The 122,579-nt window shown below is 37.7% G+C and overlaps 1 protein-coding gene across 1 annotated transcript; it reads left to right on the plus strand.

The window, feature by feature from the left end:
* The first annotated feature begins 4,540 nt into the window (after positions 1 to 4,540).
* Positions 4,541 to 120,350, plus strand: TMPRSS15 (transmembrane serine protease 15). Its single transcript, XM_036242927.1, has 26 exons — positions 4,541 to 4,685; positions 10,342 to 10,472; positions 10,751 to 10,818; positions 18,749 to 18,900; positions 24,863 to 24,904; positions 26,942 to 26,977; positions 34,974 to 35,105; positions 42,627 to 42,735; positions 46,454 to 46,560; positions 53,517 to 53,657; positions 54,279 to 54,428; positions 61,744 to 61,849; positions 62,432 to 62,582; positions 64,812 to 64,947; positions 72,253 to 72,342; positions 74,856 to 74,981; positions 77,276 to 77,416; positions 85,946 to 86,056; positions 87,753 to 87,885; positions 100,341 to 100,436; positions 103,495 to 103,544; positions 103,694 to 103,868; positions 109,909 to 110,090; positions 111,621 to 111,716; positions 114,917 to 115,056; positions 119,501 to 120,350. Exons 1-26 carry the CDS (start codon positions 4,541 to 4,543, stop codon positions 119,654 to 119,656), a joined length of 3,102 nt encoding a protein of 1,033 aa, XP_036098820.1. The 3' UTR covers positions 119,657 to 120,350.
* The last annotated feature ends 2,229 nt before the right edge of the window (positions 120,351 to 122,579 follow it).

Below are 122,579 nucleotides of genomic sequence, written 5' to 3' on the forward strand. Positions count from 1 at the left end.
GATTTAATAAATATCTACAGAGAATTACACCCTAGGACTGCAGAATTCACATTCTTCTCAAGTGCACACTGGGCATTCTCAAAGATAGACCACATGTTAGGACACAAACAAAGTCTCTACAAGTTCAAGAAGATTGAAATCATATCAAGCATCTTCTCAGGTCACAATGGCATTAAACTAGAAATCAATTGCAACAAAAACATTCAAATACATGGAGATTAATTAGCATGTTATTAAACAAAGAGTGGGTTATCAAGGATATCAAGGAAGAAATTAAAAACTTCCTAGAAACCAATGAAAATGAACACACAACACAAAATCTATGGAACCCAGCAAAAGCAGTCCTGAGAGGGATGTTCATAGCACTACAGGCCTACCTCAAGAAACAAGAAAAATTTCTAATTGATTATCTAACCTCACAACTTGAAGAACTAGAAGGCAAACAAAAAGAAAACTCCAGAGCAAGTAGAAGGAAAGAAATAGTTAAGTCAGAGCAGAAATAAATGATATAGAAACCAGAAAAACAATTCAAAAGATCAATGAAACAAAGAGATTCCCAGCCAACAAAAGTACAAGCCTGAATGGCTTCATGGGGGAGTGTTACGGAACATTCAAAGAAGATCTAACATCCATTCTCCTCAAACTATTCAAAAAACCCAAGAAGGAGGACTTCCAAACTCATTTTAAGAGGCCAGCATAATTCTAATTTCAAAACCAGAAAAAGACACTACAAAGAAAGAAAACTACAGGCCAATATCCCTGATGAACATAGATGCCAAAATTCTTTACAAATATTAGCAAATCAGATCGAGCAATACACAAAAAAAATTATTCACCATGACCAAGTGGGATTCATCCCAGGGATGCAAGGCTGGTACAATATTCTCAAATCAATAAATGTGATACACCACATAAACAAAATGAAAAGATAAAAACAATATAATCATATCAATAGATGCTGAAAAAGCATTCAACGAAATCCAGCACCCATTTCTGATAAAAACGCTCAGCAATGTGGGAATAGGGGGATCATAACTCAACATAATAAAGGCCATATAGGAAACACCTACAGCCAACATCATACTCAATATAGATTTTTCTGGTTTTCCCTAGTATGTTTGAATGCAATGATATTTCATTTTATTTTTATTGGAATTCCATAATTACTACCAAATTTGAACATCTATTCAAGTTGAGTACCTTCAGATATTTGTAAGTTTGTGGGTTTTTTTCTTATTTGGTTTTGTGTTTTTATTGATTGTTGCTGTTTGTCTTTTATGTGTTAATTTGTAGACATGATTCATATTTGCCTTTCTGGTTTGTCTTTTTATTTTTTTATTTTTTAGTACATGCCCCTAGCAGGAACCGAACCTGGGACTCTCTGGTCCACAGGCCTACGCTCCAACCACTGAGCCAAACTGGCCAGGGCTTGTCTTTTTATTTTTTAATTAAAAAAGAAAACCTTCAGTACCCTGTCATCAGAAAGACATCATCCTACATATTCTTTGAAGTTTTCTGTAGTTTTTATGTAATTTAACCCACCTAAAATTTATTTTTCTTTATGATGTAAGATAAGGATCTACAGTAGTTTTATTTATCATGAGGTAGATAACCAACCAACCCGAATAATTCATTGAACACTCATTCTTGCCTCGCCCATTATAGTGACACTGCCATATTGATACATGAAGTGTCCATATGTGAATCAAGTTGTCTATGGCTCTTTATACTGTTCAACTGAGATATTTTCTGCTCCTGGACTATAAACACATACTCTTTATTATAACTCTGTAATGTGTTACGTTATCTGATAAAACAAGTTCTATTTAATTTGAATAACTTTAAATTTTTAAGACGTGATTTCTTCTTTTTCACAATAACCAGTTTGTAAGCTTTCAGTTGGTCTTTCATAAATGGTTGCATTTTTTAAAGGAAGTGATTCTTCTCTGGCTGGTGTGGCTCAGTGGTTGAGCATCAACCCATGCACCAAGAGGTCGCTGGTTCGATTCCTGATCAGGACACATGCCCAGGTTGTGGACCCGATCCTCAGTGGGGGATCAGGAGGCAGCCAATCAATGTTCTCTCTCATCGATGTTTCTCTCTCTCTCTCTCCCTCTTCCTTCCTCTCTCTCTAAAAATCAATAAAGGAAAAAAAAATTTTAATAAAAATAAAAAAGAAATTTATTTCTCCACTCATTCATTTGAACGTATTAAGTGTGCTCAAAACAAATAATTTGAGCAGAATTTATGACACAATTGTTGATTTTGTTTCTGAACCCAACTATAATTTTTGGTTTTCAATCTTATACATAATATCTTACTACACTGTGCTTGGAGCAGAACGTGTAAACTCATTTTGTTATTTTCTCCTTCCCTTATAAATATTCAAATGAAATATAATAAAGTTCTTCTTGATTTCCCAAAAAGTAATTGCAACTGCATCAGCTATGATAAAGAAAACAGTAATTGTGATTCCATCTTTTTGGCTCCCCAGATTCAAAAGGTCATTCTCCAGCTTACAATTTTATCTAACATCTAACCATATGACCTATTCTTGAATTTTTTTCTTTTTAGAGAGAGAGAAGAAGGGAGAGAGAGAGATAGAAACATCCATGAGAGAGAACATTGATTGGCTGCTTCCTGCATGCACCCTACTGAGGATTTGGCCCACAATCTGGGCATGCGCTCTGACTGGGAATCAAACCCGCGACCTCTTGGTGCCTGGGTGGACGCTCAACCACTGAGCCTCACCAGCAGGACTGGCCTATTTTTAAAATCATCTGCCAGGACAGAAGTAAAATGAACCTCTCCCAACTCCATCAGTGGAATCTCTCATTTCATGTATATTTTAAAGTGCCTAATAATACAAATAGTATTATTTAGTTAAATAGAAAGTATAAAAGGTATCCCATAACATACATTTTTTAAAATTTATATTCTACTTTTTCCGAGCAGGGATTTTAGACTGCGGTGCTCGCTTTTCTTCTTTTAGTGTTAAAGAAGGCGGGAAAGTAGCCATCGCTCATGTTAGCCAATTGTAATATGCCACAAATTCAGTGTATTAAGGGCCCCTGATCTAGGACTTCACTACCCCTGGCCACTTCTGCTTACCAGATCAAAAGGCAAACGGGCTGGCCAGTCTGGCTTAGCGATGAGAGCCTCTGCCCGCGGACCAGAGAGTCCCCAGTTCGGTTCCCGCTAAGGGCATGTACCTCGGTTGCAGTTTGTCCCCGGCCCCAGTTGGGGTCCTGTGGGTGGCAGCCACTCAATGTGTCTCTCTCACATCCATGTTTCTCTCTCTCTCTCTCTTCGTCTCTCTCTCCCTCCCACTCTATCTAAAGATAAATGCAAAAAAAAAAAAAAAAGTCCTCCGACGAGGATAAAAAAAAGGCAAACGGGTTTACTCCAGAATAGGTTCAATTGTATTTACAGAGTGGGGCAAAAGTAGAGTTTATTCTTATATTCTTATTTATTATTTTATTATGTTCCTTGTGAACAACTGAAGCCTACTTTTGCCCCACCCTGCGTTCATTTTTGAATTCGAGATTCATTGTTATCCGAGAGGTGGAAGTTCCAACGATAAGTTGTACTTAACTTGTCAGAAAACAGGCTTAATATTCCCAGAAAGCGTACATCTACAGTTCTGAGTGTAGTTATCATAACCTGTTCTCTTGTTGTAATTGGCATGTTTACCAAGATAAAGTCCAGGGTGAGTAAGCAGTATCTTTCCTACACAGAACACTTTCTTAAAATAGAAACAAATGCTTTATTCTCCTCACAGCAGCTCCCATTCACTGGAAACTGCAGGAAGCCATAAAGAGTAGCCATTTGATGCCTTGTTTAAGGGAACTTTCCTTTAAGTTAAATCAATGCTGCCTTAAATAGCAGAACTTCACTTGGGTGATAGAATGAAGACTGCGAAATTTGTGATTGCTTCAATAAGAAATATATGGGTATATATACACATACAGAGAAAGAGAGGTCATTTTTAATATATATGTTAGGCTTTACATCTACCTGTGCATAAAAGTTATTTTTAGACTGTCTACACCTACTTTGAACAGGAGAAATGCCTTAATCATGACCTGGGTCAGAGTATAGAATGTTGATCTGTTAGGAATACTCTACAAATATTAAATGCACGTGCCTAATGACCAATTTGTTCATCACGAATTTTACATTTTTCCTAATGGTTTTCAAACTGATAAAGTGTCCATTTTGTTTACAGCATGCTTTTAATTTCATTCATCTCAACAAATGGCCAGTTCAGATGATTAACGTTTACAACTCTGGGTATCTCTTCCCGCATTTATATCTTCTTAAAGATTAACTGCCCTTTTAAATCTGCTTAACGTATAGAGACATAATGTTGCCCTTTGGGCACACACAACTGGGTTCACACTGACCAGGAAGACTCGTGTAGATTTACCTTGTTGCTTTCCACATCTATTTTGGAAAATTTAAGAGATTTTTCTCTCCAGTTGGTGCGGGTTTTTATGTCCTCTCAGTGTTTAGATTAGCATATCTTCAACAGCCAAAAATGGTATCCAAAGGAAGTGCGCCTGGCAGGCATCGTTCTCTCAGCACCTATGAGATAGTCTGTACAGCTCTCTCTGCGGCTCTGGTGGTTCTCTGTGCGGGGCTGATTGCAGTGTCCTGGCTGGCAATCAAGGAATCAGACAGAGGTAAGTCCCATGGAGCTGGCTCCTGAGGGCTCTCAGATGGGTGTACCACTGCCATCTCGGTCATCTGTCCGTATATTGCATTAATTGCTGTGCTTTCACGACAAGACATGTATGTTGCATTCAGATGCTTTCATAGAATATTAGAAAAATTAGTTGGTCATATTTTGAAACTTAACTCAGAATACAAGTATGAAAATAAGATTTTTTTATACAAAATGTTAAATAGGTTTTTGAGTTTCAACATATAACAAAGTAAGTTTTATAGACTGTGGGTTAATTCCGATAGAATTTAAATTGTAGACATATTAAAGTGTTGTTGACTATATAACTTGATAAAAAGGTAAATAAAAGTATTATTCATTTCTAGAGAATGATATTTTCATTCTCTTATTAGGTTAACAATTTTAATTGCAACAATATAAGAGAATGTAAATGTAAATTTATAAAGATCTGAGGCTGCCTGAGTAACAAGTTTTGATGAACAGAAAAAAAAAAAAAAGAGATAACTATTATTAGAGCTAAATTATATGTACCAACAACTTTTCAAGGATCTTCAAATGTATTCTCTCATTACAACAAACCTATGAGTTATCATTTTATAGGTAATGAATCTGAGACAGAGAATTTAAGTAACTTGATTAAATTTGCATCATTACTAGATAGAAGTTCCAAACTAGACAATCCAACTCTAGGACTTATGCTCTTATATACTATTTACTAATTTATATGGTAAATTTTATAATATTGACAGCATAATAGTAACCTGAGTATTGGGTTCATTTTTTCTGAGAAAATTTTTATAGTTTTTAAGTTATGAATTACTGCATATATGGTCATATTAATTTTTTGAAAACTCACAAGGTAAAAATTTTTTCATGTGAGTGATCAGAATTTTACTAAGAAAATTCTCAGCCTGTGAGTTAGCTGTTTTTCTCTAGTAAATAAGTTAAAATTAGAATCTGATAAATATAATTTTTAGTTTGCTTGTGCCTCAGTTGTGATTCGTCCCCAGCCCTGGTTGGGGTCGTGCAGGAGGCAGCCACTCGATGTGTCCCTTTCATGTCAATGTTTCTCTCTTTCTCTCTCTCTTCCCCTCTCTCCCTCCCACTCTATCTGAACAAACATGAAAAAATGTCCTCGAATGAGGATAAAAAAATAAAATAAATTAAATAATAATAAGTAAATACTATAACCATATATGAGGGATATATTTTAAAGTGAAGGAGGTCTTGTGGCTGTTTTATATGATTATATGAATAATTAAATAAATTATAGAGATTCTCTGGGACTTATAGAAAGTAGTTACTTGGTCCTATTTAAACATTGTGAATAACTTCAAGGATATATAATCACTGGACTCTTAGATCTCAATAAAGAAACAAAAGTAAGTTATCTTTTAAGTAAAATAGAAAATAAATATTTATATGATTTAATAGTGAACAACTTAATATAAAAAAAGATTTGAGTTAAATTTAATAAAACATAAGAAGACATAAGACATACCACTTTTAATACACATTGTTTTACTTTTTTTATTGGAGATCATTTTAGACTTACAAAAAGGTTGCAAAAAAAATTGAGTTTATATAACCATTGCCCAATTTCCCCTGACATCAATATCTTGTATATTCATAGCACAATTGTTATGGCCAAGAAATTAACGTTGGTACATTATTGACTGAACACTCTATTTAAATTCCACCAGTTTTTCCATTAATGTCCTTTATCTGTTGAGGATTCAATGCCGACTCCTACATGAGTTATTTATCATGATGCCTTAGTCTCCAGTTCATGAATGATTTTCTTGTTTTTTCTTATCTCAGTTTTTTCTTGTCTTTTACATTTAAGCATGCAAATACAAATGTAATTTTGAGTATTAAAACAACAATCTATCGAATAGCCACAGCAATCTTGAAAAGGAAGAACAAAGTTGGAGGGATCACAATACCAGATTTCAGGTTATACTACAAAGCCACCATAATCAAAACAGCCTGGTACTGGCACAAGAACAGGTATATAGACCAGTGGAACAGAATAGAGAACCCAGAAATGGACCCTAGGCAATATGCTCAATTAATATTTGACAAAGGTGGCAAGAGCATACAGTGGAGTAAGGACAGCCTCTTTAATAAATGGTGCTGGGAAAATTGGACAGCTACTTGCCGAAAAATGAAACTAGACCATCAACTTACACCCTACACCAAAATAAACTCAAAATGGATAAAAGACTTAAATGTAACCCATGAATCCATAAAAATCCTAGAGGAGACTGTGGGCAACAAAATCTCAGACATCATACGCAGCAGAATTTTTACTGACACATCACCTAAGGCAATAGAAACAAAGGAGAAAATGAACACATGGGACTACATCAAACTCAAAAGCTTCTGCACAGCGAAAGATACAATCATCAAAACGGAAAGGCTACCCACTGTATGGGAGAGCATAATTGCCAATGATATATCAGATAAGGGGTTAATTTCCAATACATATAGAGTGCTCATACAACTCCACAAAAGGAAGACAAAGAATCCAATTAAAAAATGGGCAGAGGAACTAAATAGACACCTCTCCAAACAGGACATACAAATGGCTAAGAGACATATGAAGAAATGTTCATCATCACTAATCATCAGAGAGATGCAAATCAAAACAACAATGAGGTATCACCTCACACCGGTCAGAATGGCCGCCATCAACAAATCATCAAACCACAAGTGTTGGCGAGGGTGTGGAGAAAAGGGGACTCTGGTACACTGTTGGTGGGAATGCAGACTGGTGCAGCCACTATGGAAAACAATATGGTGTCACCTCAAAAAATTAAAAATTGAACTCCCATTTGACCCAGTGATCCCACTTCTAGGAATATACCCTAAGAAGCCTGAAACACCAATCAGAAAGAATATATGTACCCCCATCTTTGTAGCAGCACTATTTACAATCGCTAAGATCTGGAAACAGCCCAAGTGCCCATCAGTAGACAAATGGATTAAAAAGCTGTGGTACATATACACAATGGAGTACTACGCAGCGGTAAGAAAGAAAGTTCTCTTGTCCTTTGAGACTACATGGAGGGACCTGGAAAGTATCATCCTGAGTGAAACAAGCCAAGCAGAGAAAGACAAATTTCATATGATCTCACTGATTTCTGGAATATAATGAACATAACAGTTTGAGGACAATCCCCTAAGGAGTGGGGAGCTGAGAGAGGGATGAACAACAGAATTTATATGCATATAGGCATGAACAGTGGACATGGACAACAATCGGGGGAAGGGGCAGGGAGGGAAGGGGGAGGGGGGAACCACTGGGGGAAAAAAGGAGAATCATTTGTAACAAAAATTAATCAATAAAAAAAAACAAAAAAAACAACAATCTAGCCCGGCTAGTGTGGCTCAGTGGTTGAGCGTCAACCCACGCACCAAGAGGTCCCCAATTCAATTCCCAGTCAGGTCACATGCCCAGATTGTGGGCCTGATCCCCAGTGGGGGGCATGTAGGAGGCAGCCAATCAATGTTTTCTCTCATTGATGTTTCTCTCTCTACCTTTCCCTTCATCCTTCTCTCTAAAAATTAATAAAGAAAAAAAAAATTAAACAATATAGTATAAATAATACATGTTACATCAATTATACAATGATAACTATTTAAACTCAATGCACGTTTATTGTTTGAGATATTATTTCTAACGTTTCTTCTGAACTGGGAAGTTTGATGTTAATATATAATAGATTCTGGCTTCAAGAATCAGTCAGTTATGTGCCCAAATTTCATATCTGTCACTTATGACCTCTATTAGTTTGGAAAATTTTCTGAGTGAATCTAAGTTACAGTTTTCTTACCAGGGAAATAGATATTGTCATGCCAGGTCAGTGTGAGAACATGTATCATTGTTATTACATTTACTAATGATTTCATCATCGTGTAAGTTTTAGTTGAAGCAATTCATTTTAAATATAAATACGTAACAGCAAAAAATATTCTGATAAAGGCATTGTGCAAGACTGTTTTAATTAAAAAATTTTAATGTTGACATTTTTCCCCACCTTTGCCCACCCATACCGACGCCCATCTCCCCCACCCTTGGCCTTCACCAAACTATGCCCATGTCCATGGCCTGTGCACATATGTTCCTTAGCTAATCCCTTCACCTTCCTTATCCAGTCACCCCCACACCCTCCTCTTGGGCACCAGTCAGTCTATTTCACATATCCATGTTTCTGGTTCCATTTTCTTCGTCAGTTTATTTTGTTCATTAGATTCCACATATGAGTGAGATCATATGGTATTTGTTTTTCTCTGACTGGCTTATTTTGCTCAGCATAATACTCTCCAGGTCCATCCATGCTGTTGCAAAAGGCAAGACTTCCTTCTTTTTCACAACAGATTAGTATTTCACTGTGCAAATGTACCACAGCTTTTTTATCTACTCATCTGCTGATGGACACTTGGGCTGTTTCCAGTTCTTTGCTATTGTAAATAATGCTGCTATGGACATAGGAAGTTCTTAGGATATATTCCCAAAAGTGGGATGATGAGGTCAAATGGCAGTTCCATTTTGAATTTTTTGAGGAAATTCCTTACTGTTTTCCAGTGACGGCACCATCTGCATTCCTACCCACAGTGCACAAGGGCTCCCTTTGCTCCACATCCTCACCAGCACTTGTTGTTTATTGATTTATTGATAGTGGTCATTCTGACAGGTGTGAGGTAATACCTTATTGTAGTTTTTAATTGCATCTCTCTGATGATTAGTGACCTTGAGCATTTTTTCATGTTTCTATTGGCCGATTATGCAGGATTTAATAGCACATTTTAGTGCCCATGTTTATATTTCATTTATTAGCTTTTTCCTTACATTTTAAAATATTGAGATAATATATTTTCTGCACCATTCTCAATAAATTTCCTAATAACAACATTCACCATCTAATGGCAAAAGGTCATACGTGCCAATTTTATAATTATCAGAATGAACGAAGTTGCTTGAGAGCTATGCTTCAAAGTAACACACTGAACCCTTCTCAGCAGTCCATGTGCAGAAATCAGCGGTGCCCCTGGACGCCGGGTGGGAAACGTTTAATGGTCCGGTTCTCCCCATGTTTCCCTGAATCAGAATCAGAACTGGTGGAAGTTGACCATTCCTGTATTTTCCAACAAGAATCTCAATGAAAGAAAGAAAGAAAGAAAGAAAGAAAGAAAGAAAGAAAGAAAGAAAGAAAGAAAGAAAGAAAGAAAGAGAGAGAGAGAGAGAGAGAGAGAGAGGGAGGGAGGGAGGGAGGGAGGGAGGGAGGGAGAGAGGGAGGGAGGAAGAAAGAAAGGAAGAAAGAAAGGAAGGAAGGAAGGAAGGAAGGAAGGAAGAGAAAGAAAGCTTGGAAGCATAGAGTATGGGAGTATGGGTCAGACTTTAAAGAACAAGGGGAAAAAAATTAATAGGCCAGAGAACAGGTTTAGTTTTTAATCTTTTAAAACAATCAGATTGGAGAAAAAGCAGCTGATTATGAAACATGAAGGCTGCAAAGAAAAAGCAAACAAACAAGCAAACAAAAACTACAGCACAAACGCATGAAGCAAGAACTTGATGTCTTAACCGGAATGTGCGTCTTCTCTCTTATCATTCACATTTTAAGTGTTTTATTTCTTATTAATTTATGTAGATGCAGGATTTGGAAAAAGTTATGAAGCCAGGGGAACACTGAAAATAACATCAGGAGCTACATATAATCCTAATTTGCAAGATAAACTCTCAGCGGATTTCAAAGTTCTTGCTTTTGACTTTCAACAAATGGTAGGAGATTGTCTCTCTTCAGCTGGTTTACAATTTCATAACATAGTTTCACTAACTACTTGCCAAAAGTTACATAGATCCTGTTCTTACTTTGAAAAAAGAATTAGTAAATAAATGAAACGTGCCCAGGATGCTTGAATGTATTAGCCTCGTGCCCACAGAGAGGGAAATTGCCCCTAATCCAGTTCTAAGCAGAACGTAAAGATGATTAGTTACATTTTTAAACAAAAGTTTACACCTAAATTTAATATGCTTTTTTTTAACCTTTTCTTTTTTAGTTAGATGAGATCTTCCAATCAAGTAATCTGAAAAGGGAATATAAAAACTCAAGAGTTTTACGATTTGAGTGAGTACAGCTCAAAATGTTTCTGTTGGTAGACAGCCAGCCCAAAATTACAAAATAGTGATCTGTTTGGTAATATTCGTAAAATATTGTCCCTACTTTTAGGAGAAAAAAGAATATTTCAAATTTTCACTATTGGTATGAAGATTGACAAACTTTCACATGAGTAGCAAACAACAATAATAACTGAATAATTGACCTTATGTTGACATGTTTCTCTCTCGGGGGAAAAATCTTGCAGACACACGGAGGGGGCTGAGGTTGAATGTATGCAGGTGTAAATATAGTGTCTGATTGGCTCTGAAGCTCTGGCGGAAGCTTGCTTATTACATTTCATTTACACTTGAAGTCATAAAAGAGAAGGGACCTGTTTATTTGTGCCCAGAGAGCATAAGACTGTGCCTAGAATAAAATGAGTGTTCAAGGAATGAATGAATCTTAGTTTAATAGGATCATGAGATAATTCCACTCAGGATACGAGTATCAGGGGTTTTCTTCCCTGCAAACTGGCCAAAGGATATGAATCAGCAAGAAATGATGATGCCAGTTAGAATCTATAAAACTAAGTCAACAGGGGGAAAGTCAAAGAGAAGGAGCTCTTTTTTTTTTTAAGTAGAGGAAACTTCCCTTTTCTACAGAAATAAAATGGAAGGTAACCAACCTGGGACAGGAGGCAGACCAAGAAATGAAAGCAAAGATAAGGCTGGAGGAACCTGATTTATGCCATTTAAACACTTAAGCCAGCTGGGCTGACTGCAGTACACCTTAGCTACAGAGGTCCATCTCACACACTCTTTCACCACCGAGGTAATGGGGGTTAGCTCTGGGCTGCTGGTGCCCTGCAACTGAAAGTCGTCATCACAGTCAGGGAGGATGGGCAATGAGAAACTCCAGCCTACAACTTCAAACAGCACCACAATGTAAGCGTTCCAGACCAGAGAACAGTGGCCTCATTGTAGGTTTTCATGACAAGACAAAGCCACTGCCTGTGAAAAACAGTCATTCATTTTACTTTTATCCATCTATCATTTAATACACGTGCATCATGTACAATGTACTAACTAATGTCACTAAGCAGCTGTATCTACAAGGGTGGGCAAATGTAGACTTACGGTTGTTTGTATAAAAAAAGACACCCAGGTCATGATTATTGCAATAGCTTCATGAACTCAAAAGAATGTCACAATGCAACTGTAAACCTACTTTTGCCAACCCCTGAACAGCCGGTGTCATAGATAAGCAGAAGAAAGAAAGATGTTAAATGATGTAGTCTGGCCTCTGCTTGTCTGCTTTGGCCTAGAATGCTCAGTGCTTCAGAAGGAAGTTTACTCTCATCCCACAAAAGAAAAAGATTTGTACTGTTTAAAACAGTACCCTCGTGTAAGATACCTGCTAAAAATGAGGAATCCATTTTCAGTGTCACCGTGAACAGCATTAATATGACCGTGTTTCATGTTTTTCTTTATAACTGCAGTGACTAGAAAATTATTTTTTATTGTCAACCAAGTTTTTATTTCTTTGGCTCTCAGCCACTCATCCTAGTGGTAGTTATTAATTTTTTTATAGAATAAATGTATCTTTATCTTTATATCTCAGTCTTTCAAATACCCAGCGACTCTTCCTATTGTTGTTGTTCTAAATGTAAGTCCTTTCTGGGGTTTTGTCTCAGAAACTCATTCTGGCCTTTTTCTGTTTCTCCTTCCCATCCCCCATGGGCTTCAGCCTCAGTCCTGCCGTATCACCTGAATGCCCTCGAAAGCATCCTTCTTCACGACCTGGAGCTCCATTTCTTCCTTGTTATATGTTGCATCCGCCCTTAGGCTCCATCCTTAGGTGTCATTAAGAAGCAGTCTGTCACCTCCTCGGAATGCCTACCTGGCAATCTAGCCTGGGTTAGCATATTGCACCTACATATAAAGTAACAAGCTCATACTGTAATGTAATTTCCAGTTTGCCTGTCTTCTTACTAGATTATGGGCTCCCTCGGGGCAAAGCATGTATCCTTGATATCTGTATTTTCAGAGTCTAGTTAATGTCTGGCTCAGGGTATGTGCTCTATAAAGTCCCGGCAAATAAATGAGACATTTCTTTAATACCTGGTTTTGATATATTGAGTACTGTGTTGGGTGGTACAGGTTTTCCTTTAACCCATGTTTTGTAGATATAAAAAGAAATACACTCTTAGTTTGGCTTTGACTTTCTGTTAGAATAGAATTTCAATAAAAATAAATTCTAAACTAGTCTCTTGGAAGCAACAGTGGTGATGTATTAAGGGGCCCTGAGGTTGAAAATGTGGGTCCCGAAAGGTTTTGGGACACAGTTTGAGAAGCAGAGGTGGAGACTACCTAATCAGAGAAGAAACTGGAAGCATTTCAGGGGGAGGGGCGTAAGGAATGGAGAAGGAGGAGGAAGAGGAAGAAGAAGCAGAAGAAGGAGAAGAAGGGGAATTACTGTACCACGTTGAGGCTGTGCTCTGGCTGGCCCTGAGGGTCCATTTAGACTGTGCTGAGTTGTCAGAGAGGTGTTGACTATAAGCCTAGGAGTCTGGCAGTCAGTTAACATTTTCAAATAAGAACCATAAGGGACTCCAGGAGAAAACCAATGAACCTGAGTTTATAGAAAGGCTAATCTATCTCAGATCAGGAACAACTGAATCAGAGAGCCTGGAGACAGATACTTGGTACAGTTCTTCACCAAAGTCCTGACGATATTAAGAGTCCTTACTTTTTAGTGACCAAATAGAAGTAGGAAGGTCAAGGCAAAGACAGAGATCATGCTTAGAAAAACAATGACACAAGATCAGATGAGGATGATTTAATAGGCAGAAGGAAATGAGGGGCTTTGTTATTTCCCGTTGGAACAAAACTAATCCTATCTGTGGACAGCACAATTTTAAAAAATAATAATAATAAGCCAAGGCTCCATCTTTTTATACCAAAAAAGTTTAAAAATTTTTCTCTCTGTCATTCATTCATCCTTTCTTTTTTCTCTTCTACTTTCTCACTCATCTATCCATACTTATCCTTCTTTGTTTCATTGCATATTCATGACATTTCAGTCCAGTAGCCAGCCAGCCCCACCCACCTACTGTTTTCATTCCTATCTGCAATACAGAGGCATCTGCTCCTGTTTTCCAGGGCTCGTTATCTCTTTTATTGGCCTCATATAAGGACTAGGAGGAGACATGAGGAGTCTCAGGAAAGGTTAAATTTTTCTCAAAGAGATATTTATTCAATATTTATTATGAGGGTGAAACCATGCTTGCAAGTTGTTGGGTTTTTTTTTAACTCTAAACTATGTGTCTCTTTGTCTCCTTTGAAGTAAGGGGGACTAATTTTTTTCCCGTTTCTGGGGAGGATTGAGTGTGGAGATCTGTATCAACTCAGATTTATTTCTCAAGGGTGTTAAGGTCCTTAAGGAGAAGTATCTCCGGTACCTGCCTGTTCTGCACTGTGTTCACCCAGCGAAATCTGTACAAAGCACAACATCCATTACAGGGTTTATTGGAACAGTTTTCTTAATGGGACTTTTTTTTTCTTTATTGATTTTATAGAGAGTAGAAGGGAGAGGGAGAGAGAGACAAAAACATCGATGAGAGAGAACATCAATTGGCTGCCTCCTGCGTGCCCCACACTGGGGATCAGGCCCACAACCTGGGCATGTGCCCTGACCGGGAATCGAACCGGCGACCTCTTGGTGCATGAGTCAACGCTCAACCACTGAGCCACACCAGCTGGGCTAATGACACTTTTCATGTTCACATATTATAATATACTGGATAACTTTATTTTTACTAGATTGAGAATATATACATTTATATATAGGCCTGGTGAGTTATCAAAACCCCAGTATTTTTCTTTAATATCGAATAAATAATTTTGAATTTATCTGGATGCTAAAGTCGCTATGGTTGAAATTGTAAATTTTTTTCTCCTTCTTCATAGCTACCTAGGAGACCAATATAATCCCTAAACCTTGATACATATTTTATAATGATTCTCACATAATCTACTTCATCGGTGTAGAAATACTTCCCTTAGTTGTATCTGAACGACTTTTAAATCAGAAGTGAGTTTTTGAAAGATGCAAAGGAATCTTATGCAAAGGTCTGTAAGACACACTGCAGGTCAGTACTCCGGGAGACTGAGAAGGATAGGGGAAGAAATTCAGCAGGGAAGGAAGTAACAAGCAAACATGTAAGTTTACTTTAAATATTCCCATATAAAATGGTATATTTCACTCACAGGAAAAGTGGTGGACTCCTAACTAGCTTTAAAATTTTAAACTCCAGTTGGTAAAATCAAGAAACAAATAACTGAGGTCTCAACTAACAATATCCACACTCATTGTGAGTAATACATCTAAAAATTCTTTTATATACCTATTTTCTTTTTCTTTACTGGTTTTAATTAAACTCGCACCACAGGCTTGTGTGTGTGTGTGTGTGTGTGTACACTCTGCAGGTCAAGCAAATGGTTGGCTCCCCTCTGGGGACACTTTCTGGTATTCTGCTTTATGAAAGGTGCTTTGACTCACAAAGCATTTAGCCATCCATTCTGTTAACAAAGTGCTGTTTACCCTCTGTGACAAGATGCAGCTTATTCTGCCCTTTGACACACATGAGTCACAAAGTTAGTAAAGAAAAGACTTTTGTTTACTCAGCAGCCCTAGAGGTTATCGATATCATTAAGGAAAATAAGAGATAAGAAACATTTTGATTTATTGCACCCAGGCTCTCTGTACAATGATAGGATTTATCTGCAAAAAAAAAAAAAACTCTGATATTCCACTGGAACAAGTACTTTAAAATAAAGATGGCCATTGTTTCTTTTTTATTTTTCCTAAAGGAAAAATTCTCACTTACCATAATAAATAAAATCAAACTCAGAGTAGTGATATCAAGATCACTACAAAAGTACTAAAATAACAGTGTTAGTGTTCTTATTAGGCAGAACACAAATGACTGTTACAGTTTTCCTGATTTCTCCTACCTATCTCTCTTATCTCAACATTTGCACTGAATAAGAAAACAAATTTTGAACAACACAAGTATATGTGGGTACAGGATCTGTAACTCCTGTCCCTGCAAAGCATACATTATTAAATGCAATGTATAATTCACAAGCAAGAAAACACATCTTTCATACAGAGACGCTTCATGCCTGAGGATGAACTAATCCAGTTACTTTCAAGTCAGTGAGGGAAAATTTCAGATTTAGACTTTCTCTACCCAAAATATCTTACCTTGTCTACTCCCTTAAAAAATAAAAGTAAAAGCAAGTGTTCAGTCAAGTTAAACATGTGGAAGTTACATAAAGAGAAAACTCAGATTTATTCAAGGAGAAGGAGAAGATGTGGAATCGAAGGCAGAGAAATTAATGGATTTGTTATTTTAACTAATTTTTAACCCTGTCCTTGTAACTGAGGGTGAGGGTGGCTAAGGAGACAAAAGAAGAAGGGGACAGAGAGCAGGCGAAGGGCTGGGGAGAGGGGAGAGTCTGTCTCTTGAATGTATGGAGGTTATAAATATCTCTCTCCCCAAAAAATACAACTAGCTATTTTCCTGATCCATTCGGTTATCAAATTCTGGTAGCAATGCAAGATCATTGTACATGTACACCCGGTAAATGTGTGCATCGTCTGTCCCTAACAAATGGTTCACAATGGTGTTGGCAGAGGTGGTGCTGGGAGTGGGGAATGAGAACTATATAAAAACACATCTGGGAGACATCTGTCTCTGAATCTCATTCCTGTCTCTGACACTAATAAGCTGAATACCTCTCGGCAAAGTTATCCATGTTACTCTGAGCCTCAATCTCCTTATTGTTAAAATGTCCACTTGGCCAATAGCAGGTGCAAAAATTGAGTAATCCCCCTTTCCTGGAGCTTCTGTGTAAATACATGTGATGAGGCCTGAAAGCCATATGCCAGTTAGGATTAAATTGTAACGAACAGAACCCATAACTGAAAGAGCCTTGGACAAGGAGTGTATCATCTGACATCACAAGACATCTGAAAGTTTCACCAGAGGTTAATTCAGTGATATAACATCAGTGACAATAACTGAGGTACTTTTCTTTTTCATTCTGCTATATTTAGTTTGTCAACCAAAGTGTGTCTCATGGTACCAGGAGGGATGTGGTCATCCCAGCAATCACATACAGACATAATAATGTTCCACAAATAAAAGCAGCGGTCCACTATAAACCATTACTTCATTATATATGAAAAAGGTTCCCATCATTGTCCCTTCACACTCCATGGACCAGGGTCTGGTCATATGCCCATGAGTAAAACTATCAATGACGTGAGAAAAGGTAGGAGAAACCGTTACCTGTTGTGAGAAACCGGAACGTTATTCTCAAATAAACTTAGAGATGGGCCAGCATGTAAAAATTGACAAGCCTGGAAGCGTAGATAAAAGTGTCTGTGACAAAGTGTATCTTTATCTAGGACAGCAGGAGATGGCACGCATGGATAAGTCTGGGGAACCCTGAACTAAATCGTTACTAAGAAGCCTTGTCACTTACTATGATTTTAGCAAATAATTAGAAAGTTAAACACTGTAAGGTTTTTAAATAATCAATAGAGGTGAAATGTGTAATTATTGTATCAGAGTATCCTGTTTACTTCAAAAACGAAAAACCAGCTGCCTAGAAAGGAATCACTTCTGCTAAACCGTGACCTTGAAGAGCAGCACAAACATTAAGAAACATCCTACCAAGTGGAGATGCTGATCTACTATGACTTTTCATCTTGGATATCATCACGGAGGGATAAAAACCAACAACATTTATTCTAAGTTCTACCAAGATAGATATATGGAAAGATACACAAAGAACTTTTCTGGAGTTGATGAACTCCTTCAAGAAGATCAGTAATGTATAGATATTGTAAGGATATGAGCAAAACTGCCTAAATTTGGAACTAGTAAATACATACCAAAATTTGGTTCTCTCAAGTCTAGCCCCTAAGGTTCTGAGTATACCCTGAGCACCCCCAGTTTATTGAGGGCTACGGAATGAATCAGAGCTAAAATTTGTCTCGCATGTGGTTGTGTCCCGAAAGCATAGCATGCAGGAAATAGAAAAGTAGGCAGGAGGGAAAAATCTCTCAGGTATCCCTACTGGGCCAAAAATGTATTCATAGGTTTGTTTCTTTAAACTGTAAACAAACAACCAGTAAATAAAACTTTTTAAGTGCATGCTGCAGAGCAGGGAATAAAAATAAAAAGGGAGATGACTCGGGCTGGACAGTTGAACTTTAATGCTATGGTTTGAGATGATGCAGGCAAGATGCTCCGGACCCTTGACAATATGAATGCATATGTCATAAATCCCCAATAACCCAGGTATGCTTATCTTCTTTCTATTCCTTAAAATAGAGCATACTTGGATATTTTATTTTAAGAATAGAGAAAAAAAATGTAGGTATAGATTAATTGTTGTAAGCTTGCTAGCAGGTCTTCATAAACTACACAGAAAACTTTTCTCAGAAAGCAGTGAAACTACCTTAGACTTTTCTCTACTTGGAAATGATCTGTAAGACATTACAAACCGATGCTCTCCATTCCTTCGAACAGTGAAACAAGAGCTAACGTCACCCAACCACTTGATTTGGTTTAATTTGACACAAGTGACTCCGGGAAACAGCCTGGCCGGGAAATGTGTGTGCTGAGGGAAAACTCAGAAAACTCAGATTCCGGTTCTGGATCTGCCTGGGTGTTCTTGGAAAGGTCGTTTAGCCTTTCATTCCTGTTTCTTTCTCCTGTAAAATAAAAATAATATTTGATGCCGCCCACCTTGCACAGGTGAAATTAGAATTAACAAGGTGATAAGTGTAGAGAATTTCAAAAACATCTTAAATGAATTAAGCACAAATTGCGGGAAGAATTCTGACTTTTTTCTCTTTTGTCATCTTTTTTGCTTTGCAGGAATGGCAGCATCATAGTCATATTTGACCTTTCCTTTGACCAGTGGGTGTCAGATAAAAATGTAAAAGAAGAACTGATTCAAGGCATTGAAGCAAATAAATCCAGTCAACTGGCCTATTTCCATATTGACTTGAACAGCATTGATATCATAGGTAACTGTGAACATTATTTGATTTCCTTGAATCATTAAGCTATGAAATTAAAATTTGAGTGATATACCGGGAAGCAATGGGATCACCCTTGATTTCAGGAACATGTCTTATTGCTAGAGGTAACACATTTATCTGGGAAACATGAAAGATGGAGAAACCATATTTGAAGAAATACATCAGGGAGGAAACATTTATAAAATATAAAATATCAAAAAAGTTCTAAAAATATTGGCATGCGTAAACATTTCAGGGTCTTACCACATTCTTGGCATTAGTCCAGCATACCCTGACATTCCAAAAACTCTCCATCAAAAAAATGACACTCGTTAATTTCTAAGTCATAGACATCATTAGATTATAAAGCCCAGTGGCAAGTCCAATCTCTATTTAAGAACTTAAAAAAACAAACAAACAAACAAACAAAAACAGAGAAAGGAACAGGAGGGGTCAATGTGTTTTATTCATCCTGGTTATTTATAAAAGAAAATGTTATTATTAAACTGACAAGTAATTTTAAGATATTAATAAGTCAAAGGTGAAGAAGTATACAGGATCAAAAATAATAGCAGACTATATGTCTACCAATGCTTATTCTGAATTTTTCATTCTATGTATCCCCACTTCAGTGCAACAAACAATACTCTGTGTGTTTGTTTTGGCTGAGAACAATAATTGCCCAGGTCCATCCAGGTCCACAATCTCTTCTGTGTAAACCTTGAAGCCATAATGTTTTGGAATTCAAAAATTAGGGGATGTTAGAAAGCTAATCATTACACAAATATCCACATCAAGTGGAATAAAGGCGAATTCAAAATAGCCTAAGTTCAGTTAAAATAGTTTTGTTACAGAATGAGATCAGTCAACCCAGATTTGCCTCTGAGTCAAATATATAAACACTTGCAGAATTTTTTTCGCGATTTTTTTTCTTTATTGATTTTAGAGAGAGAAGAAGGGAGAGGGAGAGAGAGGGAGAAACATCAATGAGAGAGAGCATCAACTGGCCCCCTCCTGCATAACCCCACTGGGGATCGGGTTCACAACCTGGGCATGTGCCCTGACTGGGAATCGAACCAGTGACCTCTTGGTGCATAGGTGAAAGCTCAATCCACTGAGCCACACGGGCCAGGCAAAACTTGCAGAATTTTTAAATTTTAAGTTGTTTTGTTTGTTTCAGTTTTATAATAATAGGTATGAAAATGTGGACCTTGCTTTCCTTTACAACATGGGTTCATCAAACAGTTTCCTCTCTCATTAAGTCTCCTATCTCCATTGGTATCTATTCAGTGAGAAGACAGCTAATGTTCTTAGTTACTCCTCTACTGTTGGTTGGATACCCTCGGGCACCTTTGTGGGAGCAGAGACTGTTTTAGATCTTTGTCTGATTTAGATGCATTGAAAATTGCTACCAACTAAGATTAGCTAGAACAGATGTGTTACCTATCAACACATTTACTCCTCATACCAATCTTACTATTTGACGTATTCACTATGCCCATTTTGCAGAGAAGACCGACACAGGTAGTTTTGGTAAATTGCCTTAAGTCGCACAGCTATTTAGAGTTGGATCAAGTTTCTGAGCCAGATGATTGGATCTTAATGTCTGCTCTTAACCATTATATTAGAGATTGTTTATAATGTTTTTATTTTAGAACAATGTTGACAGATTTTTTCAATAGTCCATTTTCTTCTTGAAAGTTGATTTCTAGCAACCATTATGTGAAGGTATATCCGTTTCTGTATGGTTGCTATGGCAGAGGACTTGACAAGTGTGCTAAACTTACTTTCCTGACTCCTGCAGTTGGACTATTTGAGGGAGGAAAGTTTGTGGGGTTTTTTCGTTTTTGTTTTAATCCTCACCTGAGGACACTTTTTCATTTTCTGTTCAGATAGAGTGGGAGGGGGGAGAGAAGAGAGAGAGAGAGAGAGAGAGAGAAACATTGACGTGAAAGGGACACATCGAGTGGTTGCCACCCGCATCACCCAACCAGGGTTGGGGACAAACTGCAACTGAGGTATGTGCCCTTAGCGGGAACCAAACTCCAGTCTCTCTGGACCACAGGCCGACGCTCTAAACGCTGAGCCAAACCAGCCAGGGCAAAGTTTGTGGTTTTTAAAAATATTTATTTCTTCAATAAAACCCTATTTTTTTAGTTAACTTAGAATAAGTACTATGAATGCAATCAAGTATATTACAATATCAACCCAAAAATATGCTCTTGAAGTTACATGTAATTTACTGAACTACATTAAAACATTTTTATAAACATGATACCAAGCTTTATTTTAGGTACTTAAGTTTAATATTCACTTGTATCATGTGAATTTTCCAATTTATTACATTTTAAAATTGGTTAAAAATTTTACAAATACAATGGATTTTTACATAGTGTATTGTATAACTAAACATAATAGAAATTAAAATGTCTTCTTTGTGAATACATGGTATAAACCTTTTCTTCTTTATCAATAATCTACCATATATCATTTATGAAACTGCTATAAATCTTGTAGAATCAAAACAATGCAGAAATGAAGAAATACTCTAATAAACAACCTAGTTGGTAGAAGACAATGTACCTCTTAAGGTACTTACCGTAAATACAGTTTTGAATAAAAACAAATACAAAGATGAGGATTTTTCATAAGATTGCTTTGGTTTCCTTTATATCTTACATAATTGTCATAATTTTGTGAAGCAAAAACATATATATATATTTTTTAAATATTAAACATCTTAAAGGGTGAAGAAAATAGCTAGGTTTTGTTTGTTTGTTTGTTTGTTTTGATACTTTTTTAACTCATCTTTATTGTTGAATGTGTTACAGATGTTCTCCCCCCCCTTTTTTTCCATTGACCCCCTGCTCCCCTCCTGCCTTCCCCACACTATTGTTGGTGTCCGTTGGTTATGCATATATACCTGGAAGTTCTTTGGTTTATCTCCTTCTGCCCTCGCTCACCCTTCCCTTTGAAGTTCATCAGTCTAACAACCAATTTGTACTTCTTAATTCCTTCCTCTGTTTCACCCACCCCCCGAGTCCCCAGCCATCTGGCAAGTAACAAAAAGTTCTCTGTATCTGTGAGTCTGTTTCTGTTCTGCTAGCTCATTTTGTTTATAGATTCAATTTGTTGATAGATATTAATTGCCATTTTATTGTTCATACTTTTAGTGTTCTTCTCCTTCAAGAAGACCCTTCAACATTTCATATAATACTGGTTTGCTGATGATGAACTCCTTTAGTTTTTTCTTTTCTGGGAAATTCCTAATATGTCCATGGATTCTAAATGACAGCTTTGCAGGATAGAGTAATCTTGCTTGTAGGTCGTTGCTTTTCATCACCTTGAATATCTCTTGCCACTCCTTTCTGGCTTGCAAAGTTTATTTTGAGACATCAGCTAACAGTCTTATGGAAGCTCCTTTGTAGGTAATGAACTGCTTTTCTCTTGCTGTTTTTAAGATCTCTCTTTGTCTTCAACCTTTGGCATTTTGATGATGATGTGTCTTGGTGTGGACATCTTTGGGTTCATCTTGTTTGGGGATTCTCTGTGCTTCCTGGACTTGTATATCTGTTTCTTTAATCAAGTTAGGAAAGTTTTCTGCCATTATTTTTTCAAATAAGTTTTCAATTTCTTGTTCTCTGTCTTCTCCTTCTGGCATCCCTATGATGCGAATGTTGGTATGCTTAAAGTTGTCCCAGAGGCTCCTTACACGATCCTCATTTTTTTTTTTTTTTTTTTGATTCTTATTTCTTTTTTGCTGTTCTGGTTGGGTGTTTTTTGCTTCCTTATATTCCAAATCAATGGTTTGCTTCTTGGCTTTCTCTATTCAATTATTGATTCCCTGTAAATTATTCTTTCAGTTAGTGCATCATTCATTTCTGACTGGTCTTTTTTTATGTTGTTTATGTTCTCCTTAAGTTCCTTGAAGGTTTCATTAAGTTCTTTGAATGTCTCAACAAATTCCTTGAGCAACCTTATAATCTGTGTTTTGAACTCTGCATCTGTTCGATTGCTTATCTCCATTTTTTCAATTCTTTTTATGGAGTTTTGTTCTGTTCTTTCATTTGAGACATATTTCTTTGTCTTTTCATTGTGGCTGCTTTCCTGTGATTGTTTCTATGTATTAGGTAGAGTTGATATGTCTCCTAAGCTTTGTAGGGTGACCTATTGTTGTAGGTGTCCCATAGGGTCCAGTGGGACAGCCTTTCTGATCACCCCAGCTGGGTCCTTGAGGTGTGCTTCTAGTGTGGACTGTACACCCTTCTGTTGTAATTAAGTTTTGATTGGTGTTGGCATGTCAATGGAAGGGATTTACTCAGGCTGATCAGCTGCAAGGACTTGTTGTGCCCACTAACCACTGACCTCTGACTACCTTGGAGGATCAGCTGTGTAGGGTCCCACCACACAGAGCAAGACTTACCTCATCCGGGCTCTGGTACCCACCAAGTCCACTCATTGAGTGTGTCACTTATGGAGGTGGTTGTGTGGTGGTGGTTTGATGTGGTTGGAAGCTGTTCACTGGGTGTGCTGGCTCTGGGGCAAGGGCAGCTGCTGCTTGTGTTCTATCCAGGGCCACCTGGCATAAGTTTACAAAGTGATCTGCAGATGGCTGCTTCTTGTGCTGGGCTTGGAGTTGCCCAGGAAAAGCCAAGTTATGAACCAAGGCTGGCTGCTTCTAATGCCAGGCCTGGGACAACTTAACAAGAGGTATGGGGCTTGCTGAGAACAGATGCTTCGTGTATGAAAGATTTTAGGAAACTCTGAAGCAGGATCCAAGACAGGCCAATTCTATGGTAAAGCCTTTGGAAACAGCTTGGGTGGGCCTGAAAGTTGGGTGGGGCGGGGCCTCAGGGAATCACCAGGGTGGGGCAAACAGTGTGAGCCATGTTGCTGTAGACCCAGATATGGTGGCTGTCTGCTTCCCCAGGGAAGGGCTCACCAAAGGAACATCTGCCTTTGCCAGCACATCTGTCCAGGAGAGAGCTGCCTCTCCAACCCTTGTCCCGAGGCCAAACAGCCCAGTTCTTCCCTGTATGTCTCTGGCAACCCTCAAGCTACCTCCCCTCCAAGCTTAGAGGAAGCACTTCTGAGTAAGTTCATGTGCGGGCCCTTTAAGAGGAGCTGCCGCTGCCGCAGCCTCAGCTTCCCTGAACCTCAGTTCCTGCTGGTTTTACAGCCAGAAGTGATGGGGATTCTCTTCCTGGCACTGGAACCCTGAGTGGGGTGTCTGGTGTGGGACGAGGACCCGTCAGTCCTCAGGGAGGACCTTCCCAGCCGAGGTGTCCTCCTGATTTTTATCCGCCACATGTGGGTGTGGGACCAGCCCGTCCCCTCCGCCCTCCTCCCAGTCTCGGTGTGGCTGCTGCTTTAATTCCGTAGTCGTAGGACTGCCATTCAGCTCAGTGTCAGGTGGTTCTGAAGGATGGTTGTGCTGTAGGTTAGTTGTAATTTTGATGTGGTTGTGGGAGGAGGCGATACCACGTTTACCTACGCCGCCATCCCGACCGGACTGTTTTGTTTTGTTTTTAATGAATAAAGCACTTTATACTTAGGCAGGACAGTTCCCAGCTGATATTATGTACAAGATTATTTTGATGTCTACTATAGATTGCAGTGCAACACCATTGGTTCTAGGTCTGATAAGATCTGGTATGTAATGTGACATTAGCTACCTTAAATATAAATTATTTTATATAACTATGATGAAAAATACATACTTTTATTAAATTATTAAAATAAAGCAAACTTTTTGCATAGGCAAATTTCACAGAGCATATACAGATTGTGGAAATTCATCAAATGCACTACAATCAAATAATAAAAGGCACATTGAGCAGGAAATAGGATCAAAGAATAACTCTAAAGGATCAGATGTCCTTTGAATGAATATTCCAGTTGTATTCATTGTTTCATAATATATGCATATTATAGGTCCAAGCTTAAAACCCACTTTACTTTATTACAGCATCTTTGGATTCCCCTACGGTGAGCCCTGCAACAACTTCAGGTCAGTACAATGACATTTTAAAAACTAACTTGGTGACCATCAAACTCCAAACTCCATGACATTAGGGAAGAATTCTATTTTTTTTTTTTTTTTTAGTAGCTCTAAGACATTTTGTCTTTATATTAAAATGTAAGAAGCATACATTTAGTAAGGAATAATATAGTTCATAATATGGCAGATTTCCTAATGCTTAGTTATATCTGCCAAAAATATGTATTTCCAATTTCATATTTTAAACTCTATACACATAGGTATACATGTATGGGTGTGCATAAGTGTGTGTGAGCCACTGAGCATGTCTCCTTACCCCTCTGAAACTCTGTTTCTTATCAATGGTGAATAATACAATTTTTCTGAATATTATAGAAGTCATCCCAAATATCAAATGTATATATAAGTAATTTTTAAAGTGAAAAGTGTGTGTGTGACCCCGAAATAAGGCTCTGACCATTCAATCTTAGAGATGGAACCATAACTGGGACTGAGGGAAAGAAAGTTTCAAAATGGATTGCACTGTTTAGAAAGAATTGAAGGCTCAGTGTTAACTTTGTTCCAGCACTTTCTTCTCCCCATCTTTCTATCTACCATTGGTCATTACTGCTCCTTAATTTAGAACTTTAGCCCTGGCCAGTTTGTCCCAGTGGTTAGAGCATCAGCTCATGGACCAATGAATCAAGGGTTCGATTCCAGTGAAGGGCACGTACCTGGGTTGCAGCCATCCCTGGCCCGGGTCAGGTTGTGTGGGAGGCAGCCACTCGAAGTTCTCTCTCATGCAATGTTTCTATCTCACTCTCTCTCCCTCCTTCCCACTCTATCTGGTGATAAATAGAAAAATATCCTTGGGTGAGGATTTAAAAAAAAAATTTAGAACTTCACTTTGTTTTATCAAGATCACACTACTATCAAGATAATTTGTTTGGAAAATTTATCAATAATTTTAGAATTAACCGAATTATCTTCAAATGTAAAATTATTCTTTCATAGAAAAATCATTTAAATTGAAGTCATAGATGTGAATATTAATCTTGGCCCTGCCAACTACTAGAATCACTGAGCATGTCTCTTTCCTCCTCTGGAAATACATTTCTCATAAATCCTGACTAATACAACTTTTCTGAATATTTCACAAGTCATTCCAAATATCAAATTTATATATAAATGATTTTTAAAGTGAAACTTATTATAAAACCATAAGAATATAATTCTTTATATTCTATATAATCATGACCATTTTTATAATATTTGAAAACTCTTTTTTTTTTTTAAATATCTACTGGGCCAAGTACTATATTTTAATTCTCAAAATAATCCTGTACAGAGGTAATAATTTTTTCACTTAAAAAGAGTCAGCACAGTCCTGGCCAGTTTGGCTCAGCTGTTAGAGCACTGGCCTGTGAACTTACGGGTCACTGGTTCGATGCCAGTCAAGGGCACGTAGCTGGGTTGCAGGTTCAATCCCCAGCCCTGGTCTGGTCTTGCGTGAGGCAGCCAATCAATGCGTCTCTCTCACATCGCTGTTTCTCTCTCTCTCTCTCCCCCTCTCAGTCTGTCTAAAATTCAAATGATGGAGAAAAATCCTTGAGTGAGGATTAACAACAAAAAACAAGTCACACAGCTATTAAGTGTCAAACTCAGGAACTGAAAGCAATTCCTTTGGCCTCCAAGCCTATAATCCAAGCATATCCCAAACTTCAGATTAAACTACAACATTTAAGTCTACAGCCATTACAAAATTAATGACTCCTATATTTAGTTACTATTGATAATTAAAAAACATCACCTTCTATACTTAAAAAATGAAAGACAAAAATCTAAAAGCCTCCACTCTACAATTCTAAAGATCAGTGATAACAAACAAAAGATTTATTCTTAGATCCAGACATAAATGATATATTCTTGAGTTAATAGATACTAATAATTCACAGTAACTTAAAAAAAAACTGTCAAGTTAAAGGTTAAACAGGAAAGAATATACAATAAAATCCTAATAATCGGTTTAAAATGTAATAGTTCTTTTAATGTCATTTATTTTTACAGGCAAACTAACAACCAGCAGTCCTCTGGCAACCCCAGGTCAGTTTTAATAATATTATTTCTTTTGTTTTAAAAAAGTTTTCAGTGATGGTTCATTTTAGGCTCCTGAGAATTCTCTGATAACACAGCAGTTATTACTCCTGTTTTATAGATAAGGAAACTATAGCTTAAAAATTTGCAGTTTTAGCTTATGATTTCACCAAAAGTTAATATATTTGGGACTAATGCCTGGATTATCTGACCTCACTCCAGTCCTCTATGAGAACTGTGGTTATTATTTATTGCTAAGAATGCCACTCATGGGTTCAAAGTGTAGGTTTCACCCGATGTGAGAATTTTTTTTCTTTGATTATTCTCTCTGCATGCAAGTTGGGCATGCTTTCTCTCTCCTCTATTCACTTTAAAAATAAAACAGCCAGTTATTTTTACGCAAAACGGGTTTAGTCAGGAATTGCCAGAGAGATTGCAAGCTATGGCAAAAGCAAGCGAATATGACTTTTTAGAGAAAATGGGGAGGTTGGGAGGGGCTGTTTAAAATAAGATGCCATTGGAAGACACAGGATTTGAAGTGTAGTAGCTTCCCATTGGCTAAGTCATGGTGGTATTGGCTGGGCCTGCTGCTAAGCAAGCAGAAAAATCTCAGTCCTGACAAAACCGGTCAAGTGCAGCGAGTGGTTGTGTGTGTGAGGGTTCTCCCTACAGGGCTTTCTGACTTGATTTTACATGAGATTTAAAATTTTATTTTCACACCTCCTAACATGGTACTGGTTGCCAAATTAGTACCAAAGTAGCCTTGGATTCACTCATTCAACAACTTTTAAGTGTGTACTCTGTGCCAACTCCTGGTATGTGTCTTTGATGTGACAATTTATCTGAATCTCTAGTAATTATCCACTGTTCTTTTGTCTGTCTGCTGGTTAACTGAGGAGCTCCTCGGGTCTTCATTTCACTGTCATGTTAAATGGCCCGCGTGTGTCCCTACTCTTTCAAGTAAACTCTGTGTAGGTAATACTGCCCAGATCTTCAGCTCCAAAAATAACACTGCCATTCTTGTGTTATTAAAATTTTATATCAATTGTTATATACATACAAGGAGAGGACATTTCTGTGCAAATACCCTTCTGGGTAAGACTGAATAATTCTTGCATAAAATGGCTGATGTGATGTTTGGAAAGCAAGTGATCCATAAATCATTAAAATGCTTTATGAAACAAACTATCACACCTTCAAATCCACAGAGGTCTTTTATGGTAGGATAAGCCTGCCTGGAGTTGTATTTCGTTGTTATTCATAGAGCTGCATAACATTTAGAAAAATAAAACTGCTCTTCAGCCCACAGTATCTTCTCCAGGGTGGAAGACTATGGCATCTAAAGTCACCTTTCCACACACTTTCAAAAAATGGTCTCGGGCTGGATTAAGGCTCATTTGTTTAGCCTAAAAGTACACTGAAAATATAGTTCAATATATTTCGATTAATTTATTTTCAAAACTTTGAAAGTCAGCAACAAATATTCAAAGTAGTGCCCTGTTTTCTATTTGTCTTTGCACTGATTCACTGAGTGAGTCACATAACCCACAGTTATTGAGGATCCCTCGGGTATATCAAATGTCCTAAGAGAAATATGTGGAATGACTTAGGGGAGAAAAATCAATGTCAAAGCAAGGACTCCTTGAACTAACAAAAAGTTTTTCCCCCTTACTCTCCTGAAGATATACCCACCAAAAATATAAGAAGTAGCTGAGCCGTCTAATTTCATCCAGCCAAAGGAAATGATGAATGGGAGACAGAAAACATACAGTAAAATCCTCCCATACTTGTCTTTCCAGGAGAGTGGAGCAGAAATGCCCTTCTTACTAAATGTAGGATCAGCATACATTTACTCGTAGCTTTCACACTTTATTTTATTTATTTATTTTTTTTATCCTCACCCGAGGACATTTTTCCATTTTCTGTTCAGATAGAACGGGAGGGAGAGAGAGGAAGAGAGAGAGAGAGAAACATCGATGTGAAGGGACTCATCGAGTGGCTGCCACCCGCACGACCAACCAGGGCCGGGGACAAACTGCAACCGAAGTACGTGCCCTTAGCGGGAACCGAACCCGGGTCTCTCCGGACCACAGGCCGACGCTCTAACCGCTGAGCCAAACCGGCCAGGGCTCGTAGCTTTCACACTTTAAACAGTTGTTATTCACAATGAAAACCAAAAAGTAACATAAAATTCTCAATCGTTGAAAAGGCATAGCAAGCCCACCATTAACTCGTTTCACCAGTTATTCTATATGTAGTGTTTGGCAAGCTACGTAGTCTTTCGAAATTTCATATTTATTGTCTGAAAGATAATTAAAAGATATGTCTTAGAGTGTGGTCATGAGAATTAAGAGAGATGACACAAATACCACAGTACTGGCGCCATTCACGCCTCGCTCAAAGGCGAGGACTAAACTAGTGCTGCGTCCCTTCTCCTTCCCTGTTCTGACTTTTAAAAAGGCTGGACTATTCTTTTTTATTTTTATTTTATTTTATTTTTTTTTATCCTCACCCGAGGATATTTTTCCATTTTTTGTACAGATAGAGTGGGAGGGAGAGAGAGGAAGGGAGAGAGAGAGAGAAACATTGACGTGAAGGGACACATCGAGTGGCTGCCACCAGCACGACCAACCAGGGCCGGGGACAAACTGCAACCGAAGTACATGCCCTTAGCGGGAACCGATCCCGGGTCTCTCCGGACCGCAGGCCGATGCTCTAACCGCTGAGCCAAACTGGCCAGGGCTCCCTGTTCTGACTTTTAAAAAAATGCAGTTGGATACGTTTTGTAAAAAAAATCTTCAAAAACTAAAGTTAAAACGAGATGACTGGACTCAGTAATGCTCGTTTTAATCTAATCATTTATTTGACCAAAGAATTCCATTTCCGAAGCTTCCTGTTATTGGAGACTGTATTGACTTACCTGAATCAATCTTCAAAGAATTATAATAAGGTAAGTAGGTGGCAAAATATCATATTCCCTCTTTTACTGGATCCATGAGGCCCAAATCATAGTTCCAATTTATTCCTCTCAGCCAGCAAGATACTATAGATTTATAGAGGGGAACAAGGCAATTAAACTTGAAAACTGCAGTTTCCAAGCCATAATTTATTATGAATATGCTTTTCAAGCATGTTAAGTTTATTCTCATTTTTATATGCCTGGAAGACAGAGTTTGCGAAAAATCAACAAATGCATGCATCATATCCCTGCCATTAATGCTACTGTAAATTCTGCCAAAGAAAATTTTTGTACGATAGCGGGTACAGAGTCCACGCGGGCTATGTTCTATTGTTCAATTGTCTTTGCTGCCAATTACCATAAAGTTTTACTGACCCATTTGGAACAGTAGAGGAGAGAGATGAGAACTAAAGTTGCATTACACTGATTGATTTCTTGGCTGCTAAAGAGCACCTAGCGGGGTTGTTTTGGGCAATTGTTCAAAAGCTTGAAGGGTTTGTAGCCTACAGCTTGTTCTAGTCTTTTGTTACTCTGTAGGCAGTAATTGAAGAAAAACAGTTTCACTATCATGGGCTTTCTCAAACTCCTACAAAAATGCAATCTTGCTATAATTCCACTATGTGGAAGGTTTGGGGGATTGAAGAAAAATAATTGGCTGATTTAATGAAAATGGGTCAGGAGAAGTTAAGGTAGAATTATGTTCCCCAATTGAATTGCCCCAGGACTATAACATGGAGACTTTTTCTGACACCAAATGCATTATGACTTTAAGTGTTTTTCTTTCTCTACATTTAAGAGAACAACATGAATATATTGCTAAGCACTGAAGACATTTCTATGCACGTGACATCAGAACTGTTAAAAGTATCTACTTCCACTGTAATTTCATTTGGATTGACCAGCCACAGTCTTGCTAAAAAGATTAAATTTGTTCTATCAAAGTAGATGAGAATTTCTGTAAGTTGATATCTATTTTTCCAATACAGTGGAGTGAAATGAACCTGGTCTCTAAAGGCAGGCATTCTTGGATCATGTTCTACTTCCACTGCTAAGTAAGCTACAGGGCCCTAGGGCTTCATTTGTCTTAAACAGCTTTGGCTGCTAAGCATCATTCCTCCCATTTAAGAAAGAGGGAAAATAAAAGATTTCCAAAATATGATTTTCAAACTATTATCTTGCTGTAATACTCTTTATAACTGGTTTTGGGTAGGCGGGGGAGTCTTTTCATCCTCCACATGCGAAGCACAGGGCCTGGCCAAGTAGGCTTAGGTGGACCCTCACCTCAAATCACTAGAAATTATTGAGACTTTGGAGCACGCTGAAGGAATCACCTTGAGTCTATACGGAATCGTTTATGGTACAAATATAAATGGACAATTAAAACTTTTATTTACAGAACACCAATTCATACTTATTTACTGGTAGATTTGCATAATATGCCAGAAAATATGCCTGAAGATAAAATACCTTATAGAAATAACAATAGGGGCAGGTTTTTTCCCCACTCAAGATAATAGTAACTAATATTCTGGCAATTGATTAGCTTCTAATAAACAGAACCAACTAACATTCTATTAAAATACAGTCATTTAACTCCTTTCCTAAAAGTTCCCTGTTGAGTACAGGGCAGATTTAGAAAAGGAGAAAGACCAGAGCAAAAATTAAGGAATGAATGACAAATAAAGTAGTCCACAAGTCAAAGAATTCTAGTTTTAAGAATGGGAGGTCATTAAAAAACAAACAAAACTGGCATCTGACTCATTTCTATAACAGTTAATGTTTTCATCTATGCGGGTTTTTTTGGAAATTGTCATCATGTATGAAAGAAGAGGTTAAAATACAATCTGATAAAACCCTGAAATGTACTACCCTCTTAGAATAATTACATTTATATTTTTCACATTGGTTTCAATATGAGGAACTTCTCTTTCTCCATTGAGCAAGGCAGCTGAAAAGTGTTTGTGAAACAGAGTCTGGAGAAATGTAGTACAAAATAAGTTAGAGTTCCTAATATTTCCATTTTCAAATCAAAATACTTCAAACTGGAGTTATTTTCTAGTCCCACCAGCTGCTCCTCTTCTACTTACTGTTGTAACTAGTGGCCATTGGTAATCTAACTGGCCACTCCAGAAGAGTAGGCATCATTCTGAGCACCCCTTCTCCACCTCCCATTGGTCAGGAGCACATCTGGCCACTACAACTCACCCATTTGGTAAAACAGCAACTGAATCCATGCCCCATCTTCTCTGCTAGTGCAAGAGATCCAACTCTCAACTGCCACCTTGACCATTGTAACAACTCCTCTTGGTCTCTTCTCTCCACGTGATTCTCCAGTTGTCCAGAATTGTGTGAATGAAACATGGACTGGTCATATCGCACACATATCTAAAGACTTACCGTGTCATTGCTATAGAAAAATATTTCTAACATTTTAAAAAGACGAAGTAAATGCCCTAGAATTTGACACCACACTCCCTGCCCTCCATGACTTTCATAAACAATCCACCCTCCAGAAAAGTTAGATTCATCTATTTTCCATATATTGATGTGCTCCTGTCACACCATATAACTGTCATCTTGTACTTTTCTAGACATCCTTCAAAACCTAGTGTGTGAAATATGTTTACAATCTCTGCCTCAAAAGGAAACAAATTGGCCCTGGCCGGTTTGGCTCAGTGGTTGGAGCGTCGGCCTGCGGTCCAGAGAGACCTGGGTTCGGTTCCCACTAAGGGCACGTATCTCGGTTGCAGTTTGTCCCCGGCCCTGGTTGGGTCGTGCGGGAGGCAGCCACTCGATGTGTCCCTTTCACACTGATGTTTCTCTCTCTCTCTCTCTCTCTCTCTCTCTCTCTCTCTCTCTCCCTCCCACTCTATCTAAACAAAAAATAGAAAAATTTTTCCGGGCAATAAAAAAGGAAACAAATTACCTAATCCTTGGTGTTCCCATAACACTTTTATGTATCTCTTTTAAAAACTAATTAGTCAATGACCCAATCTCTCAGTCTGTTCTAATGCCTCCCATGGGAACTTCCTTCCCGATGCTCCATGTCTCTGTCTATTGCCTATTAAACTTCATAGACCCAACCTCAAACCACGTGGGCAAGTGGCACCACTTGGGATCCCTTGATATCATTAATGATTATTCACTCGCTCCATAAGTATATATTGTCTATTTCTTTGTGTAACAAATTTGTAAGGGATGGAGGTAAAAGAAGGAATAAGACAGAGACTCTAGTCTCATGGAGCTTGGAGTTTAGTCAAAAATATACATCTTCCCAGCTATTCCCAAAATCTGTTCTTTCCAATGCTGAATAGCTAGAATTCTATTAACGACTGTTACAATAAGACATAGAGTTTCTAGAATAAAGCGTTTTTGTTGTTTATTCGGTTAGAAAGCATTTATGGAATACTATTCACGTTCCACCTGTCATGCGTCAGGGACTCAATGATTAAGGACTCTCTTAATGACTATCCCATAGATATCAACAGTTATAGTATGCATTCCAGTTTACTCAATATCATTTTTATTATTTTTTTATTGTCTTAAATGAGGATATTCTGTCATTTGGGAATGGCTCTGATCTTTTTCTTGTTCGATTTTTTAGATGTTAGATGATCCATGAATTTCTCAATGTTTACATCTTTTTTCATTAAAGTTAATTACAAAAATCTAATTTAGTTGTGTGTATAGTCAGCAATTCTGTCCATAAATATTCCAAATTTAGTATTACCTTAGTAGACTCATTGATATAAGCACTTTTATTTTCCCAATTAATTTCATGGAGCATTAGGAGAAATTTCAGCTTAACAAATGCTTTCAAAACCCAGCAGATGGCAGTGCAGTGCCGGTTTTAAGATTAAGAACAATAACAAAAAAAATGCATTGAGCTTAAAGATTTTTCAAAAACTTTAGACCAGCATTGTTACCTAATCACAGAAAAAAATATTCAAATTCTCATATCACTCTAAAAAATAAAGACATATATCTTTATCTAGTAAGCGTAAAACCATATGTCATTTATAGAATTGCACCTAAAATTTCCAAGTTAATTTCTGAAATTAAAATGTGTTTCTTGGTGGATCTGTATATGTGGGCGTATGGAAGAGGAGCAGGTGGAGGACAGGACAGGCTGAGAGCTGCACATTGATCGGGTCCTGGCGAGAGATGGCACAGAACTCTTCAGAGGCAGACACTTCCTATTAAGAACCTCTGACTTGCTCTGGCTGGTTTGGCTCAGCAGTTAGAGCATCAGCCCTCGGACTGGAAAGTCCCGGGTTCGGTTCCCTCTAAAGACACATACCTCAGTTGCAGTTTGTCCCCGGCCCCGGTTGGGGTCATGTGGGTGGCAACCATTCAATGTGTCTCTCACATCGATGTTTCTCTTTCTCTTTCTCCTTCTCTCTCTCCTCCTCTATCTGAGGATAAATGCAAAGATGTCCTCGGGTGAGGATACAAAAAAAAAAAGAACCTCTGACACAAGAAGCAAAATAATATTGAAGGAAATAGTCATTGGGTTTTTCCACTGCTCAATATAGCAATGTGCTGGGAATTTTAAGTGTTTTATTTTGCTATAAAATGGCTTCTGCTGACAAGTTTTGCTCTGCAGATGCAAACCTTGATTTCAGCCACACTATTTTCAAAAAATATGTTTATGAGTAAGTGAAGTGATTATCAGTAATGCAGATGATGTGGAAAACAATGCAATAAATTATTCCATAAACATATATAACAGTACTAAGAGGTGTACACAGTACGGGTCAAATGTCAAAACTGTAGTATTGAGTTATCAAGGTTAAAATCGACAGAGTAAACATTCATATTTAACATCTATGAAGAATTTTCTTTTTCAAAATGTAAAATTTCAAATTCTTACAAATGATTGATTTATTAAATGAAGTAAATATTTCTAGTGGAAATTGAAATATATGTTTATAAGTAAGAACCTAAATGACAAAAATACATCATAAGTATTAAAACATTGTACCCATGGTAAGAAATTAAATCTAGTATGTTGTAAACTTACAAACTTTATCTTTTTTTCTAAAGGAAACGTCTCAGTGCAGTGCCTGCCTGGTTCAAGACCTTGTGCTGATGCTATAAATTGTGTTGCAATTGATTTATTTTGTGATGGAGAATTAAACTGTCCAGATGGTTCCGATGAAGACACCAAAACTTGTGGTAAGTACAGTTTTCTCCCTACTCACGCCTCCCCTTACTTTGTATAAACTCTGTATATATACTGTCAACGTAGAAACATCCAGACCTGGGGAGAATTTTTATGAGTTTATTTAAGCCACATTGAATGTATGTGAGACGTGTGAGGCCCTGGAGAGCGACAGTGCAGTGCCCGTGGACCTGTGAAATTCCGGAGGAGACGTAAGGAAGGGGACATACAGGCAGGAGCAAGCAAGCCGGGCATCAGACCACAGGACAGTTACAATCCCCTGCCCTCACATGTTAGAAGGAGGGGTTTGAAAGCATGGCCAACTATTAGAAAGAGAGGTCTGAAAAGGGCATTTCAAAGGTATGTTAACCTAGATGCCCAGAGACAGGACTTGCTTAAGGCAAAGATAAGCCTTTTCCTAAAGAAGTTATATGCTGCATGTGACACCCACCATGACCTGCCCAGTTACAAATTTATGATTGCATCACCCTGTGAGGTTACTTGCTATGGGGACCCTCTTCTCATCCACAATACATAGACCTAGACCATGTATATATGTAGACCATGCATATGTATAAAGACCATGTATATATACATAGACCCTCACTGTGCGCACACACACACACACACACACCACACCACACACACACACAAACCACACACACACACACCACACCACACACACACACCACACACACACACACACACATACACACACACACACCCCTCAGGTACTAGAAACGGCCGGAGAATAAGTTATCCCTATATCCATGGTTACCCTATGTCCATGATTATAATTTAACACCAAATCTAAAAAATAACTATTTAATATTTTCTTAAACTTTATTATACAGTATTAAAATTAATTAATTAAACAATTTCATTTGCTGATGCCGGAAAGGATTGGGGTGAACAGTGCCTGTCATAGTGGGGGAAGAGAATGACATTCTTTTTCATCCCTTATTAAGCTATTCCAAAGTAATTATAATGAATTTGAATGCTTTTTTCCCTGTTTTTTCACCAGCATAATATCAGTCTTTGTTTTCCATTTTAACGGTCCCTAACTCAGTAATTGCCATTATTTAATGTCGATTGTTGCTTTTATTTGCCTTTAGGCACAGAAACAAATAGACAGAAAGTGTACTTGAGCTGTAGATCTGTGAACAATGGAAATCAGTTTTGAATAAGATCTTAACGTCTCATGAATAAAACATCTGTTTTCTTTGTAAATTTTGACATCTGTTAATAATGATACTGTTATTATTATTAATTAGAACTTAAGTAGCACTCACGATATGCCAAGCACGGCTGGGAGTGATTTAAGCATAGTTACTCTTTGTATAGCTGAGTAACATATATATGAGAGATTACCGCCTAAGTATAAATATAGATGACTAAGCAATGTGAAGACCTATTTGAATACTTCGAACCTGTAATTGGTTCTTGAAGAATTAAACAACAAGCCTGAACTGAATAATTTTGGGGTGTGATTCATGGTCGGTGTTCACACTGACCCCGAGCACTATTAGTTCCTGAGGTGTGTAAAGGCTGTCGTTGCTATTTGCTACATTTTCTCTCCTGTTACTGATGTCACTTTGCTCTTCTTGCTTGATATTAATTGGAGGTGAATGCTCCAGTAACAACCGAAGTTTTAAAAATTACCTATCTACTTGATACTTTAAAAGACAGGGAAGGAGTCGGTCTGTTTCCCATCACCAACTCAAAAAAGGGGGGGAGGGGCAACTTGACCAAAGAGGTTTCTACTAAGAAATCCTAATTCAAATGTTCTTGGATAAAATTCAAACCTTCAAAGTTTGACCACATACTTTGAAGTGCACTCAGAGCATATTGGAAGAAAGTACAGACTACAGAGTATTTTTAATCTATTTTATAAAACTAAGTTACTCAAAGAAGAAAGAAACATTCTCTTTTGCTATGGTTTTCAGGCAGTTTCTAAAACCTTTTCAGGGCGAATATAATACAAGTGTGCCATCATGAGGTAATGCAGGTGATGCTGACTTATATTTCAAAAATAATAATGTATGTCAAAGTGAGACACAGAACTTTAAGCCTGTATAGTGACCATCAGTAACTTTAAATGGGGGGATGTATATAATCAGAAAACGAACCACATCTATAATTTGGTCTTTACTGTCATTGAGTTAATAATTTTTATGATAAATTAATATCAGTGCATATCAAAAAATGACAGTAGATGTATCTTATAAGAGTGACAACTTGTCCTGAAATAAATTATGAAGCCATGACTTATTTTCCTGAGCCATTATAAACTCATGACTTGAGCCTCAGTATTAGAACTGAATTAATTCTTTAAATTTGTCTTAAGGACAATCAAAGAGCATTATTGCTTTTCAGTATCTTCAGAGATTTTGTGTTAATTGAACGTTAGTATCAACTTGCCCTTCTTATCTCTAACTTCCTTAATCCCCTAGATTCCCATTTTCTATTTTTCTTGGTTTTCTTCACTACTTGTATTTTAAAATTAGGATTGTATCTATCATGGAAAATAAATATAAAAAATTTGTGGATAAGGAAGTCGACCAATCAATCAATTAATCTATATTAATCCAGCTAGAATGCAGGCATGCACATTGTTTTGTTTATCATTTAATTATTAAATGGTGTGCCCAAAAGCCAGGGACCACCTCAGCACCCACTCGAGTGGCATTTCTACCTAAAAGCCCTTGACCATGAATCTACATTCACAGCAACGTTAATTTCAGGAACTTCTTTCTGTATGAAATGGACCTATGCTCTCTCTATATTTCTCTCTCATTTTTCCCCGTTTGAGCTCTAATTCCAGTTTATGTGATTAATAGAATCAAACTAGTGTTGACTTCCTCACACAACTTCCTCTTTTGGTCTTCCGTTATTTAGGGTTGCACAACTTATAGCTGACTCTAGCTGAACCAAGAGTTCTTTAAATTGTTTTTCCTTTCTGATTAGAATTGCATCAGCAGGAAAGTTCACTTTTCAGCTGCCCTGTGAGTAGGAAATCTGCTGACTACAGCCTTAGCCAGTGTTCAGGTCTCTCTGGGAGCTGGCAGGTGTCTCCACAGGCCGCTATTGAGTGCACAGTGGAGCTCGGCGGGTGGGCAGAGATCTCGGCCACCGAAGTTGGATTTGAACGTCTTGGAGAATTCACTGCCCTGCGCAAAACACACAGAGAGTAAAGACTGAGCCAGCAGAGGGAGCCCTCAGTGGGTCCTAAGAGCAGACCCTCCTAAATCCAGCCCCGTTCAGACATTTCCGATAATGCGACAGAACAGCTGGTATTATTTGACAGGCTCATTTATCTCCCACTCCGAATTTTTTCTGATACTGAACTGGAAAACACTTTGTCATTTAAAAAGTTATCACTTTGCCCAACTGGTGTGGCTCAGTGGTTGAGCGTGGACCCGTACACCAGGAGGTCGCCCGTTTGATTCCCGGTCAGGGCACAGGCCCAGGTTGTGGGCCTGATCCCCAGTGGGGGGCACGCAGGAGGCGGCCAATGGATGTTCTCTCCTATCGACGTTTCTATCTCTCTCTCCCTCTCCCTTTCTCTCTCTCTAAAATTAATAAAGAGAAATATATATATGTGTATATATATACATATCTATATATAGATAATCTTTTAAAAAATTAAAATAAAATAAAAAGTTATGACCTTGAACACTCAGTAACCCTGCTCAACCATGGCTGGGTTATATCTGTTTTCCCAAAAGGTTATCCTGCTTTATTGCCTTATGTAAAATTAAGTTCTCCGGAAACATCCTGTAATTAACTGAGTATGTAAGAAAATCCCTAGCACAAACCCCTATCTTGAAATAATAATATTTTGACATTATGAACTTTGTTATTATAAGTAGTTCAATCTTATAGTAATTTTATTATAAATACCTTCAGTAAAATTCTTCTTAATCTTTACTTGCCTGAAGAAATTCACCAAAGGCCCTTTAGAGCAGAACCTGACCAGTAGGTTATCCCTTCCCACTAAAACTCAGCACTTTCATAGAACACTGGACAGTCAGATTGATCATATTCTTCAGGACAGGCTAAATATTGTGAAAAACAATGTCAGCAATTTCAGGCAATGATAGGTTAGTCATCACTTAGATCACAGTCCCAGAAAGATGGCACAGGGCTGTGCCCTTAAGTGGGCATTCAGGGTTCCAGCACCTCCTCCGGCTCCCCCCCCACCTCGTCCCCAGCCCCTCCCCCAGCTCCTCCTCTAGCCCCTCCCCCAGCACCTCCCCCAGCACCTCCCCCAGCTTGTCCCCAGCACCTCCTCCAGCTCCTCTTCCAGCCCCTCCCCCAGCTCCTCCTCCAGCTCCTCCACCAACCCTCTGCCCCAAGTCTTCCCCTGGGTCCTCTGCAACATGCTGACAAAGGAAGAATGCCACACAGATCTCTAGAAATTACATCTGGAAATAAACGAATCATTTCCACAGCAGTTTATTGACCAGACTCAGTCACGTGGGAGGTGCAGGTCAGTCACGTGCCCAGGGAGGGATTGGACAAGGGTAGAGCCAATATATAACAATCTGCCATGGGGACATGACTCAGCTTTTTGGAAAATTATAAATCCTGTTGTGAGACACGAAACTGTTGATTTCTTTCTCGAAATATTTGTAGTGAATGGATACGAAGAATTACTATTATGTGCCAGCTTTGAAAAAAGGTTTTACAAGTTCTTAAATTGGTCTTGTTCTGTTTCTTCTTATACTCTCTTATTTCTGCTTCCTCTTGTTTGTTGTGAATTGCTATTGCAAATATGATCAATATCTTAATTTTAAGAACACTGAAAAAGATGGAATTTCTTTTTTTATTATTGACACTATTACAGATATTCCTCATTATCCTCCCTTTTGCTCCCCTCCACCCAGCTCCTGTGCCCCCCCGCCCCCACCAGCCTTCACCACTTGGTTGTCTGTGTCCATAGGCTATGTATATATGCATATATGTTCTTTGGCTAATCTCTTCTAGTCCTCCCCACACCCCTCCCCTCTGAGATCTGTCGGTCTGTTCCATGTATCCATGCCTCTGGACCGGCTTTGTTCATCAGTTTATTTTGTTCTTTGAATTCCATAATAGAAGTGAGATCACATGATATTTGATCTTTGCCGGGCTTATTTCACTTGGCATAATAATCTCCAGGTCCATCCATGCTGTCACAAAGAAATGAAATTCATTTTAATTCCGTTTACAATTCACTCCCTGCTCTTCAGCTCAAAAAGGAGGTGCTGTCATAATGATAACTCTATTTTAGGGTATCGGGCCGTGGAGCCCGGTGTTCTCCGGAATGAGGCTGCCTGGCTGCAAATTGTCACTTCCAAGCTGGGAGGATTTATGCTAGTTACCTAACCCTCCGTGCCTCAGCTTCCCTACCTATAACTCCAGAAAGCTGTTGTAAAGATTGCATTAATACATATATAATGACTTTATAACAGTGGCTGGCACCCAGTAAATACTTTATACATTCTAGCAGTTATGTTAGGGCTGGTAGGATTGATCGCTCTGCCTCATTAAATACCAAGTATTTACAATAGCAGTGGACTCTCTTGCATTGCTTACTGTCTTGGAGTACATATATTTCTTGAAAAACTGTGGTTAAATAGCTCTACCTATCACCTAAAACACAAGCAGACAGTATTCTTACTTTTATGGACATGGAAGATAAGTGATTAATTGTCCCAATTATTTGGCATGATTTGTGGTGGTCAGAGTTGAAGGTGAGGGAGATTTTCTTCTGTGTCTAGAAAATTATTAAGTTCTGCTTTAATAAGTCACATATTTTACTGGTTATCTTTAAATCATATAAATTAGCCTTAATCGGTTTTGTTTGCTCCAGGATTACATAAAAGGAAATTTAGTTCTCTCCACAAGGCACAATTTTCTCTCTTTCCTTTCCTAAGGTCTGTAACAGATTGTTCAGATTAATCCTTGCATTTTGGGTTATTAACTTTTCTGTTCTCAGTTTGTCATTATTTTTTGTTGCCGTCTCCTGCTGGGAATCAGGCTTGCAAGTCATAATCCAGTGTAATCAATTCCTAGCTCATTGTTTTTAAATAGACTTTGAGCATAAAAATTTTTTTACCAAAGTAATTTTTTTATGCTGCATAAAAGTTATGCTGAAAATTGCTGAAAGTTAACCAAAAACATTAGATTTCTATGTGCTATTCGATTCTCTGACTTTGTGCCCATATAAAATATGTGATGTCATGGTCCAGCTTGTCTTTTATAACTTAACAGAGTTGCTATGTTACAGTGTACTTTTCCATCCATAATTTAAAATTAGCTTATTCAGCACTCAGACTCCAAGAACAGCAATTTAATTTTGATAAATTCTTTGATTTCCCTACCCTCCATCAATGCTTCTGGCATATGAGGAATTAACAACATACCCAGAGAACAAGGACACATTCTAGGGGGCATTATTTTATTATATGGTATCAGCAGAACTAAGAAATTAAGTCTATAGAAAATAATCTGAGAAAAACAAAAACTTGTGAAAAGCAAATGGTTTTTCGGGGGGCATATACTACACATAGCAAGTATAAAATAAAACACTATAAGGTATGACTCGTGGTTCACGCTTTCAAGATTATTTTAATCCAGGTGAAAATAATTCAGATAGAAATTAAAGGTGACTAATAATACATGACATTGAAAAGAAATACACAAAATAAATGTGTTATAAGAATTCAAAGAGTTGCCTGGCCAGTGTGGCTCAGTGGTTGAGCGTTGACCCACGCACCAGGAGGTCACCAGTTCGATTCCAGGTCAGGGCACATGCCCAGGTTGTGGGCCCGATCCCCAGTGGGGGGCACACAGGAGGCGGCCAATCGATGTTCTCTCTCATCGATGTTTCAACCTCTCTCCTCCTTCCTCTCTCAAAAATCAATAAAGAAAAAAAATAGAATTAAAAGAGGAAAATGAGGCATCGAGGAAGCAAGACAGTCAGAAATAGTGAATGAAATACTGAGCTAGACAGCAAGTCTAGGGACAGGGGTAAGGAGGTAAAAGAGGTTGAACGAGTGCATTTCTCCACAGGCCACTGGCATCACAGGGATGGTCTGCCTGGCCCCATTCTGCTTGTTTCAGGAGGACACAGCACTTCCTCTGCATATACTTGAACTTCACCGTAGCTCTAGTTCAATGAGGAAAATAAGACAAAACATTAGCAGGTAGTTTTCTAAATCGGAAGTTTACAGTTCCGATGTATTTGCTTCCTCGCGAATATGAAATAATATACTAAACGTGCCGCTAAGGTGTCAGTGTTCGGAAATGAAATGCTGTCCTAAAGGCCCTGTGCCGGGGTGTGTAAGCGGATGTGAAAACAGCCAGTGGACCTGAAGCATGAGATCGGATCAGCGTCATCGCCTCATTTCAATTCTGTCAAATGGCCTCGCACAGATTCAGCCTCGCAGGCCCTGCGAAGTGTTCACTGGCCGGTGTAAATCCCATTTCCTTTGGGAAGTCCTTCCAAGCTGGTGTTTGTCTAACATTAATTGCCTTTTTTTTTTTTACAGCTACAGCTTGTGATGGAAGATTTTTGCTGACTGGATCTTCGGGATCTTTTGAGGCTACCGATCACCCAAAGCCTTCCAAGTCCGGTGTTGTTTGCCGGTGGATTATACGGTAATATGCCATCTTCTGTTCCTTGTTCTCAAGTCAGTAAGTCATTCTCTGATGCAGTAAGTCTCACCACCTTGAGTGATGTATCAGTTTTTTATGGACAACTGTTTTCATTAGCGATGAAGCAAAGCCTTCCCAACAGATAACTTGTCTAAGAAGTTTCTCTCTTCTTCTTAACCTTTTACAAAGGTCTTCTGTCTGTGAACAATCCTGTCTAATAATTAGGGCCATCTCGTTGGGCTCTGTAGCAAGGTTTTTTCTGTGGTTGGGACAAATCAAGGGCTGACAAGTTAGACAGCACACGTGTACGTCTCTGTATCACAAGAAATGGTATGTCACGGCACGGCATCCCGATTCCAGAGTAGCTCCTTTCTCCCTGGGGCAGCATCTGTGCAAAAATCTCCTCCGGAGTGACTCGGCCCTGGCAGATGAAGAGCTGGGACCACCCTGTGTATACATCCTTTTCGCTGGATCTTGAATAACACTTGGTTCAGTTACTATATATTTAACCTCCAAACTCTTAATTCAGTTGACCAAGCCCATCATTATCATGATCAAAATAATCAAACTGCTGATGGTTGATCTACCTTAATGTTCACCTAAGCATTTTTCACAGAGGAGTGTTACTTGAAGTTCCTCCCAGATATACTAAGGAAAAAGTCATTTTTACTCAAATATATAGAATGTTGAAATAAACGCATTGCAATTTTTGAAAAAAAAGTTTAGAGGACTTCTCATGGCCTTAAATAAGTTAACCTGTGATGTCAGTTTCCAAACAATCTGTGTTTCCTATTAAGCACTGAAATCCACCCCCACCAACCCCACCGCCACCCCCACGGAGCATTCAGTATAACTGTTCTATGGAATTTACATTGAGAAATGACATTCTGGTTAGTTCATGTCTCTAAGCAGCTGGATGAGATTCTGGTTTCACAACCTAACCTACTGTAAAATAGTTTTAATCATTGTAATGATTCACTAGAAAACTAGGGGGAATCAATATAACAGCTGATTACAGAAGATTAAAAGGCAGAGGTTCAGGTTCTTGCCAAACAAATGGTAGGAAATGGCCCCATAAAGATTCACGAGGGTCGTTTTCCTGTGTCGACACAGCCCAGAGGTGAGATGGGGTGTGAAGGGAAGATTGTTCTAAACATATTTACTTGGCAGTATTCAGGGAAAGAGCAACATCCTGTTTCTTTAAATAATTTCTACTTTGGAGCTAAGCTCCATGCAAGTCATGTAATATAACTAGGAGCATAATTTTCTCTGTTTTCATGTTCTACACAATATGTTACTTGTGTGCCAGAGATGTGATTTTGTATTTAAAATGGCAATTCTAAGTGATTTTTGCCAAGTGAAAAATTTACCAATTTGGAGGATATTGTTTCCAATATAATCACATCACATTTAAAAAGAACCATTTATAAATGACTATTGGCATTATTCATAAGTAAAATGAAAAATATTCCATTTCTTACTCTAAATGTCAGCAGAAAGCCTTAGAAAAATCTTAAATTATTTCTTCTGAAACTGGAAAATGCTTGAATCTTAAATGATGTCTTCATGCACTTTCTCAAATTTTATTAATGCCAAATAAAAATAATGTAATTGGTATAGCCACTTCTTAATAAAGCTAGGTCAAATTTACAGGGCTTATAAACTCATATTTAAGACAATTAAGTATCTAACTAAGAACTACAATGAAAATGTATAACACAGAGTTTCCACCCCAAGGGGCCACAACTGATCACAATCCACATACTTAAAAAATGTCCCTATTTATTCTTGTTTGTTTTAAAAGTAAATACTTATTGAGATTTTTTAAAGAGTAAACACTGAAATAGAGTAAGTGAATATAATGTAAATTATAAATAATTCTTTTTAAAACTGTTTCAGATGAGGAAATATTTATATATCCTACACTGGACTATTTTATAAGTGACATTTTGGTCTTCAAAAAAATTTAAAATTAAATTATCCAAATTTTAAAAGTTGACTTTTCATAGTAAAATGGAAACATTCCTTCCATTTTGTTATACTGCAAATATATTGCTTTTTTTTACAGTATAATTGAAACATAATAGTAAGGCTTAACTTCATCTGAAAATTACTTTGGAATATCTATAAAAAATACATTGAACAGTAAGATGGTAGAATAGGAAGCCCTGGCTTTTTTTTTTTTTTCTCCACAGAAACATGAATTTAACAATGATAATGCATTCATAAAAAATTCAGAATCCAATTAAGAAGTGGCAGTACCCTCGAGTGAGCACAAAGCCAAGAACAGCCATTGAAATGGGAAGAAGATCAGGTTCATTTTACTCATGTGAGCCCTCCCCCGAGCCAGCACAGCTGGGCACCAGAACATCTGGTCTTGGCTCACCACTTCTCACTTGGAAGGAAAGAAGTGTGGAGCATGCCTCCAGTACTGTAACTTCTCCCAGGCTGCCCAAGGGGCTAGTTTCTTTGCCTCACGCGGAGCACTGATGGCATCAGCATAGTTCAGATGCCTGAGGACGTGCTGTGAGCAAAGAAGGAACAGGGGCGACTTGCTGTGGCCAGCACGGCTTGACATAATTGGGAGATGGCGCACAATCCAAGGCTTCTCCCTCAGGACGGACGGACAGGAGAGCAGCATGCTTCCAATATTGCAGCTGTTCCAAGCTCTGCCCCAGAAACTGCTATTTGTCTCCCATGACGCCAGCTGAACACCTCGCCTGCTGGCTGCAGCAGGGAACAAGGGAGAACTTGCAGTGCCACATGCGGACGCCAGAGGGAGTAAGAAATTAGGAACTCCTGAAACAAAACTGCAAGTCTTTAATGGCTCTTAAATACTCAATGGGCCTTAGAAAAAAATCAAAAAGAAAATTAGACAAATGAAAACGAAAGCACTATTTACTAAAAATTATGGCATGGGTTAAAAACAGTACTAAGTAGAAAGTTTATAACAATAAATGCCTATATTAAAAAAGAACAGATCCAAAATGATCAACCTAAGGAATTAGAAAAAGAGCAAACTGAGCCCAAAGTTCACAGAAGGAAGATATGATTAATATTAGGGAAGAAATAAACTAAAAAGCAATAGGAAAACAATTTTAAGTAATGAAACAGTTGTTTTTTAATACTAACAAAATTGACAAACATTTAGCTAGATTAAGAAAAAAGAGAGAATAGTCAAGCAAGTAAAATAAATGATTAAGGAGACATTACAACAGATGATGCTACAGAAACTAAAAGAATCATAGGAAGCTAATATAAATAATAATAAACTAACAAATTGGATAACCTAGAAGAAATGGATAAAATCCCTACAAACATACAATCTACCAACATGGAATTAGGAAGAAATACAAAATCTGAAAAACCAATTCCTAGTAAGGAGATTTCATCAGATATAACACATCTGAAATATTGAAATTCATAGAGCAAAGAGGTAGAATGGTGATTACCAAGGACTGGGGGGAGGGTAACATGGAGAGTTACTTTTCTGTGGGTATAGAGTTCCAGTCATGCAAGTTGAAAAAAATCTGTAGATTTGCCATATAGCATTGCGATAGTTATCAATACGGTACCGCACACTGAAAATTTTGTTAAGAATGTTGATCTCGGTATGTGTTTTTTTAAGTACATTTAGAAAAATACATTCAAGTTCTAGAATGTATTAAGAGTTGTGAAAATTGTTAAGTGTAGTAACCTTATTTTTTTGCTTTTACTTTAGTGTAAACCAAGGACTTTCCATTAAACTGAGCTTTGATTCCTTTAACATATATTATGCAGATATATTAAATATTTTTGAAGGTGTGGGCTCAGGCAAGATTTTAAGAGGTAAGTTAAAACAAATATGCAATCCATTATCAGAATGAAAATACGTGAGAAACTGTTTTGAGGGATGTGTTTTCTCTTTATTTTGAAGTAAAAATAGACTCTAACTTCAAGTTTCTAGAAAGAATATACAAAACTAGTCCTGATTATAAAAAATTTATATTTTAATGCTCTATGTAATCAATCTTCTTAGTAATACAATAGTTACTATTTCACATAATTCTATTCTAACTGATACTATTTAAGATTGTGGAATTTTCCAAAAATATATATATAATTATATCTTTGCTTACTGTGCTTTGTTTGAGTGTTACTTCTTCCCATTAAGCAAAACTGAAGCAAACACGAAAAACCACCATACTGTTTTTTCTGATACTGCACAAGTTGGAAACTCATAGAACTCTTTTTAACATGTTTTTATTGATTTTAGAAAGAGAGATAGGGAGAGGGAGATAGAAACATTGATGGGAGAGAAACACATCGATTGATTGCCTCCCACATGACCCAGAGCAGGACCGGGCATTGAACCTGCAACCCAGGCACGTGCATGCCCTTGACTGGAATTGCTCTAACCGCTGAGCCGAACCAGCCAGGGTTTCTTTCCTATTTTCAAAATGCACTCTGTTCCTTAGTCTCTCCCAGGGCTACTACTAATAAAGTTGGTTACGCTCAGTAAATGGTAGGTGTGGGTAGTATTGGTATTTCATAACCATTTGTCATTAAGTACATGGCCATTGATGGAAGCTGAGCGGAGGGCAAGGAATACACCAATTTACACGTACCCACCCCACTCGATTCCACCTGACCACAGAGTGCTAGCCAACAAACATAGGAGTGAAATTCCATGAAAAAATAAAATAAGGATGAAGAGTATATGGAGGTGGAGTCAGGGAATCACTAGTTTTTCTAACACTTTGGAGAAATGGTCTAATACAGAGCTAAGAGGAGGTTGCAAATGACACCTGTTATTAAAGGTAATACAAGAACTGCATTTATTTTAATAATTTTGGGTTTCAAATTGTGCTTGTGATAAATGAAAAGTGGATTCTATCTAATGAATGGGTTTTTTTTGTTTGTTTTTTGTTTTTTTATTTATTTTTTGTTATTGATTTTAGGGAGAGAGGAAGGGAGAAGGAGGGAGACATAGAAACAATGACGAGAGAACATCAACTGGCCGCCTCCTGTGTGACCCACTGGAGATTGGGTCCACAACCTGGGCATGTGCCCTGACCAGGAATCGAACCGGCGACCTCTTGGTGCATGTGTTGCTGTTCAACCACTGAGCCACACCAGCTGGGCCTAATGAATGTTTTATTTTATTTATTGACCTGAGAAATATTTGAGTATATGATAATAATATGTACTTTTTATTGGGTACTATTGGTGTTTTACTGAGCACTGTTTGTGGATATTCTTATTTAGTATTTTGAATAAATATGCAAAGTATGCATCACAGGAGAGGAAAATGAGGAGTAGGAAGTTAAGTGACCACGAGTCCACTGAGCTGGTTAATGCTGGAGGCAAAACGCGACCCCAAATCTCTGAGGTCACACACAATGCATTTCTTCCTTGTGCTTTAAAAGCCCAAGTACAAATATAACAATGAGTGTACACAAAACAGATGAACTCATGGTGAGTCACATTTGGTTTAATAAATGGGCCAAGCCATTTGATAATCTACTTATTTCTACAGTTGATAAAGCCAGTTCCTTAAAATTATGTCAAAATAAATATTTACATAGATGGACAGATAAGCCAGTTCATATAAAATTTTCCAAGGGCTAATGTGATAATAATAATAAATTTTAGTATACATCAATCACTGACAATGTGCAAAGTTGTGTTCTCAGCACTTTAAGTTAACTCAATAAACGTTCTCCAAAACCATATTATGTAGGTGCTATTATAATGTCTATTTTACACATGATAGAAACAAAATTTGTAGAGTTTAGCTGCTCAAATGCTGTTTTTATTTATTTCATATTGTTATATTATCAGTAATTCATAAATAAATCTTAAAATCATTAAGTATAATGATGTGAATAATATACAAATAATTATGATAAAAGGCAATAAATTAAATGTCCAAATATAAAAAAATATATGAAAGTATATTTAAATTATAACAAATAGATTAACTTTAAAAATCTTTTTGAAATATAAATCTATTTCAAAATTTTAAAAGGTAAATAATTTAATTTTAACTTGGGAAAATATGAGAAATGACATTGACTACTAAAATTATATTTTAAAATAAAAAATCATACCTTTTCTCAATCAAGGCAATCATATCTTAGCCCAGCATCTAACACAGTGCCTGATATATTATAAAAACTTTGTATTTGTTGATTTAGGTTTAAACTAACAGGTTTATATATTATGATATTATAGTATGTAATTAACGAATATCATAACTCTAAAGTTATTTTATAGAATAATGCCAGAACTGCATTCTTGATTTACAATCCCATATTTTTCTAAATATTTAGCAAATGTCTTTATGTGAGAGATGTATACAAGATTTACTTTCATTAAGATGCCAGTTCAGCCTGGCTGGTGTGGGTCAATGGTTGAGCATCGACCCAGGAATCAAGAGGTTCATGGTTCATTTCCTAGTCAGGGCTCCTGCCCAGGTTGTGGGCCTGATCCCCAGTGGGGGCCAGAAAGGAGGCAGCCAATCGATATCTTCTCTCATCGATGTTTCTATCTCTCTCCTTCTCTTTTCTTCTCTCTCTAAAATCAATAAAGAAAAAAATTTTTTTTTTAATTTTAGTTCAGCTCTAGTTAGTTTGGCTCGGTGGTTAGAGTGTTAGCCCTTGGACTGAAGGTCACGGGTTACATTCTTGGTCAAGGTGCTACCTGAGTTGCAAGTTCGATACCCGGCCTAGGTCGGGGTCATGCAGGAGGCAAACAATCAATGTGTTTCTCTCTCATATTGATGTTTCTGTCTGTCTCTGCCTCTCTCTGTGTCTCTGTCTATCCCTCCCACTCTCTCTAAAAAATCAATGGAAAAATATCTTTGAGTGAGGATTAACAAAAACAAACAAAAAATTCCAGTTCAAAATGTATATATCAAATACTGTGATTATCTTGATCACATTGAAAATATATAAATATTTTAATTAAAATGGGGAAAACAATTATCTAGAGAAATTACAAGAAAATATAAGTATACAGTATCATAAAATAGTTCTTATATATTTGATTCGGGGTAAGTCAGTATAAACAAGTTGTAAAGGCATTATTCAGTCAGTCATTTTCGTAGAAAGTCATGTAAAAGTTCTCTAACAGGTAAAAAGTATCAGAGGAAGGTGGGCATGATGGTTTGTATATTATGATATAAAGAAGATGATTTAAAGTACAAAAGGGTCTTTTCGAAATAATTATGGGAATTGAAGTCAATGAGAATAGGTTGATAAGAGAGGTAATTCAAAAGTGTTTTCTTTAACTGCAGTGGTGAAGGTACAATATTCAATCCAGTGATGGTAATAATTATCAATACTGGGTATGGAAGTGGTTGAAGATTATAAATGTGCTTATTTAATTTGTTGTTCAGAAAAATACACAGATATTTTTATGCATCCTCAAAGAAATTGAATAGAAATAGCCTGGGTGAGCATACTGAAATTGATTTTAAATTGCCAAGCTATTTTCTGAGTGTGTAGTTGTTATGTCATTCTTGATATCCCAAGTACTTAGCTGTTATTCCATTTCTAAATGCTGAAAACATATGCCTAATATTGTAGCTTGACAATTCAAGGCCAAGCTTTTAAAAATGAAGTGCACATGAGTGTGCGTACATATAGCCGAATGTATAATGGTCAACCTACCTTCCAACATAAGTAATCGTATTGTGGATGTACAATTAAATAATACATGCAAATATTTTTTCAGAGTCAAGCATATTGATAAACTGTGTGTTTTCATTAGAACCCTTTTGTGTTCACTTAGAAGTACTCATTCACTCACCTCTGTTGATAGGATTATTTTTACGGGAAAGTTTAACAAGCACTGTTTTAAATAAAGTGTTGACCTTCTCAGAGGCTCTGGAAGACTTTCCAATCATAGTGCTTGGCCGAATTAAAGATTACTTCCTCATCTACCTCCTCAAGTCCCCCATGACATTTCTCCCACATAGATTAATTCCAAAGTCATTTTTCAATAATTCACTAATCTGAACTTTCCTAATAAGAGAACCTGGTTATTTCATCTGCACATCACCAGCACCAAATTAATTGTGAGCACTTTCACAAAGTGTTTATAACACACAAAAAACATACTCCAGGGGCAGAACTTCTTCTCTTGTAAATTGCATAGAATAAATAGTTTGGAGATAGATCTTTAAAATCATACTCTGTAGAAAGTCTGTCTTTCCTGCCCATTGGCCTCCTTCAAAATCCCCTGTATCTTCATCATACTTCCACACTTCTCTTTCAAAAGACCTGGTCACCAGAGCCTTTGCTGTTAAGAAAGAAACAATGAGTTCATTCACATTTAAATGTGACTGTATGGCAAGTTTATGTAAATTAATGTTTATAGAAATATGGGAGGTTTTTATTTCATTTTTTTAATAAAAGTCAATGGGTTTTCTTAAGGAATTATTGTCTAAAAATGTATCGTATCTGCTATAGAAAAATTCAGCCATTAAAAATTATGAAGAGCCTGCCCAGTGTGGCTCAGTGGTTGAGCATGCACCAAGAAGTCGCAGGTTCAATTCCTGGTCAGGGCACATGCCAAGGTTATGGGCCAAATCCCCAGTGCGGGGCATGCAACAGGCGGCCAATCAATATTCTCTCTCATCGATGTTTCTATCTCTCTCCCTCTCTCTTTCTCTCTAAAATCGATGAAGAAAAAAAAGATTTTTCTAATTATTAGGAAATCTTTTTTCTTTCAAGTCCAGACCTAATTGTTCATGTAAGCAAACTCTATTACTCTGGTTGCTCATATATTAACTCTGGCACCCAAATATTGCTTAAAAGTTTCTGATGTTCTGGCAGAGTGGCAGAGGCACAGAAAGCATTAGGTATAATCTCTATGTTTTCAGGGCTTGCATCCCAGTTAGAGAGAAGGAGAAACAATAGCATGGAAGTTACATATTTACTTTTGATCGCCAATCTTTATAGCAAGTATTATGATATTATTACAGAGGGAACTGAGACACAGAGGAGTCTAGTAAGATATGGAGTCAGGGCTAGATCTCAGGCTGACTCTGGAGCCCCTCCTCGTAACCACTACCTGCTGTCATCTTCCTGGATGCATCAGACACGCCTTCCCCAGGATCTGCAGTTCTGAGACTCCAACCAGTCAAGGAGACTTTAAGAATCTGACACAAGTTTGCAAAGTCTCTACACACACAAACATTCCACACCATTCCCAGAAGTTTGTGTATATCTCTGATATACACAAGCCCACCTGGAGTATCTAGACCAGTGCGATAACATGAGAAAACATGGGGCTCCAACACAGTACAACCACCAAGGGTGCCACTGAACCAGGAGCCACATTCAGATCCAGCCAGAAGCCATAATCCAAAAAATGTCCATTGCTATGGAAAAGAAAGCAAGAATAAGAAAGGTAGATGGGTTCGAAGCAAAGTTTCTAGAACATTCACTTCCTTTAGGCAACTGGACAATTATGGACTATAAAAATTTTCAATATGAGCAATATTTGGGTTATTCATGTATGTATGCTGGTGTAAGGAGTCTAAATAACCAATGTAGTTTTTTGTGAGCAAATACTGGAAGAAGGACATGCAACATTTGTGAGAAAAAGAGGAAGATGCGAATCAACACTTGTTCGTGATGTTCTTTCTTTTCGATTCTATTAAAATTGTCATTCATGTATCACTTTTTGCTAACTTCCACATGATAAGCACAGAATGTTCAATAGTTCATGAAAGGACCTTTTTTTAAAACTCAGTAAATCACCGTGGTGCTTTGTCTCCAACGTGCAAGTATGGTACTTTCCAGAAACCTAAATCTGATTATCAAATTAAAATGCTAAACCATTGTTCCTTACCCATTTTTTTATTATCACTCCTAAAGGGGAATCTTTGTAGATCTTTTCCTTTTACCTAATTGCTCTTCAATAAAAGTTTAATATTTTAGATATTCTGTATATCTATGTACATACCATATGTATGCCTAGGCTTTATACTTTAAAAATTAAGATTCCCACCCCCCTGCGAGAACCAAGTTTTGCCCCTTTAAAAGCAATATCATTCCCTTTGAGAATGCATGTCTAAATTATAAATATGTTTAAAACGCAAATTTCATATAACATAAGTTTGTAAATCATTATGCAAATATTTTTCATATCCCAAGCACTATTCTAACCCTTGAGAATCAAAAGTCTGGAAAAATATTCCTTATGTAGTTTAAAGTCAAGACAAAAAATGATAAAACCAATATGTAATAGAAATAATATAATCAATATTAGTCAATATTAAAAAATGAATATAAAGCAGAAAAAATCCTCAAGTCACCAAGTATTATTTTGAGGTCCTACAGTTATATGGATAGAAAACCAAAGAAATACTTTTGATTCTAGTATTGTGACTGAGTTTAGCCTCTGTTAGCATAGCATGATAAATACCTGATAGAGTCAAGGAACTTTTAGTTTTATAACTGCTTTACTTGCATGTTTCTTAGACAAACTTTTTCAGTCAAGAATGCATGTATTTATGTGTATATGGTATATGTAACTAATAACTAAAAATAAACTTGTAGTTTTTTCAAGCCATAAATATGTATAATAATTTGATTTTCTAGTGCTTAGGAGAAGTCATTTAAATTAAAATAAATTAATCACAGATTAATGTTTTTAGTCACCTGAGTAGTATTAGATAGATTGATAGTAGATTGATAGATCAATTGGATGGATGGATGGATGGATGGATGGATGGATGGATGGAATGATAAATGGACTAGATAGATATGTACTTTTATTTTCTTTTGTAGCTTCTCTCTCAGAAACTAATCCTGGCACAATTAGAATTTTTTCCAACGAAGTTACTGCCACCTTTCTTATAGAATCAGATGAAAATGATTATATTGGTTTTCATGCAACATACACTACATTTAACAGCAGAGACCTTAATAGTAAGTATTGTTTATTATTTAGCCTGTGAATCTTCAGATACTTTAATAATGTGATGGAATGTTTTATTATACAAGTTCTTTAATGAGTTATCTCTTATGTATGTTTCTCCCTACTTAATACTTAGAAAGAAATGAGAAAATAGTTCATGTTCTTCAAAAGAATCAACCAATTTAAGAAAAAGTATAAATCAATATAATAATTAAATTTTATATACTGCAAGAATTCAGACTAGATTTTAAAATTAGCATAAAATTAATTATGTGAATGTTCTACATTATTTCTGAGTAGAGTACTATAGTTAGTAATAGGGAGAAAGCACAATATGAAGTTTATGTAGTTAAAGCCAGTGGAGGTAAGATGTAAAAATTAAAAACCTAAAAGCTTGTCATTGCTAAAGTTTTAATGGGGTATAACAAAAATATTTTTCTAACACAGTTGGCAGCACAAAGCTGGATTTTTTAAAACTAAATGGAAAGAAAAAGACAAGATAAATTGAAAAGAAAGATTTCAAGCATGCCGTTTAATTATAAATTTTATAAGGTTAGATTATTTTCAATGCAATCTATTAGTCTAGTCACATGTGCACTAAATTGGAAGTGTTTTCTTTTTTTAATTCACAGATTATGAGAAAATTAACTGTAATTTTGAAGATGGCTTTTGTTTCTGGATCCAAGATCTAAATGATGATAACGACTGGGAAAGGGTTCAGGGAAATACCTTTCCTCCTTCTACTGGACCAGATTTTGACCACACTTTTGGCAATGTTTCAGGTATAATTCATATTTAATTTATAAACCAAAAAAAATTGGTGTGTGTTGTTCACCAGTTTAAAATGCAAGACAGTCTTTTCAGATTTTCTCTTTCTTTAAATCACAGACTAATAAATGCATTTAAATGAAAATGGTTATTTAATATTCAGGCAAATAAAAACCAGTGTTTCAAAAAGGATTTTCTTTACCTTATATATGCACAGGATGTTGAAAAGTACACAGGGGCCATTAATTTTCTTTCAGGGTAGAAATATATCTGACTAAGCCATATTCTCTAAACAATGGCAGCCCTAGAATAACACAGTATGGTACATCATACTACTTCAACTTGATCAAAGTATTTCTTTTCTTTTTTTTGTACGTGCCCCTAGGGGAACTGAACCCGGGACTCTCTGGTCTGCAGGCCAACGCTCCAACCGCTGAGCCAAACCAGCCAGGGCAATCAAAATATTTCTTAATAGAAAGTAATTACTTTTCATCTATTTTCATACTCATTAAAAGCCCCATTCAAGTTATTCTCCTTCATTCAAGAAGAATCTGTTGAGCCCTAGGCCCTATGCAGGCACTCAAAATATATCTGTGAACAAAATAAAGCAGCTTTTCTGCTGTCATGGAACAGATTCTAGCAAAGAAAAATAGAAAATAAACCATATGCCTGACAAGTGATTACATTTTGGGGGTATGTTAAATGTGAATGAGTACTCCAGAAAAAGATGGAGTTTGGCAAGGGCAATGGAGAAAGCAGGTGTTGGGGTGCTACTGCAAATGAAAACAGGGTGATCAGGTAAGGGCTCATTGAAAAAGTGACATTTGAATCAAAACTTTAAGTACCTGAAGGAACCAGAAGTAGAGATGACTCCAGCCAGAGGAAGCAAAGCAGAGCAAGTTCTACAGGGCGCGTGCCTGGCCGGTTCGAAGAGAAGCCAGGAGGCTGGCCAGCATGGCTGGAGCAATGTGGGTAGAGCTGGTGGGCTCCAGAAATAATGGGTCGTCTAGGGCGCTGGCTCTTTTTCCTCAGTGACAGGAGATGCGTGTTCTCATAGGAGTGATGTGGAAGGCTCTTGGCTGAGCCAGGGAAGAGAGCATGGGATTGTCGGGTCGGTGGGAGCAGATGTGAGAAGGTCAGATTCTGTACAACGCCTGAGAGCTGACGGGATCCTGATAAATGAGTGCAGACCGATGAACCAAAAAATATAAACTCTGCGTAGTTGGCCAATCCCATTAAACCAAACATGTTTAATAATAAAAATGATGACATTCATTGTCTTAATTAACCCTCTTTGAACAGTTATTTCTCAGGGCCTGATTTTCTATGACTAAATCTGTAATCTACACAGCTGAATACTAACGCGAAGTGATAATCACCCCAACCCTCTAAAGAAGACTGACCTCAGTCAAATACTTTGACCACTTTTTCCCTTTACTGTAATAAAAAATAAAATAAAATAAAAAGGTCTCTACCACACTTGAAGAGCAGTCAGAGGAAAGTGCAGCAAACATTTATAGCTTTTCAGGATGATAGATTCCTCTTATGCAGTTGAAATCTTTGATGTTCAAATTACCATTTTTCTACTCGTATGTCATCAGAGTAAGAGATAAAATAATTTCACTGATATTTGAAGAATATAAGTACCTTACGGGAGAGAAATGGTTCTGCTTGCTAACAGATTAAACAACTAAAGAATTAAAATGAAACTGACCAAAGCAGGGCAGGTTGAATGTCAGGGAGAGGTATTAAATAGTGGGGTTAGAAATGAAGTCTTGGGAGAAAGCTGTGTAGTGAGAGATCTTTAAAGTGAGACCGGCCAGAGCAGTTCAGAGCCCGCCGAGGCAGAGTGCAATGAGAGTGTGTGACAGGGCCTGACAGGTTCTCTCCAGCCCTCCTGACAGTGATTCCATCATCTACCAGTCATGCCCCCCCCCCCAGGGTCGTTTTTCTTCCAACCTCCTTTTCATGTCAGAACATTCTAACTCTGAAATGGAGAATTAAATCTCTCCTGCTCTGTGTTCCCCTTATCCATGCAGGGGTTTTTGTTCTCTGCCTTCACTTTAAATGACAGGAAAGTCTGAATGAAACAGATCAACTTTGAATTGACATTGCTTTAGGGAAGAACATCCAAGCCCCTTAACTTTTGAGTTCTTGTGGAACTTTCTCTCCCGCTGGAGCCCAGTTCCCAAATCTCTGCACTAAATGCCCAGTTCCCAAATCTCTGCACTAAATGCTCAGTTCCCAAATCTCTGCACTAAATGCTCAGTTCCCAAATCTCTGCACTAAATGCTCAGTTCCCAAAACTCTGCACTAAATGCTCAGTTCCCAAATCTCTGCACTAAATGCTCAGTTCCCAAATCTCTGCACTAAATGCTCAGTTCCCAAATCTCTGCACTAAATGCTCAGTTCCCAAAACTCTGCATTAAATGCTCAGTTCCCAAATCTCTGCACTAAATGGACCTCTTAGAAGCAGAGGAAATTGGTGGAGATTCTGGGCAGCATCTTGGGATACTAAGAGATGGGCCATTTGTTCAGAACATTCAGGGAAAAGAAGGTTAGTAACATGGAAACTTCAGAAGTGTAGCGGTCACTAAAGGGCTGGGCAGAACAAAGAAAGAGTTTCTTTGTTGGCCTTTCTCAATGAAATCATAGTTGTTTCCAGTGCTTGGAGGTTAGCCTAGTGCAGTAGCAAAGATCCTTACAGTAGAGACCCTGACCCTTAGCCAGGTTTTAATCTCAGCTCTGCCATTTCAACAAGTTACTGTCTTCTCTCTGTGCCTCGGCTCCCTCCGCTGCTAGTGGGGCTGACGGTAATAGCATCTGACTTCAGAGTTAATGTTCACGTTATGAACATTAAATTGATTGTTATGTTTTAAAAGTAGAGAATTACCTGGGATGTAAAATATGTTATATAAATTTTGGTGTTATAATAATTTTTTTTTCATGACACAAGCACTCAACAGACTGTGGTACAGTTGTAAGTAGTATGCTGGGGAGGAAAACAGTTATATTCTTCCATTTTCAAAAATAGTTTAAGTAATTTAGATATATGCATTTTACTTAATACATAAACTTTTTACAAAATAAGTAAAACTCTAGTGTTTTCAGAGTAATTCTCTTTATTTCTGTATGTGTCTGGTGATGTTGAATTTTAGAAAATACTATGTATTCTAATATCGATAGAATCTAAAATTGGATTATTCTCCAGTCTAAAACGATTAATGTTTATCTGCTAGGTTCAGTTGGTTTTACATATCCACTCACAACTTACAAAGCGATTATATCAGCCTATTTTCTTCTTGAAAAGGATCTCCAAGTTTCCAGAAAGTTCTATCTCTCTAGCTGCTACGGTATCTACATCAGCCTCGTAACATATCCAGTGCTTTTCTTCCTTAATTGGGACCCCCAGTGGGGGGATCAGGGTCAGTCAATGGGGAAATAAGGAGAAAAGAAAAAAGTAAGTTGTAAGAAAAATCTAATGGCTCAAGAAAGAGATTTTCTGTTTGCTGAAATTAACAAAATGTATTCAATTTCCCAGGATTTTTTTTGTTTTGTTTTGTTTTTAAACCCTCACCCGAGGAGATTTTTTCATTTTTTTGTTCAGATAGACTGGAAGGGAAAGAGAGGAAGAGAGAGAGAAACATCAATGTGAAAGGGACACGTTGAGTGGCTGCCACTCGCACAACCCAACCAGGGCCGGGCACAAACTGCAACCGAGGTACATGCCCTTAGCAGGAACCGAACCCGGGTCTCTCGGGACCGCAGGCCGATGCTCTAACCACTGAGCCCAACAGGCCAGGGCAATTTTCCGGTTTTTAAGCTGACTGAGGTTAATTCCAAGAGCTTTTAAAGATATTCGAGAAAGATGAAGGATTTAAAAAGGAATTTTCATGTAGCATAGGAATTCTCATATGGTAAAAAAAAAAAAAAAAAAAATCTGTTTTAATCATTTCTTTCTGTAGTACTTCAGTAAATTTAAAAATGAAAAACAAGTCAAATTAGTGTAACATGAATCTATATAGTGTAACATGAAGCAATATTTAGCTAATCCATATAAAGAATTCAAAAATTTACTAAGTGTCTTTCTTTTTCCTAAGATTTAGCAAGTTTAAAAAGTCGCATTTAGATATCAATATACACAATTTTTAAGTGACATCAGAGAAATACACTGGGAATTCAAAAGAAGGAGTGGTCACATCTACTTAGGAACACATCTACTTAGGAACACCAAGAGAGGCTTTCTGAAGGAGATAATAATCTGATTTAAATGACCTCAAAAAATTAGTAGGATTTGAAGGATATAATTAGAAGAGAAAGTGGAAGGACAGAATAATAGAAAAAAAAAGTTATAAAATTTCTGTCTCGAAAAATTAAAATAATCTGATTTTGTAGAAGTGCTTCATGTAAATCAATGAATTGTAAGAACTATGACCAGAAAATGATATTGAAGTCATGATACAGAAGGCAGACATCAGGGTGGACTTGTACTTGTTGCAGTAGGAAATAAAGAGCTGGTGAAAGATGTTGAATTAGGAACCGATAAGATTGCACAGAGGCAGCATTATTAAGCAGTGATGTAGATGAGAAACTTCTCCCAGAGAGTTAGAGAACCAGGACCAGGGCACACTTGGAAATAAAATACTAACCATGAGGATGATCTGATTGAAGTCAGAGACCCAACTATTATAATGTTTCTACTCCTCCACCTGGTGAGATAATCAAATAAAAATACCGTGTGGGCGTCTGGTTTCCAAACTCTGAGTGGAACCAACTGAAGGTACAACTAACTGACAAGTTTATCAAATGGAGAAGCAAACTGATATTGCGTCATATTAAAATTACTGAAGGCAAAAGGGATGTGTAATCAAGAAGGCGTAGGAAAAGCATAATACTGACCTTTAAATATTTGTAGAGCTGACATAAATTTTCTTATCCTTAACGGGTCCAGCAGGCAAAAGAAAAAACAATAGGTAGGTGCAGGATAACTTATTGTTAAAATAAAAGAGTTTCTTAATTATGTTGAAGTGGAGTGGGCACCACGGAATGCAAGGATTCCTGCTGCCTCTGACCTGTTTGAGCAGAGGTCAAGTGACCCCCACAGGGAAGATGTTAAAGAGGAAATTTAAGGACAATTGGGTAGTTGGACTGTGTAAATGTTTATGTAAACTACAATTCTCTACTTTTAAAATTTATAATTTTGTAAGAAATTTCCTTCATTTTTTTTATTTCTTAACTAAAGAATTTAGATGGTATCAAAGAAATAGTAACTCAATATATTATTTACTGTATGTCAAAATATGCAATTGTACATGATATTTACTATATTCTGTTTTTTTTTAAATTTATACAAAATACATAAGGTACTGCAGTTCAAATAATTATGTTTTATCTGGACAATAATACAAACCTCATAACATTATATCTTAATCACACTAAAAACCCCTAAAATATTACTGTTTAATGAGTAAACAGTAGAGTCAAAATATTTCAAACCATAACAAATTGCCTATCAACAGCCAAACATAAATAAGAGCACAATCTGTGTTTGTGTTATATTATTTCAGCTAACTAGAAATATTTCTGAATTGGCTAGCCATTTCAGTACTTATTTTTGGCGTTCAGTGGTATTTTAATTATTTCCTCCTCAACTACATTGTAAGCAACTAAAAGTAAGGTTAGCTCAAAAGGCATTTGGGCATTTAGAGAGTGAATTCTTGAATATATCCTCTGTATCTATAATACTTTTGTTAATAAGTTGAATAATTAAGCACTAAATATAGCTAAAAATAAGTACTCATGAAATATTACAGCATTATATAAAATATAAGTGATGTGCTCATAACATAAAATGTTAAACATGCCTTCTTTTCTACTTTATATTTTGTAATCTAAATCCAAAGAATGTGAATATATTGCATTTGTTAAGATATTTGACCAGAATTACACCTTGATAAAACATTTATTTGTCTCACTGATCTAAGTATGCTCTGATAGCCCTGGCCAGTTTGGCTCAGCGGTTAGAACGTCAGCCTGTGGTCCAGAGAGTCCCGGGTTTGGTTCCCGCTAAGGGCGTGTACCTAGGTTGCAGATTGCAGTTTGTCCCCAGCCCTGGTTGGTCGTGCGGGTGGCAGCCACTCGATGTGTCCCTTTCACGTGGATGTTTCTCTCTGGCTCTCTCTCTCTCTCTCCCTCTCTCTCTCTCCCACTCTATCTGAACAAAAATGGAAAAATGTCCTCAGGTGAGGATAAAAAAATAAAATAAATAAATAAATATGCTCTAATATGTATATTTGGCAGTTTACTAGCATCTTTCTTCATGCCTGTCTTTATTATGTGTGTTATAAACAAATACCAATTTTATATGCAAAATTGTCTATAAAAATTATGTCAGAGTGCACGAGAGAAGATGCTTGATTTCAAATAAACATTAAATTTTAACATTTCATGAAGAATTGCATTTCAATAAAAGTAGATTTTTCTAATATTTTGTTTTATATTTTGTTACATGATTCCAAATTTCTGTCATAATGTAGGAGCTACAAAGTAAGAATAAAATATATTTTAAATTTTCCTAAAAGAATGTTGAAAGTGTTCTCAACCCAATAACTCTTCTCACACTTCACATGATTCAAATTATTAGTTGGAATAATGAATTTCAGATCAGAGAACACTTTACTCAGTAGCTTGAGCTATTTAGAAAGAAACCTTTCATGTGGATTTGCATGCTATCTGCTTCTCTGTGATCTGATTAGTTATCATTCAAAGGAATATGGAAGATGAAGTCATTATAAAATTAGGTAACTTCTTATTTAGAGAAATGTAATATAGTCAATGGAATAAAAACCTGACAATCTTTGAAACTCTAACTTTGTCTTCAAATGTGTATTTAAATACTTGCATACATCAGGAGTTATTCCACCAGTGTATCTAAATACCCTCATGACTGACTGTCTCTAAAGAGTGAAATAATTAAAATCTTTAATAAATGGGAATTAAAGAGGCATGTGGATGTGATAATACAGTGAAACAATCATATTGAATCAATGAATAGCAAGAGTTTGATATATTCCTAGCAGTGCTCCCATTCAAGGCTCTTGTTTTATAAATTGGAAGGTCCAGAGTCGAGAGGTGATTTTCCTAAATAAGAATTTGTTATGCCAGAGACTGTGCTTTCTGGCTTTCAGTTTGGTGTCCTTTTCACTCTACCTAAATATATTTTCTTATATTTTCACCTTAAAGTTGTTCTTTTCTGCCATGAATACCCCACACAAAGAAAATGCTAATATTTAAGTGAAGTAAAAACTTTTTTTTTTTTCATTTTTTCAGGATTTTACATTTCCACCCCAACTGGACCAGGCGGGAGACAAGAAAGAGTACAACTTTTAAGCCTTCCTTTGAACCCCCCTTTGGAACCAGTCTGCCTTGGTTTCTGGTATGCTGCAGGCCCGTGTTACGTACCATATTATCTAACGAGTAACTGCTTTTCTCGTGTTGCCAGGCTCAGATTTCCCTGAGATGTCTTCCAGAGTGGTAATGAATTTGCCATTATTTTCCATTTGTTAACAAGTAAAATGTTGGGGGACTTCTGTCCTTCTCCAGCAACTCCTTCATCCAAAGGAAAGGGGGCAAAAATAAGCCAATCAGAGAAGGATAAACACCACATGATCTCATTTGTAGAATATAATGAACAAAATAAACCCAGAGACATAGAAAGGAGTATGGTTCAGACCGACAGACCTCAGGGGAGGGGAGCAGAGGGGGGGAGGGGGGCAGGGATAGATGAGATAAACCAAAGAACTTACATGCACGTATGCGTGACCAATGGACATAGACAACAATGCTGGGGGGTTGCGGGGGGCGGGATGAGGAGGAGGGTGTCAGGAGGGAAAAAGGAGACCATCTATAACAAAAATAAATTAATAAAAATTGAAAAAAAAAGAATTTAGAAGGACCCATAAATGCCTTTATTCTAATGTTGTAGGAATCTAATCATTTTTGCTTTTTTCCACACTAGGTATTACATGTATGGTGAAAATGTCTATAAATTAAACATTAATATCAGCAGTGAACAAAACATGGAGAAGATAATTTTCCAAAAGGAAGGAAATTATGGAAAAAATTGGAATTATGGACAAGTAACGATAAATGAAACAGTGGAATTTAAGGTTACTAAACTACTTTGTGTTTTAGAATCATTTATTTGTATTCTAATAATGGTGATACAATTATAGTTTATATGGTGATGTGATGAAAAAATTCATTTGTTTTCTAAATACAGCCTAGTCACTTTCTCTACTTTCATCATCTGCCTTCTTTTTTTAAAAATTTTTTATTGATTTTAGAGAGAGAGGAAGGGAGAGGGACAGAGAGAGAGAAACATCGATGAGAGAGAACACTGACTGGCCGCCTCCTGCACCCACCCACTGGGGATCGGGTCTACAACCTGGGCATGTGCGCCGACCAGGAATCGAACCAGGACCTCTTGGTGCATGGGTCGATGCTCAGCCACTGAGCCACACTGGCCAGGCTCTGCTTTTTTTTTTTTTTTTTAATCTTTGAGTGCTTTTATTTTTATTTACTCATCGACTTATTAAAAACCACTCATTGAGGAACAATTTACCTCAGGACAGTGCTACTTATCAAGAGCCATAGAATCCATGGACACCTGTCAGCTTTTATTCAGCAATTTTTAACACAAGCTGACTGCATCCTCCTGTCCCTGCCTCATCGGGACTTCCAGCGTTTTACAAACATCACCTCCAACAGCCCTGCACTTTTCTGGGGCATTTCCTTCCCCTTCAGCACATCCTCACATACCAGCATCCATCCACCTGCTCACTGCCTGAATCTCCCTTTCCTTGAAAAACAGTCCCTAGGAGCTTTGTCACTGGGAAATCTCCAGTCACTTATTTCACATTAGAGTGAGTTAATTTTTCAGACGACAGCTTAATGTGTTCTCTTCCTGAGGGTGTTTGCAATTAAAATATGGGGTAATATAGGCTGATAGTGTGACCAAATTAACAATGTTTTAATTGGGTAACTTCAGACAAGAGAGTGGAACTTTTAGAAGATGTATTTTTGGATTCACATTGTCATCACAGGGCTTCAGGTTTTTCCTGTGACTTTGTATGAGGTGGGCACTAATCGGCCACTCTCGGATCTGTCTCTCTCCCACCTTTCTTCCTTTCTTTCCTTTTTTCTTCCTTTGGATCCTGTCCTTCAATTCTGTGATTTTTTTTCTCTCCACCTTTGGTTGTTTTCTGACAATTCAAGGAAGGGAAAGGAAATGGAACCTCAGGGGACACAGAGATCGCAGAAGCAGGGATGTAAGTACCACAGTGGCTAAGTCTGGCTCATGTCGCTGAACATGTTTGTTTGTTTGTTTTTTTTAAGTAATAAAACTGGAGCAACTTTTTCAAAGTTAGCTCATCAGGCAGGGTGGCAGCATCAAATTCCATAAATATTTTCACCCTGGTTTTGCCCCTTCGTTGTGAAATCCTGAACAAATCACGTAAGTTTCTTTGAAATTCAGCTTGCCCATACATGAAAGGGAAAAAAAATAATCTTTATTTGGGATAGTGCCTGCCGTGAAGTAGGTGGAATGAATAACGAATGAGTGAATAGATGACTATATAATAATATTGGAAAAATTAAATGAGATAAAGTATAACATGTGCCTAGCATAGTAATTAATATATAACAGATACTCAGTTTCTGCCTTTTCTCTCCTACACAAGACTCAAGAAATCCCAGCTAAATATACCCGCTGTCCCTAAGAACCTGATATATTTCATATGACCACTGGATCTTTCTCCCAAGTCTGGGACTGTGTCCTCTGGGCATCACCCTCACAGAGTATCTCACCCCGATTTCTGGGTAAACTACAACCAGTTCCAGTTGACCTTACATGGTCAGATTGTACTTATATTTTCCCCTGCCCCCTCTTCTCCAATTTAGATGGTCAAATCAGTGTACTTTCTCTCCATGGTTTATATGCTCTGAGAAGACAGTTACTTCAATTTCTAATATTGGCGGGGGAAGAATCTGGGAGAGGTTTGCTCTGCTTTGCTAGATGTGGCATTACGCAAGTCAGAGTACAATGCAACGTGGCGGCATCATGCGAGAGAGACGGGCAGAGAGAAACTGTGGCAGTATTGCCTATCTCAGAAGGAAGACACTGGTGAAAATTCAGACTAGTATGAACGAGAATAAGGGAGCTGGTTTCACAGAAGGACCTTGAGAAGCATGATCCATCAATTCTTCCCTGTGCGGTAACCTGTCCTTGGATATTTGGAGACAGCAGCATTGATTCTCCAGAGAATACTGGACCATCAGAAGAATCATGTCAGGGAATATTAGAGTGGAATCATTTCATGTGCCTCTCTGAATTACAGGTTTCTTTCAATGCTTTTAAAAACAAGTTCCTGAGTGATATAGCTTTGGATGACATTAGCCTAACATATGGGATTTGCAATACGAGTCTTTATCCAGAACCAACTTTGGTCCCAACTCCTCCTCCAGAACTGCCTAGTAAGTATCTTTAACATGTATTTTCCCTAATTAAATCATTAATATTTTCAGGTAGATCTTTCTTTATCTCAGTCTAGTACTTCTTCACTGGAAATTAAAGATTCTAAAATACAAGTAAAATGGAAGCCAGTAAAAGATTACATGTTATACATAAACCTATAATTAAAATCATTCAGTACATTGTTATGCATCACATTTATGATAATTTTAGCACCTTTTCATTTTTGAAAATAATGAAGGTGCTAATTTCCGTTGTTTTTTACTAGAATGCAAGTTAACACTTTGTTGTCCATGTGGCATGTGGTATGGCCAACAGTCTTTTGGGAAGAAGCTTTAAGATGTTTATAACCTTCTTAAGCAGTGATGTTAAGATCTCAAAAGAAGTTTTGTTAAGCCTGAAACTCACCAAGTCTATTTTCAGAATAATTGAATATTAATGAGTGGGCCTGGACTTTGACTCCACAGACCTAGCTTGCACAAAAGATTTTGTTCTGAAATGGTGACTGGATCCTTGCAATGTGCTCCCTTCACAGACCCGCTAATGTGTTGCCAGTGAGCGATGACCAGGCTTTCTGGTGTCCTATGGAATCTTTCAACTCAAAAGAATAACAGGGAGCCTGTGTCCATCTTTGCTCTTAAGTCCAATTGAAACACAACATTTCAGAGGCAAAGGGACATCACCATCCATCTGATCTATGTCAAGGAGACAATGACTTCATATCACTTTTAGACTGTAAGGTTTGACAAATAAACAACACACAAAGCACATAATGATAAATGAAATCAAACATCATTGTCCCTTAATTGGGATGTTTTTACTACATTGTAGTTTTTTTATTATTATTTTTTTATTGATTTCATAGAGAGGAAGGGAGAGGAAGAGGGAGAGAGAGACAGAAACATCGATGAGAGAGAACATTGATTGGCCACCTCCTGCATGCCCCCCACTGGAGATCAGCCCCACAACCTGGGCATGTGCCCTGACCAGGAATCGAACCGGCGACCCCTTGGTGCATGGGTCAGCGCTCAACCCCTGAGCCACACTGGCTGGGCTACATTGTTGTTTTAATGCAACAGTGTCCCGTTGTGTTTGGAGTATGGTGTTTGGAAGCTGCTCTGACTCCACAGCTTTGCTGGTGTCAAAGCTCACGGATGTTTTTGTTCTGAGATGGAGCTGAGCTCACCACCAGCACTTTCTCCAGTTCCCATGCCCTTCCGAGCATCCCCTTCCATATTCACACGAGAAAATCGATTTGGTGGAACTAGACAAATTTGGCTTTACTCCCCAAACTATATATTTTCTTGCTTTCCAATCTTTAAGCTAAAAAAATTAGTCTTTCTAGATGGATGGTGTTAACAACTGAACAGTTCTAAAGGTGCCTGACTGATGTTTGAGAACACATAACAGATGAGCTGCTGTTTAGATGAGGATAGTATTTATATTGTCCTACTGGTCTCACAAGACCATACCGAAAGTGCGCTGATCCCGCCAAAAGGCTAACTTATAATTTCTGTCTTCTGTATTGACATGTTTAGATGCTTGTAGGGGTTGTACATGAATTCCTTAGTATTTCAAACACTCATTCACATTTTATAAATATTTACTATGTAAAAAGTACCACATAAGAAATGTAGGATGTAGCAATAGCCATTGATACATGGAAAAATAAATATAATTCATATAAATAAATACTAAAAACAATATATAATCAGGTGCCCCCAGAAGTAATAAATGAGGAAAATAAACAATAGAGGACTTTGGAAAAGAGAGTGTGACTGGAGAAGGCCTTAAAGAAGTGTTACAGCCCTGGCCGGTTTGGCTCAGCGGTTAGAGCGTCGGCCTGCGGTCCTGAGAGACCCGGGTTCGGTTCCCGCTAAGGGCGCGTACCTCGGTTGCAGTTTGTCCCCGGCCCTTGTCGGTTGTGCGGGTGGCAGCCACTCGATGTGTTCCTTTCACATCGATGTTTCTCTCTCTCTCTCTGTTCCTCTCTCTCCCTCCCACTCTACCTGAACAAAAAATGGAAAAATGTCCTCGGGTGAGGATAAAAAAAAAAAAAAAAAAGAAGTGTTACAATCAAGACACAGAATGACACTCATGAAACTGAAACAAAAGCATTCTCATTTTATGACATTGGCCACAAACTTCTGGTAGCAAGTGAATTTCTTGACACCAGTCTCTGGTTCTAATTCACCTTTGCTTCATGAGTGACGGACTGGTTCTTAATAGTACACAAATGGGGTATGAATAAATATTATTAGATTTTACTAGATGTGAACTAAGCATCTCTCTCCCTCTTTATTTTGTTTGCATTTTTCTCTTAGTGACACAAACGTTTTGCCAAATAGAAGTTTGATATAGAAACTAGAGCTTGGAAATGATGATGGGGATGGGAGTGGAGAAAATATCAACATGAGCACAATGATTTGGGCTTTATGACAATGTTTGAAAATTACTGCCTCACTATTTTGTGTAGATGCTCTACACCTTCCCTGTCTATTATCTAAAATATTTTCATGCAAAAACAAAAGAATGTAATTATTAAAATTACTCTTGGTTTGATAAACAATTCCTATGGATACCAAGTATTAACAATATCTTGCTATTTTGATGTTGGAATCATTTCAAACAATAGATTTTCTTTGTAGTTAACCTTTTATGCACCAGGTTCTTCTGTTCATCAGTAGTGGTCAAGAAGAAAAAAGTTTAAGTGGAAGTAACATAGTCATAATTTTGATATTTTAAAAGGAACAAATCTCATTACTTAAAATAGAAAATTCAAGATCATTTTTGTACATAATATTATACACATAAATAAAATTTTATTATTTCCATTTTAAAATTTTATCTATAAAATCCATACAGTGTTCATATGTATTCCAGTTACAAAAAAAGGTAGTACCTTAATGTCAAGGAAGTATGACATCGCTACATATTTTAACAATATGGAAATTATAAAGGAAGAATAACCTATGTTATTTTAATATATAAACTCAGAATTTTCACGGAGTATGCTTGTTCCAGTTTCCAAATGGCTCACTTCAGGGCAATATTTAGCACAGCAGAAAATGTTAATTACCACCAAATGCATTCTGAACAATTTCATTCTAATGCCATTTGCAGTTGGTTCAGTGAAATTCTTATTTGAGCAGAGCTTTCCTGGTTCCAGATCACTGGTTTGTTTAAGCAGAAATAAAAGGAAACCCTGGCTGACTGGTTAATAGCCTTTCTTTAGCCCTTGTTGTGCATTTAAATAAGAAAGAAAGTAATCCCAGACAAGTAACTAACTAGAAAAGATCAGGTTCGTCCCTTGTTTCCAGGGATCCGCGTTGGGCCTAATTTGGGGACATGTAAGTTCAGTTTTCATAACTGCGGGAATTCTTCCATTCTGTGACTTCCACCACTCTATGAGTGTTGCCCCGTGACACTGGCACAAATCATTTAAATGCAGAGACCGTACTGAGAACACTTTAAAAAGTAAACATTTTATTACACAAATATCATGCCAATTTGAGCACAAATATGGTGGTTTGTGACAAGACACCTACTAAATAGAATATGTATATACAGAAAGAAATCCACATTTTACTCCCCTGACTTGTTTCTGTAGCTGTTAAAAGTAATTCAGAAAACTATAGTTTTAGCTATTGTAATAGTTACCTTATATTTCTACAGCTTTGCTCTATTTGGCCATTATTAGGCCATTTTCTATTTCCAAAGAAAAAAATAAAATTTATAAAGTTTTATAGGCATGACCTTATACATAGAGTTAAATAATCTAACTTTAGTTCTTCATATAGAAATGAATCAGTACCTATCTGTCTTGTAATTGATGCCCATATTCCAGCAGAAATGTTTGCTTTTGTGTGATTTTATATTCAAGCTGCTAGCAAATTACATATTAAGTTTACTCATATACTTCTGTATAAATGTGAGTTTGGCTATATTATTTTCTTATCTTTAAAAGAAACACTCTACCTATTAGAGCTATCACTGACTATATTGCTATTACCAATGCAATGTAAACCACAAGGAAAGAACAGTTGAAATTCATTGTCATAAATTTAATAAAAATATTACCATCAAGGCTGGGCACTATAACCTGTTAATAGAAACATAAATTTTCATAAACTAAGCACAGATTTGGATAAGAGATTTTACATTACAACCTAAACGGCTAAAATGTTTTCTGTAATACTATACAACTATGTATTACTATGATAACGATGTTTGTTTTACCAAACGTCTTTAATTTGAACCCTAATTAAATTAAATGAAAGCTGGGTTCTCCTTCTTGTCACCTCATAGTAAATGTCTCCACATCGACACATCTCAGAGGCATCAGAGTCCCTATTGGCATAGTAAGAAATTAATCAGAAGACAAATCTTTGAGACAACAGCTCCAAGAAAAAGAAAAATGAAAGTGTTTAAGAACTGTAAATGAATAGAGTTCTCTGTACCAAACAGGTTATTTAATTCTCTTTCTCTGGGTGGAGATGGTTTATCTCATAACACAGCATGACTGTGACATCCAGACTTACATTTCATAAGTCTTTGCTCCTCTATTAAGAAGCACATGCTACATTTCCACTATAGCAACACCACCATCAAAATAAATCATGTCATCGGATGTACTATGGCTAAAAGTGCTTTTGTCAATTCCTTACAGTCATTTTTATACAGAGTAATTGATATTTTTTTGTCAAATGAAGGCCCAGAGATAGATCTCACTGATTCATTATTTAATATAGAATTATATTTGAAATACATTTCAAAAAGTACTTCTTCAGTATTTTAAAAGAATGAATTTTCCAAGACTTCTGGTTAGTGGAGAAATGCTATGTAAACTGCCTGCCTTGACAGGCTTAGCAGTTACACAAGACAACGTTGGGTTCTGATTGTGTGTTTATTTAAGTCCTACCTATTCAACAACATATAGTGTACTGTCAAGGATTTAGTTATGTAAAAATTTAATACGTTCTCTAAAATATCAGCTAGTTAGTAAGAGTAGCTGATTTTGAAATTTTTCTATTTCTTGAAGAGAGAATGAGAGTGATTATTAAAAATCAACAACAAATAAAACAAAAGCCCCACTGGCCACCTGGCCATGGTTGAACTTGAGAACGGGGAACAGCTGGTCTACCTCAGTCCTCAGTGTGCAGGGTTATTCTGTCCCAGCTGCTACACTCTCTTCTCCATGAGTTTCACTGAAGATGGAAGGAAGCATTCATGTCACTTGGAATTAGTATTAAATGAATTGCAGTTAAGAGGTTGTAGTAGACTCTTCTACAGAAACCTTTGCAAGACAATTAGTCACAAAGTCCAGGAGAGGAACAGCTGCTGTGGGAGCACAGGATTCCCTTAGCCTCTCTCTCACCCTTTCCAGGGGAGACCTGCCCTTATTCCCATCATCACTCTTCCTATAGCTCGTGCTTTCCTTCCTCTCTGTCTATCCATGATTGACCTTACTTGTTAGTGCTTTCATTTATGTTCCCTTCTCCCCTTTTTCTCTCTGTCTGTACCCATCAAGAATATGCCATATACCCATCAAGTGCCACTTATTGAGACTCAGTCTAAACCCTGCCTGTGGCTCAGACCAGATGGTCAAAATGATTCAGAGTTTAATCAACCCACTAGGAGATAGTAACGTGCTGTGGGATGAGCTTGTGATTAACTGAGTTGAAGTTTTGATTTTGACACTAAGTAAATGTGTACAGCATTAGCAAGGAACTGAATACCTCCAATGCTCAACTTGTCCATTTAAAATAGAAATAATAATTGTAGTTACCACACAAATGCATTGAAAACCAATAGTGGATATGCTAGGTGATGTGTAGGCAATTGTCATAAATTATGTCTGATTTTTACAACAACCCTGAAAATCTCTAATATATATGTTTTATACAGGAGAAAACCACATCTCAAACAGACAAGTAACTAACCCAGAGTGACAATTTTAATCCACCAGCTCTAACACATCTTCCTTTTATATATACCATATTCTTTCCCCAATAAGACAATGTTCATGGAAACACTTTGCAAAAGATAAGTTTTATGCAAGAGGTTTTATTATTCTTGCTAAGCTCATCTGGGTTCAGACCAGCCTGGCCTAGGAGAGCATGTCAGGTAGACCAGGCCGTGCCAGCCTGCAGAACTGGATAGGTTGGCAATGATGCTACTCTCAAGCCACAGCAACTGCCTCTCGGTCCCATTAGATACATCATGAACCCAAATCTAAGAGGTTTATTGCATACATATTTGGAAGGTGCACATGAATTTCAAGAGATCTACCTAAATAAGGCAGATGCTATGTAAAAGAAGGATGAAAGAAGAGAGTGTGACTGAGGCATTTTCATAGGTGTAGAGATATTTAAGTATCCCTCCTATAATCTGATTTCTACCTTATTAGGAGTCTATAATTCCAGTGGAAAGCTTGCTTTAATAATAGGATAAATATATACTTATCCCAGTTTTCTATAGTCCTCAAATTGGGTTACTTTTATTCTTTTGATCTTAAATGTAACATAATAAAAATAAGAATTGGGATACTAAAAGTAGTTTATGAATTTTTCCATTACTTTAGAATTGTCCTCTAATAAGCAAGAAGAGAATAACATAAAGTATGCTAAGAATTTCATAAATTTAATCTACCTTCTTAAAGTACCACACTTTTAACTGGAAATCTGTGCTCTATTTTGCTAATAAATTTGCATACAGCTCTGTGCCAACTTGTCTCCTGGACAATGTTGGGTAACAGATCACTCTATGGCAATTCTTAAGCAAGTGGAGTTTCAGTTTATCTCCCCTTCCTAACAGTCAAATAATTCAGTGAACAAGATGGTGAAGTTCCCCTCTACTGATAAAAAACAAGGGGGGGGGGGGCAAGAAATGGCAAAATTAGTGATTTACTAGCCCTTCTCATAAGAGACTGGCAGATGTAAGATTTGTCCTATTACAATTGTTTTCTTTTTTACTACAGAGGGTTAATACTTTACTCATGCAGCCTATTTATGAAATATGTTCCGCAAAAATGGTTCCTTACCCAAGTAATTTTGGAAAACGTTGCACACTATTATGTCCTCTTGGAATTTTACAAAGAACAGTGGAATATTTAAGGTTTTGAGACAGTCTTCAGTAAAGAGAACTATTTACCTGCATTCTTCCTTTACTTAAGTTGTAAGATTTTCCCATCCACAAACTCTAAAATTTATCTATCAAAACCAAGAAATGTAATTGGAAATCTTCTAGCAAACAGTGTTATCTCTCTGAAATAAATATCACATTGCTAATGATTTTTTCCTCTTCAGCGGACTGTGGAGGACCTTTTGAACTGTGGGAGCCGAACACAACATTTACTTCTATGAACTTCCCAAACAACTACCCTAATCTGGCTTTCTGTGAGTCATTTCTTTTCCAGACCATGAGAAACAATTGTATATATCAAAGTTTGACCCAGCAGAGTAGATTACAAATTTGTATATCTGGATGCATCTACCACATTTATGAGATTGCTTAATGTAATGATCCCAATAAGAATAACAATAATAAATTGCTATCTAAAGCAATTATTTCAGGTCAGGCACTGTGTTAGTGCTTAATATACATTATTTCAGTCGATTCTCACAATAATTCTTTGAAGCAGGTGCTATTATTATAATTCTCAAATTTAAAATTTGGATAAAACCAGTAAGTGAGTCAGCCTTACTCGAGATACTGCTCTCTTAATCGCTCTCTTTGATGACATATATAACGTCTCTGGTGTGTATAACAGGTTTGCAGTTCCATAGAATAGAGCCAGTGAAGAGGGCAAACAGCAAAGAGCCAATTGTGACATCCTCACTTGTAGACATAGTCTAGAGTCAATAAAGCAGCTGGAGTAATGTGATTAGATTCCCAGTTTTTTAAAAGAAGAACTAATAAAAAGAATCACTAAAAAAAAACAACAAATCTAAGTCTAATGAGAAGGTGGGTTAGCTAAAACTGTACATAGCCTATTTCTAGATCATTATTCTTAAATAGAGAAGTTCATTGGAGCTGGGTAGAGATTGTGTTAAAGATGCAGATTCCCAGCCCTTTCTGCAAAGACTCCACTTCGGTGTCCCAGCCCTTCCTGCAAAGACTACAGGGGAAACAGACATGTTCTTCCCATGGCCATACCCGGTTAGCACCTCGGATATAAATGGAAACTTCTACCCGTGAAAGAAATGCCCCAGTGGCAGTGAAAAATGTGTTGCTAGAAAATGTCAATTTTTCTTGCTTCAAATGCACCAGAGATAAGTATGACTTTCACAGAATAATAGAGTCACTATTATAGGGAGATATCTGATTAAAAAAATAATAATAACCATTAATCTCATTTGACTTGTTTGGGGAACCAGAGATATCATCTCTACTTCACACTGAAGGCATCTTTTAAACATATCACTTGTACAAAGTAATGCTCTAAAAACTAAAAAACAGTATAACACTGAAAGAACAATTTCGAGAAATATATTAAATGTATTGATTTATTCAACAAGCGTATACTGAACACTTTACTTGTTAGGTATTACAGTAAGTAGAGAAGAAACAAACATAATTCAGTCTAGATGACGTTTCAGACAAGTCCTCAGGCATTACAAATGTCCACGGTGCTGTTATAATAAGGACAAAGGCAGCACACTGTGGAGGGACATCAAAGGTATGTAACACACAGGGAGGGCAGAGGTTAGGAGGTGTGGTTTTTTTTTTCTTGAATCTCCAAGCGAAATGAAAGAGTGGTTAAAAATGAAATTGAGGCATGAAGGAATCTTGTACCATGTTAAGTAGTTCTGATTTTATTCTGAGAACATGGGGGACTTCAAGCAGTTTACATGAGAATAGTGAAAAATCAAGCTTGCATTTCAGATGAATCCATCTAGCTTGTAGGATCAGAGATAGATGTCAAGGGAAGAGAGCCATCAGCATCACCAATTAGGAATGAAAAATAACAGAGACTTAATCTCTTAGACTAGCAGTGGAGACTCAGAAGTGAGGTCAAGGGATATAGGAGGTAGTATTGGCTGGCCTGGGTGATTGATCGGCTGTGGTGGGAGAGGGGAGGTCAAGGAAGAGGCAGATGTTTCTGGTGTAGACAAATGTGAATGGTTGACTAGTGGTGCCATTTACTCAGCTAGAAAGAATAAGAAGAGAAATGCGCTTAGGAAGGATATAATTCTGTATTCTGTTTATTACATGTTGAGTTTGAGATACATACATTCATACGCAATAAATAATTGGTTAAATTTATCTACTTAACAAGACAAGTGCAGAAAATAAAGACTTGGAATTCATTACTATGTTGATGAAATGATCTTCCTTGAGAGTGAGTGAGAACACAAACAGAATGATGAAAGGGCTTAGAACTGAATCTAAAGAATAAATTGTTTACGGAAGCAATAAAGAACAAGAAGTGTTTATTGATACTAATGCTACTAATTTTGTTTTGTTTTCAAAATGAACTACCAATAAACATGTTTAAATAATGGCCAAATTACTTAAAGAAATAGCAATATTTTCTTGTCTCATTTTCCTCTAAATTGAATCATGGAAAATAAGATAAATGTAACTAGAATATTAATATTTTTTATAAAATTTAGATTGTAGGAGCAAAATATTCTTTGTAAGCTTTGATTAAAGTATTCCATTTTATGTAAAATAAAGCAAATTCAATTACAGTAAATTATTTCAAATTTTATTGAAACTTTGCTGTAAATATTTACGACTGGAACAATATATTTCCTCACACACATATTTTTAAAAAATGGAGTATTGGTTTTCATAAAATTGAAAACATCTTTGAAAGTGATTTGGAATTCTAAAGAGAGTGACGTTTTTAAAAGAACTAAAAAGAAGCATGTTCTAAATTGTGTTGTTATTTATTACTTTTAAGGTATTTGGAATTTACATGCCCAAAAGGGAAAGAACATACAACTTCATTTTCAAGAATTTGACTTAGAAAATATTGCAGATGTAGTTGAAATCAGAGATGGTGGAGGAAATGCTTCCTTGCTGTTAGGTAAGTCTGCAGTTTAAATATTGTGAAGGTTTATTTCACTTAGCATAACACTCTCCAGGTCCCTCTATAAGCCAGTCAGAGAAAGAGAAGTACCACGTGACTCACTTATTTGTGGAACATAATGAAAAAAATAAGCTGTCTACCAAAAGATATCCAGAATCATGGAGGTAGGGAACAGACTGACAAACCTCAGAGGGATAGGCGTAGGAGGGGAGGGAAGAGACAGACCACAGAATTTATATGCATATAAACCAATTGACATGGACACTAGGCCGGGGAAGGCAGGAGGGGGTTGGGAGCAGAAAGGAAGGGGTCAGTGGGGAAAAAAGGGGACATTTGTAATACTTTCAACAATAAAAAATAAATAAATAGATATTGTGAAGGTTGTATGGCTGAAGACATTGGACTGATGGATTTATTCTCAATAAATGTAATCACTCTTTTACAACTAAGAAACAGTAGAGTAGCATGTTGTGTTTTATAGGAAACTTTTAATTTGGGGGTGTTTGCAATGAAAATAGAATAATGTTATTCATGAGCATTCTTAGCAAACCAGGATTAATGTGTTAAAGTCAGCTGTTCCTACTAGCTGGTTTTAATTTCCTACAATAGGCATTATACCTTGTAGAGTAAGAGATAAGGACACCTGTTATTCAGTTTTCTACACATTAGGTGCACATCAAGTGTCCAAAGATAGATATTGAATTAAATTTTATTTCATATTAAACTAACAAAACAAATTGTATTTGTTATGCATAATTTTAAAATAATTTTTATTTTACATTTTATTATTTTGATTATCTATGTCTCCAGTACTAGCTCCTTCTAGTATCTGAAAATGATTCAAAATTGACCAAAGTTTATTTTCCCCAAAATCTGCTGATCATCAATTTTTAAATAAACATGGGGAAAATGTACTCTTCTAAAGGAAATTATCGTATGTAGATTATAAAATACATGTTAATGTAATAAAAATCTATCTGTCAAATATAATCATTTATATCTTATTTAACAACTATCAATTTTTAGTGAGACTTATCTCTGATAAGTCATAGATTAAAGTGTGAACATGTGTAAAGGGTCAACTGAATACATGAACACACTTGGTGAGTAAAGACATTTTATCTAACTGTGCTTTGGACTCATAGTAACCATCTCCTATAAAATCTGGCCCTAATGGCATATCACACTCAAAAATAAATTAATTAATTAATAAAATTAATCTGGCCCAGTGCAATCAGAGTTCAATCACATGAACACTGCAACCAATGAGTGAAGACTGCAAAGAATAGATACTTTCTATTGTCATGTAGGGTCGGAGTGGTGGAGAGGGTTCCCCTGTTATACTAATCCAATGCTTGTTATGTGGATTTCTTCCACAAAGTCCCACAAAATTATAGAACAGGAGCTTCCTGTGAGAGGATTTTGAGAGCCACACATAGGACAAATAACCAATAAAAGAATCAGTGGAGCCAGGAGGTTAGTGCTAGAAAGAACTGAGGAACTTCTAAGTTGATTTCCTTATAGACAATTATAAAAACAGTTTGAGTAGTTTTCCCATTTTTTGGTTATATTATCCTTCTAATAAAAACTTGAGTGTTCTCATGGTCTAAAAAATATCTTTTTTTGCTATTTCACCTCTTATATTTACATAATTAATTGAAAAGTAATAAGAACTCCAAAAGGATCTCACTATCACAGTTTTCAAATTTTTAGGCAAAAGGTTCTTTTGAAACAGAATTGTTTTCAGGGATTTTAAAATATAAATCATTTAATAATATGAGTGTATTTTTAATTTGCTCAAGACTTTATTGTTTAGTAAAGAGTATTTTATTGTTTATGGAAACCAAATCACAGTGGTTAGTGCAAAAAAAATTTGAAAATCACCATTTATAACCTGTTTCTAAGTAATCCATCCTTCAGATTAGGTTAATGGTTCAACTAAAAAAAAAAAAGTCAAATAAATTTGAAACAAAAAATTAAGGGAGATTATAGTCTTTGTTGTTTCATAATGGTCTTTAGAAGCATCCAAAAAATCATTTTTCTGGGATAACATGAGCTTGAACAGTAGTGGTGCTAATCAACCAGATAACGATATCAGTAATTCATCATCAAATTATAGAGCCACAGAAACCTCAAGGAATATTGGAAAAGATCAGTAAGGAAGTTCACTTTCAAGAAGCAGTCTCCAAAATGTAAAAGAATGTACACATCGCATGGGACTGAGAAAGGGGTATAGTTCCTTCTAGATCCAAAGGACCATCTCACAGATTCTCTTGTTTCCTTTGGAGCAGCTGTGTACACAGGGCCTGGTCCAGTAGAGGATGTGTTCTCAACCACCAACAGAATGACTGTGCTTTTCATCACTAACGATGTACTCACAAAAAGGGGATTTAAAGCCACCTTCACTACTGGCTATCACTTGGGGATTCCAGGTCAGTACACTTGGAATTATGGACTATGATTTGGACCATGGTTTTTACATTGTAACTTTTGAAGCAAAATGTTGAAAGCTTATAGGACTTGAAGGCCTAAATGTGTTTCAGTGTTTGCATTCTGTAACACTCATTTTCCTTTATTTAACAAAAGTTTTCTCCCTCTCTTTGCATCTATTTAACTACTACCTGAATATGTTCCAAGCAGGGATCAACATCATTTTTCAACAGCTCTATTTGCACTTCACCGGTGTGTAAAGAGTCGTGGATTTTATTCACTGAAGAGGGCCATTTTAAACATTAAAAGTGGGGTGTTGGCACTGTGAGGAAGGAAGACTGTCTGTCACATTTTCTTTGCCAAAAGCATTTTTAGAGAACAGCAGGGAGACAGGCAAGTGAGCTGTTGGAATGCCAACAACATCCAATTAAAAGATTAACATCATTAACTTCGTAGAGACAAGCGGTGTAAAGCCAGTTCTATGAAGGATGAAGGAATTTGATGCTGATTTTTGCTGGTTTTCACAACCTTCTAACCTTGTATTTTTATTCTGTTCATAACAAAATTAGCAGAGGTATAAAAACAAAATTGTTTCCTGCCTGCTCATCACGGACACATCTATATCTTTATATTCATCTGTGCTGTAACTCTCTGCATTCAACAATCCACAGAGAACTTTTTCTTGCTTGCTGCTCCCCTTGGACTATGATTTTTCTTATGCTGCTGCCCACAACTCTGTGGTTCTCTCTAGGTGCAAATATGTCAGAAAGACAGAATACAGGTTGCTTCCTCCATCTATCTTTCCCCTCCATAAAAGATTGTGGTCAGTTTGCCTTTGATTAGAATGTCTAGGAAAGAGGCAGGGTTGGAGCTTTGATCCTCATCTGGTTTATTATGTAATCCCAGATCTATCTGTGCAAATACCTGTTCTACTCACAACTCGCTTAGACCTTTGACTGTTTCACAGAAAGTTGTATGCCTTCAGCTTTATAGCAAATACGGAAGTTGACCTGTAGCTTATCTACCCCCACCCTAAACAGAAGCCACAACAATTGTAAGAGTCTATAATGGGCATGCAAGGAAAGAAAAAAAAACAAAGCTACAGTTTGAAAATAATAGGCATTTCCAACGGGAAAGAAGCAATCAGAACAGGAAAAGGTTTACTAGGGGGGATTATATAAACCCTGGATACAATTGAAGAGACCTAAAAATCATGAAGTCTTACTGTTGGCTGTAAAAAATCAATAAGCAGGAATCAGCATTATAACTTTTCTATCTAAATTTTTAAATTTCAAGAGGAAAATCTAGGGTCAAATTTCCAAGCAGAATAAATACAGTCATTTTCAAAAAATCAGACAAGCTTTATATTTGCTCATTTTATGATGAATACTTAAGAACAGTAGAGTAATGTTATTATCAGAGAATTGAATTCCTCTAATTGTAGTGGGAGTGGGTTTTGGAAATGCTGGAATACACATTTCCAGAGACCCCTCCACAGGAAGATGAAGTGTGGTGAGACTTTATTTTCATGGACTTATTTTCCTCAGGTTGTAAAGTCCCAGTTCCCTTAACCCAGTCCTGGAAAGGGGCAACTGGGGCTTTAGTAGAGCTGGAAACAGGGCCAGTGTCCAGAGTTTCCATTCCACGGGAAAGCGGAGTCTAATGTAGCATTAGGCTAGATTCAGTCCATCAGTCCACTGTGCGGAGTCCACATGAATGCAGGGGGGTATGCCCCTTGCAACAGAAGAGCCAGAAGCCCAGAGGGCCAAGGGGTAAGAGGGGGAACTTTCTTTGTTTAGGAGCTTATGTGTCTCAAATGTTGTGCCCTTGCAATGGCCATGCCTATTCTGGCCACTGACTTGTTTCTAGGTGCAATTGAGAGGTAAGCATCTTTCCACATCACCACTTTACTGGGCATGCATCTAAACTGCTTTGTCCAGTCTCTTCATCCATCGATGAGCAGGAAACCGACGTGGAGAGTGTTAACTGCAGCTGTACAAATGGCATGCCAATATTATCTAGTCTCCCCTTTATTCCTTTGCTTTTAAATAATAACCAGATTATTAATGGTATCAATAATTCTAAGTTTTTGAGGAGAAACTGCTGCAATAAAAAATGTATAGGCATCAATACCATTCATATTGGAATGCAAATGAATTATGTACTCAGTTCTGCAAAGTATCTTAAAATAGAGCAAGCAAATGCCTAATGCCTATTCTACAGGAGGGAAGGGCCTCCCAACATTTTCCCAAGAATTATGTCATGGAAAGAACTTTCGAAAGAAGTATTATATGTTTAAAGAAATGGAGATGAACATTAAAACCAACTGAGCTATAAAAAACAAATAGCTCTAACCCATAAGGGAGAAAATTTATTCATAAACCCAAACAATTGAAATGATTATTGGGCATTCCACTACCTGCAAAAGAGAAAATATCTTAAAACAACATTTTAAAGAATGGTTACATGTTTTAAATTGTAAATAAGGAGGGAGGGGAGAGGTGGGAAAAGAATAGGTTGTAAAAGGCAGACAGCAACAAATCTCTTCTATTAAAAATCTTACAGTTACTGGGTTTTATCAGAGTTTTATAATGAGATAAATACAACACCAAGGATTTTGAAAAATATTAAAAGCAACTTCTATTCAAGATAAAAGCCAAAAGAGCATAATCTATTGCTTCCAACACATAATAGATGCCAGATCTGTGGTATAGAGGTTGTTTATATTTGTTTGCCCTGTTGCTAGATTTCAGCTACTATGATGTTATTTAGGAAGTAAGTCGTTTAGAGACGATTCCCTTGATTGAAGTTAGAGCGGAGGCTTCCGTGGCCATCCCTGTGTGCTGAATATGCTGGGCATGTGTTTTCACATTCCTCCTGGACACAGGACAGATGCTGCTGGGGACCAGGAAATTGAGTGACTGAGTTGTCATCAGCACAATCCTCCCAGAGAGATGTTTAACACGAAAAAAAAAAACAAAAAACTGGAAAGCAATTATAGAGACAGGGAATTGGCAGTGGAAGACAATCAAGCTGGTAATGGAAAGAGAGGTTGGGCGCGCATATTTGTTTATATTGGTGCTCTGCTTTGCTGGTCTTTCTGGGAAGAGTAGAAAAGGGATATCATAAATGTTCAGCATTTATGTGCTTCATTTACCTTCTGAGATATTTTTGGGACAACTTCCAAAGTCTTTATTTGAAATATAAAACAATTATATAAATATTTTTGTATCTCCTTTCTTTATCCTATTTTTAACATTTCCAGTTACATTCAACTAGAGTGCATGAAATGTAGATGTATTAAGATCGGCCTCCTATGCATATCTCCTCATTGCTCCTTCCTGATATTGAGTCTTCATTTGGAAGTTAGTAGTGCATTTCAGGCAACTGTGGAAGTGGCGGCTGATTACATTTAAGGGTTTAGAGCCCTCCCTAGACTGTGGGGCATGTGCCTTAGAGATCAATTCCGTTTCATTTAAAACCAAGCATATGTTGACTGAATGAGGCAGGGTTACTGGAGACTTCATAAAAAGGAGATGGGGAAATTCAATTCTTAGCAATATTTCTTTTTCTTTCTCTTTCACTATGAGCGTAAAACGATCAGAAATAAGATTTCTGAGGCTACAGAGAGTTAAACTTTCGGATTAAAGACTTCTTAATGAAGCTGAACTGCTTTATGTTGTTGTAGAGAATGAGAATCCAGTTCTGCATGTGAAGAGACTTTTAAAAGAGTTTATTTAGTCATCTCTTTAGAATTTATAATTTCTAGTCACTTTTGTAGCAATAGACCATTTTGCCCCATTCAGCATTTTTGGCATTCAATGCATTCCTCTTACAGAAACAAGTTAATTTTTCTAGATTCCTCAGTAGTAACCTTTAACATCTTTCACTAGAACACAGAATGGAATTACAATTTTCAAATCTTTATATATGTTTTTATTCCTATTTTAATTCAGATATTTAAACTTCCATTCAACAAATATGTGCTTTTCCAATTAAATAAAGTTTGACCACACTTCTAAAAGAGTAAAATTATCAATCAGTTCATCTATGGTTAAATTGCTGGCATTGAGACTCATTTTTACCTAATGATTTTAACAAGCTATGAAAACAAAGTAATGAGATAATTTAAAATTAACTAGTGGTGACTAACATTCTATAAGTATATTAAGATATTTGATCACAGATATGTAATTAGGCTGTCAACTTTTTAAATAAATATAATACATATTAAAGTACATATTTTAAATAGAATATAGGAATACAAACACATGCATCCCTAGTTTTAACCCTTCCATTTTCTAAATTAATACTAGAAAGATAAAATATTAATGTTTGTAGAATATTTAGTTGTCGTTACCCATTTATCATCTTACTAATCTGGTTAAAATGTATGTGTTCGTGAAACAAATTGAAAATTGCATTTACAAGGACCTCCTTAATAGTATTACATTTGATATATTTAACCAACTTCATTCATGGGGCAAAGCTTTGTAGAAATAACCAGCCAGGCCATGTCTTCCTTAAAAATTTTTTTTTATTAAAGTAACTTGGATTTGGGTTGAAAAATATGTAATTTTTTAAAGTTGAAAATAAAGTATACAAATAGCTGCAATTATTGTTGTAAAATACCCAGAGGAATGGATTAGGTGTGATTTCTTGGGGTTTATGCATTTATCTGGAGGGGAACAGAACACAGCCAGCAAGACTGTAAACTTAAATCATCAGTGAAAAGGATGGTTTTTAAATATTACTATTTATGCTGTTAAGAATATTATTTATTGAGCATTCGATGTATTCATATTGATATACTAAATACAGTTTATTTTTTTAAATTTACTTCCATGATACATTTAAGCCATAAATAATAGCTGTTCCCATTTTGAGAGTCAAGGAAACTGATTCTCAGAAAGATTCATTTATTTGTCCAAGGTCAAAAATAAATAAAAAGGAGCCCTGGCCAGTTTGGCTTAGCGGTTAGAGCGTCGGCCTGCGGTCCGGAGAGACCCGGGTTCGGTTCCCGCTAAGGGCACGTACTTCGGTTGCAGTTTGTCCCCGGCCCTGGTTGGTCGTGCGGGTGGCAGCCACTCGATGTGTCCCTTCACGTCGATGTTTCTCTCTCTCTCCCTTCCTCTCTCTCCCTCCCATTCTATCTGTACAAAAATGGAAAAATATCCTCGGGTGAGGATAAAAAAAATAAAAATGAAAATAAAAAATAAAATAAAATAAATAAAAAGGAAATGGCTAAGTTGCAGATCAAACCAAGGTCATCTGATGACTAAGCTCATGGTTTAACCACCAAATTCAGAATAAGCAAATTTTATCTTCACAATGCATAGAATCAACGTCTATTTTTCAAATCAATACAGTTATCATCAGCTAGTCAATTGCCTAATTTAAAGATGTATTTTTTAAAGCATACATTTCAAGATTGCTTTATATTGTGTCAACTCTATTACCAGGATTGATACCAATGTTTGACGTAAATGAATTCACTTAACATTTAACAAATATCTGCAGATTTTCAAGTTTGTGCCCTGCATTTTGTCAAGCGCTGGGCATATAAAGATGAAGAACAAGGGTATTGCAGCTAGTATATTGCAAATTCCGGTTAGAGAATGGACTCAGTGAGCGTATAAACCAAAACTTTCTTTTTCTCCATCTACTTTATTTCAAATCTCCCTTTTTTGCCCCCAGAATAGTTCAGGCAGATCTCTTCACTGGGCCAGGTATTTTCAGGTATTACATTTTCTTAACTGGGTAATTAAGACACATTTTTAGATATTAAAATGTACTGTCAAATACAGCACCAAAACTTTAATATAATCAAATTCAAAGTGTTTTTTTTTTTTTAATCTCCCAACTCAGACACAAACCTTAGCCCAATAACTTTAGATGGAGGAGGATAAAAATGTCTTTGACTGATTTTCCACTGCCTACTCCTTCCACCTTCCCGCAGACATCTCCAGTCCTGGGGAAAGCAGACAGGACAATCTGTCTGTCACTCCTGTAGTCTTTCTGCTAACAGCGGCTCCCAGCCAGATGCTGGCTCCTTTGTAGAACAGTTGTGGGTTTTCTGGAGCATCCCTGCGCCCAGGACTCCCTCCCTGCAGGCATGGGTGTACTCCTCCTAGATGATCTCACACCCGGACCCAGCTCCTAATCCTCACCGCAGGCCCCTCCATTTCCGTGTGCTGGAGCCTGCGTGTCCGACCAGGCAGCCGTCATGCAGTTATAATTCCAGTGCCCACTGGCCGAGTGGAAGCCCCTGCCCTGCGCTCGCAGAGGAACCGCGGCTGGTTCCTCCGCCGCCCTGGGCCTCGGGCCGGGCCGCCGTCGGGGAGTCCAGCCGATGCCAGACCTCGGAATTCATCGCGTGGGAAGTGAGCGTCGGTCGTTATGTATTCGGCTGTCTGCCCACACACTGTAGGAAACTAAAGTCACCATCTCCTGTGAAATTTTTCACTATACTTAAGTTTAATCTGATATTTTTCCAGAAGCGGGTCATGAAATCTATTTGGTTTTGGTCGGCATTCCTCGTTATGGAATGGGACGGGGGAGTGGGGGGGGGCAGGACAGGATGGAACAGAGCAGAACTGAACAGAACTGAAAAGGGCATTATATTTAGTCTCTCTCTCTCACACACACACACACACGCACACACGTTAGTGTGCCCTAGAGTATCGTTAACATCTATTTCTTACACAGCCACAGTGGACAGAACAAAAGCCCCCAGCCCCTGTGCAGTGTCGCCAGCTCTCGAGATGCTGGTCTTCCTCCTCGAAAGCGACCAGTATGAATGGGTTGTCCTGGGACACCCTTCGCTGTCCTGGATGACACCATTTCCCCCTCCCACTCGGAGGCACTCCTCCTCAAGAACTCTCTGTCGTCTACTTTTTAGAAAAAATAATCCTCTAGTCCTTTTTTTAAAATAACTGGGAATAGGTGATGAGTATTGATAGTTACTGGACCTTTTTTGTTTGCTAGTTTATGATTAATTTTCACTAATAGCTTTCAAACTACAGGCTTCCCTGTTCCTTGTTTTTATCAAATGCTTTTGCTTCTTCATTATGACTGTTCATGTGCCCTGTGGGGAAGAGGCATTAGGCCACTCGGTACCCAACCACCTGCTTAGGGGATCCAAGTCCCACAGGGTCCTGAACAGAGACCCTATCCCCATGTAATTATCCCTCCTGAGACACAATTCAAAAACATCTTGAGCCCTGGCCGGTTTGGCTCAGCGGTTAGAGCGTCCGCCTGCGGTCCGGAGAGACCCGGGTTCGGTTCCCGCTAAGGGCATGTACCTCGGTTGCAGTTTGTCCCGGGCCCTGGTTGGTCGTGCGGGTGGCAGCCACTCGATGTGTCCCTTTCACATCGATGTTTCCCTCTCTCTCTCTTTCTCTCTCTCCCTCTCACTCTGTCTGTACAAAAAATGGAAAAATGTCCTCGGATGAGGATTAAAAAAAAAACATCTTGAGGGAAGCAAACCCTTCTCTGTGTCAGATGAGGGCTGTCCCCTTCGGACCAAACAATTCCAGGAAACAGGAGCACCCACTCCTTCAAACAGTGAATATTTCCAGGGGGCCTCTTTCTGCACCACTCAGACTCTGGAAACCACCAGATCCATTTAGTTTCTTCCTGTCCAGTTTCTTCATTTTCCTTCCTTCCTTTTTTTTTTTTAATCCTCACCAGAGGAGATTTTTCCATTTTTTTGTTCAGATAGAGTGGAAGGGAAGAGAGGGAGAGAGAGAGAAACATTGATGTGAAAGGGACACATCGAGTGGCTGCCACCCACACGACCCAACCAGGGCCAAGGACAGACTGCAACCGAGGTACGTGCCCTTAGCAGGAACTGAACCCGGGTCTCTTGGGCCCTCAGGCCGACGCTCTAACCGCTGAGCCAAAACGGCCAGGGCCCCTTCCATTTCTTAATGTGCCAAGCACATCCCACGACTCTAACCCTGCTTTATTTGTTTGCAGCCCAACCCCCCAATTCCTTTCAAATTACTGTTACTAAAAGTTTTTTTCATTTCTTTGCGACTTCTTTTCCCCACCTGGCTACACTTTTTCTGAGTCACTGTTTCCGGCCTGGTCCAATTTTGGTGTGCCAAAAGGCAACTTTCACATTTCTATAAAATAAAGATTCGGAGGTATAATTTTCACAGTGAAGCTGAGAGATCTCTCTATGCCGGGGTAACACTCCAGCGTTTGTTGCTTCTATGTTCACTTCGGGATGGAGGAATTGACTGAAGAGAAATGAACGAAGATCGTGGGGGGGGGGGGTGTCGTGACTCGTGCTGCGCTGCACGGGACACCCTTCAGGTTTTACCCACACTCTGCTCGAGTCAGAATTTGGCTTTCACACTACTATTTCTGAGCCGCTAAGTATATAGTCTCATTCAAGAGCAAAGCTGGTTCAACCACATGCTGCTTAAAAGGGCTTGTTTAAAAGGACAGGAATGGAATGGATATTCCACAATCCTCTCTGAGTCATTTCTTTACCTTATAGAGTAAATATTCTTTCCCCACAGAGCCCTGCAAGGAAGGCAGTTTCCCGTGTAAGAACGGACAGTGTGTTCCACTGCTGAGCCTCTGTGACGGCCTCCCACACTGTGAGGACGGCTCCGATGAGGCGCACTGTGGTATGTTTCACTTTTAGGAAAATACTTTTATCACTTTAGCCTCTACATTTGGGGTTTACAGATGGGAAGGGAAGATTATGAATGTGTTTCTTAGGGCATATTTTGATGTTTCGGGGTGCGAACATCTCCCAGTGATTTCAGCACCTCTAACCCTATTCTAGTTAAGAGAAAAGTGAAAATGCAGTCCTCAATTTTTTGTTGTTGTTGTTCAAATGCACTACACTTAATAACTTTAAGTTTAGGACAGTGCATGTGTAGGTAGAAAGCATAAAATACCGCAGAGAGACGATAGCTCACACCGGGCACTTGAGCACCATCTTACTGATCACACTTCGAGCATTTTCTGTACATGGAGGCACAACCATCTCTATTTAGGACTGATTTTCTCAGACTTGGTTCTTCCATTCCTGTCTCTTCATTATCTGCTCCTCCTTCTGTTTTGGTTTTCAAGTGAGTCCAGATCTCTGTAATATCATGAGTAGTGGCTACTTTTATTGTGTCTTACTTTTGTTTCTAAGCAAATAATTCTTTTTTATTATTTAGTTGAACTTTATTTCGTTCTTTGTTAATGCAGACTCAAATGTTTTATTTTTTTTATAATTTTCCTTTTTATTTTTTTATAACTAAATTATTTATTTTTGTTACAGATGTTTCTCCTTTTTCCCCCACTGATTCCCCTCTCCCCGTCCCTCCCTGCCCTGTCCCCAGCTTTGTTGTTCATTTCCATTGGTCATGCATACATGCATATAAGTTTTGTGGTTTATCTCTCCCCCACCACCACCTCTTCTGGGGACTGTCAGTCTGTACCCCACTTCCTCGTCTCTGGGACTACCCCATTCCTCAGACTGTTATCTTCATTGTATTCCACAAATAAGTGAGATCATATGATACTTGTCTTTCTCTGTTTGGTTTGTTTCGCTTAAGATAATACTTTCCATGTCCCTCCATGTTGTCTCAAAGGATAAGAGATCTTTCTTTCTTATAGCTGCATAGTACTCCATTGTGTATATGTACCACAGCGTTTTTATCCATTCGTCTACTGATGGACATTTGGGTTGTTTCCAGATCTTAGCTATTGTAAATAGTGCTGCTACGAACATGGGGGTATATATATTCTTTCTGATCAGTGTTTCAGGCTTCTTAGGGTATATTCCTAGAAGTGGGATCACTGGGTCAAATGGAAGTTTTAATTTTTGCCCATTGAGTATGATGTTGGCTGGAGGTCTTTCATGTATGACCTTTATTATGTTGAGATATGATTCCTCTATTCCCAGATTGCTGAGCTTTTTTATCAGAAATGGGTGCTGGATTTTGTCAAATACTTTTTCAGTGTCTATGGATGTGATTATATGATTTTTATCTTTGATTTTGTTTATGTGGTGTATCACATTTATTGATTTTCTAAGCAAATATTTTATGCTACTTATTTTGTGCCGTGCACTGCAACTAAGTGCTGGAAAATGATCGTAACATATAAGAATTAGCTCTGTTTCAGCCACGAGAAAACTGTTATCTGAAAAGAAAAATTAAGTCCACCAAATTTGTGTTTTCAATGTAGGCCTTTCAACATACTCTTAAGAAAAATTACAACCATTCTCTGAATTCTACATGTTAAGAGCATTACATCTTTAGTCCCCAGTCCATTATTTACTTTGATCAACTTAGGCCAAAATGACCCTGTGTCTCATCCCTTTAGTGCGCCTCTCCAATGGCACGCTGAGCACCAGTGGCTTGGTGCAGTTCCGAATCCAGGGCACCTGGCATGGAGCTTGTGCAGAGAACTGGAACGTCCAGGTCTCCAATGCTGTTTGTCAGCTGCTGGGACTGGGGTAAGTAGTTCTGCTCTGCTCTCTTTTAGAGATTCTCAGACTTTTTATTTGATGTCAAACTGGGTTTATTAGGATACTTAAAAAATGCCTGGCCGGTGTGGCTCAGTGATTGAGCGTCGACCCATGAACCAGGAGGTTGTCAATTCAATTCCCAGTCAGGGTACATGCCCAGGTTGTGGGCCCAATCTCCGGTGGGGGGCATGAGGAGACAGCCAGTCAATGTTCTCTCTCATCGATGTTTCTATCTCTCTCTCTTTCTTCTTCTCTCTCTCAAATCAATAAAGAAAAAAAATATATATATATACTTAAAATGTATGGAAGTTGTGAATTTAGAAAATATGCCTGAGCAAAAGGAAGAAAAAGATCTTGATACTCTCCTTCTCACAATTTAATCACTATTAATAGCTTTTTAATAAATAGAATATAAATACAAGTGTATAGAAAGATTACAAAATTGTATAAACTAGTAAATTATGCTCTGTTTTATAGCCTACCTAAACAGGAGCATTTCTCATGTCATTAAATGTATTCTACAGATTATTTTTTAAAAATTAGGTATTTCGCCCTGGCTGGTTTGGCTCAGTGGTTAGAGCGTCCACCTGCGGTCCGGAGAGGCCCGGGTTCGGTTCCCGCTAAGGGCATGTACCTCGGTTGCAGTTTGTCCCCAGCCCTGGTTGGTCGTGCGGGTGGCAGCCACTCAATGTGTCCCTTTCACATCGATGTTTCCCTCTCTCTCTCTTCCTCTCTCTCCCTCCCACTCTGTCTGTACAAAAAATGGAAAAATGTCCTCGGATGAGGATTAAAAAAAAAAAAAATTAGGTATTTCATGTTATGCTGTATCATAATATATATAACTAATCCCAAGCAAAGAGAGAACATACTTTTTCTGTATCTTTGTAATATGTTTACAATAGGTTGGGGATTTGGGGAGGAAATTTGTAGCAATGTAATTGTTGTGAGAAAAAATATGCAAAATGTTTAGCTTCCCCAAGAAGGGTAATGCAAGTGATAATTCCATATTAATGACTCACCAACATTTATTATACTTCCCATTCTAAAGTCATCATATGTTACATCAAATATAAAAGTTCACCATGATCATTATTTACCTTCCCATCAGTCTTAAAGGCATTGAGGTGGGAAATGGAAGGTAATAAGTGGTAATAATTTGCTTCTTTTAAGTTGTACAACTGGTCAACTCTAATTCACAATTCTGATTCTTTGATATTGATGATTTGGGAAATTTAACCATATTGCTCACATATAGTTATTTTATCATTTATAGCACTATATTTATTATTGACAATTTGGCTTGTTATGATAAAGTATAATGGTTTATAAATGTAAGAACCATGTCTATTTTATCCATTATTGTATTGCTAACATCTAAACTTATCCTGACTCAAAATGTAGGTTCTAAATAAACATTTGTTGAAACCAAAAATAATTTGTTATATATAAATATAAGTGCAATGTGTACATATATATGTAGGTATATCTATTAATCTAAAAGTATGTCAAAAATTGTCCAGTTATGTCATTTTTTTCTGTCCTGAACTAGGGAGTGATTTTTCTAATTTATTCTAAAAGATTGTATAAAGCTACAAGGAAAATAATTTCAGTCCACATCCATACCTACCCTCAGCATTTGAAAATTATCTCAACTATTTCTAATTCATCAGAATCAAATATAATTGCTTTCCTTATCCCTTCTTTCTAAATGATGAATAATTCATATAATAGTCTTCATGCTGTGCATAGATTTTCACATTTTATTTTTAAATGTTTATTTTTTAGCCCAAAACATATTTTCCATCATTATAATGGTTAGGTCTTAGTGTAACCCGTAATAGTTGTTTAATTTCTTGTAGACTGAAAGAGTTATATTGTATTTTATTGTCAAGTGCCTAAAAACCACATAGAGATATTTTACAGTAGGAAAATCTGTTGAGGTTCCAGTCAGAGTGTCAAAAATGCTCTGTAACTTATCGTCCATTATGTAAATAATCATCAGTTTGGTTTGTACCCAATAGTTGGAAACTTCCTGCAGTTTGTATATATTATCCTCTTTGTTATACATTATAGCTTGTATTCTAACAAAAATACTTTCAACATGTGGGGCTTTGGGACATAGAGTCTTGAAGGCAGGTAAGTTGCAGGGAACAATCTATCTTTGATGAAGAGTCAACCAAGCACTGAAACCGACAATAGTTTGTGTGTTTTCATTCACACTTCAAGTAAAGCACTAGGTGAGTGGTGGTGATTCCAGGTTCCCACCTTAACATGGGTTTTGAGTTGAATGGTGAGATCATACAGGTGAGCCCCCAGGAAGTCCATTGGTTCCACGAGTCACCAGTGATGCTGAGGAGCTGTTTTATAGACTCGGGAACTTAGTCAAGAGTAGACTAAGGAGACTGGTAACTTGACCTTGTCTCCACAGTTGATGCACACTGGGCTTCCACTGCGCGGGGCTTGTGACCCAATCCACCACCTTTCTAAGCATTGGTATGGTTACAAACAGAAGGGTTTTTCCTACTGTGCTTTGTGAGTCTTAACTAAGCTGTTTCCTGGAGGATATATGAGATAAGACAAATCATTTACAAAGCCCAAAAGATCAACGCCCTCTTTGACAGCAGGGATTTTTTTTCAGTGAATTTCAATGAAATATGTTGGGTGACAGCACAGTGTCGATTCCTACAACTGCAAGAGAGAATGCATTGGAAAGGAAACATAGATTTTACTACTTTTTTAACAGTTGCTAATATAAATATATTATTTTGATTACTCCCGGATCAGAAATCTAAGCATGAGCAACGATCTCGTGTCTGTTCCATGGATGAATAAGACATTATTTCTGCTTCCAATGTGGTGGGGATGGACACATAAACAGATCATTACAATGTAATGTGATAAATTCAGTGCACTATAGGAGAACCTACTCGATTTGTGCATGTCAGGAAAGGCTTTCTAGAAAATGGCCTGAGCTGAGTGGATGACAGCCAATTCCACACAACTGTGTACTGTCTATTTACATGTTTTTTCCCCAGCCAGGTTTTACTCTCTAGTTCAGTGACCTCATTTCCTATGAATCACAGTCCTTCCATCTGGAGCCAGGGACACAGAAGTAGATTTTTTTAGTGTGTGTAAAGCAAGCAGTACCCCCCACTGCCTTAGATGCCATGTTTTTGATGAAGGTCAGACTCTCACTTTCTTCAGTAATGAGTCAGGTAATGTCTGCAAAGACTGTAATCTTTGGGCCTGCACTTATTAACTAGTCTCCATAGCGCCCTGGTAATTGAAAGGAAGTTATAGCCTTAATGAGAATTTGTCTGGACAGGCACACGGTACGCACAGGAAACTCGGCGATTTTAAAATGATGAGTTGGGTACACTGAAAAGTAATTTAGGAGTCAATTTATTAAAAAGGCACCGTGGTCTCTCAAGATTATTTATGCAGATAGGCTACAAAATGCAATTCCCCAAAGATTCTAGTAAATTGTATGAGGCAGATTTCATCAACCTTCCCTTTTTTAAATGAAACTTTTTCATTCCCTGCCATTTACAGCATGCATAAGTAAAAAGTACTTTGAACAACATTTTCTTTTTTTTTTTTTTTTTTCTTTTTTTCTTTTTTTTTTTTTTTTATAGAGTGGGAGGGAGGGAGAGGTAGGAAGAGAGAGAGAGAAACGTCGATGTGAAGGGACACATCGAGTGGCTGCCACCCGCACGACCAACCAGGGCCGGGGACAAACTGCAACCGAAGTACGTGCCCTTAGCGGGAACCGAACCCGGGTCTCTCAGGACCGCAGGCCGACGCTCTAACCGCTGAGCCAAACTGGCCAGGGCTTGAACAACATTTTCATGTGTCTGATCAAAGCATGAAAGGAAACACGTTATACGGATGCAAGAATGTTAAAGTGATAACTGTAGTTCTTAGTGAAGCACCCTGCCTTGTTGCTTACCCAATGAATGAACTACACAGTTGATTTGCCTTTCTAAGCCATTAAAAACTAGAAGTCATTTTCTCTTCTAAAAAAGTATTTCAAACTGCTCGGCTTGTAAATCATGCTGTATGTTCTATGAAATCAAGGGCAGTTTGGAATAAAACTGATAAAATCTGGTATACCTTCTTCCTCCTTTCCTTCAGTTTTTCCTTCTTTAGTTTTTGCTTCCTTCCTCATTTTCTTATTCTCTTCCTCCCTTCCATTCTCTCTCTTTTTTTTTTTTTTTCAAACTTATCTTTTCAAAAGAAAGGGGCGTGCCCTGGTTGGTGCTGCTCTGTTGGTTGAGCATCATCCTAAGCACTGAGAGGTCACCAGTTCAATTCCCAGTCAGGGCACATGCCCCGGTTGTGGGTTTGATCCCCAGTAGGGGCATGCAGGAGGCGTCTGATAGATGTTTCTCTCTCTCCTTCTCTTTCCTCTCTTCTCTCTAAAATCAGTTACAACATACGTTTTTTTAAAAAGAGTGTGAGTGATTTATAACAAAAGCATATTTATAACAAAAGTACGATTAACAGAGTATTAGATGAACATAATGTTCAAAGAAAGAAAGAAGCAAATCTATAAAACATTCAGGGTTGGCATAATTACTAATATTTTTGTCCAAGATTTCTGCAAAGCCATGCAAAAAGAGAAACATTAAAAACCCCGTGACTTTAATTCTGAGATAAGATACATGCTACCAGTTGCATAGGGAAAACAGATTTCTCTTGGCGCTAAATTCTAAAGGAAATGTTGCACGTATGTCCTTACAAAGCACTAATGCATTGAGAGAATATAGGCACAGAGAATACTTCATAGTAAATGTGGAGGTGTATGTCATATGCCTCTTCTTCAACAATAAATTCAAATGGCTGCAAGAAAATAATGTTATAAACTGTTGGAGAGCATCAGTTGTTCTGACTGGACTAGTTATAAAATAATAAAATGACACAAGCCTGGATTAAAACAAGAGAAAAAAACGTCATACATGTGTACACGTAGAATCACAATATGATGCTCAGATCATAAAATGAGACTCAAAAAAGAAGCAAAACTAAGCACCTTTCTATACTTTTTAGACAAAGAAACAATAAATTTGTGAGAAATTGACATGACAAAGAAAGTTCGGGCTCCTTAGAAAGGAATGTAAGCAGGTTTGGGTATTTGTTAGAGAGGAAACTGACAAAGTTTGGGCCTGAGTCGTAAATTAGCTAAGACATTACAAGGTTTGCTTATATGGGCTTTTCCAGTCTGGATTTTGTAACTCTAGTGATAATGTTCTCTCAGTCTTTCAGAAGTGGGAGGCCACCTATCATGAAGATTTATGTCCTGCTTTTAGGGGGACAGAGGAGAGTTAGGGAGCTCTTCATGCTCTTGTTGCTTCTCAGGTGATTTTGGTTCAAAATAATCAATTTGCTGTCTGGCTGGTGTGGCTCAGTGGTTGAGTGTCCACCCATGCACCAAGAGGTTGCTGGTTCAATTCCCGGTCAGGGCACATGCCCAGGTTGTGGGCTGATCCCCAGCCGGGGGGCATGCAGGAGGCGGCCAATCAATGTTTTCTCTCATTTCTCTCTCTCTCTCCCTCTCACTTCTTCTCTCTCTAAAATTAATAAAGGAATAATAATAATAATAATCAATGTGCTTTTGTGGAATATTTTGGGACAGCCTACCATCAGCCCTAACAATATGAATCATGTATATATGACAAGGGATTAAGACCAGGTTGTCCAGGATGTTGTCCATGGACCCTGTCTCTGACCATCTCCCCCAAGTATCACTTCTTTCGGCCACATATTTTGGTAGAAGATGCTGAGAGTTTGTTTCCCTCCTAAAACCATTGTATCGGTAAGATAACAGAGACCAGCTGCAGCCTGACCCGTCAATTTCCCTCTCGTTCTTCATACGGCAACTTGCACAAAGGAGGAAATTGATTAAGTGAAGATCATCTCTTCTATTGGCATTTCTTTCCTTCTGTGTGCCACAGATTTTCAAGAGTTAAGGTCAGAAAATCCAAAATTAATGAAGCTTACCTGTTTGCTAAAAGTGATCATAGTGCTGGATGAGTGTGAATTGGGTTACTATAAATGTGGCAAATGAATAAGCAATTGTAGTTGAAATGTGTCCAGTTCAGTCTGGCGTTTAACAAACAGCATGCATGTCCTGACTCTCCTAGTGAGAGGCTTCGCCATCCTTTGCCTTAAATCCTTTTAATTTACTGATCCCTAACCTATTAAAATGCTCTCTCTTACCTCTGCCCTGTCAAATCAATCCTCTTCTTTCCCTCCAGTCTGAAAAGGAACATCCATTCTTCTCAAAAAGACTTTTTTCCCGACTAATCCCACCTGGCTCAATTCATTGCTTAAACCGTTGGGAGTGTGGAATGAGCTGCAGTGTCTGGCTGCAGCAGGTACAGCTTTGGTTATTCTTTCTAGCTTTAATGTGTCCAAAAGCTTCAAACATCCTACCTAAGCTCCAGCTCCAGGGAGGAATTCTTATCACAGCTAACAGTCCGAGGAGGGAGACAAAGAGAGAAACCTAAGCCGGGCCTGAGAAGAAAGCAGAAGATTTAATACTGTGCAAGACGCCTGGGGATATCCTTCTTTCTCGCCCTAGAATTCATCGATGAGTATACGTGTTTTTATATTTAGTATACAACCTCAAAAATAGTAATAGTGAGGTGCATCTGTGTGCTTCTTGACTAACAGAATAAGGTTTCCCTGAAGCCCGGGGGCCCTTGGAGGGTGCACAACCTATAAAAATGGCCATAAAGATGTAGAAATAGGTAGTCAGGAAACATTAGCTTGTCAAAAAGGCAATTCTATCTGGGCTTTTCTATTTGATACCAAACTTCTGATTTCTAACAGCTATGCACGTACGTGATAGAGTGATCTAAATTTGCAGAGCTGAAACCTGTTTTCAGCATTTTAAATATGCCAACTCTAGTTATAATCTGAACAGCGTGCCTCTCTAAAAATTACCAACTAATTTCCTTGCAAGAAGAAAGACCCTGAGGCAGGAACTAAGTTGCATGTCTTATATTCACAGAACTTAATATAACATACTCTCTCTTAGCAATTTAATTTTTCAGTTGTTCTGAGATTTTGCTGTTCAGAAATAGTGACAACATAACATTGCTAACATTTAATTTTGCCAAGAACATTTAAAATATATTTTGATTATCTCCATCAGTTATTAAAATAAGAAACAATTTGTTGTAAATATTTTCTGCCACTTATATTCGGTTTACTGTGAATACAAACTGGAATAAATTGTCTTCAGTTTAAAACTATTCATCTCAGCAGGATTTCAAATTTAGGTAGTCTGTCTCAAATTAAATTCCCAATTCTAACCCCCAGCACTGACACCTGGAAATGTTCGTATGAACTGATAGTCTATGTACACCACTCCTAGGTTGCTGCTATCAATATTTCCTACAAATATTTAATTAATTAGGTGATTACCTTATAAGTTTATTTCCAAAGGAAGGTTTTATCTAATTATTCCAAATAATCCAAAACAACATAGCTGTACCATTAATGTAGTCTATTTTCTCATGTAAAGTTTGAGACTAAAAATGTAGAGAGGACAATCTCAGAATATAAGATGGTGTGTGTGTGTGTGTGTGTGTGAGTGTGTGTGTGTGGTGTGTGTGTGTGTGTGTTCATATGCATACATAATCTCTATTTTTCTCATCCAGATAGTGAAACATCACTATAGATCAGTATTTGAGCACAGCAGAGTAGAATAATTAACATTTACTAAATTCTTCATTCTTTAAATGCATTCTTTATTTACCATGTTTTGTATTCTTAAAACTTTATCTCTAGTCTTCCTGTACCTAGAATAGGCTTATGATAAAAATATACCTGCAAATCCCACAATAGGGCATGCCAGTGGTAGGTGTGCGATAAATAGATGCTAGCTACAAACTGATTTATAAATAATTTTTCAATATCTTTTCTATTTAATTTTGCCCAGATTTTGTTTCAAATTTCCAGAGAAATTAACGTATTCTCCATCAGGGTCTGTCTTAAAGGAGATGGCCAAGGACTGGAATAAAAACAGCTAGAGATAATGGAAGCATCTTAAATCTACATCTCTGAGGTATATTTTTATTAAATTACCCTTCAAGATGTCCCTCCATGTACAGTAAGTCCTCGCTTAACATTGTTGATAGGTTCTGTGACTTTAAGTGACATGGAGTATAATGAAACCACTTAACCATAAGCTAATTCAGCAATTTTCAACCGGTGTGCTGCAAGAATTTTTAAAATAAAATATGTAATACCTGACTGTTTAGTCAGGGGCACTGACCTCTTTTCCTTTAGACTGTCAAAAAAATAACAACAGCCAACACAAGAACGGGCGTCCAGTGTGAACGAATCAAAATTATATCTTTTTTTTTTCTGTCAGACTGGCAAAAGTATAATACATTTTTTGGTGTGCTGCAGAGTTTTGGTAATTAGTGTATGAGATGAAAAAGGATGAAAATCTCTGGGCTAATTGATATAAATGAGACTTAGGTTCTTGACATCTCATCACCATTATAATAAAATGACATTAACTGAAATGATTGGATTCAAAGACGTGCCATAGTTATGAGTGCTGTCAAATGATAGAACTAAAACAACTTAGTAGTGAGTTTGATGCCCTGTCCTTTATAAAAGGTCTTAGCAGGTGGGAGATCACATCCACAACACAAGGCCAATGTAGAGCCAACTGGCTTTATTGCATGTGCCTGGGTGCAGGCGGGCTGAGCCGAAAAACGTTGAGCCTCGAATAACAGTTGGGGTGTAGGTTATATACTCTACTTCCAGCTTCCAGCAGTTCTTGCTGATGTACTCTGCCTGCCTAGCCCATTATCCATTTTGCAGTTGAACTGGTCTGGTATCTTGTCTGGCATCTGCTGAGTGATTCGTTGTCTTGTGGATAATTCAGATAGTCCATACTCAACAGAAGGCTGAGCAACACAATTTTTGATGGTTTCCGCCTTTTGCAAGCTTTTACCTTTACCCTTTAAAACATTATTAACCCTTTCACTTTATTCAAGGTAAAACAAGTCATGTGTTGGGGGAGTACCATTCCTAAGGGATCTGGGACAAGGACAAGTTTTATAAAGCATTAAAAGAGTCAACTTGGAATCAGAGCATGATTGGCTAGGAGGCTGAAGATTTCCTTTTGAGATTAGCAGGTCCTGTTTTCTAGGGTCAGGTAAGCTACTAAATCTGAGCTTGAGGATTGTGATTGGAGCATGTTAGGTTTCCTTGACAGTAAGGCTTCCTGTAAGGGTAAGCTGACGTAGGTTTAGATTTGTGACTTGGGCCAGGCCATTAGGACAGCCTCCACTTTGTAAGTCCTGATATAAGAATTAACTTTATCAATACCTTAAAACAGACTGTTTGCTAAGTAACTAGAAGTTTAGAAGCCAAAAAGCAGACCCCTAATAAGTGAAGAAATTGATATTATATTAAGTTATGACAGAGGTTCCTTGACTGATAAGCATCAGAACCACCTAGAGGGTTTGTTAAAGAATTAATCGCTGGACCCCACCCCCAGATTTCTGATTTGGTGGGTCTGGAGTGGGGCTGGGAATTTCGCCTTTCTAATACATTCTCTAGTGAGGCTAATGCTGCTTGTCGGAACACACTTTGGAAACCATCAGTCACGGAGAGTCCAAAACAGAAAACTACGTAGGGGAATGTCCAACACATGCAAGCCTTCAGCAGAAGGATCCTGGGAACATGAGAAAAAGCTGTCAGAGAGGAGACATTCTCTAAAAGGAAGATTAGAGAATAACTAGGACTATCAACTTGACCTTCGCATCAAAGATGTGCTCCAGTAAACCAGTTCCAATTTGGTCTTCAGGTTGCATAGGCGTTCTCTGATGTTCTTAAAGGCCACATTGTTGTGATGAATTCTACCAGAAGCTGCACCAATGGTAGAATTCCAAGTCCTCCAAGATCTGTTTCGATCTACATTCTGTTTTCCCTAAAAGTTTGAGTCCTTAACTATAAGGCTTCTGTAGTGGCCAAGTCCTTGCTGACCTAGACCATCCTGACCACCTACATACTCTGCTGCCCTTTCACGCCCTGATGTCTGTCTTGTTTTCTGCACTGTAACAGATACATTTCATATAAATACTCAAACAAAATGATTCTTCTTCCCACATGGGAGGAATTTCTTCATCTTTAACAATAACACAAACAATACTAATCTTCCCTTTGGTAAATTCATTTCAGGTTTTATTAAAGAAAGAACTATTGATTTGTGTGTTTGAGTTGCTTTTATCTACTTAAAACAATAAAAGTGCAAAAGGAAAAAAAATTTAAAAATTTCAAGCAACAACAAAATTTTTTTTATTAAGACAAGACTAAAAAGAAAAATTCAAAAGATTCAAAAGTTTTCCATAGCTAAAAAGAAACTAAAAAGGAAAACTAGAATCAAACAACAAAATAACAATATCCAAAACGCTTATTGGGCACTTACTGTGCTAAGGGCTTCATATGCCTCATGTTATTCGGTTCTGACAGCACCCTGTAAGATTAAAGTGATCATTGTATCTCCATTGTAAAGATGAAGTAACTAAAGAACCTACTGATTAAGAATTTGTCTAGTTGTACTTTGGGTAGGGTCAGGATTTTAACCCCATTGTCTGGCTCAAAGTTCAAGCCTCTTACCCATGACTCCCATGACTAATTACTAAAGCAATCTTTGACCCTTAATTGCAATACTAATTATTTTTTAAAACCCTTGACAAAATGTGCAATAAAATAAAGTCCAATATTTCAAATGACAAAAAATAAAAAAAAGGCAAGATACTAAATTGTAAGGCATTAAATATATAGCCCATTGCTCCAGCTCTCTGGTCAGAGAATGGAAGGTACAGAACAAACACTCCTCCAGTTTCTTTGAGGCAGTGTCTCGCCTGAAAGAGAAAGGAAATGCCCTCCATGGAGGTTTTTCCTCTGGTTGATCATAACATCAATGAGTGTTCCTTGGAAATTTCTGACACAGATAGGAAAGGGCGAGTGTTGGCTTAGAATGGGGAAGACATTCAACCTTCTTTTGAAGAGGCAGTGGGTGGGTCCATCACGCTACCAAAAAAGGTAGGAATTGCATCATACCCCTGCTAAGCAGAAGACAGCAGGAATTGGGGTGTTTTCAGCCTAAAGGCATAGTTTGTATGAAAATTAAAATCTGGAATAGCCGTAGTCAGTTTTCTCAGTGGTTAGAGCATCGGCCTATAGATCAGAGAGTCAGGCCATCAATTCTGGTCAAGGGCATGTACCTTGGTTGTGGTTGGGTCCCCAGCCCTGGTTGGGGTCATGCAAGAGTCAAACAATTGATGTGTCTCTCTCACATTGATGTTTCTCTCTCTCTCTCTCTCTCTCTTTCCATTTGAAGATAAATGGGAAAATGTCCTTGCATGCAGATTAGAAATCTAGAATAAATAAAAGGCAGGAAACAAGATTAGGAGTTAAGAAACTGAGAGTCTCCAGCTGAGCCTCAGGAAGAGAGTCAGGATCATTGAGAGAAATCTTCAATTAAAACTCAGAGCCGAGAGCACTGATGCAGCCGATTTCCAGGGAAAAGGAAGACCAGGGATGGAATGGCTTCTGTCACAGGGAGGTATCTCTTTCTCCGTCCCATTCTGGCTCACCAGTTGACAGTTGGAGGTCCAGGCTACATACTTTCTTTTTCAGAGCAACACATAGCTTCTGGCTTTAAATTAGGAGTTGTCCGGCTTTGAAGTGAATGAAATATGAAGAACAAAGAAACATTTGGAATGATAAACAGAGAAGTTTTTCTTTTTCTAGGTTGTTCTTTGGCAACATGCATTTTCTAAAGGATGAATTACACTGGATAGGAACAAAGTTTAATAAATATGTAGCAATTCTTAAGGATGTCATTAAAATTGATCATTAAAGGAACTATTGGAAAATATAAATAAGTCCAATAAAAAAAATCACCCAAGTCATGTATACACTGATTTTAACTTTATTAAGCATGCAAACGAGACCTTGAGGTATTAAGCAAAAATTAAAATTATATCCCAACCGGTGTGGCTCAATGGTTGAGCATTGACCCATGCACCAAGAGGTGGCCAGTTTGATTCCCAGTCATGGCATATGCCCAGGTTGTGGGCCTGATCTCCAGTGGGGGCATGCAGTAGGCGGCCAGTCAATGTTCTCTCTCATCGATGTTTCTCTCTCTCTCTCACTCTCCCTTCCTCTCTCTCTAAAAATCAATAAAAAAAAAATTTTTAATTAAAATTATATCTATGTCATTATGGGTAATTCTAATCTGTACCATCTTTTAGATAGCAAAACACTTAAAATTTTATATTAAAATGTTAATTTCTTTGTATGAAATTCCATAATTCCTGTCAATGTCCAGAGCTTTGAAGAACAGAAGTTTAGTTTATGGTTTTTGACTTGTGTTTTTGTTTTATCTATGTGTGTGTTTTCCCTAGGAGTGGAAACTCATCAACGTCCGTCTTCTCTACTGAAGATGGACCATTTGTAAAATTAAGCACAGCATCTAATGGCAGCTTAATACTAACACCAAGGTGGGTCCCAAAATCTGTTCTTGGACAAGTTGTACATGGATTGGAAAGAAGATAGATTTTTGAAGCCAGTCATATTTTAATTCCATTAATACTAGCCGTATAATCTTGAAAATTACTTAACTTTTTTATTCTTCAGGTAACCTCAAACAGTTTCTAATTGATCCCATCTGATAACATTGTCTAACCCCCGTATAAGTGGCAACATAGTCAAATAAGATATTGTATGTGTAAATGATTAACACACTGATAACAACCCAGTAAATTCTAATTCCATATTCTTTGATCCTTACCCTCAGATTCATAAACAAGTAAATCCCATCAAAATAATCTGTGAGAGTTGAAATGAATCAGTCCAATGTGAATCAGATTAACGAGAGCAACAGAAGTTAGCTATTCTCAAAAGAGGAGAAAGCCGTGGTAATCTTTTTTCCACCTTAGCAAATAGAACACAGATAAGAAGGGAGGCAGTTTAGACTTCTGGTTGTGTCTACATATTCTCTTTTGCTCTTTAAAATTAGGTTCACTTTTATAGCTTTTACTGATGTTTTACAAAGCAACATTCTTCTCATATTCAAAGATCTGTTATAGCTTAGATTATGTCATTTCTACTGTTTGAGCACTGACAGAAAGTTCTGTTGAACTTGACTTCCGAATCTCATGGTTCCATTAAAGGCCAGCTGTGAGTGGGAAAAAGGTAACTACGGGAAGAAGCCCTAACTACAGACGAGAGTTTAAGATGTCATAACGGGTGCATTAGCTTATCGTGTTTTGTTTAACAAACGTAATGGTGAAAACTGAAATTATAAAATTATTCAGCTATTCATGAAAGGTTTCCATTTCTGTAGGGTCAACCAGTAACACAAACTGAGAAAGGAGTAGTTTTTGTACCAAAGAACTCTGCAGTGGAATGTTTTATATGAATTTTTGCTGGGCCTTGAGATGTTCAGTGTCATGGGGCCGAAGCGAACACCTGCAAGCAGACTTCTCGATTTCCTGCACATTGAGACATTCTTTTATTTATCTTATAGACATTTAAAGTGATGAAAAGAACAAAGGACAAAATATAAAAAACATTCATCTTCATTAGATACATGTTTCAGAGAAAAAAATGAGGTTATTCTATGCATTTTAACAAAATGCCGGTATCACCTTACTTTGACATCCGTACTGTAGGTGTGTTTATGCTATGTGGCAGAGACACCATTCACAGACATAGCTACTTTAAACTTTCAAAACATCCACTCCCAGGGTGGTCCTTCGTGCCTTCTTCAATTAGCCATGTTATACTGGATTAGTGGAAATCAGACATATGAATATTTAGTTAGGTAGTTTATTTCTATGTGTCTGTATGCATTACATTTATTGCCCTTTGAAAACTGGTGTTTCTGAAAACACCCTTGCACTCATGGTTATGATTAACTTCAGTACAACAGATACAAACCCATCCATTTGTGTCACAGTATTGCTCCCACCAAGCTGAGAGCATGACACGGGATCGTGGCATTTTCTTTCTTTCTTCCTGTCGGAGGGCGAACCCAGCTCCAACTCCGCTGCCAAAGGCCAGGGCGGTAATTCTGTTTCTCTCCCATCTCAGTCAACACACCTGCACCGACTGTGGATCCACTGCCCATTCTGACCGGAGGTTAAGCAACTTACTCCTCTGTTCCGAGACACCGTGCGCGCGCGTGTGTGTGTGTGTGTGTGTGTGTGTGTGTGTAAGTTTTGACTATCCAAAATGCATGGAGAATGAAGAGTACAGTTTGGTTTAATTTTTTGGTGAATTTTAACCAGAAAATTTTCTGTACTCACTAAAAAGTAATTCATTCGTTTTAACACACTGCAGAGTATTTAAGGATTTTCTAATATCTAAGAATGATGAACCATTTTGAATATGGATTTTCACTGATGAGTACTATAGATATAGAAGGATTTCAGATAAAACTTGGCAAATCCCAGAAATTACTTCTCTCCCACCTATGAGTAAATAACAGAAGGGGAGTTCATTGGAAGTTCTTCCTTGAAGAATTCTGAATATGTTTTGCTATAGCTATATTTAGATATACATACAAGCATAGTGCTTATTAATAAAATTAACCTTATCATGTTTTCCAGAAACACAGAATTGCTTTGGTTGTACTTACGATCTCAGATGGACCTGGGGTCTTATTTTGTGTTTTCTGTTTTGTTTTTTTCCTAAAACTTCAAGCACCTGAACAACATGAACAATAGATATAGTTAAACATATAAATAGAAATCATTAAAATGATAAGTGTGTGCAGGTGTGTGTTAATGTGACTACTATCTGCAGTGGCTGCATCAGGAAATAGTGGGACAAGTACTTTGATTCCTTGTATTAGACTGATCTCTAGTGGTTGGTAAGTATAACACATTTCAAAACTTTTTTTGTTGTTTAAAATAGAATACCTGGCTTTGAATAAAATTGGTATCCAAATATTTAAACAGGTAGTGCGTTTTTAAAGTATTTATAACTAGATTTTATTTTGTATTTGCTATTTATATGTTTACCTCCCTGGAAAGCATGACTTTTGATTAATTCATCATTGAATTCCCTGCATGAAGTTCAGTCTCACACGCAAAGTGAGGCTCTGACTAGTTGTCTGAAAGGAATATTGAGGCATATTATTCTGCATTATAGAATGATGAAATCCAACGTTGGTTCAGGCAAATTAGTAACAGCTGTCATTTATTGAGTGTTCATTGTGTACAAGGCACAATAGTATAAAATAATTTTTACATCTCAGAAAATTCCAATAAAGTAAATACCATTGTCCCCATTTTATGGATGACCAGAGGGAGTCCGGGGATACTGAGCAACTTACTCAAATCATGAAGTGTAAGTGGTAAAGGACACAAACGCAGTTCCATTGGACTTTAAACTGAGAATTTCTTGCTTTGTATTTCAGCCTCCCCACATTTCACACATGATACTCACATTTAAAAATTCATTTAACTAAAAAAAGTAGGATAACCTACACTGCATTATGCTTTAAAATGTCAGGTGCGTAATTTCTGAAATATAATTGTTCTTCTATTACAGTAAACGGTGTTTCCAGGATTCACTGATTCTGTTACGGTGTAACCCTAAATGTAAGTAAATATTTTGTCATGTTTTCTTCCAAGCCTTCAGTTTAAAATTCTGAATAGAGCTGGTACTTTGTGGCAATCCACTCCATTTTCACGATCAGAGAAAATCCAGCCACATACAATCGAGGCTCTTTCTTCAATTATTTTAATAGCATGTGGGGGGAAAATGGTCGCTCAAGAAGTCAGCCCTAAGATTGCTGGAGGACATGACGCCAAAGAAGGAGCCTGGCCCTGGATCGCTGCTCTGTTTCACAACAACAAGCTGCTCTGTGGTGCCTCTCTCGTCAGCAACGCCTGGCTGGTGTCTGCAGCCCACTGCGTGTATGGGTGAGTACGACGTCAGTGTCCCTTCCCAAATGAGATGACCAGGGCAGACACCGTGCATCCATTCCCTGTAGCCTCACAATCCGTCTCAGCAGGGAGATCTTCCCACTGTTTGTGACGTTATGAACTTTCCAATCATTTTCCCATTGTAATCATGTATAATATAGAGAAAGTTCAATTACAAATCATTCTTTGGTCCGGCCGGTGTGGCTCAGTGGTTGAGCGTCGTCCCATATACCAAGAGGTCATCGGTTCGATTCCTGGTCAGGACACATGTCCAGGTTGCTGGCCCGATTCCCAGTGGGGGGCATGCAGGAAGCGGCCAATCAATGTTCTTTCTCATCAATGTTTTTATCTCTCTCTCCCTCTCCCTTCCTCTCCCTGTAAAATCAATAAAGGAAAAAAAATTTTTTAATCATTCTTTGTTAGATATTTACATCAAGTACTATGTCTCTTACATGCATAATAATGGAAAAGTAAACATTTTTAAAGGTGTAAAATTAGTATTTAATGCATAAATTGTACTGGCTATTATTCAGTTAGGCCAATATTTATTGTCAGTATCTAAAAGCTCTCCATCACAAATAAATTATGCTAAAAAATTCGGGTGTAAGGACTTAATTACGAATTAGGATAAAAATGTTTACTTAGCCCTGGCTGGTTTGGATCAGTGGTTAGAGCATCAGCCCACAGATCGAAGGGGCACAGGGCATGTACCTGGGTTGCAGGTTCAATCCCCAGCCCTGGATTGGGGTCGTGTGGGAGGCAACCAATCGATGTGTCTCTCTCACATCAATGTTTCTCTCTCTCTCTTCCTACCTCCCTTCCACTCTAAAAATCAATGGAAAAATATCCTCAGGTGAGGATTAATAAACAAACAAACAAAAATGTTTACTTAGTTTTCAAGTCAGCTCTATTTTGATTCTACCCATAACTGAAACTTACAAGTAATGTCAACCATATCTCCTTTTTTTTTTTTAGTAAGATGACAAAATGCATGTTGAATTCTAGGATTTAGTCTCCCTCTAGAAGAGCAGTTCTCAACCTGTGGGTCGCGGCCCCTTTGTGGGTCGCCTAAGACCATCGGAAAACACGTATTTCCGATGGCAATTCATAACAGTAGCAAAATTACAGTTATGAAGTAGCAGCAAAAATAATTTTATGATTGAGGGTCACCACAACATGAGGAACTGTGCTAAGGTGTCGCTGCATTAGGAAGGTTGAGAACCACTGCTCTAGAAGGAGCCATTCCTCAAGCATGCCCCGGGAGAAACAGAATGGGCAGAGGGCCAGGGAGAAGAGGGGGAGAAAATAAATGTTCGTGAGCACAACAACTTGTTAATTCTCTTCTTCGGAAAGAAAGGAAGAATCTTTAGGTAATTCCATTCCAACACTTCTGAATTAAGTCAGACAAAAAGCTGGCTTCCTCTTAGAAAATTCATAAACCCTGCCCCAGGGTGATTTCCTGACCCTAACTAAGTAGAAGACTCCAAAAAATGGTCATCCCTGTGAGGGTTACAATAGCCTCTCCCAAGGACACCCAAAATCTCTGAGGAAAAAACCGTATGTGCTCAGATTAGAAGATTCAGCTGTAGTTAATCAAATTAAAAGACTGAACTCCCCACCAAAACAAACATTGAAAGTTCTTGGATAGGTGGAAACAAATTGTCACGGAAAGTTTTGTTGTTGTTTTTTTCTTTTATCCTCATCCGAGGACATTTTTCCATTTTTTGTACAGACAGAGTGGGAGGGAGAGAGAGGGAGAGAGAGAGAGGGAAACATCGATGTGAAAGGGACACATCGAGTGGCTGCCACCTGCACGACCATCCAGGGCCGGGGACAAACTGCAACCGAGGCACGTGCCCTTAGCGGGAACTGAACCCGGGTCTCTCCGGACCGCAGGTGGACGCTCTAACCGCTGAGCCAAACCGGCCAGGGCTGTCACGGAAAGTTTTGAAAGTTGTTTGGGAGATAAGGAGGGCCAGGAAGAATGAGTATTGACTCTATGCCTAAATACCATCATATAGAGTGAGGGTAAATGCGAATTCATAATCTTAGGAACTTGAAATGAAGACCCTCAGCCAGGTCACAGGTTGGCCAATTACCTGAGCCCCAAAAGGAACTAACCGTCTCTGGTACCGACCATCTACAGCTAAAGCTCTGTGATTCTATGCACTGAGCCTTATAACTCAATGACTAAACAACAGCTTCTCCCATATCTAAAGTGCACTTTCTTGACTTTGCTGCCTCCTGATAAATTGTATTTTAATCTGTTTTGAACCAGAACATAGCAAGCATCCTTCGTAGTCAATTTTTCTATCCCCTGCTAAACATGACTTTAACTTTTACCTATATTTATTCTTTGCCTTGGGCAAGTCACAGGTTGGTAACCTCTATCCTAACTGTGTCACAAGTAAAAGGTATCTTTAGCTAAAGGTTCAGTTCTTTCTGTTGCAGAAAGGTGGGCTTTAGTAAGTTAGCAATCTCCTATACTAACCTTGGATTTGGTAAATTCATCTTTTTGAAGTTTTTGCAGAACATATCTTTTCTAAAGTTACTTCGTAGAAAGTCCTTGTATTTGAGAAAACCATTTAAACTGTTCCTTTATGAGTCTTCATAAATCACCATTCTTTGAGAACTTTTTTGCTTTCTGGCAAAATAAGATGTTCCAGGTTCATCTTGTGTTTTCCATGCCCTAGCCCTCAAGTCAAGCTTTCTTTAAAAATCCCTGGTTCCATTTAGTCTCTTGTAATTCCTTCAACATTATATATAATGTGCGTGTGTGTGTGTGTGTGTGCACGCGCACGCTCATTGCTACTGCTTTTATGTCCTGCTCCTCGACCCTCTCAGTGGACACAACTGTATACCTGTAAGTGTGAACTCAAAATGATAGCTCAGCTAAAATAAAATACCACAGGGCATAGTCTAGTCTTTTCTCCCTCCATATGTTTAACTGTTATCTCCAGTAATAGGAATCTTGCTTGTACCCACAAAATGTATATGGATTTTTTTCAAGCTTAGAACACAAAAAGTAGTTTGAAAATTGCTAACCCTACCACTATGTAAAGGAAACTTGCCAACCAACCAGAGTTTAATATTTGTTCTATCTTTCCAATTGACATATAGCAAAATGCATCATTTAAGTGTACAATTTGATGAGATTTTAAAATGAATACACTTGTGTAACACCCACCCTTTTCAAGACAAAATATTTTCATCACCTGGAAAGTAATCTTACACTTCTTCCCAGTCAATCACCTTTGCTAGTTGCAGAAGCAACTACTCTTCAATGTCTGTATGGTAGTTACATATAGATTTACAGTTTGGATCACATCTATTGATCAATGATAAAATTATCCATAAAGAGGCCTCTTGCCAATCTTCCATGCTTTTCTCATTTAATTTTAATATTTTAATTAAATTTTAATTTTTTATGTATCAACTGATGCTGATATGGCTTGATATACCTGAATGTAATATGTGAGCACTGGTCATGTTCAATCTTTCCAGCTCCTGGGTTACATTCTGTTTCTCATATATTCATTCAGTCAAATGATATTTATTGAGCACTTATCATGTGCCAAGCATTGTTCTACGTTTTGGAGATAATAGTGCTCTGCAGACCTACGAAGTCCTTGCCCTTATAATGCTTATACAATGGGCTGGGGCAGCAAAAAAGGAACCTCAAGAAGCCAGGCTGTTGACCAGGAAGTGCTTGGCCAACCGGCGAAACAGACTGGAGAGGCAGGCAGCTAGGTCCCAGGCCCTGGGGAGGACTCAGTGGGCCTTGGGGAATGGGATGAGGCCACCCAGAAGGCTGAAAAGTGATGCTATCTAATCAGGCTGCTGTGTGGAGGTGAGACTACTGGGAGGAGCAAGAGTAAATTCAGGGAGAAAAATCAGGAAGAAACAACGGAGACCCTGGGGTTGTGCCTGAGGAAGCCACACAAATGTTTGGATCTCACTAGTAAGTTCAGAGGGTTCAAGTCACTGGAATTTACTAATGAGCACTCCTTTTTAGGAATTGTATATGTTTTGTCTGGCTGGTATGGCTCAGTGGTTGAGGGTAAACCCAGGCACCAAGAGGTCAACAGGTTCGATTCCCGGTTGGGACACATGCCTAAGTTGTGGGCCCAATCCCCAGTGGGGGGCATGCAGGAGGTGGCCAGTCAATGTTCTCCCTCATCGGTGTTTCTATCTCTCTCTCCCTCTTTCTTCCTCTCTCTCTAAAAATCAAAAAGACAAAAATAAAAAAAGAATTACATATGTTTTATCAGCATTTAATTTCTATATTCAATATTTACAAGAAAATTCTAATTGCTAAACCATGTCATATACTTTGCATCCAATATTTATTTATAGATATTATATTTTGCATTATAATTAAATTTTATATAACTAGTTAATTAATATTTATATTATAAATAATGTCAACTATATTAATGGTATAACATGTAAATAATAACTTTTAAAATGTGCTCAAAGGGTATATGAGTTCATTGTGTAGTATTCTGAAGTTAATAATAGCAGTACATGTAATTATAAAAAATGACAGGATTGTCTTCTTAAATGCTTTCTACATATTTTGTCTCCAGAAATATGACAGAGAAATTCAGAGAAATACAACTAGTTTATTTTATGTAGATTTAAATTAATAATAAAATAACATAGTTCACAAAAAGAGTACCTAAACTCCCAAATTCTTATCTTCTGTAAGTACTGTACCCTACTGATAATTATACATATGAATATAAATAGCGTAAGAGAGCTTGTAGCTAACAAAAAGCTTAGTAATCACCATTTCCTCTTACTACTTTAAGGTTTCGAGTAGAATACCAATGTATAAACTATGAACTGTGAAGATCAAACATATATGCTTCAAGCTGCTGGTCTAATTAAACACAGTCGACAGCAACATTAATCTGACACGTTCTTAGTGACTTCCAAAATTGTTATTGTGCTACATAGAACATAGCCTATTTTCCATGTTTTTATTTCTCCTGCATGTGTAAGTAGCACTAAGGGAAGGAACTATCGCTCTAACGTGCATCATTTGCATTTCTCTCTCCAACTGTTCCACAAATCTTCCTGCGTCAATGTAATTAACTTACCACCCCCAACAAGTTCAACAGCACGTTAAACTAAGCATTTGCAACTATTAAGAATTAAATGACTAGCTCTGCGATGATAATTGAAGTCACTGAATTTTTACTTCATTGCGAATATGGCTTAATTGGCTTAATTCCAGCTGCTCACTGGTAATTTTTTGGAGTGAAAATGTTGCAGACCAATAGTACATTTAAAAGTCTTTGCACACTTGCACTTAAAATATACTATTCAATTCACTCTGTCCTATAACACAAATGCTATTCTTTAGCAATACTTTATTGATGGCCAACATATATATGGAAAATGATTCAAAACCATTGTAGATGGAAATTACTTGTTTATGTTAGATAATAAGCATCATAAGAGAGTTGAGTGCTTACCTTAAGTCTGTGTGAAATGACACCCTAATGGGAGGATGCTCCGGAACCTCCTTCCATTACTACCGTAGCTGCTGTGGTTGTCTGCAGAAACCTGCAAAGATGCCATTTCTGCAGGGGATCACCCTCTAGAGTAGTGGTTCTCAAGCCTGGTGGTACATTAGCACACATTTGGATATTTTACTTTTAAACTAGTTTAAAATTAAAATCCCAGACTCATTAAATCAAAGGCAGAGAAGGGGGGGAGAGTGTGTATCAGGGCTATTTTAGGTGATTCCAATATGAAACAAAAGTTGAGAAGCACAATCTAGAACTAGAGATCAAGAGAAGATTTAGGAGAAGCGACAGAGAGAGATGAACAGTAATTAAGGTTTCCTCTGTGATCTGTGAGGAAAAATAAAAATTAAAGGAATATTTTTAAAGAAGAATTCTTCGGAGAAAAATCCAGGACATTTTAGGATGGGAGCACATGGCTCTGACATATCTTTAACGAAGATCTCTAGAAAATAACTGTGGTGGATGGAAAGTTTCTTATACCCCTTTATTGTAATCTTCAGGAGAAATTTAGAACCATCGAAGTGGAAAGCAGTCCTAGGCCTGCATGCGACATCGAATCTGACTTCTCCTCAAGTAGTAACCCGGCTGGTAGATCAAATCGTCATAAACCCACATTACAACAAACGGAGCAAGGACAGTGACATTGCCATGCTGCACCTTGAATTTAAAGTGAATTACACAGGTAAAAGAAATCACCTGTAGTCCCCTCCCCTGCCCAAATTAATTCAAAACCAGATTTGCAATACTATCAGCACCAATGCATGAATAGTCCATAAAAGTTGAGTAATCTGTTATAAAAATTATAATTTGAATGGAATTGGAGAATGAAAGAGAAACATATTAAATTACCTTCTGGAGCTATCTGAACCCAACTTGCTAGAGAATTGACCAGTAGAATAAAATTCTCAGAGCCCTCTATAAGCTCAGAGGAGCAGCCCAGAAAAAAGTAGTCCATGTTATAATGCCTGCCTTCTCTGTCTCTCACGTAAGAGGAGGGTGGTCTATCTGTCACAAAGGTCAAAGAAGGACAAACTGAGAGGAGAGCTTATGCTCTAAAAGTGAAGTAAGAATTGTTATCCATAGAATAAAAATTTTTTTTTAATTTTTTCCCCTTTACTGATTTTTAGAAAGACAGGAAGAGAGAGTGAGAGAGAGAGAGAAACATTGATGAGAGAGAACATCGATTGGCCGCCTCCTGCGTGCCCCCCACTGGGGATCGGGCCCACAACCTGGGCATGTGTCCTGACCAGGCATTGAACCAGCGACCTCTTGGTGCTTGGGTCGACGCTCAATCACTGAGCCACATCAGCTGGGCTCTAGAATAAAAATTTTAAAGGATATTCAATAATATTAATAAAGTGGCAGATGGAGCACTTCCTCCGAATAGCTAGATCATGTGCAAGGAGAGACCTGGGGAGTGAACTTTATCCTGAAGAACTCTGCTCAACTTCAGACTTTATTCTGAAGACCCTTCCAGTCCCGTTAGGGGAAAGTGCTGCATCTCCTTGCTCTTAGGGAACTTGGCCTTCACGTGTGTCACAGCATTTATCAAAGGCAGACGATTACTGTGGTGAGTTCTATACAGCCCCGTCCTTGTCCTTGATGGTTAGCACTGCATCGTATTCATTTTTGTCTGGCCTGGGACTTCCGGTGTAGTGGGCTCTTGAATAAATGTCAGATGCTTGTAAACGGTTGGAGAAGGGCCTTAGAGGTCAGTGACCAGTGCTACTGCTACCATAGGTGCCCAGTAAAACAACCACCGAAAGGCTTTTTTAATGTGAGATCCATGGAAAAATAAAGATAAAAATAAATACCTCAGAACATGTGCCCAACTTTCTTTTAATTGACCCTGAAAAACAGCCTTACCAAGATTTTCACAGAATTGGCACCCATTTCTATTAAGTACCATAATTATTTAAAAATCAAATAGAAATGATTAACTCTAGAACTATGACATTATTTACATTACGAAAGAGTAATTAGGAGACAACGGAGAGGATCCTACAAGGCCACCAATGGTACCTGATCCATTGTCAAAAATGTACTGCTCCAACATACTTCGTTCCCCCAAAATCGAGGTCTAAAAAATGTCTCGGCTGTATAAAATGGAAGTACAAATTGTTTCTGATGAAATGTTAAAAATGGTTGATTTTTAAAACTTGTTGGAAATGCATGTGCATCTATTCTAGTTTTTGTTTTCTTTTGCTTTCAGATTATATACAACCTATTTGCTTACCAGAAGAAAATCAAGTTTTTCCTCCAGGGAGAATTTGTTCTATTGCTGGCTGGGGGAAGCTTTTTCATCAAGGTAAATGATCAGACCCATAAAAAAGAAAATGTTTACTAGAAAAAAGTATGCTCTTGCACTATAATGTGACTATTTTGCAACTCTTACGCTATAACAATTTTCGGCAATATCACTTAAAAACCCTGTCAAGCTTATAGTCATATATTGTATATTTATATAGTTAAAATTTTTTTCTAAATCATATAGACCATATTATAAAACTATAATCCTTATTGGCGGGGCATTCAAACATCCCCCAAACTCAATATCTAATTGTATTATAAACACTGATAAAGAGAAAAGACACATCTATTAAAATGAATATAACCAAAGTTTTCAAAAATATATTTTTGTGAAGCTCATGGATAAAATTTCATCAAAAGCCAAATTATTAGCTGTCACATTTCCCAAATCAATAAAACTACTTTTATTTATCATCTAAAGGTCTCACAGTCATGTTTTCTAAAATGAAAAAAAAAAAAAAAAAAAATTCCTTCCAGCTTCTAATGCTGATCCTGCCTACTGACAGATATAGTGCAAACTTTACATTGAATACCATAAATTGATATCCCATTGACTCCCTAGAATTATTTAATAGCATTTTTTCCAAACACAGAAAAGATGCATATTATTAATAACCAAACATGGTCTTTAAAAGCATTCCAATACTTCATGCTCTCAAAATTTAACTGCAAGTCTCAGTGCTGTCTGAATTCCTCATAGGAGTTACTCCGTCTAGGACGAGTTTGCTTGTTAATAGTTAAGCAAGAAGGAAAAGCACTCCAGTCTGGTGGGAGGACCTGGCCCCTGGAGTCACAACAGAGCATAGATCATAGTCACAATGTCTACAAATCTAATTGTATTAACATGTATTTAGCACAGCCAGTGTGACTCAGTGGTTGAGCATCAACCCATGCACCAAGAAGTCACCTGTTCAATTCCCAGTCAGGGCACATGCCCAGGTTGTGGGCGAGATCCCCAGTGGGGGGTATGTAGGAGGCGGCCAATCAATGTTCTCTCTCATCCATGTTTCTGTATCTCTTACCCTCTCCCTTCCTCTCTCTCTAAAATCAATAAAGAAAAATAAAAGATATATTTAAATTTTGTGGAGAGGTGCAGGTCCCAGAAACAAAGCAGTCATAGGCAAAATATCCTGTCTTCTTGTGAAAGAAATCATCAAGTCCAAGTCAGAACCCCGCCTGATGATTCCGACAAAGGTTCTCCGCTGCAATTGCATTACGTTGCCGGAAACGCCTCGTGTCTACTGCCCATGAAATGTATTGAAGTCAAAGACTGTATATTCTTTTATTTCCTCCACTTGAAAAATGTCACGATTTATTAAATTTGAAATCTAAAGAGCAAAATGATTCCTAGATAGACATTTTCTCTATCAGTTTTCAAACTAGAAGACATTTATGACCACAGTGTAGACTCTTCAAAACAAATTATCCAATAATGAATAAATTTAAGACTCTCTGTTCCATAGGAAATGGGTATTTTTTTTCAGAGCTGATACTTATTGTTACTAAAGATATGCATTTAACTGACTTAAGAAAGGTCTCTAAGAGTGGTATGGAGCCAAGAAAAAGTCTGTATCTGAAGTCGATTTCATTTAGAAACAGTCAGATCATGTTTAAATATTTCCTGGGTGATATAAATTTGAATTAATTTTTAAAACTCTTATCTATGGTTTCCAGCTTGTTCATTTCATAAAATCTTAGTATCCTCCTTTTGAGTATTTGACACTGAGTAATTTTGCTAGAAAAACTATGAACATAGTGTTTACCAAGAAGAAATAAAGTGCTATTAGTTGATTAAATTGAGGCAATTAGTAAACTCGAAATAAATGTACTGACTTTTATTTGTGTGTGACTATATATGCTCAATTATTCTTATGGCAATTCAGATTGACAAATAAATATCAACTCCTGGATATTTGTTCACATTTTTCTTTACCAAAGAGTTTTATCATGTACCCAACCAATTTTTATTCCTTGTCAGGCAGAAAAGTTGACTTTGATTTTATTATAGAACAAAAGTCTCCCAGACCATCCTTGATCTTCATAGAATGGATGGCAGTGAGATGCTGAACTTCCTTCTGCCTCTTAACCTCTCCAGTTCACTTTTTAACTTAAAGTTCACTGTTAAACTTGAAAACTCACCCAGTGGTGTGCTGATGGAGTCATTGCACCAGCTGGAAACAGTCATTAATCCACATCTCCCAAGTTCAGGTTCATTGTCATGCTGGTACTTGAAACTGGCCATAGTTGGAGTGTTTATGCCAGGCAAATTGGCAGGCAATACACACCGGGGCTTTTTTTCTTTGATAACTAGTTGTTAAACATTTACCAACACACCACTGAGTATATATATATATATTGCTTTGCACTTAAATTACACACCCACCCACATACGCACACACAATTTATTTCCTGTCCTTTTGGCTGGAAATGAGGTCACGTACATTTTTGCAATAACATGGGCCGTCAATGTGCTATCCTATCCTCAACTTTCTGCCTCTCTTGAGGAGCCAAATAGAATTGCTAATTATTATAAAGTGCTTATCACGGACCTTTTCTGGGCCACTAGACACCTGCTTGCTTCATTTTTCTCCTGAGATTAGTATTTCACTAAACAGAGGTTCACGTTTCCAGTAGATGAGTCATTTTGTAAAAACATAGAAGTACACTCTGCTGCAAAACTCCTCCTTTCTCTTCACCTGCACGTGGATGACAAGCTGAATGCCCCGAGATCGGGGCACAGTTCATCCGAGCTTTCTCCTCTGTTCAGTGAGCACCTGCTCAGTCACACAGCGTCACACAGAGCTGAATGCCATCATAAGGGAGCACTTCTTCAGGTGACAAATAAAAAGCACTTCTGGATTTCGGAGCTATTGCTAATTTCCATGAATGAAACTCTTTTGTGCGGGTGGGTTCTCCCACTGCCCCCCTCCCATGAGCAATACGGTGACTTTGAAATGACTGAACATGTCTAAAGACTGCCCACTACTTCTGATAACCCTTGGGAACTAAAGAAGTGCTTTACATCCATTTGGCAAAATGCACAGATGGGCTTTATTGTGCGCTTTAAAGTACAGGGTTTAGCGTTCGGTTCCATTATATATACACACAGAGCTACATAATGAGGGTGAACTGTTGAAATAAATAAGACTGATGGTGGCTCATCCATGACTGGCTGCCTGCATTATCCATTTTGAACAGGTCCTACCGCAAACATATTGCAAGAAGCTGATGTTCCTCTTATATCAAATGAGAAATGCCAACAACAGATGCCAGAATATAGCATTACAGAAAATATGGTGTGTGCAGGCTACCAAGAAGGAGGAATAGATTCTTGTCAGGTAAATGTAACCGCTCACCCTGCATCTCCAGAAAGCATTGCTATATGATGGTTTTATTGTTTAGCAATGATGTGGAAGTAAAGAAATCATCAGGGTCTTAATTTCATGGCTTTCTTCCGCAGAACTGTGACTTTGGGCTTTTATTTGTGAACTATTTACACAGGACTTCTGGGTGGACCTGAACATTAGAAACAAAACAAATTTTTACCAACAAGGGTTATAAATCAGATGTCATTAGGGACTAGGCATCAGCCTCGAGTGTGGGAGACAGCCAGGTACAATACGCAGCTGTGGTCCTGGGGGAGCCGGAGAGTGTACACCTTAGCTAAAAGCATTGATTTTCAAATTTTCTAAAAGTTCTTTAAAACCTGATGCAGACTTAAAACAAACAAAAAAATAGGTCTCGGGGCCAATTTGGCTTGTCAGCCTGCCTCTAATATTCAACCCTGACTTAGAGCATGGTCAAGATGTCTAGTGACCCGAAAGAATTTCTGGGTGAAAACCAAGCTGGATAGCCTGGTTAGAGCCGATTGACAGCTAACTACTTGCAGGAAGGGAAAGAAACTTACTCAACAGCCTGGCCTAACCCTGGCTCTGGAGCGTCTATGCCGGCATTTCCATATCACTTCTTACATTTCCTTTCAGAGATGCAATCACGTGAACTCCGTGTCTGTCAGTACTGCAGTGTATTTGAAGTACCAGTAGCTTTGAAATCGGGTAACCTTCAGAGAAAACTCTCATCCACAAACTCCTTCAAAGAAGACAAAAATGTCTTATCAAGTAGAAATAATGTAGCCAACTATTAGCTGCATGGAATTCACATAAACTCAACAAATAAAAAGTAAATTCTGCTATATTTTATCATTATCATTAATTTTTAGATACAGCATGGAGTAATCATGAAAAGCATGGATTCTGTGCTCAAACTATTCTTTTTTTTTTTTTTTTTATCTTCAGATAGAGCAGGAGGGAGAGAGGGCAGAAGGGAGAGAAACATTGATGTGACGGAGACACATCAACTGGTTGCCACCCACACTACCCCAACCGGGTCCGGGGACAAACTGCAACCAAAGTACATGTCCTTAGCGGGAACCGAACCCGGGACTCTCTGGTCCATGGGCCGACACTCTAACTGCTGAGCCAAACTGGCCAGAGCCAAACTACTCTTATTCCACTCTTATTTGACCCTTATTGGCCAAGACTTTGGGCAAGTTACTTAGATTTTATTGAGATATATAAATGAGATAACACATGTAGGGCACTGAGTCAGCACTCAAAAAATATTAACTCTAGTACTTTGTAAATACATTTTTGGCATATTTTCTGTCTTTGAGAATTAATAAAATATTAGTGCATTAACACTACTGGATTAGACCACACTTGATAGCAGTACTGAGCAAACAATAGTTCAAAAATGCAGAAGTAACCATTTATACTGTAGGTTTCACTTTTTAAGTGTGAACAATATATTATATATATTAACACATAATGTCATAATAATTTGATAATAACCAGACTTTTTAACAACACTTAAGCAGATGATCCTGCGTATATATCCTCCAGTTAAATCAACGTCTCAAGTCCTGTAAACTAAACCTCCAGCTTAGTTCCACATTTATTCTGCTTTGATGAACACTGGCAAATTCAAGACAAATAGGATAGCTTTCTCCGTGTTCAAAATTTATCTCTGGCTCTTATGCTTTCTTTTTAAAATGAAAAGTGTGCTAAAGGTAAGATATATTGCCACTTAGCGGGGAAATGTATAGAATTATTGTTCAGGAGGGAAATCAGCCATACAACTGCAATTACAATTAATGGGGGTTGTGGCAGACACTTCATGCTTGAGGTAGAAAATATGACTGCTGATGCTATAGATGTTAGACTTACATTAAGCCAGTAACACAAGCCAGATCTCTGAAACCTTGTATCTGGCTCTGATTTCTAGAGCCTAAACATGTTACTCATTAGCAAGCAGGAAAGCTCCCACACAAAGCAGTGCCTTGAATAACATCATGTTTTCATGATCGAGGACTCCAGAGTCTAGAGTCACATGATGTTCTTTGTTCAACTTAATGCCAGGTTATGCGAGAGGGTTGACTGATTAAATAGGAATACATTATTGTAAATTATGAACATGTTATTATTGACACATCACTTGACTGAGTTCTTTCCAGCATCCTTTTCCCCCCTATAGTGTGAAGGATGTTGCCTTATTAGTCATTCATACATGCTTGGATATCCTCTGGTTCACCCAAGGCTTGCGTGGGAGAGGCAGTTGTCTGGACTTAAAGGCACCGTGAGTGGCTATAGAATGTCCTCTCTACGTAAAACTGAGTGAATGACACAAACTTGCTTTGCTCACCATTCAGAGCCTTGTTCTAAGGCCACAGTTGGCCTCCCACCCAGCAGGGCAGCTCATTACAGGAGAAGGTGCTATAGATGCCAATTCTCAGGCTGCAGCACCCACCTGCTGACTCAGAAACGCTAAAGGTGGGCGCAGAGCTGTGTGTTTTCCCCGTGTTATCAGATAGATGATTCTGATGCACCTTAAAGTTTAAGAAGGACGGATCTAAATGAAAAGGGTCACCAACCTTCACACTCAGGTCGTCGAAGAAGAGAATGATTTTGATTTTCTTTGCAAATATTGTAGGCTAATAATTTATGTTCTGGACATTCACTCATATATTTTCAAAGTACTTACACATCTCTGAGATAGTGGGAGAACACATCAGGAAATTAAGACCGGAGGAGAGCGTGTAACTGAACCGAAATGGAGAATTAGGAGATGGGAGGTTAAAGAATTAGCTGTAGGTCTCTCAGCCAGACAGACCACCCAGCTGTTGGGCACCGAGCCTGTTGGGGCACCCTTTGAATAACTGCAGCTGACCCACTATGAAATGAGCAATTTAAAATCTTGTTCATGTAATCAGTATCTGGTTTATGCTGTCTATTTAGAAAATTAATGATTTTAGAAAACATGGAGAAAACCCAATGACTCTTTTTGAAAAAATATATCAAAAGAGTTGAGGTTTATTTTTAATAATTTCTAAGTCACATTTTTAAGTCTGCATTTATTCCTGCCTTGGATTGATAGTGTTCCATAAATATTTCTGAACCCATATTATGGACAAAGGGCTTAGGATGGAGAGATAGCCCTGTCTTCAAACAGTGTGAACACATTTGTTACACCTAGAATAGAGGTTACCTATGTTTGCCAGTGCCATTTGGGATCCTCTGCATCCAAGAGAGAAAAGGTACTTTTTAAATATATATATGTTTTTATTGATTTTTAGGGAGAGAGTGATAGAAACATCAATGTGAGAGAAACATCAATTGGTTGCCTCCTGCATGCCCCCTACTGGAGATTGAACCCAAAACCTGGGCATGTGCCTTGACCAGGAATCGAACCAGGACCTCTCAGACCATGGGATGATGCTCAGTCCACTGAGCCACACCAGCCAGGCAGAAGAGGTGCTTTTATAGACCACATTTTCCCCTCTTAAATATAGGTCCCAAAGATCGTAAAGAATCAGGCAAAAGATTCTCAGGATATTTCTAACAGCAGGCCTGGGTTGAAATAATCTATTGCCTCAGTGATTTCAAACAAAATAAACAAGGCTTTCAATTCCTTCATAAATATATAAAAAGGCAGATTAATAAGTTTTTACACAATTAACATGAAAAAACACTTGTGAATTTTTTCGTTCATCAATGGTACTATATGTTTGCATTATGTTCATTGGCATTATACATATGCAAATAAAATCTGTGTAGTTAACTCTATTAGCATCTGCTATAATCAACATTCATGAAAATTAAAAACATTTTATCAATTGAAATCTCAGAAGAAAACATGTACCTATCAGTAGAAATTGTATCATAGATTTGCCTCTTTCAGTTGAAACATTAGGTTTTCTTCAAATTTGACAGTGTTTGTCTAATGCCGAAAACTTAATGCTAGCCAAGAGAACAAAAATCAACTTTATGTGTGAGTTTTTCATTTTCTAAAGCACATAATATGGAATAATTTTCTTTTCCACAGATCCTTTCATAATGCTTAGAACATAACTCCTTTAATTTAAAAATCAGCTTTTAATAAGTATTTTGGTTGACATGATTCTCAGAGTTGTATCTTAGAGAATTTCTTAGTACCCATTTAAATGCCATAATTAAAGTAAGAAAACTCTTGCTACAAATGTGCATTATAAAAACAATTAAGTATAAGTGATGTTTAAGTTGTCGTAGTTTCTCTGTGTTCTTACTGAGCAGCAAAAGGTTCCCATTCTTGACCTAGAGCAATGGTGAGAATATTTGTATATAGGTGACTTGCAAATGAAATCATATTTCTCTAAATTATTTCTAAATTGACTTGTTAAAAACAATCTTATATATTTATATCAATTGACCACGCACTTACAATTTTCTTTTGTAATTTACTACGTAGGGGGATTCGGGAGGACCATTAATGTGCCAAGAAAACAACAGGTGGTTCCTAGCTGGTGTGACATCATTTGGATACAAGTGTGCACAGCCAAACCGGCCAGGGGTGTATGCCCGGGGCTCGAGGTTCACGGAATGGATACAAAGTTTTCTCCATTAGAGTGTTTTCTAAACCAAACAAAAAACCAGGCAGTTTTCCCATTCTCCTCTGAAAAGGGTGGAAATTGAGAATTTTGTAGAAAATGGCTTCTAATGCCACTGAAATGCTGGGAGACAGGGGTGGGAGAAACAAACGAAAAAGGTAAATTAATCTTTACAATACTAAGTAACTTTAAAAGGATACATTTTGGGTTTTTTTGAAGAGCTATTCTTTTACAGATATAATTTCCTTTGTTCTTAATTTTTATCTTTACCATATTCTCTTATTTAAAGGAATGTTACTTTAAATCATATACACTTTAGACATCTTAAGCAAAATTAGTAAAAGAAGTGAAATAAACTGTTTTTGCACAAGATCTGTTATTGGTTGAAATAAACTGCTGGAAAGTATCTAGTTCCGGCTTAAACTGCTATTATCAGAAGCTCAAAGTCTTCCTGCTTTTCTATCGGATGCATTTCCAATTCATCTTGAGCACATCTCTAACGGTCCCCCTACTCATAAAAAGAATGAATTGTAAACTTGTGTCACAGACCTGGACTAAGCTGACTGTGTGTTTAATTGCAAATAAGCTAATTAAACAGCAAACGGGAGTCTACAGAGTGCTCTTGCATCAAAATAAAAGGTACATTTACTGATATTGTAGCTCTTTTTTCGGATCCTTTATTACCTGGATTATTCATACTGTCCATTTATTTCAAGCTGTTATTTTTTTTTATTTTCAAAAAATGATTATATATATTTAAGAAATGCAACTATTAAAAATGTCTTCTTTCCAATTTGTGTGTGTTAACAGTGGATGTTTCTAACATGTGCAACACTTATTTAAACACAGCTGAATTGCCCATTAGGAGGCCAAAAATGTGGAATAAATGCATTTGTTTCACTGCTTTAATCTCTTGGATCACTTCCAGAGTAAGTGCAAACTTCAGTTTCGCATACCACACAAAATATATTGACCTATTTGGGAAGACAGACTTTATAACTACTTTATGCATGCGCGTGCATGCACACACCTTCTTGCACGGGTCTGTATGGCCCAGAGTAGCAGTAAGGTTCAAAGGGATGGGAAGGCGAGACCAACCGGCATAGATTGTCCTTGTGGGAGACGTGAAACTTGGGCGACACCTGGAGGGATGATCTTACTGATGCACGGAAGAGGCGCTGGCAGCCGCCTGGTGAGCGGCTATGAGTTTATCCTTAAGACAACAATCAGGAGTCCCTAAACACACTATTCTTTTTTTTTTTTTAATTAAATCTATTGGGGTGACTTTGGTTAATGGGATCGTATACGTTTCAGGTGTGGATTTCCATGTTACAAGATCTGTATATTGCACTGTGTACCCACCACCCACAGTCAAACCATCTTCCGTCCCCATACATGAGGCCCCCTGCCCGCCCCACCCCCTTCCCTCTGGGAACCACCGCACTGCTGCTCACGCTCATGAGTTTCAGTATTGTATCCCCCACACTCTATTCCTCTTAAGACCTTTCCAATGACCTGCTCCTGACAGTTAGGAAGGATGAAATAGCAGGGATAGGGTGTGCTGGTTGATTTTACTCCCTGAATATTATTTCAGAATTCACCCACATTTCAAAACACACATGGAGAACTATGCTCCGAAAAGACAAACACTCACGACAGATACACACGCTGGGTAGTCCTTTTTATTTTTCAAAGATCAGCCACAATGTTAGCAAACCCTTAGGACAGTCTCACAGCCGCCTTCTAAAGAGGGAAGTTCACTGCCCCACTCCTAGTAACTTGCGAGTTTAGTAATTAGAGCCAGAGGAGTTAGCCAGGCCTGGGCCGAGATGAAAGGCCACACAAGGCCCTGCTCCAGCTCGGCCTGTCCTGCGTGCAGCTGCTGTGGTCAGAGGCAGGCTGAGCCGGGAACGCCCGGTCTCCTCGCGTGGGTCCTGACCAGAGGAAGACACGCACGCTGGGAGCTCGGGGGAAGACGTGCATCCCAGCAGCTGGCCTCCCATGCTGCACAGAAAGATGGGGAGCACGAAATGGGGGCAGATCTAAGCTGAGGATGCAGCTGCCCGTCCCCTCCGTCTCTAAGCGGCTGAAGAGGAGCCAATGCCCACTAATTTCTATTTAGCCTTTCAGTTTTGCCAACCAACTCTATTGTGAGTTGCCTTCAGGAGAGCTCTTTATTAGCTCATTGCAAAGGACTGGCAGGAAAAAGATGAGGTTGAAAATGCTTTATGCCTACAACGTTCGTTCCCACCCCCCTTCCAGTCATTTTCATCTCCGTGTGTTGATGCGAACATATCTGTATTTGGTTCACTCGAGAGAGTCAGACGACACGAATGATCCTTCTTCAGAAACAAGAACGTTTTATTTGGTTAAAAGAGCACAGGGACATGTGAAGACCGAATGGTCACAACTGTCTTGAGAAGAAGGAGCCACAAGCACTGAAGAAAACAGGTGACAAGACAGAGGAGCCCCAGTTTACTCTCCAGCCAAACCCTCAACAATGACCACGGAATCGCCAATGCCCTCCAGCCATTTCCCACCCTAACTCCTCATTTCTTTCCTCGCTAACATGTAGGTGCTGCGCTTACCTCCACACCCAAGTGACTGCTCACCTGTCCCAGCTGTGAAACCCCTTTATATGCCCACAGAGGCGAAACAGAGCTAGAAAAAAACCTTAGACAAACGATGCAGTTATCTGCCTCCAGTTTCTTCCCAACCCCCAAACAACCCTCTTTGTTTTGTGGTCAAGGGAGGGACCAAATGGACCCCGGAACCCTCAGAGAGCTACTGTGGTTATATAGGCAACGTGTGAAGACATATGATTTATATTGTGTATGCCACTACTTTTGTTCTAGATTGAGTATATTATTTATACAGTTATTAACAAAGTCATTACAAAATCTGTTGAATTTTAAACTAAAAATAATTGTAAGGCACATG

This window comes from Molossus molossus, unplaced genomic scaffold (genome assembly GCF_014108415.1).
Source record: "Molossus molossus isolate mMolMol1 unplaced genomic scaffold, mMolMol1.p scaffold_m16_p_5, whole genome shotgun sequence".
In the NCBI taxonomy this organism is placed as follows: domain Eukaryota; kingdom Metazoa; phylum Chordata; class Mammalia; order Chiroptera; family Molossidae; genus Molossus; species Molossus molossus.

Bases quoted from the DNA above. Each gene is read 5' to 3' on its own strand.
- TMPRSS15 (XM_036242927.1), top strand. From the start codon at position 4,541: ATGGTATCCAAAGGAAGTGCGCCTGGCAGGCATCGTTCTCTCAGCACC. The intron at 100,437-103,494 runs GTGGGTCCCAAA...CTTCTATTACAG, and splicing joins AGCTTAATACTAACACCAAG to TAAACGGTGTTTCCAGGATT. The intron at 110,091-111,620 runs GTAAAAGAAATC...TTTTGCTTTCAG, and splicing joins ATTTAAAGTGAATTACACAG to ATTATATACAACCTATTTGC.